The following is a 144,179-nucleotide window of genomic DNA, read 5'->3' as shown; positions in this document are numbered from 1 at the left end:
TAATTGTAAATTAGACATATATTAAAATTTAAAATTTAAATTTATAGTTGTTGTTTAAATTTCTTTTGTGCATAGATCTATAAATTTATCTTACATTTGTCTTTATATATATAATTTTAGTGTACATGCATTTATGACATTCCAAATTTCTTTTTTGTATATCTAATTTTTTTAATTTACATGTTTAAATATGTTTAAAATGATGAAAATGTATGTATAATTTTATATTTATTGTAATGTGTATTACATACATGCACATGTGCAGATATATATATATACATTACCCACTATCATCATGTCTGATGAGCCTGGATCCCATAACACTAGTCCTGAGCCTAGTGTTCTTCCTTCTAGGAGTGAGCAGATGCCACATAGGTCTGCCACAACTCCACAGGAGAGACATCAACTCTATAATCAGATAGTAGAGGCACCCCAACGTGCCCTAAATCATTTAAATATCACATTGGGAAACATGCATGATCAAAGAAATAAGCAAATGGGCGAGATAATTAAACAGGAGCTAATTTATATGATTGACCTCGTTGACAATTATAATCCATATGACGAGGTCAACACAAAGAAGTTCTATAGATCCCTTTCACGCAATGTATGTGGTACAGTGAAATGGGACACAGTGAATGATAAGGTTTCCACAACTAATGTGAAAACCATGTTTCCTCATTATCAGGCCATTGGTAGGGTGAAGGGTTATATGCCTACTAGGTGCACGGATGTAGTAGTAGCACCTTTTATCTATCCTAGATGGTTGGCCACTCATCATAGGTGGCCCCAAAAGGATGAGTTGCCCCTTTATTTTTGCAAACAATTGTTTGGAGAGTTTCATTTATTGGATGATGTTGACTACACCGATTTTCTGAAACATGTTGGGCAAGGGAAGGGCAGGTTTTCAGATAAGTTTAGACGACCAGGTGCACCCCCACCCATTAATAAGTGGGCATTGATTGGTCTAAACCTTGTGGTTCTTCCCAAGAGTGTGGACCTAGCACATGCTGCATATAGTGTACTAGATGACACTCAACAGTCCATCTTTTTTAGTATTGCTACTATAGCCACACAAGTGGATGAGATGACATCAGATCGGGTGCAAATATATTTGTTGCACTCTCATACTAGCATTCATGGAGCTCATGATGGATCAATGAGTGATGATCCATATGTTCGAGTAGACATACCATTGTTGATGGATGTTGCACACATGCATGACATAGATCCTTTACCATAGATAAGCACATGCCTATCCAATGATCTCTTGGATTCATATCAGGTCATTGATATGGAGCATGGGATCCCACTAGAGGAGGCCCCATCATATGTTAGGTGTGTACTTGGTAGACCGGCTGCTTCTAGTCGTGGTTGTGAGGTAGATTCTCAGCCTACTGCTATTGCACATTCTACTGCCCCGCCCTAGCATACAATGCTTGGTCAGGATACACCTCCTCCTATTTATACATTAGGTGCAGTACATGGTAGTGGATTTCAGGGGATGTTCACTACCATGCTTATTGAGCTAGACAATCAGAGGGATCCTATTGGCATGTTGCAGTGGGCTCCTTGCATGATTCTGACATCAACAGGATCGAATGGGTGATGTTTGAGGATTTGCACATTGCCACCGACCTTGTTCATCAAGAGACACAGGTATACATTATAACTTTAAATTAATTGTTTCTTAAATATTTAAGTTTTATATTTAAAGGGCTAGGTTTCAAGTTATAAATATATGTGTATGTATATCTAAAAAAATTTCAACATTGCAGGATGCACCACTATCACGCAGGTTGAGCTCCTTGTCACATAGACGTCCTAGAATCCCGCATGCACTTGGTGGTGATGTTAGAGACATTTCAAAGGTATGTTTATCTACAACATGTATGTACACACAAATTTTCATAACCTATGTTACTTAAAAAAAACTACTCTAGTATGAATTGGTTTAATGTATGAGTTTATGCACATACTCTATTGCAGGCGCATGGATTGGGACATGGTTCAGGACAGGGCCCCAAGTGACCCATTGTTTATATATGTGCATGTGCACACATTTTATAGACATTTCATATTTGTACATGTTTACTACATATTTCATACATGTGTACTACACATTTCATATGCGTATGTGTACTAGATATTTATTTTCCATATTTCATGTGTATGTGTACTAGACATTTCATACATATGTATGTGATAGATAGACATATATATGTATGTGTTAGATAGATCTAAATTTCATAATGCTTTTCACACACACACACACACACACACACACACACATATAGATTACGTTTTTCAAAGTTAAGTGTTTAAATTATAGATAGTCTTTTGAATTTAGTTAAGTGTTTAGGTTTAGTGTATGTGATAGATAGTCATTTGAATTTCAAATGTGTATGTGATAGATAGACATATACATATATGTGTTGGGAATCTACATTTCATACTAGACTTTGCATGTTTTTGAAAGTTAAGTGTTTAAAGATTAGATTTTTGAAAGTTAAGTGTTTATGTATATTTTAGTTGATCACTGTTAAACAAATTTAGTTGTTAAAATTTAATTTAGTCATTCATTTTAGTTAAGTGTTTATGTATGTTTAATGAACTTACTTGAAAAATTTAATGAACTTATATCTATATATTTAAATTTAATGAACTTAGTTATTTTCACTTTTAAATTAAATACATAGATGAATAAAATGAATCCATGCATGCGTAAAATAATAAAAGAATCCATGACGCAAATATCCACTTAAATCCCCTTAAGACCACTTAAAACACCTTAGGACAACATAATTAAATGAATCCATACAACATAATTAAATGAAACCATACATGTGTAAATATAAATTAAATGAATACATAGATAAATAAAATGAATCCTTTCATGTGTAAAAATATAAAAGAATCCATGACACAAATATCCCCTTAAATCCCCTTAAGACCACTTAAAACACCTCAGGATAACATAATTAAATGAATCCATACAATATAATTAAATGAAACCATACATGTGTAAATATAAATTATATGAATACATAGATGAATAAAATGAATCCATGTATGTGTAAAAATATAAACGAATCCATGACACAAGTATCCCCTTAAGACCCCTTAAGACAACATATATATATGATCTCTTGGATGCATATCTATAAATGAATCGATACATGTATACCTACATTTAAAGATGATTTAATAGGTGATTCACTCATTGAAGATTCAAGCTACCTGTGTAACTATATATACATGCACACTATGACCACTTTGCACAAATCCCCTTAAGAGCACTTTAAACACCTTAGGACAACATAATTAAATGAATCCATACAACATAATTAAATGAAACTATACATGTGTAAATATAAATTAAATGAATACATAGATGAATAAAATGAATCCATGCATGTGTACAAATATAAATGAATCCATACATGTGTAAATGACCCCTTAAGATAACATAATGAAATGAATCCATACACAAATAAACTTAAAAATTAAAATCAATACATACATGTTCAATGCATAGACACAAAATATTTAATTTAAGAATAAAACACACATAAAATCAACCTATAAAATGTAAAATAGATGCATCGACAAAACTAAATTTCCACACTATCTGAATGTAAACACATGTCTAAATATCTAAATATATATGAGTTCATCAAAATAAGACCTATCTAATATAAATTACTTGTTCAAATATGACAAGTGAACTTAAAGGTCTTGGTACATATAATCTAGATCCTCCCTATCTTTTATAATCTCTAATTTTTTTTCATGATCTTCAATAGGCAACCTCCACTTTTGGTTGCCACGTCCTCTTTTTGGCAATGTCTCCAACTGCAATCTTGTCACTATTACTAAGTGACTATAGTGTAGAAATTTTTGGCCAGGCATATAATCAATGTTACACCATTTGTATCTATCTTTATTTGTTGATAATAGGCGCCTTCAACAACAACTGAACTAGTGGGATATTGTTTCCCATCATCATCATTGACTGATTCCAATAACTTGCTTTTTGGTTGTGTGCATCTTAGTAGATAATAATCTACACCTTCAGTATTGTCAAGATCAACAATCTCTACAAAAATATCACCTATGAAAATAGACCACATGTATATATATATCAAGCAATATTAGTTCATTATACATTTTTAAATTAATTTTGAACAATATTAAATTAAATAATAATTTAAAAATTTGTACATGTACATATATAATTTACAAAATATGCATGCACGCACCTGTAACAACTAAATCAGAAACACATTCATAATTAGCTGAATATAGAGGATCAAATTCACTATCTTCGTAAGGAGGCATTGTGTAAAATTCTTTCATTTCCCATTGCAAAACATATCCATCAACGATATACTGACAATGAGTATCTATGTTGTTCGCAATGCAATCAATACAAAACCATGATTTTCCTCTTGCAAGAATAACATGAGGCTTGCTATATCCCGTAGTCATGACTTGATGAAAAATTATAATACCATTAATTGATTGACAATTATAAGGATTTGATCGATCAATATCTAATAATATAAATTATTTAGTCCATTTTAGTTCATTTCACACATATCCCGAAAATAACGTTTGTTGTAAGTTGTATCACGACCAACAAAATGATTTTTGCACCATTCAACAATATAATTAGAATTACATATGGTGTTACCTGTATAGAAGCTCTCGCTTTAGAAAATTGGACAACCCATGTACATACATATATATATATATATATTTAAATTAATATATATATATATATATATATATATATATATATATATATATATATATATATATATATATATATATATATCTAGTTCTTAGATTATTTTTAAATTAAAATTGTACATAAATATGAAGATAATTTACCTACAAGTTCATGTTGGTGAAGTGCACACTTCACACATTCTCCTGCTCCATCATGCTCTCCTTTTCCTTGTCCACTCTCAAATAAGTTCAATAAAAACTTTATGCTACGTCGAGTATGTTGTAGGGATAACCAGCTAAAATATTTTGCATACTTTGATTGCCCTGACATGAATAACATATATATATTTAAACTTTTGACCTATTATACAATCAAATCATATATTTAAGAAGAAAATCAACTTAAATCAATTTCAAATCTAACACTTACTGGCACAAGTCCATCTGACCAAATCCAATGTTGTGTACAATCTATCCCACGATATTTAAATCTTCAAAAATCATTCCAAAACAATGTGCTGCATAGCATCTATCATGACACATATCATCACTGATATAGAAATAAACCTCCTTGATGATAATGCGTTCATTTTCAGTACTCTCTATACCATCGACCTGAAATTGTGCATGTCTATAGCAAACTTGTACAAATATTGCAACTTCATCGGAATGATAATATTGACTTTGAATTTATGTGTGAGGACTAAATGTATAGTTCTCAAAGAAATCTACAATTGAAATAATACTGTAGATAGGAATCTGGAAATCATCAAAGCAAATAACAAATTGGACTAGTTTAATCACAAAAACTAAAATGTAGTGAGAAGAATCCTAAAAACACTCAATAAAGACATGAAAACAAGACATCAATTCAAACGCAAACCGTTGCAGACTTGAATGTCTCCTTCATGTGGCTCCATTGTCCTTCTTTCTCCTTCAAATAGATTTATTTGTGGATCTCACCTACTAGTGCATAAGCATGATGTGAAAGCAAGTAGACAAGACGATAGCGCAAGAATACTAGAAGCGTGATTGATTCAACCAGGGTGATTAGTTCGATAATGTGATTATTAGATTGAGATTGAAGAAATTCATCCAATTTATAGATAAATTAGAGAAATGATCAAATTAGCATGAAGAGATTCAAATGGAAATTGCAAATCAATATGACAAATTATGACAAATTATGACAAATTTGCACTTTCTTTGCAAAATTGATTGATTGATAATTCATGACAAAATTATGACAACTTTCTATGTCAAAATTGATTGATTGTCAATTATGACAAATTATGACAAATTGAAATGTCATTCCCATGAAATTAGGAGAAAAATAGGAGGAAATTGAATTAGAAATTAGGAAAATAGGAATTAAGTGAATTAATTAACAATTTTTCATTTATTAATTAATTCACAAAGAGGGAGGAATTAGTTAGCCAATTAAATAAACATTTAATTGTGACAAGAAGACTTAGGATGAATAAATAAATTATTTAACCTAAAGGGGAGAATGACAATCAAGATTAAATGAATAAATCATAAAACCTTAGAAGATGAATTAGAAATGCAAAGACGACAATTAGGTCTTGACAAAGGATAATTGATATCGATTCGATCATGATTTTGGATTGATAAATGATTCATACTAATAAGTGATTTGATTGATCAATGTGCCAATTGACGAGGAACAATGACTAATTGATCCAAATTGATATGATTGAGAAGGACGACGATCGATGACAAATCGATCGCAAAATGACAATATTGACAAGTTGATAAGGATCGACCAAAATCATGACTGAAAATTGGTTATCAACAAGACCTAATTCAAAAGCGAGACAACTAAAGAATGTAGAAGAAGGACTCGATGCTTGCAAATGATAAAGACCAAGTGCGTGACATAGGAGAAATGTTAATGCGACGCAAAAACTCTAAAATGAGACAATGCACCAATGTTAAAATACGACTCCGCAAGTGTTGACCATTTTTAGGTGTCTACATTCTACCCCTCTTTGAGACAATGCAATTTTAAGCGTTGTTTCAAAGAACAATAATGAAAATTCCCCAGACAATGACAATGACATATGCATGCCCCCTCGAGGAATTGGCCGGAAACATGCAGAGAAGAGGCCAATTGATCGATAAAAATGATAGAAAATGATAGGAGCAAACAGACTGACTAGATTGATGGAAGAAATGTTAGTAAGTAGAAATTAGATAGAGGACAGGTAGAGATGAAGAAAAACTTTCTTTCACCAATGCACAGAAGTAGGTGAGAACCTTTATTTAATGTAGCAAAGCGGATGTAGAGCATCATGGCATTGAAGGTCAGAGTTGAAACGCAACCCTTTTTGCAAAAGATAGACACATCGCAGACAAACAACAATCACAACAAACAAAGAAAGGGACCATGAACCATCCTGGTCACTCTAAATCACTCAGTGACATCATCGAGCAACATAGGAACATGATAAAAAATAAATCAATAAATGATAAGACTCACAAATTCCAACAAGTCAAACAAACATCTTGATCTTCATTGTCAAAAGTTGAAAGTGCTAATAGGACGATCATGCTGTCTAGTTTCAGGGAATGCGGTACCCCGTCTAAGATAGGACACAGTCTGATTTCGAGCATACCTCACCCTGTATAAGACCCATGATAGTAGAGACAAGGACAAATAAATTTGCGGTTGATTGATATGACAATTGTGATCAGGTTGAAAGTCTGTTTTGATTGAAAAAGTTCATCTGTTTAAGCGTGATTTCATTAAAGCACAATGTTGATTGCGAGTGTCGTTGGAGGGATGCTCAGTGATTTGTCTTATGCACAAAAGGGATCATTTGTTTTTGTTTTGCTTTTCGATTTTTTACAATTTTTTTTGCTTTGTGTTCATTTTTTTCAGGACTTTATTCGATTTTTTTAGGGATTTTTTTCAGGACATTATTTGATTTTTTTGGATTATTTCAGGACATTTTTCAATTTTTTTTTTGATTATTTCAGGACGTTATTTGATTTTTAGGGATTTTGAGTCCAATGTCTAGCAAGGCAAGGAATATGACAGGTGAATAAATAGGCTTTCTAAAATGATGGTGGATAGAGGGAAGACAAAGGCCTTTTATCATGGAGACAATTCGGATGCAATTTTCAAGGGCTATGGCATGATGGGACAAGAGATTGGATATGACAATGTAAAGCAGGAACATGGCATGAGGGACATGTCAAGAGGTTTTTGAAACCATGTTTAAATTTTGCATCCTTATGTCAGATCAAGATCAAGGAATGAAAAGAGTGTATGGATAGTGATAAGATATGGATAGGATAAGCAAGACCAAGAATGGATAAGGGACATGGACTGAAGGTCGGGATAGGCTAAGGGATAGTGGCAGAAAGTTGCAATAAGCTAGGGAATATGGATGAAAGGTTATAATAAGCAAATGGATAAAGACCAAAAGCTATGATAGACTAAAAGCTGCAAACAAGATGCATAATGCTCATGATGATCCTCAGCCTTGTCAAGATCAAAGGTGGAAAGGGAAAATGGACATGAGGGACAATAGGATAATGGAGGAGTATGACATGGTATGATAGGATAATGAAGGGCAATAGGATATGAAGGAGGAAACCTGCCCCCAAGTGTGCTGTGCAAGAAGTTCATAGATTACGCATGATGCCTGTTTGCCAGGTTTTCATCACGGTACTTGCCCAAGGCACCTGTTTGCCAGGTTTTCACCAGTGGACGAATTATTTTTTTTGCTTCACTTTTTTTTTTTTTTGTCTTTTTATGACTTTTTTTCTTTTTTTTTTTTCACTTTTTTTTTTGTATTTTGACTTTTTCAATAGAAGATAGACACATGATAGGGGATGGAAGAAGGACTCAAGCATCTTTTTGTTTGGATAGTAGCCTTGAAAAAAAAAAAAATGGACCATGACCTTTAAAAGTATGCTCAAAGACGTTGGTAGGATAAGGACATGGAAAATAAGATGAAACTAAGGCAAGGATTTATGCAAAGGATTGGATCAAAGGGATCGAAGGATGGAAAATATGAATTGGATAATGGATAGGGTATTGGAAGAATTGGGCTTCAATGGATGGAAATGAAGGCAAGATCGACATTGGCATAGACCTTGAGGGCTGATGGAGGAAAAATGGATCTCAGATTGTGAGATTTGGATGGAGGAATAGCTATGGATTTTGGGACATAAGGGCTCAAAATGGATGAAGAAGGTGATGGAGGAACAAATTTGAGAGGTTTGGATGGAGGAATAGCAACTTTGGATGCCAAATTGGATGTTTCTTTAGGCTTTTGTGCTTCAAGTAACCACTTGGGGATCCACATGGTTTTTGATTTTTCATGCTTTTGTGGTTTCTTAGAGTGCATTGCTTGCACAAGGGATTTAGGAACCCATATATATTTTGACTTTTCTTTATTTTGCTCAGTGGGCCTTTGTGGCCTTTTGGATATATTTTTTTCTTTATAGATCATATTGTTCTTTGTTTTGACATGTCAATTATATTGGACATGTTGATCCTTGAATACATGTGGATTTTTAGACTTATGACTTTTATGCTTGGCATCCAAATTGCTTGGAGGGGGAAAGGAATGCATGGATGGATATGACTGAAATGGAGTTCTTTTGGATTGATGAAATTTACTCAAGGATGTGTGCCTTTGCTGACCTTGCATAGAGGATGAAGGGATATAAGGACCTAAGATGGATGGAAGGTATGATGGGGAAGGTGTATGTTTTGATTTTGATGGAGGGATACCAACATCTTGAGAGTGAGTTGTGTAGACATGACCCTTAAGATCTTCTTTGACATGAAGGGATTCTTTCTTATGGAGATCTACTCCTTTGCCTTTATGAATATCTTGACTTGTAGGATACTCTTTTCTTTGGGAAGAAGACCCGAGTCCATTATGAGGTGGATATGATATGAGAGAAATAATGAGATCATGAAGTGGATCGGATTGCACCAAAGTGGAAGAACCCATTATGCATGTCGAGGGTTCATGAGCATCTTGCACTGACACATTAGAATCATGAGGAGGATTAGGATCATGAGGGGGACTAAGATTGTGTAGTGGACATGGTTCAATGACAGGCTCTTCAAGAGATGGAATGGGAGAAATAATGGGATCATCAAAAGAAATGCAATCTTGGAGTGGATATGCTGGATTAGGATGTGGAGATGGAGGAACAAGTGGATCTTGTGGAGGATCTGAAGGATTGATAGGGTCTTGTGTTGGAAATGAATTTGGAAGGATACTTTGATCTTGACAAGGAGGAAGATCATTGGATTCCTCTTTAAAGGTGCTTTGCTCTTGATTTTCAATGGGATCATCAGAAAGGATGGAAGGGATATCTTGATCTTTCTTAGGAAGTGGAATGTCAATGGGATTTGAAAGGACATTTTTTTCATGAAATGGAAGGGGATCATTTGGGATCGAATGGACTGGGATGTCTTGATCTTGCTCGGGGAATGGAGTGTCAATAGGATCTTGGATAGGATGGACAAGAATAGGGGAATCATCATGAGTTTCTAGGAAGATGAGATCCTGGTCAACAATTGGATGGGATGATAAGGTTTCGGGATCTTGATCTTGATCTGTTTTAACATGCGTTTCTTCATGCTCTAAATTATCCTTTTGACATGGGGTTGGACTTTGGATATGCATGGGGGATTCGGACAAGGAATCAATGTTTTGGCATGAAGGAAATGCACTTTGAACATTTGTGATGGATTCTGGCAAGGAATCAATGCTTGAACATGAGGAAGAGGGACTTCGAATGGGGTCCTCTAAAATAGGTAATGGCAATAAAGTGCATGGTGGGATTGGGTCTTGTATTTCTGAAACATGACAAGGATGTGCATCATGAATTGGATTATTTTGGCAATCAATTATGGATAGCCCTTGGGTAATTGTGTCCTTGGGTGTATTATTTGATGAGGACAATATGGAAGGTTCTTGTGAAACTTCGAAAGGTGTAGGGATAGATGCCACTGGAGAGTCAATTTGTTTGCGGGGGGATGAGGCATTGCTAGACATAGTTGTATTATCTTGATCTTCCTCAAAGAACTCACTTGGTAGGTTCCTTAAGAGCCTTGCAATAAAGCCACCTTTCTTTCGAGGTTTTGACATAGTTGTATCTGGAATTTGAACTTGTTTGGAAAGAATTTGGTTTGATGTCATGTTTTGATTTTGAACTAGATGTTGATCAGATTGGTTTGACATGTTCAAAATTTGGCTTGGTGTGGGTTGCAACCTTTGTTTTTGAATGTTTGGTTGTGGTTGTTGACATTGATATGTTGATTGAACTTGTTGATATTCCACCATTGGTTGAACCATTTGTTGACATTGTATAGTTGGTTGGACATATTGTTGAAATTGAACCATTGGTTGTATTGGTTGTATATGTTGAAATTGTTGAACAATTGGTTGTGATGGTTGAAAATCTGATTGATAGTGAACACCTTCTTGTTCTTGTTGTGGAGGCACATAATGTTGAAATTGATGTTGTCTCTTTTCTTGAAATTGTTTCATCATCTCTATTTGGGAGAGGAGAGCTCGTATGTCTGATCGTTCAAGAAGAGATCTTACATCAATTGGCTCAATCTTTGGATTTCGACCTGGAAATTTTTGAAACATTTTGGACATTTGTGATCTATTCTTCTCAATGTTTTTCACTCTTTGTTCCAAAATCTCATTTTCTTGAGCTAGTTTCTCCTCTAGTTTTTGTATTTGGAGATTTGTTTCATCATAAAAACTTTGATCCAAGTTCTGAGACATGTAGAGATTGGATTGACATGATTGATTGCTCAATTGTGATGACATGGCTTCGTAAGAAGGTTGAGACCTCATTTCAACAAACATGTCACTATGCAAATGCAACTAATGGGATTGACAAATGCAACCTAAAGGATGACAATGCAACTTAATGTTTTTGGTTGTTTTTCAAGATTTTGACAAACTTTTTGGAATGCAAATCTAAAAAAGAGACCCTTAGGAAATTGAAATGATGTCTAGACCTCAAAGGACAAAAGGACCAAGTGACAAAAGGACAAATGACAAAGTCTCCCCTATATGCTTGGATACTAAGTTAGGTTTGACCAAATGACAATAATGACATAAAGAGAAAAGGTTTGATAAGGTCTAGACTTCTTAAAAATGACTTAGGGTTTATCAAAGATTTGGATTACTCAAGTATGACAAAAACCTAGTTTTGACACTATATGCAAAGGGACAATTACTATGCAAATAACCCTAATATGATATGATAATGATGTAATGCCCATACCCTAGTCGGAATTGTAAAACCCGTTTGACCTTGGTTGACTTCCTATGTGGCATTCTTGAATGGTAGGTTAACCGTGATGCAATGTGTAGTTTAGATACTATAAATAATTGTGCATACTTATTATTGTGCTTTTGCATCGATTCTTGTGTAAATGTAATTGTTTCCTAACCCTTGTGATAAATCTTGAGCTAATGCCTTCATTGAATATGTATATGTATATGTATGCTTGCGTGATTCATGGGTGTAGGAGATTTCAGGTACGACACCGCCAAAGGCGAGGTTCATCTCCTTTGGGATTTGCAAGGTTGAGTATGCTTCCTTCATCCTTAGAATTCAGATTTGGTGGTCATTAAACTCTCGTCTTGCCTTAGCCATGGTCAGGTGAGCATCGTGTGTGGATTCATGGGGCTTTCTTTTCATTGGATTACGTGTCATGTGATTGGTGGACTTCCTCGATTTGCATGCCTTGCGCGGGGTAAGTGGAGTTTGTTATCCTAAATATTCAATTCAATTTAATGTGTGGATGTACGCATTAGTAATGTAGAAAATTTAAAATAGGTAGTTTTCTTTTATATGATTAATCGTTAATTTAAAGAGATCGCTTTAATCATTATTGTAGCAAGCTTAAGGTATTTAACTTGGATTAGTGTGCTCATTTACGCATTTGTAGTTGAGAAATTAGAATAAATAAGACTCTTGCATCAGATTAGTCATTTATTTAAAAAGGTCGCTTTATTATGTTATAGCGAGTCAATTTAATAGTTAAATTTAATAATAACGAATTTAATGAGCTATGCGTTTTAGAAAGGAAAGATTTAAAGTCATTGAGAAATAGAAATAAATTAATCATTTTCGCATGTTGGAAGAGAAAGGGGTAAATTTTATTATTTAAAAGGAAATTATTCTTTTTACTTGCAAATTGATATAGTATAAAGATTGATTTTTTAGAAAATTAAATTAATCAAAACGCCTTACCCGGTCAATAGTTTCGAAATTTGAAAGTAGGCCTAAAATTTATATTGAGAAATTAAAATTTAAAACTCAATAGGAAATAGAAGCATTTTAATTTTAATAAGGAAAGCGAATAAAACGTAATAAATAATGGAAAGGAATGACTTCCATTTTCATTTTCATTCATTTTATTTTAAAGATAAATGCCTAAAATTCGAAATTAAAAATTAGGGAAAAAATAGGGTTTCTCATTTAACCTAGTTTTAAAAAATGTTTTTGGGGGTTCTTTTCTGGGGAGCTGGTTTTTGGGAAAAAAATGGGGAATTTGCTTGGAGTTGCAGGTGGATCTCTTCATCAAAATCCTTGCCCAGAATGCGTTATAAGGTAGGATTCGAATCTACTCTTTTTATTTATTGTTGAATCAAAAAATACAAATTTGTGAAGAATGTTCTCCATGAAATGCTAGAAAAAATAGAAATGACACTACCCATGAGTGTTCTTAAGACTTAGTTTTCAGTTTTGTTGAAAGTTTGGTTGTTTGGATTTAAGATTTGTCATGGTTTCTTGGACTTTTGGAAGAAGAAAAAAAAATCTTTCCCAATCTATGGCTTTATTATTCTGGAAAAACAAAAAAAAATAAAAATGACTATGGCTGTGATTGTGTATGCATTTTCTTTCCATATCCTCATTCAAAAATGTTTTAGCTTTAAACTGTGAATCTAAAAAAAATAAAAATATATATATTAAAAGAAACACACAAAAAAAAAAAATGTTTTTGGGCATAGGGTTTGGTGGGCGGGAGGAGCTGAAGCTCGGCTCCCACAGCCGCCCCCTCCCCCGTTTTTACCCCCACGCTATGGCCCGCAGGGAATAACCTATGACCACAGCGGCCGTAGGGAACCCTGCGTTCACTGTGGCCGCAGGGTAAAACCTACGACCACAGTGGCCGCAAGGAAGCCCTGCGTGCACTGTGGTCACAGGGAAACCCTGCGCCACAGCAGGGCCGCGCGAGAGCTGCGGACCTCCGCCACTTCCGTGTTGGACGGTGGGGCCCGCAGTGTCCCTTCTTTTTATTTTTATTTTTTAGTTCTAGTATATTTTTAGTTTTTAAACTTTTTTTTATTATTTAAAAAAAAAAATAAAAATAAAATAATATGATACAATAAAATATACCTTGGGTATTATTTTGTATGATGAAAAAAAAAGAGTTGAGATTGTTATCATAGTAAATAATGTGTTGTTTTTTTTTAAAAAAAAAAAAAAGAATAAATGTATATATTATTATCTACATATATAGTTATTTGGGCTTTAATATAGCAATGACTTTCATTGTATTTTTTTAAAATCGAATGATAATTGATTATATGAAAATGAGTAGATTGAATGGGGGTAATGGTCTTTAATTTTTAAATGTATGTAATAGAGGCTTGATTTAGCTCGGAAACGATTTTTTTTCCATTTCTTCATTCACTCTTAATATATTTTGCTCTTGTAGTAAGAGGGTTGTTTTTGTATCGTTAAAAGGGGTTAGATTAATGTTGTAAAAACTAACTTGTCATTAGCGTTTATCTAAGATTTAATTTAATTGCCTAGATGCTTAAGCCAACTTGGGAAAATGTTGTAATTACCCATTAACGCTAGAGATCAGCCTATTATTTTGGAAATCGATGCATCTGTTATAGTAGCATGTCTTGCTAGGTTTGTTTGAAACCCGGTCATCTGGTTAATTGTGTTGGTCATAGCCGTTTACGTCCCTAGTCAGAGTTTTGTCAGTCATTTGAATTTTGTAATTGCCTTGAAGTGTTCAGTTGAATCCGCTTCAAAAGGGATCATTACGTAAATTTTGACCAGGGTGTCTGTTGTATATTGATTGTATTCACCTAAGTGGCAAGATGTAAAAGACTTATCAATTATGTAATCTTAACTATATTAAATGCCAGAGGGGTCTTGCAGTTGAGCAGACCCAGAGATGTAGCCCTTTAGGGGTGAACTCTGAGATCATATCTGTGTTATGCGATGTTTTAGTTTTCGTTGTTTCATGCTTTAAGTTATTATGTATGGTGGATATCTTGTATAAGTGCATGGTGTGAATTTAATGAATTTAAAACTAAGTGCATAAAAGTATTCATCTTGACAAATGTAGTAATCAGGTTCATGAAAGATTGTAAATGAGATTATGGAAAAGTATTTTGAAAATGTGAATTAAAAGTAGTATTAGTGAATAGAATCTTGCTGGGTTACATCCTTGGATTAACTTGTTATTAACCATGTAAATTGATCGAATGTGAATGGGAATACAAAGTTTGAATTAATGTTTTAAAATTCTAAGTTGAAATTTAAAGGATGAACCTCATATAGATATTTACTTTTATCTTCTTAAATGAGTAACGCCATGTTAATTATGTTCCACTACATTGGATGAATTTGTTTAGTTATTTCACGTTTTAATCTTAACAAAAATCCTTACCAAAATTAACTTGGAAATTGAGTTAACTCAACTATTTATCCATAATTGTAACCTTAATAAAAGGATTTCTTATGATTACTAAGAATGAAACTAAAAAGGGGAAATATTCGTATAGTGATGTATCCTAATCATAGCCAAAGGTATCTCTTCATATTAACTTTATGCAATTAAAAAGGAGTGACATGCAATAAGATAATTATATTTTAATCCTAATGGAAGAACGTCACTACGAACTTATATTTTAATCCTGTAATGATGAATACCATCTTGCTAACTATATTCTAATTTAAAAGGATGAACTCATGTGGTCCTAATACATTCTCACCTTAATGAATTTAGCCATCTATTAGCATTATTAAAACTTCAATGAATTCTATGGCTACTCACATTTTATTCTCCATAAAATAACTACAACTCATTAGTTGGCTATGCATGAAATCAAACGAAGGGACCACACTCTATTAATTGTAGTTTAATCCTTAATGAATGTATCTCACCTTATTAGCCATACTTTTAATATTAAAGGATGATATCAATTGTGAATGGATACCCTAAACCCAATGAATGAACTTCGTTATATTAAACGCTTGAACCTTTTGGGAGGCCTCCTAATGAAATTATGAATTAAAGTGCATTGAGTAAATAACCTCACAATGGCCTCCTAACCACCCAAAGTAAATGAGCGCTTCCTAAAATTCTAAGATGTCATATCATTGAACATATATATAATCATGTCTCATGCATTATCTCACAATTAAGATATCCAGATTTAATGGATCAATTGACCCAAGTTGAGCTAGGTGTAAGGTTATGTAATCATGTTGGGAAACTCATTAGGATCGTTTTAGCCTTCCGCTGTGTTATCTAGTTAGAGATATCTTCGAGATAACTTCAAACTATCTTAATGTTGTAACTTATCAGTAATAATCTTAACCATTATTATTAAAAAAAAATATTTACACTCTATTGAGTGTTTTTAACTTAAACCCTTTGGGGTTTCCTGGCGGGGCATTACACTTGGTATCAGAGCCAAGTTGCAACACTGGGATCTCTGGTTTCGCTTGTGCCCTTAGTTGGTGTGTGTGTGCCTACATTATGTTGTATGCTTGTCCACCTTGATGTGAGGGTGTGATTTATCAACCCCTGCTTGTGTGTAAATGTGTGTGTTCACACCTTGCTTTCACCTTATTGATGTGGGTGTTTTGGAGATAATTATGGGTGTTTTGTCTGCTTATTGTGGTCTTGGTCTACGATTTCTCTTACTTTAAAAGGGAGTCGAATGTACCTTCATTTTGGATTTATTTTACTCTTTTGATTAATCCATCTGGGTTGGATGTGAATATCTTGAATCTAGGAGAACGGTATGTGCTTGTTTATGGTTTTGATCTATTTTAATGATTGTCCTCTTGAAAGACTAGTGTGGCAAATGTTAATTCTTATTATGTGGTAAATTGAGTGACTATGACTCATCCTCTTCTTGCTCTAGTAAATTAAAAGGAATTGATATGTGTAATAATCTCTTATTTAAGTTTTCTTATTGCAAGGAAAAGGATGATATTTCTTGAGCCCTTGTGTGAGCCTCATAACGTTTTTGTGTTTTAGATTGTCAAAGGGAATGGTTTGGGAGTTAATTTTTTTGGTTAATGATAGAGAATTGTATGTTTGCATTAAGGACTCTCCATGTGCTTGGTAGGAGTAAGTTAATTAAAGTCCATCTTAAGTAAGGTGCATTAAAATGCGCATAGTGAATTTGTGAAAATTGCTGATGTGAAAGGAATACCAAAAGAGGACATGTTGTAGTAGCTTCAAGAGTGAATTAGTGTGCTCCTCAAAAGTTTGTTTTATGTTCTTATTCAACTAGTGTGATTTAGGACCTATTAAGTGACGCACCATTTAACTTGCTTTGGATTTAGATAATTGTCTTATTATGCTTCGAAAAGAGGAAATGAAAGACTTGTTAATCTGTATGCATTAAATGTGTAATAACTAGTAGATAGCTCTTCATTCATCTCCTTGTCGTATTGTATTATGAATAGTGATTGTTCTCTAGAAGACTTGTATCACAAAAGACAATTTGGTTGTCTTGTGAATTCGTGTTCGGAAAGCTAGAACATTATAGTGCAACAATAATGATTAGAAATGTCATGTTAGGATGCTTTGGCAATTTCCTAAAAGGTAGCGAAATGAAAACCATGCAACTAAAACGATAGACTTACGTCCGAGCATATGGTGTGATCTTGAAATTCTTGTGAATTCGTAGGAAATAGTTGATTTTCCAACTCTCTTCCTCCTCTTGTTTAAAATATAGGAATTGCTGTTTTTGAAATACCATTTAGAATGCAGTGATTTGAAAGAAATTTTGTTACAACACATATGAAATTGTATGTTGCTTGGGGCTTCTAATTGAAAGGGGAAAGTTTTTCACCTTGGAAAAAGAAATTGCATAGTTAGTAATGTGAATGGAAATGCTTAGGGGAAATGGAGCAAGATATCAGAATGATGTTATTTCTTTGTGTAAAATTGGATTGTTGAGAATTTCAGAATGTGTATCTAGAGTAAACTTTGTTTGGTGATTCATGTGTAAAGCATAATTAAAACTTCCCTTAAGTATATGTTAGCATAATGTAGAGTACTCCCCGTAAATGTGACTAAACCAGTGATGGTGCTATTTTGTGTGTGTTGTAAGAAACCCGTACTTGCTATGTGTGCCCATGGTATGGTGAAGTAATCAACCATGGGGAATATGTTTCCTTATGAGTATGGAAAAACCATACCTATCTATGTGATGTTGCTTATTTGTTTCCTTACTGAGTGCCAACCCATGGGTTGTTGATAAGTCAGTATGTGAAGGGGTAGTAGTAGAAGTCACCATTCCTTGAATAGTATGAACAGCGTACGAGTAATGTCGACGCGAAGCGACTTTAGCTTCCCTATCTTGAGGAAAGATATAGTTTTGTAATGAAACTATAACATAGGTGTACTCAATACTTCCGCTTGTGATGAACCAATTTACGAGGTTCATGTGTGCCAGCCTAATTCCTATCCTTTATTTTGAGCATATAGATGGCACTTCTTGAGCATATTGATGGAGTTTATTGGAGCATCTTTTGCCTTGTCTTCATGAGAGGCGTGTTATTTTTCTTACATAAGTTGCCAATTGACTAGTGTTGGTAGACTTGTGGGTAGACCTTATCCATGTATACCTCTGGCTTACGGCGAGTATCCTGAGAGGAACATTGCTATGCGGAGTGTGACCGGCGCATGCCTTATCCGCGGGGTGCACTGCCATGCGGGATACGTCCATTGCATGCCTTGTCCGCTTGGAGTATTGCCATGCCGTGCTGGGACACGATGCGGGATGTAGTAGACATTCCATGCGACCTACGAATAGGTATAGGGTAGAGCCATGCCGCGTGACGACGTGATGCGGGGTGATGCTGAGGTGCACACTACCATGCCATGCGGATGTGTGACTTGGCCACACCACATGATGAGCTACTAGGATAGCTAGACGATTGTTCCGTCCTTCCTCGTTGGTGGCTAGCTACTAGTCACGTAGTGATGTAATGTGCACTTATGATTTCTTTTATTTGTTTAATTATTTCCTTGTGGGCCAGCGATTTATTTTACTTTGACCTTGACAGTTTAGCCACGATCTTGCAATCTTGATCTTACTTGATTTGATATTGCAAATCCGGAAATTATTTTCTTATCTTATTGTTGGAATTGACAATTATTATCTTTATTCTTTTGTAACTTTGGTGGCTAAACTGGTTTATCCTTGTTGTTTTTGTATGTTGGTCTTGTGTTGCAATGTGAATTCCTCTCCAAGAACATAGGAGACGGTCTTGGATGAGTGTATACGAGGAAGTAGACGCAAGGAACCTTGAGGATGGAGGTATGTGAGGCTGTGAAATAGCTAGGATCCACTACCTACCTATGAGTGGTGACTATCTCTTGGAGGCTAAACACCTTACACAACAAGAGATATTCACGAGGGACTTGTATGGAAGGTAGCACCGCTATGGTGTACCCTAGCACCATCAAGCCCTCGAGTGAGATGTTGGACATTTGTTGATCATGTATTTATTCTGAGAGCAGGCATAGAGATGTGGATCATATATGTTACCTTTGACCGAGCATTAGACATGCTCACATGTGGCCTATTGTGTTGTGCAAACCAGTCTTGTGGATGGATATTATGTACAATCATGGATTAAATGGTGTTAACTTGTCACTATGTTATGGGGCATAGTCATTGGAAAGGTTCTTGTATGTCTGAAAAGTGTAAACAATTGAGTTCTTACGTTGCTCTTATTTGTTGAAAAGTTAACTTGGTTGTAGAAATTGATATTTGAAGCTAGTTCGATGCAATAAAGTTTTGTGAATGAGATGAATTGGTGAGAGAAATTGACCTTGAGAGCATATTTTCTTGTCATGTTTGATAAATGAGTATGATAACTATGTCTATATATTTTAAATTGCTTAAATTTGGTGTAATAAAAAGGGAAAAAGTCTCGTATCTTTACTATGATTGGGTGTAAATTATAGAACATTTGAAGATGTGAATGATGTTAGATGCATTTTTGTTAATGGATGATGACACTTGTAAAGGATTTATGAATAATGTTCTAAGATGATGGCAAAATAGTTGTTTGTGCAAATTGATAATTGTTAATTGAGTTTAAGGACTAATAAGTGTTGCAGGACTTCCGTTTAGCTTTGCGACTTCCAAGAGTAAGTCAGAGCCTAGGGGGGGAGAATGTAATGCCCATACCCTAGTCGGACTTGTAAAACCCGTTTGACCTTGGTTGACTTCCTATGTGGCATTCTTGAATGGTAGGTTAACCGTGATGCAATGTGTAGTTTAGATACTATAAATAATTGTGCATACTTATTATTGTGCTTTTGCATCGATTCTTGTGTAAATGTAATTGTTTCCTAACCCTTGTGATAAATCTTGAGCTAATGCCTTCATTGAATATGTATATGTATATGTATGCTTGCGTGATTCATGGGTATAGGAGATTTTAGGTACGACACCGCCAAAGGTGAGGTTCATCTCCTTTGGGATTTGCAAGGTTGAGTATGCTTCCTTCATCCTTAGAATTCAGATTTGGTGGTCATTAAACTCTCGTCTTGCCTTAGCCATGGTCAGGTGAGCATCATGTGTGGATTCATGGGGCTTTCTTTTCATTGGATTGCGTGTCATGTGATTGGTGGATTTCCTCGATTTGCATGCCTTGCGCAGGGTAAGTGGAGTTTGTTATCCTAAATATTCAATTCAATTTAATGTGTGGATGTATGCATTAGTAATGTAGAAAATTTAAAATAGGTAGTTTTCTTTTATATGATTAATCGTTAATTTAAAGAGATCGCTTTAATCATTATTGTAGCAAGCTTAAGGTATTTAACTTGGATTAGTGTGCTCATTTACGCATTTGTAGTTGAGAAATTAGAATAAATAAGACTCTTGCATCAGATTAGTCATTTATTTAAAAAGGTCGCTTTATTATGTTATAGCGAGTCAATTTAATAGTTAAATTTAATAATAACGAATTTAATGAGCTATGCATTTTAGAAAGGAAAGATTTAAAGTCATTGAGAAATAGAAATAAATTAATCATTTTCGCATATTGGAAGAGAAAGGGGTAAATTTTATTATTTAAAAGGAAATTATTCTTTTTACTTGCAAATTGATATAGTATAAAAGATTGATTTTTTAGAAAATTAAATTAATCAAAACGCCTTACCCAGTCAATAGTTTCGAAATTTGAAAGTAGGCCTAAAATTTATATTGAGAAATTAAAATTTAAAACTCAATAGGAAATAGAAGCATTTTAATTTTAATAAGGAAAGCAAATAAAACGTAATAAATAATGGAAAGGAATGACTTCCATTTTCATTTTCATTCATTTTATTTTAAAGATAAATGCCTAAAATTCGAAATTGAAAATTAGGGCAAAAATAGGGTTTCTCATTTAACCTAGTTTTAAAAAATGTTTTTGGGGGTTCTTTTCTGGGGAGCTGGTTTTTGGGAGAAAAATGGGGAATTTGCTTGGAGTTGCAGGTGGATCTCTTCATCAAAATCCTTGCCCGGAATGCATTATAAGGTAGGATTCGAATCTACTCTTTTTATTTATTGTTGAATCAAAAAATACAAATTTGTGAAGAATGTTCTCCATGAAATGCTGGAAAAAATAGAAATGACACTACCCATGAGTGTTCTTAAGACTTAGTTTTCAGTTTTGTTGAAAGTTTGGTTGTTTGGATTTAAGATTTGTCATGGTTTCTTGGACTTTTGGAAGAACAAAAAAAAATATTTCCCAATCTATGGCTTTATTATTCTGGAAAAACAAAAAAAAATAAAAATGACAATGGCTGTGATTGTGTATGCATTTTCTTTCCGTATCCTCATTCAAAAATGTTTAAGCTTTAAACTGTGAATCTAAAATATATATATATATATTAAAAGAAACACACAAAAAAAAAAAACAAAAAAAAAAATATGTTTTTGGGTGTAGGGTTTGGCGGGCGGGAGGAGCCGAAGCTCGGCTCCCACCGCCGCCCCCTCCCCCGTTTTTCCCCCCACGCCGTGGCCCGCAGGGAATTCCCTACGACCACAGCAGCCGCAGGGAACCCTGCGTTCATTGTGGCCGCAGGGTAAAACCTGCGACCACAGTGGCTGCAGGGAAGCCCTGCGTGCACTGTGGCCGCAGGGAAACCCTGCGCCATAGCAAGGCCGCACGAGAGCTGCGGACCTCCGCCACTTCCGTGTTGGACGGTGGGGCCCGCAGTGTCCCTTCTTTTTATTTTTTATTTTTAGTTTTAGTATATTTTTAGTTTTTAAACTTTTTTTTATTATTTAAAAAAATAAAAATAAAAAAATAATATGATACAATAAAATATACCTTGGGTATTATTTTGTATGATGAAAAAAAAAAGGAGTTGAGATTGTTATCATAGTAAATAATGTGTTGTTTTTTTTTTTTTAAAAAAAAAAGAGAATAAATGTATATATTATTATCTACATATATAGTTATTTGGGCTTTAATATAGCAATGACTTTCATTGTATTTTTTTAAAATCGAATGATAATTGATTATATGAAAATGAGTAGATTGAATGGGGGTAATGGTCTTTAATTTTTAAATGTATGTAATAGAGGCTTGATTTAGCTCGGAAACGATTTTTTTTCCATTTCTTCATTCACTCTTAATATATTTTGCTCTTGTAGTAAGAGGGTTGTTTTTGTATCGTTAAAAGGGGTTAGATTAATGTTGTAAAAACTAACTTGTCATTAGCGTTTATCTAAGATTTAATTTAATTGCCTAGATGCTTAAGCCAACTTGGGAAAATGTTGTAATTACCCGTTAACGCTAGAGATCGGCCTATTATTTTGGAAATCGATGCATCTGTTATAGTAGCACGTCTTGCTAGGTTTGTTTGAAACCCGGTCATCTGGTAAATTGTGTTGGTCATAGCCATTTACGTCTCTAGTCAGAGTTTCGTCAGTCATTTGAATTTTGTAATTGCCTTGAAGTGTTTAGTTGAATCCGCTTCAAAAGGGATCATTATGTAAATTTCGACCGGGGTGTCTGTTGTATATTGATTGTATTCGCCTAAGTGGCAAGATGTAAAAGACTTATCAATTATGTAATATTAACTATATTAAATGCCAGAGGGGTCTTGCAGTTGAGCAGACCCGGAGATGTAGCCCTTTAGGGGTGAACTCTGAGATCATATCTGTGTTATGCGATGTTTTAGTTTCCGTTGTTTCATGCTTTAAGTTATTATGTATGGTGGATATCTTGTATAAGTGCATGGTGTGAATTTAATGAATTTAAATCTAAGTGCATAAAAGTATTCATCTTGACAAATGTAGTAATCAGGTTCATGAAAGATTGTAAATGAGATTATGGAAAAGTATTTTGGAAATGTGAATTAAAAGTAGTATTAGTGAATAGAATCTTGCTGGGTTACATCCTTGGATTAACTTCTTATTAACCATGTAAATTGATCGAATGTGAATGGGAATACAAAGTTTGAATTAATGTTTTAAAATTCTAAGTTGAAATTTAAAGGATGAACCTCATATAGATATTTACTTTTATCTTCTTAAATGAGTAACGCCATGTTAATTATGTTCCACTACATTGGATGAATTTGTTTAGTTATTTCACGTTTTAATCTTAACAATAATCCTTACCAAAATTAACTTGGAAATTGAGTTAACTCAACTATTTATCCATAATTGTAACCTTAATAAAAGGATTTCTTATGATTACTAAGAATGAAACTAAAAAGGGGAAATATTCATATAGTGATGTATCCTAATCATAGCCAAAGGTATCTCTTCATATTAACTTTATGCGATTAAAAAGGAGTGACATGAAATAAGATAATTATATTTTAAGCCTAATGGAAGAACGTCACTACGAACTTATATTTTAATCCTGTAATGATGAATACCATCTTGCTAACTATATTCTAATTTAAAAGGATGAACTCATGTGGTCCTAATACATTCTCACCTTAATGAATTTAGCCATCTATTAGCTTTATTAAAACTTCAATGAATTCTATGGCTACTCACATTTTATTCTCCATAAAAGAACTACAACTCATTAGTTGGCTATGCATGAAATCAAACGAAGGGACCACACTCTATTAATTGTAGTTTAATCCTTAATGAATTTATCTCACCTTATTAGCCATACTTTTAATATTAAAGGATGATATCAATTGTGAATGGATACCCTAAACCCAATGAATGAACTTCGTTATATTAAACGCTTGAACCTTTTGGGAGGCCTCCTAATGAAATTATGAATTAAAGTGCATTGAGTAAATAACCTCACAATGGCCTCCTAACCATCCAAAGTAAATGAGTGCTTCCTAAAATTATAAGATGTCATATCATTGAACATATATATAATCATGTCTCATGCATTATCTCACAATTAAGATATCTAGATTTAATGGATCAATTGACGCAAGTTGAGCTAGGTGTAAGGTTATGTAATCGCGTTGGGAAACTCCTTAGGATCGTTTTAGCCTTCCGCTGTGTTATCTAGTTAGAGATATCTTCAAGATAAATTCAAACTATCTTAATGTTGTAACTTATCAGTAATACTCTTAACTATTATTATTAAAAGAAAATATTTACACTCTATTGAGTGTTTTTAACTTAAACCCTTTGGGGTTTCCTGGCGGGGCATTACACTTGGTATCAGAGCCAAGTTGCAACACTGGGATCTCTGGTTTCGCTTGTGCCTTTAGTTGGTGTGTGTGTGCCTACCTTATGTTGTATGCTTGTCCACCTTGATGTGAGGGTGTGATTTATCAACCCCTGCTTGTGTGTAAATGTGTGCGTTCACACCTTGCTTTCACCTTATTAATGTGGGTGTTTTGGAGACAATTATTGGTGTTTTCTCTGCTTATTGAGGTCTTGGTCTACGATTTCTCTTACTTTAAAAGGGAGTTGAATGTACCTTCATTTTGGATTTTTTTTACTCTTTTGATTAATCCATCTAGGTTGGATGTGAATATCTTGAATCTAGGAGAACGGTATGTGCTTGTTTATGGTTTTGATCTATTTTAATGATTGTCCTCTTGAAAGACTAGTGTGGCAAATGTTATTTCTTATTATGTGGTAAATTGAGTGAATATGACTCATCCTCTTCTCACTCTAGTAAATTAAAAGGAATTGATATGTGTAATTATCTCTTATTTAAGTTTTCTTATTGCAAGGAAAAGGATGATATTTCTTGAGCCCTTGTGTGAGCCTCATAACATTTTTGTGTTTTAGATTGTGAAAGGGAATGGTTTGGGAGTTAATTTTTTTGGTTAATGATAGAGAATTGTATGTTTCCATTAAGGACTCTCCATGTGCTTGGTAGGAGTAAGATAATTAAAGTCCATCTTAAGTAACGTGCATTAAAATGTGCATAGTGAATTTGTGAAAATTGCTGATGTGAAAGGAATACCAAAAGAGGACATGTTGTAGTAGCTTCAAGAGTGAATTAATGTGCTCCTCAAAAGTTTGTTTTATGTTCTTATTCAACTAGTGTGATTTAGGACCTATTAAGTGACGCACCATTTAACTTGCTTTGGATTTAGATAATTGTCTTATTATGCTTCGAAAAGAGGAAATGAAAGACTTGTTAATCTGTATGCATTAAATGTGTAATAACTAGTAGATAGCTCTTCATTCACCTCCTTGTCGTATTGTATTACGAATAGTGATTGTTCTCTAGAAGACTTGTATCACAAAAGACAATTTGGTTGTCTTGTGAATTCGTGTTCGGAAAGCTAGAACATTATAGTGCAACAATAATGATTAGAAATGTCATGTTAGGATGCTTTGGCAATTTCCTAAAAGGTAGCGAAATGAAAACCATGCAACTAAAATGATAGACTTACGTCCGAGCATATGGTGTGATCTTGAAATTCTTGTGAATTCGTAGGAAATAGTTGATTTTCCAACTCTCTTCCTCCTCTTGTTTAAAATATAGGAATTGTTGTTTTTGAAATACCATTTAGAATGCAGTGATTTGAAAGAAATTTTGTTACAACACATATGAAATTGTATGTTGCTTGGGGCTCCTAATTGAAAGGGGAAAGTTTTTCACCTTGGAAAAAGAAATTGCATAGTTAGTAATGTGAATGGAAATGCTTAGGGGAAATCGAGCAAGATATCAGAATGATGTTATTTCTTTGTGTAAAATTGGATTGTTGAGAATTTCAGAATGTGTATCTAGAGTAAAATTTGTTTGGTGATTCATGTGTAAAGCATAATTAAAACTTCCCTTAAGTATATGTTAGCATAATGTAGAGTACTCCCTGTAAATGTGACTAAACCAGTGATGGTGCTATTTTGTGTGTGTTGTAAGAAACCCATACTTGCTATGTGTGCCCATGGGATGGTGAAGTAATCAACCATGGGGAATATGTTTCCTTATGAGTATGGAAAAACCATACCTATCTATGTGATGTTGCTTATTTGTTTCCTTACTGAGTGCCAACCCATGGGTTGTTGATAAGTCAGTATGTGAAGGGGTAGTAGTAGAAGTCACCATTCCTTGAATAGTATGAACAGCGTACGAGTAATGTCGACGCGAAGCGACTTTAGCTTCCCTATCTTGAGGAAAGATATAGTTTTGTAATGAAACTGTAACATAGGTGTACTCAATACTTCCGCTTGTGATGAACCAATTTACGAGGTTCATGTGTGCCAGCCTAATTCCTATCCTTTATTTTGAGCATATAGATGGCACTTCTTGAGCATATTGAAGGAGTTTATTGGAGCATCTTTTGCCTTGTCTTCATGAGAGGCGTGTTATTTTTCTTACATAAGTTGCCAATTGACTAGTGTTGGTAGACTTGTGGGTAGACCTTATCCATGTATACCTCTGGCTTACGGTGAGTATCCTGAGAGGAACATCGCTATGCGGAGTGTGACCGGCGCGTGCCTTATCCACGGGGTGCACTGCCATGCGGGATACGTCCATTGCGTGCCTTGTCCGCTTGGAGTATTGCCATGCCGTGCTGGGACACGATGTAGGATGTAGCCGACATTCCATGCGACCTACCAATAGGTATAGGGTAGAGCCATGCCGCGTGACGACGTGATGCGGGGTGATGCCGAGGTGCACACTGCCATGCCATGCGGATGTGTGACTTGGCCACACCACATGATGAGCTACTAGGATAGCTAGACGATTGTTCCATCCTTCCTCGTTGGTGGCTAGCTACTAGTCACGTAGTGATGTAATGTGCACTTATGATTTCTTTTATTTGTTTAATTATTTCCTTGTGGGCCAGCGATTTATTTTACTTTGACCTTGACAGTTTAGCCATGATCTTGCAATCTTGATCTTACTTGATTTGATGTTGCAAATCCGGAAATTATTTTCTTATCTTATTGTTGGAATTGACAATTATTATCTTTATTCTTTTGTAACTTTGGTGGCTAAACCGGTTTATCCTTGTTGTTTTCGTATGCTGGTCTTGTGTTGCAATGTGAATTCCTCTCCAAGAACTTGTCCTTCTCAAGAAACTATAAGGATTTTTGGCCTCTAAATACAAAGTGTTTAGTAAGGATTTCTGTTAAGTGTTACTCCTTGATGTCTCGCAAGCGTGATTGAGACATTAAGCCCATCAAGATACCAAACAAATGTAGTCGCGCAAGCACGATTTAGACCGTGAGGTCCTACTTAGATGTTGATATGAGAAAGAGTTCAAGGGTCATCACTTCCCAAGTAACTGCAATTCCCACGTAACCCTTTCTTCAAAGCTTTCTCTCATCAGGTATTTTTTTATAGTGAGTTAGAATGCCAAGGTATTCTAGCCGTACTCACTTTGGGTCGTTCCCTTCTCTTGATTATCACTTGCTTGTAAAAGCAAATGGTCGGGAAGGCAGGCCCTCTAAAAGGTGACACACAATCAAAGACATGAGCATGGTATTGAAGATCTGGATTTCTGATCACCCTAAGAAGGATGAGAGCATACTCTCCTACTCCAATGTCAAACTCAACAATCAAATCAAGCATACATTCATTCCATCCTATTTAGAAATCACTAGGTGCCTAAATATTAATTGCAAACACAAAGTTTAGTTGTAGTCCAAGGCAACCTACAAAAACCCAAGTCAAAAGTTTGATATGTTTAGTCTTTGACTATCAAACCTGCACAAAAATGTGTTCGTAGTTTCATTTGTTTGTCTTTGCCATGTGTATGCCAAGGTTCTGCACAGAGAATTAGTACCAACAAAACCAAAAAAGCAGAAATAGAATGCAAAAGAAAACAACTTGCAAGTGAAAAACACTGTCTTTTACCTCTGTTTCTGGACTTTACACAGGCGCAAAAGTCTTGACACAGGCGCATAATGCATAACACAGGCGCAAAATGCTTGAAACAGGCGCAGAAGTTCCCAGAAAGTCCTGCACTACCCTATTTCTTGGGTTTTTGACCTGCAAATCAACTCAAAAGAACTCAAAAGCATGGTTAGGGGTTAGTTCACGTCGGGTTCACCAATTAATGTAGCTAGGAATTTTGGAAATCATCAAAGCAAATATCAATATTAGTAATCTAGCTCAATCACAAAAGCTCAAATGCAATGATCAATCCTAATTACATCCAATAGAGATATGAAAACAAGACATTCAAGATTAAAAATTAAGCAAACCAAATGCAAATTTGAATATCTCCTTCATGCAACTCCATTGTCCTTCTTTCTTCTTCAAATAGCTTTGTTGTGGATCTCACCTACTAGTGCATGATCATGATATGAAAGCAAGTAGACAAGATGATTGCTCAAGAATACTCGAAGCGTGATTGATTTGACGAAGTGATTATTCGATAATATGATTATTAGATCGAGATTGAATAAATTCATCCAATTTATAGATAAATTGGAGAAATGATCAAATTAGCATGATTCAATTCAAATGGAAATTGCAAATCAATATGACAAATTATGACAAATTATGCACTTTCTATGCAAAATTTGATTGATTGATAATTATGACAAAATTATGACAAATTTCTATGTCAAAAATTGACTGATTGTCAATTATGACAAATTATGACAAATTGAAATGTCATTGCCATGAAATTAGGAGAAAAATAGGAGAGAATTGAAATTAGGAATCAGGAAAATTAGAAAAATAGAAAATAGGAATTAAAAAATTAGAAAATGAGGAAATAAGAAATTAGTGAATGAATTAATAATTTTTCATTTATTAATTAATTCACAAAGAGGGAATTTAGAAATTGAGGAATTTAGGAAATTAGGAATGATGTGAAATTAGGTAAATTAATTAATAATTTGTCATTTATTAATTAATTCACAAAAAGAGGAATAATTAGCCAATTAAATAAACATTTAATTGTGACTCGAAGACCTAGGATAAATAAATAATTTATTTAACCTAGAGAGAGAATGGAGAGAAAATGACAAACAAGGTTAAATGAATAAATCATAAAACCCTAGAAGCTAAATTAGAAATGCAAGGACGACAATTAGGTCTTGACAAAAGATAATTGATTTGATGTCGATCATGATTTTTGATTGATAAATGATTCATACTGATAAGTGTTTTGATTGATCAATGCGCCAATTGACAAGGAACAATGACTAATTGATCCAAATTGATATGATTGAGAAGGACGAAGATCGATGACAAATCGATCGCAAAATGACAATATTGACAAGTTGATAAGGATAGACCAAAATCATGACTGAAAATTGGTAACCCTTCCTTCAAAGCTTTCGCTCATCAGGTATTTTTTTATAGTGAGTTAGAATGCCAAGGTATTCTAGCCGTACTCACTTTGGGTCGTTCCCTTCTCATGATTATCACTTGCTTGTAAAAGCAAATGGTCGGGAAGGCAGGCCCTCTAAAGGTGACACACAATCAAAGACATGAGCATGGTATTGAAGATCTGGATTTCTGATCACCCTAAGAAGGATGAGAGCATACTCTCCTACTCCAATGTCAAACTCAACAATCAAATCAAGCATACATTCATTCCATCCTATTTAGAAATCACTGGGTGCCTAAATATTAATTGCAAACACAAAGTTTAGTTGTAGTCCAAGGCAACCTGCAAAAACCCAAGTCAGAAGTTTGATATGTTTAGTCTTTGACTATCGAACCTGCACAAAAATGTGTTAGTAGTTTCATTTGTTTGTCTTTGCCATGTGTATGACAAGGTTCTGCACAGAGAATTAGTACCAACAAAACCAAAAAAGCAGAAACAAAATGCAAAAGAAAATAACTTGCAAGTGAAAAACACTATCCTTTACCTCTGTTTCTGGACTTTACATAGGTGCAGAAGTCTTGACACAGGTGCAGAATGCATAACATAGGCACAAAATGCTTGACACAGGCGCAGAAGTTCCCAGAAAGTCCTGCACTACCCTGTTTCTTGGGTTTTTGACCTACAAATCAACTCAAAAGCACTCAAAAGAATGGTTAAGGGGTTAGTTCATGCCGGGTTCACCAATTAATGTAGATAGGAATCTGGAAATCATCAAAGCAAATAACAAATTGGACTAGTTTAATCACAAAAACTAAAATGCAGTGACAAGAATCCTAAAAACACTCAATAAAGACATGAAAACAGGACATCAATTCAAATGCAAACCATTGCAGACTTGAATGTCTCCTTCATGTGGCTCCATTGTCCTTCTTTCTCCTTCAAATAGCTTTATTTGTGGATCTCACCTGCTAGTGCATAAGCATGATGTGAAAGCAAGTAGACAAGACGATAGCGCAAGAATACTAGAAGCGTGATTGATTCGACCAGGGTGATTAGTTCAATAATGTGATTATTAGATTGAGATTGAAGAAATTCATCCAATTTATAGATAAATTGGAGAAATGATCAAATTAGAATGAAGAGATTCAAATGGAAATTGCAAATGAATATGACAAATTTTGACAAATTATGACAAATTTGCACTTTCTATGCAAAATTGATTGATTGATAATTCATGACAAAATTATGGCAACTTTCTATGTCAAAATTGATTGATTGTCAATTATGACAAATAATGACAAATTGAAATGTCATTCCCATGAAATTAGGAGAAAAATAGGAGGAAATTGAACTAGAAATTAGGAAAATTAGAAAATTGGAAAATAGGAATTAAGTGAATTAATTAACAATTATTTATTTATTAATTAATTCACAAAGAGGGAGGAATTAGTTAGCCAATTAAATAAACATTTAATTGTGACAAGAAGACTTAGGATAAATAAATAAATTATTTAACCTAAAGGGGAGAATGACAATCAAGATTAAATGAATAAATCATAAAACCTTAGAAGATGAATTAGAAATGCAAAGACGATAATTAGGTCTTGACAAAGGATAATTGATATCGATTCGATCATGATTTTGGATTGATAAATGATTCATACTGATAAGTGATTTGATTGATCAATGCGCCAATTGACAAGGAACAATGACTAATTGATCCAAATTGATATGATTGAGAAGGACGACGATCGATGACAAATCGATCGCAAAATGACAATATTGACAAGTTGATAAGGATCAACCAAAATCATGACTGAAAATTGGTTATCAACAAGACCTAATTTGAAAGTGAGACAACTAAAGAATGCAGAAGAAGGACTCGATGCTCACAAATGATAAAGACCAAGTGCGTGACATAGGAGAAATGTTAATGCGATGCAAAAACTCTAAAATGAGACAATGCACCAATGTTAAAATACGACTCTGCAAGCATTGACCATTTTTAGGTGTCTACAAATACAACCTGGTGGAAAACAATTCTGAGTCACGAAAATATTTAGCCTGCCATAATGCACCATGACAATATTGGATATGTGGATATATCATATTATGAAATCTATCTATAAATTGAATGTAGGGAAATTCACTCTCTTTCAACAAGTTTTTTGGATTCAATTCTTGACTTAGTTTGGTATGTCTCATATTCAAATCTTTTTCATATAACTAGCACATGAATATCAATATTCTCAATTTACAACACAAACTTACTCAAAACTCCACAATCATTGCATTCACCTTTTATACATTGTATTTTGAACTCATCCGAATCTTTTAATTTATCACATAAAATAGACTTCACAAATTGTGTTGTACTTGTAGGATTGACTAGATCTGGATTAATTGTTGCCATGAACTTCTTATATGATTGCAAGTGTAGATGAAATTCAACATGATTTTGACAACAAGTTTCACATGCCTTATTTATGCATACAAAGCAAGGATGCAATCTCTCAAACATCCTTCGGCTAATCTTTACATCTGAAAATTCTAGCTTGAATGCTTCAAACAATTCACTTTGTGTTGTATCTAAGAAATGTTTTGGATGTGTAATCTTTTTACCATCTTCATCTATCATATGTATAGTGTCCCTTCTATTGGAAGAAACCTGAGAGTGGTTGGTCTAATAATCAATGACTCGTCTTTTTACATCTTCAGAAAGTCTATCTTTTCTAGGAACCCTATAGATATTTGCCCAATTCTTTTCAAAGTTTTCACCCAACATATTTCTCTTCCTAATGTATCTTTGAATAGTTCTTCTAGATACATGCATTAACTTGATTTCTATGAGTCAATTTCTTAGTAGTAATCATAGTCATTAATGCTCTATGTGCAACACCTAAATCAACACCTCAACTTGTGTTGTCAATACAATTCAATGCTTCTTGTAAATTTTCAATTATAGTTTATTTTACTAATGTATCAGGAGAACTTTTCTTATTATCAACACCCAACAACTCCAAAATAGGGTTCATTTCCCTTTTCCCAAATAACTTAGCAAATAATTATGCTCTTCCAAGAATAGACTTATTTTTAAAATAATCATCCCACAATTTATTACAATGCAATTTTAATGTGCTTTCAGGTATCATATCTTCAGATGGAATTTTATTGAAAAGACTATCTTCATCCATTTCCATCAAATTTTCCATACCAAAAAAAAAAATTGAACTTGAGCTTGTACCAATTTGATCTCGTACCTAAGTAGATGTTTCTTGAACATCATCATGTTGATCTTGAACATCAACGAATTGTTGTTGACTATGTTTTGTATGAGCTTTCATCTTATCGTCCCTTTTACGATCATACAATCTTGATCTAGTCCTCTTATTCCCCATTGCAAAAAATATTCAGATCTTCAAAATTTTGTGCTTTGAACCTAAAAACACAAGCATGCAAATGCACCATATATAAGAAAAAACAATATTTGCGCACACTTTTCAAGTTATTTTAAATTCTAGAAGTTATCTACATACATATATATACTTATCAGAACAATGTTAGAGTTAAATCTATAAATAGACTTCATTTGTAAAATATGAAAGTTAAAAAAGTTATATAGTTACTTTACCTTGTTCCTAACAAACAAAATATAATTAATGAAATGTATTTAATTTTGCATTCTTAAACTTTATACATTGAATAAATGAAACATATGTAAATTTCATCCATTTAGATCATTTAACTTGAACTCCACTTTTTAAAATTTAGAAAATAAAAAAATAACGTTCAAGAAATAAGACCTAGTTTCTACCAAACATAAGATATAAAGAGTAAGAAATTAAGTCTAGTTGGATTCTACATTTGACTATGCAATGTACATATGAACGCGGTTTAACAAAAATAATTGCTTGAAATCTAGTAGCTATTATATAGAGAATTTGAGCCAAGTATTAGTTTTAAAAAATTTATAATTAAGTAATAAATATTGTTGAATATACTCAATTTCATTAGTGTTTAATATATATTTTACAAATTCACTATTTAGTTCTTTTAAGTATGTAAATAAGAATGAATCTACACATATATATGAACACGTATAAATGAATCCATACACGTAAATAAAAATGGATTTGCATTCATATATAAATAAAAACATATGGAACCCATGTACACGCAAATAAAAGATTCAAGATAAGATACACATGATTGAATCCACAATTAATGTTTAATATAAAAAAATTGAAAAAATAATGTGTAATATAATATACTTGAAAATAAATGATTGAATCCACAATTAATGATTAATTAAATAAAGTTTAATTAAATCTAAAAAATATAAATATTTTTCAAAAAACCTTCAAATATTTGTATATTTGAACATAATTAAAAAACTAATTTAAAATAACATAATTAAAAATAAATGATTGAAGTGCAATTAACGAATAATAAAATAAAGTTTAAAAAAATCTAAAAAATATTTAATTTTCGAAGAAAACATCTAATATTGTAAATTAAGCATGATTGAAAAAAATAATTTAAAATAGCATACATGGAAAGGGTAGACGCCTTTGAAAAAAAAAATCAAAATCTTCGCCCCTTTATAAAATTAGAAATATTCGCCCCTTTATAATCTTCTCGCTCGCTCCAAAATGCCACTTTATTTGAGAAAAAAAAAAGATTTTATTCAAAAATCACTTTTATTATTTTTGCACTTGATTGAAATTGATTTTTTTATTTGAAAAAAAATAGTATTTTATATGGGGTTGAAGCGACCGGTCGCTTGTACGATTGGCCACGTCGGCATCAATAGTTTTGGCCAGAACGCTTCTGACCGAAAATTATTCCGGTTGGAACGTTTACAATTGGAATGCTTCTGACCAGAACTATCTATGTGGAATGCTAAGAGGCAACCACATCAACAAAAATGTTGATTTTCTAAAACTTGTGATTTCTGCAAAAAAATTCAATAAGTAAATTAAATTTATTAAAAAAACTAAAAATACCCTTTTATAGAGATTGAAGTCACTATTCTACTCATATAATTTTTATAATTTTTTGGTTATATTTAACATATAAAAATATAAAATACTACAAGCAGGTATTTTTTTGTTCAGTAAGAGGCTGGTTTGAAAAACAAAAAAAAATATTGAATAATTTCACAAAAATTTGAAAAAAATATGGTTCACTATAGGAGAGGGTCTTCTCCAAAAGGGTATTTTTTTGTTTTTTGATTATCATAAATTGAATAGACAAATTGTGGTGGGAGACAAAAATTGTCAAATTCTGGTATATTCAACTTCCAAATGCTATAACAAAGAAAATATAGATCAATATTTTTTTTTTTGATACACTGTATATATATGTCATCTATAACGGATATCAAAATTGGAAAAAAGAAGTTGATTTACATTTTGTTTTGTGGTGGGAACTAAACCCCCTAATTTTTCAGCAATAAAAAAATGGACTTTAAAGCTTAAAAAATAAAATAAATTATTGACAAAAAAAACCAAAAAAATAGTAGACTTAAACTTCACCAAATTTTACACATTTCATTAGTTTACGTCATCTTCAAATTTAAAATACAAATGCCACTTTTGTGGCAACGAAATTGAACAGTTATTGTTGTGTTAACCTTTTCCTTTGTAAAAGTGTGACACGGGTTTGTACTTTTACCTGTGTAATCAATTTCTCTGTTAAAGCCAACATCAAGCAACTTCTTTAGCTCAACTTTTACTAGTAATCCAATGTGAGGATGTAATTTCCTCAAATTTTGTTTGACTAGTTTCACACTTGGTTCTATGGACAAGTGATGCATGATAAGGTCTGGATCTAAACCAGGCATGTCTACGTAAGACCAAGTGAAATTGATCCACTTCTCTTTGAAAAAATTGGTATGATCTTTGTGTGTGTGTAAAAAAGTGAAAAGAGTCTGATAGCTGCAGGCACAACACTTCAATTAAGTCATTACATGTATGGTTAGATAGATATAAGCATGAATAATAAAACCATAACAAAGTGACTAATTGCCTTCTAAAAGATGCGAGTATAAGATTGCTCTCAGATTTGTATAAGCAATACCAGTGACTAGACTACACTAAGACAATGGATTTAATCTATATGAGCATGATATTAAGCTAAATAGATGCAAGATGGATGAAAGATTCAAGCAATAACGAATTCAAGCAATATGGATTCAAGCATTATGGATAAAACTAAATATGGATGCAAATAATCTAAAAAAGAATAATATATTCAATGACTGCAGAGAAAAATCAGCGTAATAATAATCTCCAAGCATGTTCTCAAAAATCTGTGGGGTGTTTTGAATGAGAGCTGAAGGCTGAATTTATAGAGAATTACAAAAAAGCTTAATTTAGGATTAATTGAAAATAATTGAGAAATCAGGTTCAGTTAACCTTGAGATAGATTCCAATTATAGTTTAATTGAAATGCATTTAAATTAGAAGTTCAAGTTGCATTGGAAATAAGATTTAATTAATTCCATGCACTTGTGATAAAAATAGATAATTCTTTGATTTATTCAAGAAAAGAGTCTTTTCAATGCAACTAAACTTCTTTTTCTGAAAATCTTTGAGTTCCAATTTTAGAGAATGATCAATAATTCAATTAATTGCTTTTCGAATTTCAAGTTCTAAATTTAGAAAAAGAAATAATATCTCAAGTTTGATTTCTCTCTCAATTCAATTCTTTTATTTTATTTTCAATTCAACTCTTGCTTTGTAATTAATTCTTCTTTTGTAATAAATTAATTTATTTTTTGCATGATTAAATGACAAATTTATTTATTAATTAAATATGCTAGGATATTTAATAAATTAAACAGGATAATTCATCAAAATGATATTATTAGGATGATTTAATTAATTAAATAAATGTTTAATTAATATTGAGTAATTGATTTGCCATGTGACATTTGATGATTAAAGAATTAATAATGTGCTCAAAGTTGTTTTAATTGCCTTTGGTTAGGACCTTGGTGATGTTGTCGAGATTAGGGGCCCATGGTTTAGATGACCATTTTTAGGGTATTACACTTTGATTCTCTTGCTTAGATAGAGATGCAGCTAAATGAACAAGCTTGGGAGTTTGTTATGCTCCCACATTGACTGGTATTGTTGGTTCAATTAATACTGTTGATCACTCCCGATAGAAAATATTTCTATATATGCATTCCTTGGCTTTGTTGAAACCACCCTTAGCCATGTTTCGGTGTCCTACATTGGGAATTTTTCACTGATGGATTCACCTATTAGGCTTATCTCTAAGAAGAGGCACATGTCATTTTTAGGCATAGTGACCAACAAACGCCTAATGGAAGTGACGAAACACTCACACCACTTGTTCATCCATGCAGTCAAGAGGATTTTGGAGGGTGGATTAATTAGGGTAGATCACAGATACAGAAGGAATTTAGACATCCTTTCTTTCTTTTTGGCTACTGTCTTATGGATGGGGAGAAGAAGCTTGTGGATAAGGAGTTTTGCAAAAGGGTCTTCAAAAATGTATTTTTGGGTGATATTGAGTGAGTGCTACATAATGTGGATGAGAATTTAACCATTCCTTGATGAACTACTTCCATGTTAGATTTTTTGGGAATCAGTTCCAAGATTCCCAGTGATCATCAAGGGTGATATGCCTTCGCATATCAGAAGACCCATTGTGTAAACGAGTTTAGATTTTCTCAAAAGACACATGGGTTTCACTCTAGATGGTTTATTGGTTGATATCATTGGTGATGTAGTGGATGAAGAGGTGGAATAGGTTGTGGAGTTCAAGAAGGATGAAGATTTTGATGGCACGAGAAGTGATGATTTAAGTGATATAGAACCAAACATGAAGATGGAAGCCATGATAGTTGGAGCGACTATGGTTGAAGAAGCTCATCAAACTCACACTAGTACATTTGGGCCTAATTTCCAACAGCTAATTGTTGGATTTGCGATGACACAACGTCGGACTTCCAACCAACTTTACCGTCAAAAACTCATTGTCGGGCTTCCCGACAATGGCATTTGCATTGGTCGTTTGACGATGTTATGAACTCCTCCGACGGCGGCTATATTTGCACCCCTAGCCACAAATTTTGATGGATTTCCATCGGAATGCTGACAGATGCTATGTTTGCTCCTCGACGACTGTCCGACATGGAAGTGATGTTGGATATACAACATCATTGTTGGATGTTTCATTAGTTGTAGTCAGAATTCTGACGATGAGAGATGATGTGGGTCAAACGGCTTTGCCGTCGGTGCATGAAAGCATTGAACGAGTTGTACTTTTAAAAATTGCATAAAACATTTATTATTTATTTGATTCAGTGTTATTTGCAAAAAATGATTATCAATGATGTTTGCTTTCTCCAAGAATTATCTAGGATCTTTCCGTCAGATAATATGTAACATCAAATGAGTAAATCTTTTCTTTACAAATGCTTATTTTATTTAATTATTATCTAAGTGTGAATTAAAATTTATATTTGTATGGAAGCAGGACGTACAAGCTAAAGAGTCATGTGCAAGCAAATTTCATAAAAGAAAGCAAGCAGGTATTATCTTGAATGACATGGAAATAAGCTCATCAGTTGCCTAGAAGAGAGCAATTGGAGAAAAGTAGAGGAAAGTGTTAAAGGGTGATAAATAGATAGAGAGTATGCAATACAAATAAACAATGTCTGGAGTGTGTGATGTGACATCTCTAATTTATGTCTGGAGGGACTAACTGGTTTTGGAGTTCCTGTGAAATCTTTTGGGCCACACTGTTGGCATATGGACACTCCAATGAGACATTGTGTGTGATTGAAGGTTTTGTCATTGATGGCAACCTTGCAATCCTATGGAACCAACAAAGCATTACTCAGGCAACCTTGCAATCCTATGGCACTGGCAAAGCATTAATCAGGCAACCTTGCAATCCTATGGCACCGACAAGACATTATAACGGCAAAGCATTACTCAAACAAGACAGTGCACCGGCATCCGCAAGATCAATCTACACCGGCACCGACACAGAAGATGTACATCGGCATAGAAAAGAACATGTATACCAACACAGAGGCCAACAGGATTTTTGATATGTAATATTTTGTTTATTATTGTAAGCCGACTTGGCAAATTGTAAAATGACTCTTGTATATAAAAGAGATCATTGTAGGCATTTATAGAATATGGATAGGAAGCATAATAAATTATAAGGTAGACCTAATGTGTGAATTGTAGGTCAAGGGTATATGTAAAGAATAGAGCAAGAATCGATACTGAATCTGGCATTGAAGATGCTATTGTAAAGCAGTACAAAATATTGGATTTGTGTAAATCCTCATTGTAAGTCAGTGTGACTTCTTATTGAGCAGTGAGCTCTAGGCAGTTGGCCTTCCTGCATGTGCAGGCCCCTATTGTAAGTAATATTCTCTTATTGGCTAGTAAGTGAATATTGTGGGTCACAAATCCCACCGAGGTTTTTCCCACACCGGGTTTCCTTGTTAAACATCTTGTGTTATGGTGTTCTTTTCATGTGGATGTTTTTGATTCTGTTATTTGCATTAATTCTTGCATACCGGTATACTGTTACTTTATGTTCTACATATTCAGTTTTAAGAAAATTTTATTACCGGTCAGATACTGATTCACCCCCCCCTCTTAGTATCTGTGGGAACCCTAACAATTGGTATCAGAGCCTGGTCCTCTATTTTCAGAATCCCAACAGCTTGAGGAAGATCTTGACACCGGTAAAGATGGAAAATTTGATGAAGCAACTTGAAGGAGCTCTTACTGACTATGATGCAGAGAAGTTAAAAAATATCAAATTAGAAGATGATTTAAAAGCAGCTCAGGACATTATTCAGGCACTTCAAGAAAATCTTACTGTTACAAGGAATAAGAGAAGAGAACTTTGTGAAAAATTGCAAAATGAGAATGATGAAAAGGAATCACTAAATGATATGATAAGCAAATTGAAACAAGAGATCATGACAACAAAAAATGTAATGCAGGATATGACTATGAGATTTTGCAAAGAAATTGAGGACAGAAAGAAGAATGAAGAAGAATTGACCAGAAGATTAAGTGATGCAGCAAATGAGAACACAAGACTTAGCTATGAAAATGACATGTTGAAGATAGATCTGATGCATACTCAGAATGACTCGAATGAACTAATGAGACAAAAAGAAATCTTGGAAAGGGAATTGGAAACTGCAAATCAACACAAAGAAAAATTCAAGAAAAGCTCAGAAGAACTTGGTACCTTATTGAAGAATCAAAAACCCAAAGGTGACACTTCTAGAATTGGATTTGAAGTTGGAGAAAGCTTCGGTACTACAAATACCTAGGATCACAGCAAACCGATAAGACCTTCTAATACTTACAAATTCAATGGAAAATGCTTTAACTGTAATAAATTTGGTCATAGGGCAAATGAATGTAGATCTAGGAATTATCAAAACATCAATCCTCCCACCGGTCAATGCACCAAATGCAACAAAATTGGTCATAACTCTGAAAATTGCAAAATGAATGTAAGATGTTATGTCTGTGGAAGATTTGGTCATTTATCAAATAAATGCAGAACACAAACCGGCATAGGTTATGGGAAAGCTATTCAGAAAAATAATGTAACCTGTTATGCATGTAACAAGATTGGTCATATTGCTAAATTTTGTAGAAGTAAAGGTACATCGGTAGATAACAAAAGTACTAGCTTGAAAGGTAAAGAAAAGGTTGAAGAGGTTAAGCAAGAATTTTCAAAGCAATGGATTAGAAAAGGTAATCTAAATATTGGGGTTACTCCTCCACCGGTAGAACCAACAAATGCTTCACCGGCAGGACAATATGATGCTCCTTCGGCAGGATGTTCTTCATCAAATTGAAGAAAATTATCTTGAGGGTTTGGCAATCAAATGACACATGTGCTATTATTCCCTCGGTTAGAGAAAAGAAGTTGAAAATCTTTCATTACCAGCAAGCAATTAATGTGGTAGGTAGCAAAAAAGACTTTATAAAATAAGGTTTTTGGCTCCATTTCATTTCACTGTGAATTCAAACTTTCAGAGAGCGCGAAGATTTCTAAGCTAAGGTATTCCGAGCAAAGAGGCAAAGCACTTTAGCAATCAATCCATCCAAAGGTAGAAAAAGGTGTTGTTTATGCAGAAGACCCTAGAATGTATATTCATTGCAACATAGAGGAATTAGGTGATGAGGAAATAAAAAACATGTATAAGTCTGTTATATGTGACAACTCCGGGAATGTGAAACCTGAATATAAAATTGTTGAAACCTTAGGATTTATTGAAATCTTCTGCATTCCTGAATTTCCCAAGGAAGTGGTTAGGATAGTTCTGAGTAGGGTACATGGTTCATTCTTTTGGCTTGACTCAGTACATAAAATTACAAAGGTAGCTGTGAAAGTAGTAACAGGGTTACCTTCCACCGGTAACAGACCCGACAAAACCAAGAAGGTCTCCAATGACTTGGTAACAAACTTAACTGGTGCAACATCCGACAAGAGATCATTGAGGGTTAATGATGTGACCGATACAAATGTTAGATTTGTTAGCATGATTCTAGGTTACAAAGCAACTCATGCTAATAGGCTTAACTCTGTTTCCAGTTTATGCATAAAAAGTGCTTATGACACGGTGAAGGACAATGTAAAAATTGATATCTGTGAATGGTTAAAGGATGAGTTAATTGGCAACTTAGAAAAAATCAAGAAGGATAAGAAAGGAACCTTTAGATTTGGAAAATTACTTGTATGCTTAATGCTACATATAACCAAACAGGCTCTCGGTATAGGCTACAAGGATTTTAGATTCAACATACCGGTAGGAAAACAACTGTCTAACTTATTCAACAACATGGGTGAAAACAGAGAAAAGAATATCAATGAGTATTTTCAAGCACTAAAGGTCAGAATGAATAAAAGAATCAGACTATCACAAGAAATTGTCAACAAATACAAGGATGATATATGCTTTGTGATAAAAAAGGATGAGATCTGGATGGAAGTAGTCATCCCAAGAACAATCTAGGTTACAGAGATGGGGTATGAAACAGATGACCACATAGTGGAAACTTATGCCAAAGCACTTCTGGAAGCCCCCAATGAACCAAAGGAAGAAGTATTTGGTAGTGCTGAGACCATTGAAAGTCAAATTCAATCTAAAAAGAGAGTGAAAAAGGTTGAGGCATTTGTGAGGAAAGGAACCAGACAAGCAAAATCCATAAAGGAAGATGTACTAAAGAAAACTGGCATAACAGAAGATGAGTTGGCAGCCCAACAACCTGAAACTCATCTATCACCGGTAGATATTTCCTCAGAAGGAGATATGCCAGCAACTTTCAAAAGAGTTGTTAGGAAAAGAGACCCCTCACTGGTATCCACTCCTTCACCTAGAAGGACAAGACAAAAGCAACAAGCTGTGAGGTCTCCGGTCAAGAAAGCCACACCTAAGAAGAAGAAGACAAACACTGACTTTGCCCCTCTTGACATACTACTAAATGAGATCATAGAGGAAGGTAAATTGAAAAACATAGGGAAAATCTATGACACCCTATCAGATGATGAGAAAGGAAAAGTCGAGGAAAGTGTTATATTACACATGGACATGTATAAAAAGTTTTTGATGCAAGTCCTAAATGAAATTCCTGATGAACTATATAAAAGACTTGAGGCCAGAAGGCAAGGAATAATTGAGTTGGATAAGAAAATAAAAATAGAGAAATTACTTGCAGTATACCCGATCAACTCACCTAAGGAAATTGATGATTTGATAGCTTAGGCCAACCGGACAATTTTTTCCACTGCACACTGGCAAATATCACTAATGGTAGGTAGAGTTACGAAAGTTTCAGAGGAAACAGAAAATGGTTGGGATACATTCTTGGTTGAAAAAGAAAAACAAGAAGAATATAGGAATCCCAAGCCCATTCTGGTATATCAAAAGGACAAAGGGAAAGGTAAAGTTGGTGGACCACCAAGTATCAAGATTAGAGACAACTTACCCCCACCTCCTTTAAATACTCCACCGGTAAAAACCACAACTACAGAAGATCAACCGGCAGCTGAGAGCATGGACACAAAGGATAATAATCCTAATCTCGAAGTCCTATATACTATGAATGTTGATACTCAGAAAATCAACATAGCGGTAGACAAGGATACAACAGATAAAATGGAAAACAAAGAGTAACCAGCAACAGGAAACAAAGAGCAACCGACAGTAGATTTAGAGAAAAAGATGGAATCTGGAACACAAACAGAGAAACCAACAGAGCTAAAGGCTCCATAACAGATGCCACCGGTAAGAAATGATGCAGGAAAACCAATGCTCAAAGAGATGGAGACACAAACAGACCTACCTGAGGTCAACACTAGCATGGTCACTTCCACCGGCACTCAGTTTGTTGGGTCACCATCAAATGTAACAGAGGTATTGCTCGAATCTATCAAGATAATAACTGATTATAGCTCACAAGCCTATAAAGCGATAGATGATTCAATTCCAGTTTTGAAATCAATAGCTCCCAATTGTAATATAGCCAAAAAAGATTCTTTAGGCCAGTTGGATACACTTTGTAAATATATTTCTGGAAATTTTGAGCAAACAAAGGTAGAAACTATAAAGGAAAGTGTAGAAAAAGAGAAACAAAAATTCTTTGAGGAAGGAATAAAGAAGTGTAACAAGGAATTTGACACACTTCTACCGGAACTGTGCAATTTATTGAAAGAGTACAAAACTCTGTACAAAGACACCTGTAAGATAAACTTTTTGACCATAGATGTAGACAAAAAGATGAGCAAGGTACAGGAAGAGATCAATAAACTTGCTGATAATTTTGTTAACTCACCTGATACATTATCAGTTTTTGAGGAAAATATAACAAATTTTGAGGAAGAATTGCTCAAATTAGAAAGAGAGAGAGAAAATAATAAACAAAACAAAATTCTTTTGATCTAAACTAAGTCCAAGATTGGACTATTTAGCATCTCTACGAAAGGAAATCTTAGAGGCACTAACACAGGGTAGCAAAACACCGGCAGAGCACTTACAACATCTCACCGGTACAGTATACAGAATTGAGATAGCAATAAAGGAGAGAAAGAAGTTTATGGATGGCATAAACTTAATTTTGGGAGATATTCTTCAGATAATAACCACCTAACTACAAGGTTGAGGTTATGAATTGGTACAACTACAAAATCTACTAACCTTTTTCATTGATGCCAAAGGGGGAGTAGTAGATGAGAAAATTCAAAACACAGGGATCACATGCTCAGGGGGAGCTCTCACATTTTTGGTCTACACATTTTTGGATATCTTTTTGAAATTTCTCATGAGTGTTGCCATCAATGCCAAAGGGGGAGATTGTTGGCATATGGACACTCCAATGAGACATTGTGTGTGATTGAAGGTTTTGTCATTGATGGCAACCTTGCAATCCTATGGTACCGACAAAGCATTACTCAGGCAACCTTGTAATCCTATGGCACCAGCAAAGCATTACTCAGGCAACCTTGCAATCCTATGGCACCGACAAGACATTATACTGGCAAAGCATTACTCAAACAAGATAGTGCACCGGCATCAGCAAGATCAATCTACACCGGCACTGGCATAGAAGATGTACACCGACATAGAAAAGAACATGCATACCGACACAGAGGCCGACAAGATTTTTGATATGTAATATTTTGTTTATTATTGTAAGCCGACTTGGCAAATTGTAAAATGACTCTTGTATATAAAAGAGATCATTGTAGGCATTTATAGAATATGGATAGGAAGCAAAATAAATTATAAGGCAGACCTAATGTGCGAATTGTAGGTCAAGGGTATATGTAAAGAATAGAGCAAGAACCAGTACTGAATATAGCATTGAAGATGCTATTGTAAAGCAGTACAGAATATTGGATTTGTGTAAATCCTCATTGTAAGTCAGTGTAACTTCTTATTGAGCAGTGAGCTCTAGGCAGTTGGCCTTCCTGCATGTGCAGGCCCCTATTGTAAGTAATATTCTCTTATTGGCCAGTAAGTGAATATTGTGGGTCACAAATCCCATCAAAGTTTTTCCCACACCGAGTTTCCTCATTAAACATCTTGTGTTATGGTGTTCTTTTCATGTGGATGTTTTTGATTCTGTTATTTGCATTAATTCTTGCATACCAGTATACTGTTACTTTATGTTCTACATATTCAGTTTTAAGAAAATTTCATTACCGGTCAGATACTGATTCACCCCCCCCTCTTAGTATTTGTGGGAACCCTAACACACACTTCAAGGAAATCAATGTGTTCATGCAAGGAACACCTTTTTTCTATTATGAGAATGATGATTTTGCATTGAAGGATATTTGGAAGTCAATATCCAAAAATTTCTATAGTGTGGAACCAGAGTTGGTGGACTCGAAGTAATTTTCAGCTTTCAGAAGACCAAGAGGTTATGTACACAATCTCCCAATAGAAGGGCTATTTAAAGCATTACCTCTCCCCCCCATGACTATTCAGGAAGCACTTCATCAGACAAAGGACTATTAGCCTCCATGGGATCAAAGAAAAAAATTGAAGAATAGACTCTAGATGATGTGGTGGTGTCCTTTGTGAAGAACTCTACACTATAATTGAAAGTTCATGAGGGAAACTACAAGATAGTAAAGAGAAATACATTCTTGAAAAGTGGGAAGAATGGATCTTGGTTTGGGTGGGGCCAAGTCAAGTGGCTCCTCTAGAGGTTGATGAGATAGAAATCATATTAGGATTTCAAAAAGATCACACTCGTGGAACTTCGTGTGCGACTGATCGATTGCGTTGTTTGGGTAATGCATTCCAAATAGATGCAGTTTCATACCATTTATCTGTCTTGATTAAAGACTTTTATCTTGATGGCATTAAATTAAAGTACTTTCTCTTCTATCTAGTATTGGTGGAGAGGAGGTCGATAGGTGGCAGGTCAGGTCGATGCAAAGAAACCTCTTCTCCACCAATACTAGATAGAAGAGAAAGAACTTTAATTTAATGCCATTAGGATAAAAGTCTTTAATCAAGATAGATAAATAGTATGCAACTATATCTATTTGGAATGCATTACCCAAACAACGCAATCAATCAATCGCACATGAGGTTCCACGAGTGTGATCTTTTTCAAATCCTAATATGATTTCCATCTTGTCAACCTCTAGAGGAGCCACCTGACTTCCCCACCCAAACCAAGATCCATTCTTCCCACTTTTCAAGAATGTATTTCTCTTCACTATCTTGTAGTTTCCCTTGTGAATTTTCAATTATAGTGCAGAGGTCTTCACGAAGGACACCACCACATCATCTAGAGTCTATGCTTCAATTTTTTTCTTTGATCCTATGGAGGCCAATAGTCCTTTGTCTGAGGAAGTGCTTCCTGAATAGTCATGGGGGGGAGAGGTAATGCTTTAAATCACCCTTCTATTGGGAGATTGTGTACATAACCTCTTGGTCTTCTGAAACCTGAAAATTACTTCGAGTCTGCCAACTCTGGTTCCACACTATAGAAATTTTTGGTTATTGCCTTCCAAATATCCTTCGGTGCAAATGCATCATTCTCATAATAGAAAAAAGGTGCTCCTTGCATGGACACATTGATTTCCTCCAAGCGTGGCCCAATAGGTTTCACAGGAACTCCAAAACCAGTTAGTCCCTCCGGACATAAATTAGAGATGTCACATCACACACTCCAGACATTGTTTGTTTGTATTGCATACTCTCTATCTATTTATCACCCTTTAACACTTTCCTCTGCTTTTCTCCAATTTCTCTCTTCTAGGCAGCTGATGAGCTTGTTTCCATGTCATTCAAGATAATGCCCGCTTGCTTTCTTTTACGAAATTTGCTTGCACACGACTCTTCAACTTGTATGTTCTGCTTCCGTACAGATATAAATTTTAATTCATGCTCAGATAATAATTAAATAAAATAAGCATTTGTAAAGAACAGATTTAGTCATTCAATGTTACATATTATCTGACGGAAAGATCCTAGACAATTCTTGGAGAAAAGAAACATCATTGAGAAACTTTTTTTGCAAATAACACTGAATCAAATAAATTAAAAATGTTTCATGTAATTTTTAAAAGTAGAACTCGTTCAATGCTTTCATGCACCGATGGCAAAGCCGTTTGACCCACACCATTATCCATAATAGAACAAATCAATATAATAGGCTATTATAAAGAATATATACAAAAATATGAAAGAACATTAAATTACCATTACAAACCCATAAACCATTAAATAGTGAAAATAGATATATATTTGTAAATGTCTCCCTACAAACACTACAACCATAACCAAAACAAAAAAAATTCTTACCCGCAAAAACTAAGTAGCTAGTGAGTTGCAAGCCTACAACATATCTCAGATGATCAAACCATTTCTTAATTTTGTTCTTCTGATTAGTCAATGGATTTAGTTGCATGTACACATTTTCTATTTGAAGCCTTCTGTTTCCCTATATTTGAGACTTAATAAAATTCTTGTGAGTAGGAAATTGATTCAGGAGTTACGTGTGAAGAATTTGGCAAAGTAAATGATGACAATCAAACTCAAATTTTATCTGTCTTGAAAGACTTTTATCTTGATGGAATTAAAGTAAAGTTCTTTCTCTATTTTCTGGTGATCTCTGGAGCAGAGGTTGCTTTGCATCAACCTACATTTAACTTGTGTTGTATCTGTGAAAATATGTATCATAGGTCGATGCAATGCAACCTCTGCTCCACCAATACCAGATAGAAGAAAAAGTACTTTAATTTAATGCCATCAGGATAAAATGCTTTCAAGACATATATTAGGTATAAAAGGAAGACTACCCTATCATTTGAAGGGGTCTACCTACAATTCAAGTGATCTCTTAATTATAAAATCAATTCAATTCCAAGTGAACAAGCAATCAAGCATTGAAGGAGAATTCAAGTTGGTGCAGGTGCATTTGGAAGACCAAAGGACTCAATGAAGCCATTAAAGACTTTTGAAGGTCCTAGGAGTGAAGAGCCAATCAATTATGATGTCTTAAGGTTGATCATGGCATTTAATGATTAAAATTGTAATAAGTTTGTAATTTGTCCTAAACGGCCTAGTAAGGATCTTAGGACCAACAAAAATATGTAATAGGAATTTATGGCTTAGGGAGTCTACAAGAGTTTAGGCAAGTTCAATAAATCATTTCATAACCTTGTGTGTCAGCAATTAAGAGTTTTTGATCAAATGATTGATGTAATGCTTTGTATGATAGAGAATGCTGGTGTACAGACTAGGACAAGCAATAACAACAAATTTTTGTTTTCTTGAAATTTTTTGGTGTTTTGGCTTATGGTAACTTTGTCTTGAGTGTGTATTCGAATTCCTAATGCATTGAAGAGACCTTGAACATCTTATTTGTAGGGAAGATGCACTAATAATCCATTTGTCTCAGACTTTAGATTAGTTGCATTGACTATTCTAACAGATTTGTGCAATTTGACATTTGATTTGGTTTATTTACAATGAGAATGGTCATTCCATGAATATAAAAGGCTTAATATTCATGGGATGACACTCCTCTAAAATGTACAATAAATTACTAACAGGTTGATGTGTAGATTGGGTGGAGAACTGGGGTGCTCACCAAACGAGCGAATGTAAGAGTGGAGAAATTGCTTGCTAAGGAGCAGCAATAGCAAATCTGCCTTAAGGAGGGGCATATTTTATGATTGACAATGTTTAGACATTTCAAATGAAAGGTGAATCCATCATCATTTGGATGGTATAGTGTTTGGAAGAGGGGTATATGAGAAACCCTACTTTTAAGGGTTTGTGAGAGGCTAAATAAGGGATTTTGCATCTAAGAAGGTTAAAACTTGTAAATAATTGCATTTCCTTAGTTTTGAATCATACACTTTCCAAAGCAACCTTTTGATAGTAGATTTTGTGTACCATCCTTAGTTTTGAATCATATTCATTGTTTATAATGATAAGAATTTGGTTGTTCCATACACCTTCCTTTACTATTTTAAAAATATCATCGACCAAAATATTGCGCAGTAGTAGTATGGAGTGCATTTCATCTATTTTATGCCTAAATATTTCATCATACCACTTTCTTTTCAAAGGAAACTGATCGATTACGTTGTTTGGGTAATGCATTCCAAATAGATACAGTTGCATACCATTTATCTATCTTGAAAGCCTTTTATCATAATGAAATTAAATTAAAGTTCTTTCTCTATTTTCCTGGTGATCTCTGGAGCAGAGGTTGCTTTGCATCGACCTATGATACATTTAACTTGTGTTGTATCTATGGAAATATGTATCCTAGGATGATGCAATGCAACCTCTGCTCCACCAATACCAGATAGAAGAGAAAGTACTTTAATTTAAAGCCATCAAGATAAAATGCTTTCAAGACATATATTAGGTATAAAAGGAAGAATACCCTATCATTTGAAGGGGTTTACCTACAATTCAAGTGATATCTTAATTATAAAATCAATTCAATTCCAAGTGAACAGGCAATCAAGCATTCATCAAGAATTGAAGGAGAAATCAAGTTAATAAAGATATTTAATAGAGGAGATATTTAATAAAGATATCATCTTTTAAATTAAGAAATGGGCAGGCGATTAAGAATACAAACCTTCCATATTGCATACTTCAAGGTATATTCAAATTACAAGTTACATTTATAGGGTTTGTCCTATTCGAGCTAGCTACTATTTCAACACATTCTAACACATGTATCTATTTCTATGCAATAATTAATAGTAGCTACATAAACTAGCATGGTACATAAGTTCTTTTCTAATAGTGCCCTTCATATGCAATTCTTTCAAGATTATTTAGTTGTATCTACCTTCTTAGGTTATGCAAATTGAGATTAGATTAGGTTATGTATCTACTTTCTTGCTCTATAATTCTCATTGTGTTTAATAAATTTTTATCCCTTTGGTGAAAAAAAAGGAGGTTGATGATAAATATCTATGTTGTCTATTAGTTGATTCCCATGACAATAAGTGTAATGCTGATACAAAGTAACACTAACAGGAAACTTTGATGACAATCTAATACACATCATTGTTCAACTTACCCCTTGTTGTTCTCAAAATCAGATTCCCTTCTATCCTCCTTGTAAGAAATATAATGAACTCTATTTGCATATGAAGAGGACACCAAGAAAATTAGAACTCCAGAATAACATATAACAAGGTTTGAACAAAACCTTCTACACTTCAAACTTATCCAAAGCTCAGGTGGTTATACATTCTGTGAAAACTTTCACACTTTAAAATTCAAGATCCATAGTAAACTAATGCTAAAAACCTATGGATTTCATCACCTTAATAAAACTGAAACATTAAAGGAAAAACTTATACTCATTTTCAGTATTGATCCCCAAGAGAAATAGAAAGAAAACCATAACTAATACCAGTGCCTTATTCAGGCTACAAAGTCATCTAAATCAAGCAAGGATTCCAAAATTAAACATCCCCATACATCTCATTACTTCGGCTTTTATTAACCCTATACATTCCTGACATGTATAAGAGTTCTTTTCTTATTAAACTAGACACTATTTATCAAATTTAAAGTTTCAAACAAATAATCTATTGACAGAAATGTTTCATGCATATTTAATTCCTCTCCTAAAGAGAAAAGCTAAGAACATATCCATAAAGATTTCATTATAATCCATGTTCAACTGAATAACCCTAGACTACTCAAATGAAACCAGTAAATTACTGAAAGCACACCAGAAGACAACACAGGTTTTAGGCTCGAAAGGTTCTAATCTATATATTGATATTCATTTTTGAAAAAATCTTACATAACTCAAAGTATTCTTTGTAATAGCCAGAAAAAACCGAGATATATTTCTGCAAAGTTTCTTTACAAAATTCTTGTGATCTCTTTTTTTTTATTAGTCTTGGTATCCATTTATAACATTATGGATGCATACAAGCTTTAGACCTTCTTAAGAAAAGTTTGTTACAAACTGCAATGTCTTCTAAGAAACAGTTACAAGTGTTTTTCAGTATCAGCGACTTTTTGGTTTGTTTCTCCACTGCAGCATCTTCTAACTATTCTAGGATTTCTTCTTCTTGTACTGCATACCTTTTTGTCCACTCTTGAAACACGTCATCATCAGGCCACGAGTAGATAACAATTTTCTTCTTCAATTTAACTAACCTTTTCTGGAGAGTTTCTCACTTTCCTAACCTTTGATTACAAAAATCCATAGTGTGACTTTATCTTTTCTATTTCTTCAATTGTTTTAACAAACAGAGATGTGTCATCTTTGTTGATGATTTCATTCACCCTTAAAGACAAATTAGCTCCCAGCTCATCAAGCCATACCTGTTTGTCCTTCAACTGATTTTGGCTAACAAAACCCCTAGGAAACAATTCAAATTTATGCTCAGTTTATTCCTTCCTGTATAAGTTAGCCTTCCTTTCTACATTGGCTCTTCCTTCTGCTAGCTTGGTCAGGCCTTTTTCTAACTCACATGTGGGTTTAATAATGGCATCAGATCCTACTTCATCATAGGATGTACACATAAGTTCTAAATCCACTTCTCTTGGCATCCACTTATTCAAAATTGGCTCTAAAATAGCCTTGTCCTCATTCATCCCACACAAAGTATCCAAAATTCTTTTCATATTAGTGTGCACAGTGGGGGCCTCTACTGTATTAGCAAAACTCAAAATTGTGGCCTTTAGCTTCTCTTCATATTTATTCACAAATAGGGCTTGAGCCTGTTTCAACTTTTCCAACTCATGTTGAATGGTCTCAGCTAGTTGAAAACCAGAAGGCATAAGAGAAGGGGGAAATTCTATGATAGAATTGATAGGTGGAGGTCTTGCTAGAGAAGATGCAATCATCAGGGTAGAGGACTCTCCTCCTTGGTGTTGTCCTACCAATTGATTCTGTAGTCTAGCAATAATACTATCCCTGTTGGCTACCTCCTTTTTGGCTTCATTATAAGCCTTTAGAATTGTTTCTAGTTTCACTTGGAGATCAACTCTCTCCTTTGCTTCTTTCTCAGCCACTGCTACACTAAATTTTGCAGTTTCTAGAACTATGCTGGCAGCTTCTACCACCCCTATATCTTGAACTCTCTTCACTATCATGTTGTTGGGAATATTTCAAGGATATTGAGAAGGTTGTTGATGATTATGGACATAACTGATTAAAGATGTTTTACTATCTTGATATTATTATTTTGTCATTGATGTCAAGAAATTGATTTTCTAATTCACTATGATATTGCCATATCTTAAGAAATATGATATGAAGATTATAAAGAAGTTGGTAAAGACACAGGAAATAATATGATGAATAAGGGGATAAGTTATTCAATGGGCAACTCTACCAAGTCAGGTAATGATGAGATCTTGATGTTTTAGATTGTTTTAACATCATACATATGTTGTAAAATGTAAAGGTTAATACTATACTATGTTATCAAGCAAAGAACCTAGTCGGTAAACCCTAAGGAACCTAGTCGGTAAACCCTAAGGTTGTCACAGCCAGTTAATGAAGACAAAATGTCTACCGAGTAAAGTTTAGTATTCACCGAGTTGTAACCGAGCTATAACAGAATGCATTAAATGTTTACATGTGATATTTAATGAAAGATGTTGATGAGTTGGAGCGGATCAATGATTGGCAAGCCGTAGAAGAAGTTTGTTAACTAATCTAAGACAATGGAAAGTCGGCAAGAAGATCTACAGCTCAGATTAAACCGCATTACCCTAACACAAGTTCCAAGGTGAATGTGCAAGTTCTGAGGTAGGGTAAAACACTTTCAAATCAAAAGATACAATGAACCTAGACAAGATTGAAGATCTGATGGCTATGATTGATCATGGGAAATGTGATCAAGGAGATTAAGCAGTTAGAAGATTGTTTATAAATAAGGAACTGTTGATAAACAATGTATGCGGGCAAGTGTATGCACAGGGATGCTACATAGTGATTACCAAGCACAGAAGCTTGAAGATCTATTAGAATAACAGAGTATTGATGCCCAACAGATAGACAAGATTAGTTCTATGTCTAGATTATATTGAACAAATAGGAATCTACTTTAGCATTTTAGATGTGAAGTTGCAGATAGATTGTATTATTGTTATTTTGTGAAAGTGACAGGAAATCTCTTAACCGAGTGGACTTAACAGTCTTATATGTAAATCCTCTAACAAGGTGACATTCTGATTGAGTGTTTGAAATCCTTTGACAAGGTCACTTCTAACAAAGTGAAGATCCTAACAGATCTAAGGGAAATCCCTTAACCGGGTCACATCTAGCAATGTGTTTTGTAATCTTTAACAGGATTTGCTTTTAACTGAGCATACTCTAGAAGAGTATATTTCTTAGTGGGTCCAAAATCCCACAGTGGTTTTTCCCTATTTGGGTTTCCATGTTAAATCTGGTGTTATGAGGTTTATATTGTTCATATGCTTTTGCGTTTACATGTTTGACAGTTTTTGATTATATGAGTGATATATGTTACCGAGGTTGAATTTGATGTTTTTATGGATGATTAAGTTTGTATAATTCACCCCCCCTCTCATCTTGTTGGCTATTGGATCTGTACTTATATAAAGTATCAGAATTATCACATACCTCCTAGGAAACTAGATTCTGAGGTATCTTTCCTCTTTCTACTTTCATCCTCTTCAAGGACCACATGACTAAAGAAGCATTATCTTTGCTGAATGTCACTCCCTCCATAGGCTTGATCTCTTTCCTGACTGCTTCAAGTACCAAGGAATTTGCTATATCCCATTCAAGGAGGAGTAGAACATGAGCCCTTGATACCATTTCCCTTCCTACTTCAGGAGTGATGGCTTGAAATTCTGCCATCATTTCTTGTTTTGCTTCCTCCTCTACTAAAGTGGCATCCTTACGAGGCTGCTCACTCTTCCTCTTTTCACACCTCGCCTTGAATTTCTCTATGTTTTGCTTCCAAAAAAATTGCATGAAGGCCCCTATTGTGACAAAATTATTGTCAACTAGGAACTCCTCACTGGCTTGCTTGACAACAGAGTCTAGCTCTTTACCTTTGAACTCATTAGGCAATTAAGTTCATTTCAGCAGTAGGTGGCTCTTGTGGCATCCCCTCTTATGTTTCCTCATATGTGTAACCAATCTTCCCAAGACTCCCTAACTGCAATAATTGTTCTACTACTGCCTATACATCTTCTATATGGATAGGGGATTGAGATGGAGAGTATAAAGACTCACTTGTTTGCACTTCCTTCCCCACCCTTTGCCTTTTAGGGGAGTCTTGGATGTCAATGACATCTTCAATTGCTCTCTTCCCTCTTGAAGTAGAGGGCTCACCTGTTACTGGCATGAACACACTGTATTTGGACTTCTTATGCATTACATAATTGCTTGGAGGCATGGCCTTAGCAAAGGCAGGCTTGGCTACAACTTAGCCTTATCAGGATTATCTCTTATTATAGCTTCCCTCTTTTCCTTCAAAGTTTGTATTAAATATTCAAAATAAAGAATTAAGAATTTGATCTTTTCCTCAAAGGGATTAAAGCTAGATAGAGGGTCATAATTGTTGTCAAATTGATGAATGAAATCCAGACCCTTCTTGTAGGCTATCCACTTTTCTTTCCTCAATTCCTGCTCATCTAAACTGAACTCATTTCTAATTAGATCCTCAGGGAAATGAAATTGATGTGGCCTACCTTTGCATATTGCTCTCCTCTTGAACATGCCGTTGAAAAAATCCTCAGGGTCAGAAAACCTTGTTACTGTAGTAGGCAACCTATATGGTTGAAAGAAATCTTCAAAGTACTTCCAACCACCCTTGGTGATCACAAATTGATGGGCCATGGTAACAGTTGGGAAAATGGTCCCTTTTCCCCTATTTGTTAGCTTTGCCTCTTGTACACCTCCAATTTGCCTTAGGAGCTCTGTAATTCCTATCTTCAATGGGACTCCATAGGGCAATAAATATGGAGTGCCTCTGAAACTGTAAACTCTAAAAACTGTAGAGATAGGGTATAAGTATATGTCACCCCAGTTGTGCACAATCTTGATGCCTTCAACAAATTCCTTAGGCCTAAGGAATTTGTTGAAGGCATCAAGATTGTGCACAAGCCTAAGGAATTCTAAAAGAGCTTTGGGGTTCCTAGGGTTGTCTGAACATAAAAGAATCCTAATCTTGGATGCAAAGCATCTGTCAAACTTTAAGTAGCTGGCATCCTCTCTGTCCCATGACAAAATGGTACTCCACAGTTGTACAAGCATCTCTTCATTATCTTTCACTTTAACTAAATCCATTTCATTTACAAAATAATCAGCACCTTTGAACAAAAACATGTACATGAGAAGAGAGTACCATCCAAATGGTCTGTCTACCTTACCACTTTTTATCCCCATTAGTCCTGCATGGATTGCATTTGTGAGATAAGGTGCATAATCAAATGTAACTGCCAGAGAGGGGTTCAGAATCTGTGCTATCATTAGCATATAATGGGTTGGCATGGTGGTTTTAGCATCTTCCCTAAAGATTTGACATAGTGACCAATACATGTCTTTAGCTCTTAGAGTAAATAAATTCAGAGAGAAAGGTTCCATGGTACTAGGGCCTACAATAGTTAGCCCTCCTATTTTGACAAAAAACTCTTTCAAAGGGCCACTCCTGAGGTGATCCCTTTGCACGTTGTAAACCTGGGCCATGGTATCAAAATTTATGGGCTCTAAATAATTAGACACCTCACTGAGCTTAAACACCTTTCTAAACTCATCATCATTGATCTCAATCAGGGCTCCTCCCTTCACATTCTTGATACATTTGGCAACTGGGTCATAATTGTGTGCAATTTGGGTTAGCAAATCAACATCCATGAAAACCCCAGGGACTATGAGCTTTCCTACGTCTAGTTCCCAAATACTATTCATTGGGGCGAGGGCATGTCTCTGACTGAATCCTACTTTGAAAAGACCTAGACCTGATATCCCTATCTATGGATCTCTCAACTAGTTGCCTTTGTCATACAAACTGCCTCCAATTCTTAGACGGGGGGCTTTAGGTACCAATTCTTTAATTTTGGCCCCAACATTTGTGGACATAGTTAGTTGTTCCAAGAAATCATCACATATGTTTCTATCCTAATAATTCACCTTCCCAATGAAATCCCTTCTTGGTGCCATCCCAGAATCACAACTAAATTAATTAAAATTCTGACTAACCTCTGAGAAAACGAGCATGCAATGATCCAAATTGAAGTAGTAGCAATCAGGCAACATACAGAAACTCACTGGTTGTTTGAAGAAATTCGCTCTGCACTCCAACTCCTCTATAGAACTCTTTGAAATGATGCCAATGTCTAATTGATGTGGAACTAAATATGACAATGAAGCAATGAATTGAAGCATTTAAAACCGCATGCTTCGGCAATCAACTTAGAATTGAATTTGTAGCCGAATTTGAAAAATGGCTCCAACGGATCAGAACATTTTCTATGTGTTTCTCCTTTCGCTATTTCACAGATGTTAAAATCCACGTACCTTTTCAATGCAAAGCAATGACGTTCGTCAGATTTGGAAAAACTTGCACGTCCTTTACTTCACCGGCCATTCTACATTGGTAACTGACCCTACCCTCCTTTCACTACTTCGTGAAAGGTAAACCTTGCATACTTTAATCGCACGAAACAATGCTAGCCATCCAATCAACTACCACCCGCTCAATCTTTATTGCTTACGGTGACTGCCAGTCTATTTCACTAACTGCGCACAACCATCACTGCTAGTGGTTTTTGCTACTTCGTGAAGGCTAACCACCCCACATCTTCAAGCTGGGAAAAAATGCCCATCGTTGGATCAATCTCGAGATGTACAACCTTTAATGCACTTAAACCTTTAAAGTGGGCCCTCGACACAAAAACTACCTACTTTGTTCTATCATCGGTAAATGAATCTTACGTGTCAGTTAGCTATTCACTCAAGAACTCCATCGGGCTCCATTTTAGGACCGCCACATGTTCTATTTTACCATGGGTTTCAACACCATCCCCGGTTAAATCAAAGCGGGCCCTCAACAATCCTTTGGAGCCACTTGTATCTGATAAGCCATCTTTTACCTCAGCCAAGCAATCCACCTGTCCTGCCACGTCATCCGCCATGTGACTGCCATGTCATTTCACTACTTCACAGATGGTAAACTTCATTTGATTTGAGGCTGCGAATCAATGCGGGTAGTCTGATCAACTACAAGTTGATTAGTCTTGAAAACCATGACCTGCTTATTTTGTGGGTCCACCAACCTTTCATTGCTTTGCAGAATTTAAACCCTAGGTAGCTTTTGCTCATGAAGTAATGCGAACCGTTAGATCTTTTCTAAGATGATCATCTGTTAACCCTTTCGTGACCACCTTACCTGGGCCCTCCACCTTTTCGCTACTTCGCGAAAGGTAAACCTCGGACCCCTTTCGGCTGTGATTCCTTGCGCACCGTTGGATCGACCCCAATTTGATTAGCCTTTAATACCACACACTGCTTACCTGCCGGACCCACCTATCCTTTCGCTATTTCATGGAGGATAAAATACACGCTCTTTTTCCCAACGAAACAACACGGGCCATCAGATCTCCTTGAAGATGAACGGTCCTTAATCGAAAGATTCACTTGACTTTCAGGGCTCGCCAGGTTTTCACTACTTTGTGAAGCTTAAAGATCGCGCATATTTCCTTTGTGAGACCGCGTGCACCATTAGATCCACTAGAACTTACATGATCTTTACAGAGCCCGAAAAGGAGAAGTAAACTTAGAAAAAGGGTGCTAAATAAAAGACTAATAAAGACCCGCCTAAGGCAATTCGTAAAGGGGGGACCCTTTCATGATAGACCAACCCTTCTGGTTAAGTGGAAAAAGGTAATGCAAAAATAGAATGCAAGGGCTTTCAGAACAAAGTAAGGGTGAAAAATTCAAAAACCCTAAACCCCCTTTTGGCACAAAACTCAAAGGCAACATGAAATGTTAAACACAACCTTGCAGATTTTTGGCTGATCGTGGAGCAATACTACCCAATTTTCAAAACAGTGATAACACCCCTGTCTCATATAACCCTATGTTGGCTAGGCCCTATAATAATTAGAAGATCCTAATTACTACTATCCTAAACCTTGCATTGACCATCACAATTTCACAGTGAGTTGAGTTAATTAGTCCATTAGCGAGATTGGGAAAGAGTTTGGTATTGAGTTAGGTGTTGGTGGAAGGTTTAAGGAGGTACACTATCATCATAATTAATGTTAGAGAGTGTTGTGTGAATAAGAATGGCCACAAAAGGAGTGAGTGTCCTAAGTGCTGAGACTGTCACAAAAAGTGAGCGTTGCTGCAGTGAATCTTCCTTTGACCTTTGTGTGTTTGGGAGGGTAAAGACCCATGGTGGTATATGTTGAGTGGTTGGGAGGGTAAAGACCCACATATCAACTATCTACTTTGACATCCTCAGATGGTGTCCACCTACTCTAAAACCTTGTGGGCACTCTCTGTCTGATACTAACATATACATAACATGTGCCTCTCATATAACCCTATGTTGGCTAGGCCCCACCATAATTAGAAGATCCTAACTACTAAAAACACTAGATTCTCCCCTAAAAGGTTGTTGAGTCATAGAATGCCTAGCTTGATAGCCCTATAGTCTCTCATACCTAAAATATCCTTGTGTTGATGATGGTCACATGTGACTACCCTATGGCCCCTTCTATGCTCTAGACCTTTGTCCCTAATATTGATACTATTGGGTTTTTCTTTGTAAATCATATAGTAAGTCTAAATTATCCTTTGAAGGATGGGGATGCCTATGGACACTTTAGTCTCTTCATCAAGGTTACAAACTTATCTCATGCCTCTTGTTTCCTCCCATGTACCTCCTTTTCCATAAGAGATTTTTCCATAGCAACCCTAAAGTCATTTGGATTGGCCATGTGTAGGAAAACTGAAATTTTGGGCTTTCCACCCCTAATGAAATAATTGACAAGTAAATTGTCTTGAATGTAATCTAAAAATTACAAGAACTCCAGAAACTAACTCTCATGTTGAGCCACTATGAAACCTTATTATTTAAATTGTGAAACTCATGTATGCATCCCTGTCAAAAATATTTTGAAATAGAACACACTTTGAAGCACTCCAAAATGTTATCTAGAGAGGGTTTCAAATGTGAGTTGGTGCATTTTATCCTCCCAGTACCACAAGGTGGAATGAAGTCCTCTCAAAAATTCCATTGAAAATTATGCCTTTAGGTTGCTCACATATAGATGCAACCCAAAGCATAAGTCCAAGCTAAGTAACCAAGACTTATCCTCAACCCCATTTTTGGATCTTAAAAATGTAGAGGATTGGACATGAAGCAACTCTTGAATATGATCCTTTGGCTCATGATATGTGCTTGCTATAGTCTATACCTCTTATATTTATGCATGATGAGGCTAGGTAATGTGTATTGATCAATATTCTATCTCCTTTATGTGTATTTCCCAAATTCAAGGCAAACTCCTAATAAGCTCCCAAGATGCAAGTATATGCTCCTCTACTACAAGTGGATTCTCATGGCTTGTAAGATTTGAGGTCCATACTCGGGCTACTCATCTTGGTGAAAAATCTCAAAGTGATATGACCCTTCCTTCCATTTCCTACACCCTATTTTCTAACCCACACCTCATAACCTTTACCTCACTTCCTATCATTATTACCTTCCATCTACCTTTCATATCCCCTATCTTAACCTCCTCCATTTTCCTACATCCTATCCAAAACCTTAACCTTATACACACTTACTTTTACTTCACCTACCTAACCCCATTCCATCCTTCACATTCTTTTATCTCCCCCCATTCACTTTCCTACCTTCCAAACCCCTAACATATCCTAACTTACTCTTTCACCATTACATCCTTCATCACTTACCTCCCTATCTTATCCTAACCCACACCTCATAACCTTATACCTCTCAACTTCCATTTTATACCACCTTCCTAATGGTACACTTAGGCTCCCTTCCAAAACATCGACAAAAAATAGCACTTGATCACTACACAGTGCTCTCATGGTTCTGCAGCAGGGATTTTTTGTCACAACCATATATACCAACATCCATAATTAGGATATATTTTACAAAATGGCACTCGATCACGCAGGTTTAGGTCATCCCTCTCCTTAATTAGGATATATTTTAAATATGGAAAGTAGTGTTAATATGTTTCAGGCTTACTATATTGTTCATTATTTAAAATGCAGTGTTTAATTAATACATGATTGTAGGATTGTTCAATGGTTTAGGTCTTGCAAGAAATTCTTCTTTTAAATCGATCATATCATATTATAGAAACCTCTCACCATCTCTTCTATTGGAAATTAATCTGATAAATCTATAATAAACTTTGAATCTAAATATTTGAATATGTATAACAATGAATTTGTTGATTATACCCTACCTTTTTTCTTCAATCAGATCTTGTAATGCCCAATTTAGAGTGAAACAATGATAATTGAAATGGCCACCCTGACAAACACATTCCCACAGTGATTAAACTAGCACAGGGAACCTATGTCCACCTCCCTCCTTCATGTTCATCGGTGGATGGCCCAACAATAACTTCTTGACTTACTAGACCTCCACCAGTGACTTCTTGAGCGTGTAATTGATCTGGATTCTTTCACTGGAATTGGCATGGGAGGAACCACTTCATTCCACGGCTGGAGCATTTGTGGCATAAAGGTCCTACTGGGAACCAACCATTTGACTCGATTCGGTTTATTCCATCGTAGTGTCAAAGCATCTGTCTAGAAGCGAGATGTGGGAAAGGAACGCAATGCATTATGACAAGAAGCTATCTCCTTCAGATATCTGAGCGGTGACTGCAATTAGGAGGTTGAGCCCCGACATCGTGTGAATTAGATTTATTCTTTCTCCCTAGTCGATCGAGCGCATAAATGACCTGATCCGATCTCTTTGTCCCGCAGTCATCCAATCAGCACATAAATGACCTATCCCTTTTCATACGAGAAAGAGTGTCTGATCTGATCTCTTTGTTCAGTTGAGTGCATCGACATATTGATCGAATGCATCCTGATCGGGCCATACACTAGTAGTATAGCGAGGATAGCTGGTATTTTGTAATGGCAGAGGTGGGATGAAGAGGTGGGATTTTGTAATGGCAGAGGTGGGATTTTGCAATGGTAGAGGTCGACGGGACGAAGAGGCGGGATTTATGAAATGACTTGGTCTTTTTTTTTTAAGTAATGCCCATGGTCGTCAGAATTTCAACGAACGCAGGCACTTTTTCTAAAAAACACAAATGTCATTGCCAATTCCTTCTCCGTCAAAACCAAATGTTGCATTATCGTCGGAATTCCGATGAAATTAGGCATTTTTTCAAAAAAAATCAAATTTGATCACAATATACCTTCTCCGTTGGAAACCTCCGTCAGAATTTTTGGCCAAACATATTAGTGGATCATATCCCTAATGCAAATGAGGCTAGTCCGTCTAGTGTCCCTATCTCTTGGGTTTAATTTATATTTTTTTAAATGTTTAAATAAGTTAATTCTTTGTTCTTCTGTGAGGTCCTTTTTTGAAGAAACTTGGTATTTTCTTTATTTCCATGGCCAAAATTTTGTCATTTTTTAGTTGGGAGATATATTTTGTTTGCATCTTTGTTTTGAGTAGCAAATTTTTTGTCTGATATAGGGCTCGACCCTCTTCTATGTAATTTTTTTTTTGATTGGTAATTTTTGATATATTGATTTTCAAAAAATAGTTGCATTCTTCCAAGGCTTTTCAGATTTCAACATCAGCCCAAAATTGCAGTCCAAACCTACTATGGAGTGCTCCAACTAAAATAGAAATAGAAATAAAAGCAGTACTATGCATTCTTGCACTGAATATTACAGTCATCCATAAATATTGTTTGTTTGTTTTTTTTATAAAAAAACCAGTAAAGCAGAAAGCAAAAAAATAGATTTCTAGCACCGTGTCCACTCAGTCAGAATCACTCTGCTTCGGCTTCTTCTCCTCCTCATCTGCAATCTCTACCAGAGATTTCCCTTTGGCTGCTTTAGTCTTCATCTTCGGTATGCAGTCCAAGTTCCCAAAATCTGGGCCTCTTTCAAGGCTTGCTAGGAACTGGACCGCTCTCCCTTCCTCGAAACGGTCACACATTTCTTGTCCCACCTCCATGCGCGCCACCACCTTGAGGGCCTTTAAAACCTCATATGTTCATATCAATTTGACACAAAGCTTCATGGATTCCCAGCCAATACGAGCTCGCTCCCTGCATTGCTCCTTCAATCAATTTTCTGGCCCTCGGACAAAGGGTAGTATCTCCTTCTCTGCCTCTCCTTCCCGGATGAGAATTATGGTCTGAGGGATCACCCATTCCAAGATGGAATCAAGGTTGATCAAGGTTGATCAAGTAATCCTTATCAATTAACTTTTTCATTGTAAGCTTGACTTTCTCCACCTCAGGTTCAAATTCGCAAGCCCAGACCATTATCAAGGAGTAGACCTCCATGTTTGTCCTGTATCTGAAATGGATGTGCACCAATTCCTCCCCCAGCATTAGCCGAGCTGCAATCCACAACTTTTCTTCCTTGTATTTGAAAAGTCCTTACATCCATTTGTCCGACACTGTTCCCAAAAAAGGGACCAGTTTCTTCTCTGTTCTGAGAGTGAAGTTAGCCTCCATTGAACCTGCTCAAAACCTGTTAATCTCCAAAAAACTAAACTGTAAAGACACAACAAACCCTCATTAAACTGGTTCTTTGAAAATACATTGCTCGTAAATCAAATTAGTAATTCCTCCGCTGTCGTTTGCAATGAAACATAAATGCAAAATCAATGCTATAAATGGAAAGATATTTTACGGTAGATTTACTGCCCTCCGCCTTTGTCTCAAATGAATACTCTGCGCTTTTGAATTGACTTATTAATTGCAATGCCTTTGATAGTGAGTACTCATCCTTACGAGCTGTATTGCATGCTTACTAGTTTTTATGCTTCTTAAACTGCATTAACTCTACCTCCACTCTCTGCCATCTCCCTTCCACCACTTGCCTAGTTGGTATGTCATGTCACATCCAATATTGGATAGGAGATCCGCCACTGCATTAGCTCCTCGCCTGACATGGGAGACTCGAAAGTCCTCAAAGGAGTTGAGTTTTTCGTGAATTATCTCCACCCAATGAGAGAGTTTCCATGATAGGGTGTTACCCTTTGCAATTGCATTGATAATCACTTGAGAGTCGCCTTCCAGGTGCAACTTTGATACTTTCATGTTTATGGCCAATTCCATGGCCATTATTGCTGCCTGTGCTTCAGTTTCATTATTTGTCCCATTCTGCAGTCGTCGAGCACCCTTGAAAAGGATGACCCCTTTATCAGTTCTCGCGACTACTCCCAATCCTGAAATTCTCGAATTTCCCTTAGAGGCCCCATCAGAGTTTATTTTTATCCACTCATTAGTTGGCGGTTCCCATTTGACCTCTTCTTCTTTTTTTGGAAGGGGATTAACCCTCCAGGACCCATTAACGGGTTCTTCTATGTAATTTTATTATTATTATTAATATAAACTTTATGACTTCAACCTTTTATTGAGCAAATTTTTTTTTTAATTATTATTTCTAATTTTACTAAAAGACAAATAATTTGAATTATTTTTAAAATTAATGAAAAATCAATTCTTGGAAAAAAAAGATAAAGCTAAATTTTTTTTTTTTAATATTTTTTCTCTCCCTTTTTTGAAACTTAAAAAAAAAATATAGAATATCTTAATAAAAGAAGATAAAATTAAAATATATCCTTATAAAAAGAAGATAATGGTAAAAGATATAGTTTTTACACACATTCTTTTTCTAATTAAAGATATGAAAATATATGTTTTTTAATTTTTAATCATATTTTTTGAATTAATATAAATATAAGCATGAGATTGAAATTAATTCCACTGTCTTCCATCCTTATCAGTTTTGAACCAAGAGTTGAAAAAGTGTGTTATCTATTTCATATATGGATTGCCTTTGGCATAATTAACTATAATATAATAATAATAATTTAAGTGGAATAGTGAATAAATATGATATCTTTTGGCATACTTTACCTATAGTCATCTAAAGATAGGTATGCTAGCATTATAAGCTTTTTAAGAGATGTAATATTTGTACAATTCATGATAGTGATTAATGGTATTTATAAATATGATTGTATACTAAATTTTAGTATCAATATTTTAGATCAGATTATCTGTTTATGTATTATTAGTGCTTTATTTTTTCAATTCTACTCAATATTATCAACAATTATTAAGAAGTTCATTGAAGATTCTACCTATAGCCTTCGAGGATATATCAATATCAAGAGTCATACAAGCTTTTATAATCAAAATTGTTGAATAACCAACAAAAAGTGAAGACTATGCCTCCTACACTTTAAGTTGTACAAAACTTTGGAGGGTGCTCTTATAAGATCTTATGGATGAATGTAGTTAGAGATAACCTAATTATTTTAGAATAAGCTGTTGGAATCCAATAACACTGAGAGGGGGGGGGGGGGGGTGAATCAGTGTTATACCGAGAAGTCCAATTTTAACCTTATTAAAACATGCATACACCAACCGGTATATCGGTACATACATAATTGAAAGAAGTAAGGAAACAAATAAGCAAATCACATAAATGAGAACCATAACACACAAAATTATACATGGAAAACCTCAAAGAGGAAAAACTATGGTGGGATTTGTGACCCACAATATCAATCCATTGTCCATATGAAGAGATATTATAAAATATAAGGGGCCTGCACTTGCAGGAAGGCTTACAGCCTAGAGCACAATGCTTAATCACAAAAGGAGCCTCACTGACTAGATATATATCCTGACTACATATAAATCCAGACTAAAATCCAGAGAAGTGTGTGAATTGCTAAGATAACATCTTCTAGCCAGAATACAGTTCCGATTTAAACTCTATCTGTTCTGTTCTGAAACCCTAAACCCTTTTGCCGGAATAACCCTTACATAAATATCCTCACATTTATAATCTCTCTGACATATTTCGCATCATATCACATCCACATCTCCATTACATTTTTATTACCATACCCATATCAAAATGATCTAATCCAACTGACCTATATACCCTATACAACTTATCATTCCTTATGTCGGCTTACAAAGATAATTACAATATCAATATACATGTAGGCTAGATAACATAAATACGTGAATATAAAAAATAATTTCTGATGTCGGATCAAAGAGATGTCAGCCTCCAATACCGATAACCTTATTCTAAACCATGTCACCCTGCATTGCTGGTTATCAAAGAAATCCTTCTATCCTGCCAGTGCTAGTGTCGGTGTCTGTGAAGTGCCTGTTGGTACACAACTGAACCAAAAAATGAAGCCAAAAAAAGATACCATGTTGCCATCAATGACAACATAGTGAAACCAACCAATTAAGTGTCAATTGCCAACAATCTCCCCCTTTGGCATTGATGGCAACACTCATGTGAAAAATGATCATGGTTTCATTTGTCGGTTTCATCCTGCCTGCTCCCCCAGAGCTAAATATTCATCAATGTAAAATACTTCATACTCCATGTCTCCATAGCTCCCCTAATTTATACAATTTCCATTTTTCTTTTTCACATTTATATCACTCCCCCTTTGACAAAAATGCCATGAAAATTTCAAAATGAATTCCAAAGATCCAAAACTGTACAATGAATATCCCAAAAATATATTACTGGAGCTTAACAAATTTAAAAATTTCCAGATAAGCCTTCTCCAATAGCTCAATATAAGTATCCCAACTAGATTTGAAAGTGTTGGAAATAGATACATGTCCATTTAGTATATGAGAAAATGATTCTTTCTCTCTTATCTTTGCCAGTGTGGGCTTTCCAACCATATCCATACACTCCTTCTTATGCACACTAAGTGAATCCAACCAGGGACTCACAAAGCCTCTCAGACTTCTAGCTCTTCTTATGATTTTGTCTTTTTCCTTCTCAAGAACAGAAATTTGGGCTTCCAAAACCAAAATTTGACCATCAATGGATGTAGTCAATGAAGTCAATCCATCAAAAGAATTAGCTATACTTGCAATTTTCTCCTGAAATTCCTTTATCTTCCTATCCACATTAATTGTAAGTATATCTGTGTTACAACATACTCTGTATATATTTGAACATTGCTTTAAAGAATTGTCTATCAGTTTCAACTTTTCATCAATCTTCTTTTTTCTCAGACTCAATCACCTGATCAAATGCAACTCTTTTATCTTGTGTGAACCTCTCTAGTGCTTTCCTGCTTGGAATGTGCTGCAAGGATTGAAAATCCTTTGAAATGTGCTTAGTAATTGTCTTAAGCTTGCCGGATGGGCTCGCTTCCCTGTCAATATTGCACTATGGGACTAGTTTGTGTAAAACAGTGATTGACTGATCAATAATCCCTTTATTTGTAGATCCCTCCTTCATTAATTTCTGTGCAGTGGGAGTGGGACTCATCTCGGTTATGTTTTTCTTTACAACCCGCAAGGTGTCAATTGACAACAATGATGGACCTACTACCGGTTCCTTGTCAAATTCCCCTTTCTTCTCCTCTGATGATTTATCCTTTATAGCTTCCTCACTTGCACCAGTCGCTTTGCCACTTGGTGCAGTCTATGTAACTGCTAGTTCCTTTGTAGGAACTGTAACCTCAACTTGTACATCTACATCCAAAGGACTATTATCCTCAATATTAGTATCTTGTACATTATCAACCTTTTTACTCTCTGTATTATCGATATCTCAACATTTGTCTGTACACTTGTATCTACCGGTGGCTTAATTTCCACTATCTTAATGTTTTTAAAAATTTAGGGTGAAGTACCCATAGTACCCTTTCCTTTTCCTTCAACCGAGGTGTCTATAGTGTCTATCTTTGATTCTGGTGAAGTAAAGAAACCTCAGTTCTCTCCAAAGAACTTAACCCATGCCTTGTGGGTCTCCTTTATTATCTCATTTACCCTTCCTAGCATCAGACTGGTTATTTTATGTTTGTTGTTAAAGACTTTTCTATTTGCCACTTCAAGTGTCCTATCCATTTCCTCTGGAGTAATAGAAACACAAATAGATAACAACTCTTGAATTTTTATGTGTTTGTCTTCTTGCATTGCTGATAGTCTACTAGCATCTAACATATCATACAATTCTGTCGGTATTTGATCTTCAATTTCTATCAAGTATTTCTTATAAATATCCAAATATAACAATATTGCTTCCTCTACCTCTCTTTGTTCATCATTCTCTAAATGTTCATAATAAAACTGTACATTCTTTAAAATGCCATCCTTAGTTATTTCATCAACTAATTATGCACAATTTTTTGGTGGAATGGTAGTTACATTACAAGATTGAATAGTTGTATCAATGTCATTCTTCTTCTTCTTTTTTGCAATACTGAATGGAGCTGAAGGTGTTGCTTTTGGTGCTTTCTTCTATGCGAGTAACTTGAATGTAACTTTCTTGACCGGTTGCTTTTTAGCCTCTACTTTTGTTTCCTCTATTTTTTTCCTTACAACCCTTTTGAATGCCAGGGGTGTGTCATCCTCAGATTCAAACTCAGCTGTGATAGACTCAATGAACACTTATGGTTCTTTCCTCTTCCTGCCTTTCTCTGGGACATCATCAATTAATGCTTTGATGTCTTGTGAAACCTTATTTACAAAATTGCTCACCTTTCCTTCCTTCTTATCTCTCTTCTTCCGATTGAACTCTGTTTCAACCTCTTGTGTTTTCTATTTTGCAGTACCACATGGCTTCTCAACCTTGTCAACAAGTGCATCAATCAACATATTTTCAAAAGCCTCTAAAATTAGTGCATCAACTTCATAGCCCATTTCCTCAATCCAAATCTTCCAAGGTTTAACCACTTCCATCAGTGTTTCATCTTTCTTCACCATGAAGCATATGTCATTTGAATATTTCTCAACAATATGCTTAGGAACCCTTTCCATAGATTTCTAGAATCCCTTAAAATATCCCCATACTTTATCATCTCTCTGAATACCTAAAGTAGCAATTAATTGTTTCAATTGTCTCCCTACCGAGATATCAAATGCCCATTTCCTTTTCCCAAAACCAAGAGTGTCATTCATGAAAAATAACATTAAGTAGACAATTAAGTTTCCATACCAGAAAGTCGCTTTCTTTTCACCTTTAATCTTTCCTAGGTTTATTAATAACTCATCTAACATCCAACCACGTAGATCTAATTTCTCATTTTCTCTCATCATTTTGTAAGCTGCGAAAATGTAGGAGCTAGAAATAGAATTTAGCCGGTTTGACTGAGTTACCTTATAACTGATGATCATGCTACCGAATCTGATGTTTGTGTCGGTCATAGTGCTTATTCTCATAGATCTCCTATCAGATGTTGCACCAGTAATGTTTTTGACATAATCATTAGAGACCTTCTTGTCTGGACATTGCTAAACATGTGGTAAACCAGTGATTTCCCTGATGGCTTCCTTGGTGATCTTGTAAGGTGTAGTACCCCTGCCCCAATCAGATTCTAATCTCAGTTTGACCTTGGTTAGTTTACCATATTATAGTCAAATGTTATGATTATTGTGCATATATGTTAATGTGAATTCACATTGATTCTTATGTAAGTTTAATTGCTCTCCTGATTCATGTTATTAATCTCAGGCTAACACTTTCATTATATATATATATATATATATATATATGCATATGTGACTCATGGTTGCAGGAAATTGTAGGTACAGTACCACATAGGTATGAGGTTCATCCCCACCTGGATACGCAGGTTTGAGTGTTCCTCATTGGTCCTTAGAGATTGGATTAGGTGGTCGTAAGACCCTTGTTTTACCCTAGTCATGCTCAAGTGAGCATCGTCAATCGTTTGTCAGTTTCCCTCTATTTGGGTTTGCAGGTCATGTATCTGGTTGGCTTTCTTGGGTTGTGTGCTTTGCGTGTGATAAAATTGAGTATTTAATCCTACGTATTTAATTTGTTTTAATGTGTTCTTTTATGCATTAGTATTTAAGGGACTAAATTAAATAGGACCCCTTCTTGTGTGATTAATCATTAATTAGAATTGCTCAATTCATGTTTGTAGCTAGTTCGATTGATGGTTAATTTTAATGATGAATATTTTCAGTTTATGCTTTTTGAAAGGAAAGATTATATTTTATTCAAAAATAGAAATATTTTACCCTCCTTGGCATTTTGGAAATAGAAAGGTTAATTTCAACTAATTAAGAAAATCAATTTTTAGAGGAAAAACAAGTTAGCCTATTAAAATAGTTTAAAAAGAATGATTTTTCATTTTATTTAAAAGAAAGTATTTTAAATCCAAAAAATGAGAATTTTGGTCAAACATTCTTCCATTTAACCTAGGTTTGAAAAATACTATTAGAGGATGATTTTGGAGAGTTATTTTTGGGAATTATTTTTGGGATGGAGAAATTTTGGGCATTTTGGGTGGAAGAAAGAATTTCTAGAGCTTGCAGGTTGGGCTCTTCAGCAAATCACTTCCAGGATTGCATACAGAGGTAGGATTTTTATTAATATCCTTTGTTGCCAAAGAAATTTACTGATTGGTTTTGAAAGAAATGTGTTTATTGTTGAAAAATCTTTCAGATTAGTGAATAGAGAAGAATAAGCAATGAGATTTTGAATTTATCCCTCCTTGAATTCATTCCTTTGTTTTCAAATCAGTTTCTGGTTTGCTCAGATTGATTTCTAGATTGAATTTGGGTTTGGGTTTTAAATCTTTGCATATTAGTTGGATGTATGTGTGTAAACCAATGCTATTTACCCAAATATGGAATTTGATGGAGAGATTTGCCAAATTTTCCTATTCTGGGTCTGGTTATTCTGAAAATTATAGTATTTGAATACCTTGGGTATTCTGGAAAATTGTTTTAGCCTTTGTATGAGACTATGAATTAAAAGAAAGATTGGGGTTTTTCTTTTTTGTAAGTTTTAAAAAAAATCTACAAAAATTTAAAATGATTTTTTTTGGGCATTTTAGGTTTTGGAGGGCAGAGGAGCCGAGGCTCAACCCCCCCCGCTCCCATGGCTCGCAACCTTGGAAGTCTGTGACCACAGTGTGACCGTAGAGGCCCGTGACCCACTATGGCCGTAGAGACCTGTGACCCCATGGTGGCCGTAGAGTCTTGCGTCCACAGTGTGGATGTCGTGGGTCTGCATCCACACTGGTGGCCACAGCCTCCGTGGCTAGGGGACAACCTCCACTCCCGTGGATGGGAGGTGGCCTCCACAGATTTGCCTTTTTTATTTATTTAAAATAAAAATAAAAAAATGCACCGCAATTTATAATTTGGGATATTTAAAAAGTTTTCTAATATATTTTATTAAAAGTTTTAAATAGTATTTTTTATTTATTAATTATTAATTAGGATATATTTTATTAATTGCGGATTAATATATATATTAATTAATATTTAATTAATATTTTTATATATGTATGCAAGGAAGTGTCATTTAATTTGGGAAATGATCATCGATTTTAATTTCTTTTTTTTTAATGTATATTTTCATATTTGGAAAGCAAATATTTGTGTTGCAAGAGATGACATTAGATTATTGTTTTCAATCAAGTATGAGAATGATGTTTTATTTTGAAGAATAAATATCATATTTTTAGCTGATTAATGAATATTTGATTTTATATCATTGTGTGTATTGCATATATTATAATTATATTCATGTGATTTTGGTTTGGAAACTCATGATGAAGTATTTAAATTATTGGATGATGCAAAATGAACTTTAGTGAGTTAGAAAACCATGAGCGACATGTACCTAGACAAGATAGACTATTCGCAATCAAATTAGAACAATTAGAAAACTTGATTGATTGTAATGTTTAAACAATATGGAAAAAGATTGTCTTTTCCGATCTATGCCTATGCATGTTTAATTTTCTGTATTCACATTTGATTAAGAAATGGCAAGTCCTTAATTGCGATTGTTGGATATTGTCATATGTTGATATAGGTACCTTCTTATGTCCTTGATCTTGAGTTTTGACTGTTTTCTTGTGATGGTTTCGTATCCGGTCATGTCCTTTATGCAAGTGTTGAATGTTGGTACGTGGTTGACCATAGCTGGTCAAGTCTCTAGTTAGAGTACCATCAGTCAGTGTACCTCGTATGAAGTATTTTTTGACCAAGTGGGTATTCCTACCATATTGAACTTTGTATGCTTGTCCTAGTGTATACCTAGGTTTTAGGAGTTCGTTGGATTATGGTCTAGTGTCATATGGGAAAGTGGCTTGCGAGTGGGGGCAACACCCAAAGTGGTTGTTGGGTAACCCATCGAAAGTGTGTCTAAATAAGTGATAACCTAATAGCATATTAGAGAGTTTAGTTATTGAAAACACTAAGAAGATAATTGTTCCTCACGTATGGGATGAGTGCTAGTACATACTCGACATGCAATGAGAAGGCCTAAAATGGCAAACCAACAACCTTGTCTTCACGAAAGGATGTGTTGGGTCCATATGGGACTTGGATGGGTCGGAGGTTTGGGATAGGTTGCCAGGGTAACCCAGTAGATGGTGCCAGAACCTATGGAGACCTACCATGGTAGCCATACCAAGTTATGTAATGACACTTGTCCCTTATGTTTGCTAGTGTTTTGTTTGTGTTGTCTTTGATAGGAGCACTTTTGTGGAGTCATCTTGTTGTTTATGCCCTTGTGAGAACCTGATATTCATGTTAGACCATGGGTTGCTTATGATGGGTTACAAAGACTTAGTTTCATGGATGCTCTAGTTGATATTTTTATTTGCTTCTTATCATGTTCAGTTGGATCCTTTCCTATTCAGGGATCATTCATGTATCTATTGGACCGATGTGGTCGTATGTATTATTGGTTTATGTACGCCTTGATGGAAGGATGTAAATGATGTGAACGTTATGTATTCTTCACCCTATTATTTTATCAGAGGGGTCTTGCAGTTGAGAAGACTCAGAGATGTAGCCCACTAGGGTTGAACTCCAATATCATTTCGGTGTTATGTGGTGTTTATGATTCTCATGTTTCCTTTTTAATTTAGCATGTATGGATGACATTATGGTTAAAATGTATAATATGGATTAGCTGATGTTAATCTTAAATGCATGTTTGTAGTCATCGTATTAAACACAGTAATTTGGATCATGAAGAATATATATTTGTATAATGGAATGTATTCATTAGTTGATAATGCAATTCAAGTAGGCATGGAAAGTATTTGTTAGTTTATAATGAAATTAAAGTATGTAATGAAATTAGATGCATGACTTATGTTTTAATGAAATTTTGAACATAATGTATGGATATATTGTAATGGATGAACCTTATCATGCTATCTATATTTTTATCTTACTGAACAAATTTATCCTTGTTTAATGTATTATCATGTCATTAAGTTAATCAGCTTAATTGGATTAATTAGTGTGAGTTGTGTTAAGTGTTGAATTAAGTAATCACGTTGGGAAACTCTTTAGGTGTTATTTGAGTCTTCTGCTATGTTATCTGAGCTTGTGATAACTCATTGTATCATTATGTTGTGTTTAATTTAAAAAAATAAATTATTTGCACTCTTATTCTTTTGTATTAGCTTTATCCCTTTGGGGTTTCCTGGCGGGGCATTACATTTGGTATCAGAACCCATGTTGCAAACACTGGGATCTCTGGTGTCACTTGTGCCCTTAGTTGGTGTGAGGTGTATCGACCATATGTTGTGTTCTTGTCCTCTTTTGTATGCGTGTGATTGAGGCATAAGATCTTGAACATCTTAAGGACTCATGTTGTGTTCTTTTTGCGTATTCTTTCGAGCAAACCTAAATTGTGTGTAACATGTGTGTTCACACCTTGCTTCACCTTCTTGATGTTGGTTCTTTTGAGTGATTATATGTACCTTGTTGCTTACTAGATAGCTTGGTCTAGGATTACTCTTATTCTGAAAGAGAGTCGCATGTACCTCCCTTATTGATTGTTGTACTCTTTTGACTAATCCATTGGGTTGGTCAGTGCTTGTCTTAAATCTAGAAGTACAAAATGTGCTTGTATTAAGATTATGATCTAGCTTGGTGTTGTTAAGTTGAAGGACTTGTATGGTAAATGTTGAATGCTTATGGTGTAGCTAATTGAATGTTTACCATCCTTCCTCCTCTTTCTCTATAAAAATTAAAATGTTTGTTTTATATGTATTTATCTCTTATATGAGTTTCCTTATTGCGAGAGAAAGGTTGTGACTTCTTGAACCCTTGTGTGAGCCTTATGATGCTTCTGTGCTTCTAGATAATTAGAGGGCTATGGGTTTAAAAGATCATATTGATTATTCGGAGGAAATTGTATGTTTTCATTAAGGAATTCTCCATGTGTGTTGTAGGAGTAACATAATGGATTTTCTATCTTAAGTAATGTGCATTAATGTGCGAATAGCAGATATGTGAGGCTGTATTGTTTGAAAAAGATGTATAAAAGGGAACATGTCATTTTGGCTAAGAGTGTGTTGATGTGTTCCATGAAAGAACTCTTTATGTGTTTTATAATACCAACTCAATTGAGGACCTATTTTAACAATGCTATATTGAAATTTCTTTTGGATATATATAATTGCCTTAGTATGAATAGAAAGTGCAAAAAAAGATCTTGTTCAATGTGCATGCATAAATATGTGTTATTTAGTTGTTAGCTCCTCATTTACCTTCTTATCCTACTCTAATTTTTTGATGAAAGGTTGTAGATTATGATATGTTTCATATTTATTAAGAGTAGTGAGTGTTTGCAAGAGGTCTTGTATTATCAGAAAGATTGTCTGTCTTGATCTCTATTGTTTGGAAAATTAGGACATTCTGTTGCAACCATAATATTTGGAGATGTCATGTAGACCAATTGGCATTCTTCTAAATGGTAGTGAAATGAAAACCGTTCAATTAAGAGGATAGGCTTATAGTGTGAAATTTTATAATGTTGTGTGATCTTGTTAATCTTGTGCTTATGTAGGAAATAGTTTGAATATAAAACTCTCTTTCCCTTCTCTTTACCTAGATTATAAGATCTTTAGAATGCTACTAAATAATACATTGATTTAAATAGAATGTTTATAAAGCATGTGAAATTATATTTTTGCATTTTGGCTTCATATTGAAAGATGGAAGTCTTACGCTTTGGAAATAAATTTGCATGGTTAGTAATGTGATTATGAATGCTCAGTGGTATTAGTGAAAGATATAGGAATGACGTTACTTCCTTAAGTAATTTTGAATTGTTAAGAATTTCAGTACTTGTATCTAGAATAAATTTTATTCAGTTATTCGGGTGGGAAGCATAATTAAAACCTTCCTTGAGTAGATGATAATGTACTGAAAAGTACTCCCTGTAAATGTGACTAAACCAGTATTGGTGATTTCTTTGTGTATTGTAAGAAACCTGTGCTTGCTTTAAGTGCCCATGGGATGGTGAAGTAATCAGCCATGGAGGATATGTTTCCTTATAAGTATGGGAAACCATACTATTTATGTGATGTTGCTTATTTGTTACCCTACTGAGTACCAAACCTCGGGTTGTTGGTAATTCAATATGTTAAGGGGTAGTATTAGAAGTCACCATTCCTTGAATAGTATGGATCGACGTATGAGTAATGTCGGTGCAAAGCGACTTTAGCTTATCTATTTCGAGGAAAAAACCAATATAGTTATATAATGAAACTATATTAAAGGTGTACTCAATACTTTCCCTTTTTGATGAACCAATTTATAAGGTTTATGTGTGCCGGCCTATTCCTCTCTTTTATTTGAGCATATTGATGGCAATCCTTGAGCATAGTGATGATGTATCTTGGAGGATCTTGTTGCCTTTTCTTCATGAAAGGTAGGTTTTTCTCACATGAGCTGCCAGTTAGTAGGTATTGATAGAAATGTGGGTGGACCTTAGCCATGTATACCACTGGCTTACGATGAGTATCCTGAGAGGTACGTCACTATGCAGAATGTGACTTGCACGTGCCTTTTTCTGTGAGGTACACTACCATGCGGGATACGTCCATTGTGTGTCTTTTCTGCTTGGAGTATTTCCATGCCACGTGATGACGTGATGCGGGGTGATGTTGAGGTGCACACTGCCATGCCATGTGGAGGTGTGACTAGGCTGCACCACATGATGAGCTACTGCGATAGCTAGACGATTGTTCCTTCCTTCCTCGTTGATGGCTAGATGCTAGTCACATAGTGATGTTAGGTGCAATTATGATATTCTTATTTATTTCTTTGTGTACCAACAAATTATTCTATTTTGACTTCGAAGGTTTAGCCACGATCTTGTGATCTTTTGATTACTTGATTTGGTGTTGCAAATTCTGGATTATTTTCTTTCCTTGCTATTGGAATTGATGATTTATTATCTTTATTCATCTGTATTTTGGTGGCTAAATTGGTTTATCCTTATTGTTTGCGTATGCCGATCTTGTGTTGAAATGTGAAATTCCTCTCCAAGGAAGTATGAGACAGTCTTGGTTGAGTGTGTACAAGGAAGTAGACGTAGGGAACCTTGAGGATGGGGGTATGTGAGGCTATGATACAACTAGGATCCACTACCTACCTATGTGTGGTGACTATCTCTTGGAGGCTAACCACCTTACGCAACAAGGGATGTTCATGAGGGTCTTGTATGCAAGGTATCACCGCTATGGTGTGTCTTAACACCATTAAGTTCTTGAGTGAGATGTTGGATATTTATGATCATGTTATTGTTCTGAGATCAGGCATAGAGATGTTGATCGTGCATGTTATATTTGACCGAGCATTAGACATGCTCATGTGTGGCCTTTTGAGTTGTGCATTCCAGTTATGTGGATGGTTATTATGTGTAATCATGGAGTAAATTGTGTTATCTTGTCACTATGTTATGGGATATAGTCTTTGGAAAGGTTTTTATATGCCTAGCAAGTGTAAACAATTGAGTTATATATGTTGCTCTTATTTCATGAAAGTTCACTTGGTTGTAGAATTTGATATTTGAAGCTAGTTCTATGCGATAAAATTTTATGAACAAGATGGATTGTTAAAAGAAATTGATCATGATGGCATATTTTCTTGTCATATTTGGTAGATGAGTATGGAATTTTTCGTTTACCTCTTTTAAATGCTTTAATTTGGTATGATGAAAGGAAAAAAGTTCTTGTTTCATTGCTATGATTATAGATAGTTCCTAGAATGTTATAAGAAATGTATGGATTTAGATGTATCTTACCGATGGATAATGGCATTCATATAGGTTTTAGCAATAATGTTTCATTTATTTGTGAAAGGATTCATATGTGCAATTTGATATTTGTTAAGTAAGTTTCAAGGCTAATGCGTGCAACATGTTTTCCTTCTATCCTTATGATTTCCAGGATTAAGTTGGAACCTAGGGGGGGAGGATGTAGTACCCCTACCCTAATTAGATTCTAATCTTTGTTTGACCTTGGTTAGTTTACCATGTTATAATGTTATGATTATTGTGCGTACCTGTTAATGTGCTTTCGCATCGATTCTTATGTAAGTTTAATTGTTCTCCTGATTCGTGTTATTAATCTTGGGCTAACACTTTCATTATATATATATATATATGTGACTCATGGTTGCAGGAGATTGTAGGTACAGTACCGCATAGGTACAAGGTTCTTCCCCACTTGGATACGCAGGCTTGAGTGTTCCTCATTGGTCCTTAGAGATTGGATTAGGAGATCGTAAGACCCTCGTTTTACCCTAGTCGTGCTTAAGTGAGCGTCGTCGGTTGTTCGTCAGTTCTCCCTATTTGGGTTTGTGGGTCGTGTATCTTGTTGGCTTTCTTGGGTTGCGTGCTTTTTGTGTGGTAAAATTGAGTATTTAATCCTACGTATTTAATTTATTTTAATGTGTTCTTTTATGCATTAGTATTTAAGGGACTAAATTAAATAGGACCCCTTCTTGTGTGATTAATCATTAATTAGAATTGCTCAATTCATGTTTGTAGCTAGTTCAATTAATGGTTCATTTTAATGATGAATATTTTCAGTTTATGCTTTTTGAAAGGAAAGATTAAATTTTATTCAAAAATAGAAATATTTTACCCTCCTTGGCATTTTGGAAATAGAAAGGTTAATTTCAACTAATTAAGAAAATCAATTTTTAAAGGAAAAACAAGTTAGCCTATTAAAATAGTTTAAAAAGAATGATTTTTCATTTTATTTAAAAGAAAGTATTTTAAATCCAAAAATGAGAATTTTGGTCAAACATTCTTCCATTTAACCTAGATTTGAAAAATATTTTTAGAGGATGATTTTGGAGAGTTATTTTTGGGATGGAGAAATTTTGGGCATTTTGGGGGAAGAGGGAATTTCTGGAGCTTGCAGGTTGGGCTCTTCAGCAAATCACTTCCAGTATTGCATATGGAGGTAGGAGTTTTATTAATCTTCTTTGTTGCCAAAGAAATTTACTGATTGGTTTTCAAAGAAATGTGTTTGTTGTTGAAAAATCTTTCAGATTGGTGAATAGAGAAGAATAAGAAATGAGATTTTGAATTTATCCCTCCTTGAATTCATTCCTTTGTTTTCAAATTAGTTTTTGGTTTGCTCAGATTGATTTCTAGATTGAATTTGGGTTTGGGTTTTAAATCTTTGCATATTAATTGGATGTATGTGTGTAAACCAATACTATTTACCCAAATATGGAATTTGATGGAGAGATTTGCCAAATTTTCCTATTCTGGGTCTGGTTATTCTGAAAATTGTAATATTTGAATACCTTGGGTATTCTGGAAAATTGTTTTAGCCTCTGTATGAGACTGTGAATTAAAAGAAAGACTGAGGTTTTTCCTTTTTGTAAGGTTTTTTTTATTTAAATAATAATAATAAAAAATTAAAACAAATTTTTTTGGGCGTTTTAGGTTTTGGAGGGCAGAGGAGCCGAGGCTCAACCTGCGCCCCCCCCCCTTTTTGGGCATTTTAGGTTTTGGAGGGCGGAGGAGCCAAGGCTCAACCCGCGCCCCCCCCTAATGGCTCGCAGCCTTGGAAGTCTACGACCACTGTGTGGCCGCAGACCTCTATGGCTACAGTGTGGCCATTGAGGCCTGCGACCCCACTATGGCCGCAAAGACCCGCGACCCCATGGTGGCCGTAGAGTCCCGCATCCACAGTGTGGATGCTGTGGGTCTGCATCCACACTGGTGGTCGCAACCTCTGCGGCTAGGGCACAACCTCCACTCTCATGGATGGGAGGTGGGCCTCGCGGATTTTCCTTTTGTTTTTTTAATTTAAAATTAAAATAAAAAATTGCATCGCAATTTATAATTTGGGATATTTAAAAAGTTTTTTAATATTATTTATTAAAAGTTTTAAATAGTATTTTTTAATTATTAATTAGTATATATTTTATTAATTATGGATTAATATATATATATATATATATATTAGTTAATATTTAATTTGTAATTTTATTATTAATTATTAATTAGTAATATTTTATTAATTGTGGATTATATATATATTAATTAATATTTAATTTATATTTTTATATATGTATGCAAGTAAGCGTCATTTTATTTGGGAAATGATCATCAATTTTAATTTCTTTTTTTTAATGTATATTTTTATATTTGGAAAGTGAATATTTGTGTTGCAAGAGATGAGATTAGATTATTGTTTTCAACCAAGAATGTGAATGATGTTTTATTTTGAAGAATAAATATCATATTTTTAGGTGATTAATGAAAATTTGATTTTATATCATTGTATGTAATGCATATATTATAATTATATTCATATGATTTTGGTTTGGAAACTCATGATGAAGTATTTAAATTATTGTATGATGCAAAACAAACTTTAGTGAGTTAGAAAACCATGAGGGACATGTACCTAGACAAGGTAGACTATTCACAATCAAATTAGAACAATTATAAAACTGGATCGATTGTAATGTTTAAACAATATGGAAAAAGATTGTCTTTTCCGATCTATGCCTATGCATGTTTATTTTTTTGTATTCGCATTTGATTAAGAAATGGAAACTCCTTAATTGCAATTGTTGGATATTGTCCTATGTTGATTTGGGTACCTGCTTATGTCCTTGATCTCGAGTTTTGACTATTTTCTTGTGATGGTTTCGTATCTGGTCATGTCCTTTATGTGAGTTTTGAATGTTGGTATGTGGTTGACCATAGCTGGTCAGGTCTCTAGTTAGAGTATCATCAGTCAGTGCACCTCGTATGAAGTCTTGTTTGACCAAGTGGGTATTCCTACCATATTGAACTTTGTATGCTTGTCCTGGTGTATACCTGGGTTTTAGGAGTTCGTTGGATTTTGGTCTAGTGTCATATGGGAAAGCTGCTTTCGAGTGGGGGCCACATCCAAAGTGGTTGTTGGGTAACCCGTCAAAAGTGTGTCTAAATAAGTGATAACCTAATAGTATATTAGAGAGTTTAGTTACTGAAAACACTAAGAAGATAATTGTGCCTCATGCATGGGATGAGTGCTAGTATAGACTTGACATGCAGTGAGAAGGCCTGAAATGGCAAACCAACAACCTTGTCTTCACGAAAGGATGTGTTGGGTCCATATGGGACTTGGATGGGCCGGAGGTTTGGGATAGGTTGCCAGGGTAACCCAGTAGATGGGGTCGGAACCTATGGAGACCTACCATGGTAACCATACCAAGTTATGTGATGACACTTGTCCCTTATGTTCGCTAGTGTGTTGTTTGTGTTGTCTTTGATAGGAGCATTGTTGTGGAGTTGTCCTATTGTTTATGCCCTTGTGAGAACCTGATACTCATGTTAGACCATGGGTTGCTTATGATGGGTTGCCAAGACTTAGTTTTGTGGATGCTCTAGTTGATATTTGTATTTGCTTCTTATCATGTTCAGTTGGATCCTTTCCTATTCAGGGATCATTCATGTATCTATTGGACTGATGTGATCGTATGTATTATTGGTTTATGTACGCCTTGATGACAAGACATAAATTATGTGTACCTTAAGTATTCTTCACCTTATTATTTTATCCGAGGGGTCTTGCAGTTGAGTAGACCCGGATATGTAGCCCACTAGGGGTGAACTTCGATATCATTTTGGTGTTATGTGGTGTTTATGATTCTTTTGTTTCCTTTTTAATTTGGCATGTATGGATGACATTATGGTTATAATGTATAATATGGATTAGATGATGTTAATCTTAAATTCATGTTTGTAGTCATCATATTGAATTCAGTAATTTGGATCATGAAGAATGCAGATTTGTATAATCAAATGTATTCATTAGTTGATAATGCAATTAAAGTATGCATGGAAAGTATTCGTTAGTTTTAATGAAATTAAAGTATGTAATGAAATTAGATGCATGGCTTATATTTTAATGAAAGTTTGAGCATAATGTATGGTTATATTGTAATGGATGAACCTTATCATGTTATCTATATTTTTATTTTATCAAACAAATTTATCCTTGTTTAAAGTATTATCATGTCATTAAGTTAATCAAATTAATTGGATTAATTAGTGTGAGTTATGTTAAGTGTTGAGTTAAGTAATCACGTTGGGAAACTCTTTAGGTGTTATTTGAGTCTTCTGTTGTGTTATCTAAGCTTATGATAACTCATTGTATCATTATGTTGTGTTTAAAGTTTAAAAAATAAATTATTTGCACTCTTATTCTTGCATATTAGCTTTATCCCTTCAGGTTTTCTTGGCGAGGCATTACATAAGGTCTATCCAAACAAATAAACGCTCCATGTACTTTGCTCAAAACATACCTAAATATTTCATCTTTGAATTTTGGAATATCCAGAATGCTGGTAAACCCTAAGTCTTCAATGTGCTTGTATGTTAGTTTGATCTTTCTAGAATATTGCATAAGCTCGCTCATGTACATGCTCTTTATATCAGATGTCCCCAAATCCTCAATGTGACAATGTATGTATTCCCTAACATCTTCAACATAAATAACTCCCTCCAGAACACTGGAAAATGCTCCAACTGAATCTTCCAGGGTAGCCACATGTGGATACTGCTTGAAAATTGGCTTGGGATGGTCCTTGACCTCTACTAAAGTCGGATTTGCAAAAGATAGGAATAGATGATGATCCCGCTTCCATGATTAAGGATAAATACCCGATGATCTCTTATGGTGAAACCCTTAACAAATTATTCTATTGGTCGATGAAATTTCTCAAGAAGATATCTGATCGTACTGAATTGCCTTTGATCACTCTGAATTTCTCTTAATCACACTGAATCTCTCTAGATGCAAGGTGATAAAAAATGAAGTGAATTCAACCTTATATCCTCAAAGAAAAACCCTAATCTTTCATTGACATCAATGACTTCCGGTTAAAGATACCGAATCTCGAACAAAACATATCCATGCTAGATAGGCATCTCTAATGTCTGGAACATCTTCCATAACCTCTTCCCGGGGCATATGTAGTATCTTCATGAATTTTTCCTACCCCTAAGGCATCTGCCTCAATTATCGGATGAGCTACCTGCCGATGCAGGAGCAACCTCCTCTACCAGATAAGTAACCGATGCATTTCCATCTGTTGATTGATCTTCAGTCTTCGTGACCCATCTTTGTATATGATCTTTCCAGATTTCATTCACCTTCTGTTTCCCTTTCTCATTTGATCCTCCATTACCAATTGGTGGATTTCTACTTCTACAGAATTTAACAATATGTCCAACCTTATTACATGTAACATTCTTCATTTGAATTGCTTTGCTAAAATTGATATAATTGCTTGACCTGCACTAATTAGCCATACGTCCAAATTTTCCACATGCATAGCATTTAACATTCATTCTGCAATCTTTTGTCTTATGACCATACTTATTACATTTAGAACATTGACCGGGAGCAGAATCAAGGTTTTGATTTGCTCAGTTTCTACATTGCCTAGCCATGTGACCAAATTTATTGCAAACAAAACATCTACCATTAAATTTATAAGCATTAAGTTGCCTTACCAGTGCCTTATGGTTTTGATCTCTATTAGCAGTACCAGAACTCTATCCTTGATCAAATCCAAGTCCACGAGAATCTCCAATCCGCCTTTGTCTCTTCAATAACTCATCTAGCTATGCTGAACTAATCTTGAATTTTTATTTATACTCACTTGCAATAGTTAGATCTTCTCTCAGAATTATCATTTGTCTCTCAATATCTTGTTCATTACTCTGGGATTGTACTAAATAAGTTCTTAACATATCGTTCTCATGAACCAACCTACCACATTCTTCAAATTTGTTCTTCAGGCATACAACAAGATTTTCTTCCAGTCCTCAATCTCTGTAGACATCCTCATAGTTATAGCTTGCATTTCATTTCTCATAACCATGTTCTCCTACCTCAATTTATGACATTGTTCCTTAAGTGCATCTTTCTCTTCATCATCCTGATTTTGCAAAAGTTCCTTCCTCCTAGCTTGAACAAATGATAGCCTCTCCTGTAGGACAAGAATGAATTACTTAACAAAATTCAATTCATTTTGTAGCTTTAAGTTCTTAAACCTTTCAACATCATAATCTTCAATTGCCATCTCAAGTTGCTTCTCCAAGCATGGATTCCAGATTCAGGATCCTCCTCAAGCTGTTAAACTTCCTTCAAGGTACAAGGATCTGATACCAATTTTTGGAATCCAATAACACTAAGAGGGGGGGAGGGTGAATCAATGTTATACTGGAAAGTCCAATTTTAACCTTATTAAAACATGCATACATCGATTGATATACTGGTACGTACAAAATTGAAAAGAAGGAAACCAACCAATAAGCCAATCACATAAATGAGAACCATAACACATAGAATTATACGTGGAAAACCTCAAAGAGGAAAAACCACAATGGGATTTTTGACCCACAATATCAATCCACTGGCCATATGAAGAGATATTACAAAATATAAGGGGCCTGGAATTGCAGGAAGGCTCTCAGCCTAGAGCACACTGCTCAATCACAAAAGGAGGCTCACTGACTACATATAAATCTAGACTACAATCCGAAGAATTGTATGAACTAATAGGATAGCATCTTCTATGCCAGAATATAGTTCCAATTTAAGCTCTGTCTGAAACCCTAAACCCTTTGCTGGAATAACCCTTACATAAATATCCTCACATACATAATCTCTCTGATATATTTTGCATCATATCACATCCACCTATTCATTACATTTTTATTACCATACCCATATCAAAATAATCTAATCCAACTGACCTATATACCCTATACAACTTATCAGGCCTTATGTCATCTTACAAAGATAATTACAATATCAATATACATGTCGGCTAGATAACATAAATACATGAATATAAAGAATAATTGCCAATGTCGGATCCAAGAGATGTCGGCCTCCAATACCGATAACCTTATTCTAAACCATGTCGACTTGCATTGTTGGTAACCAAAGAAATCCTTCTATCCCGCCGGTGCGTGTGAAGTGCCTACCAGTACACAACTAAACCAAAACATGAAGTTGGGACAAGATACCATGTTGCCATCAATGACAACATAATGAAACCAACCAATTGAGTGTCAATTGCCAACATAAGCTATCAACTAATATTAAGGATCATTCAAAAGATTTATCAAAGATGATAAATAATTATTTATTTCTTCCAAAAAGGCTTGCAAATGAACTAGGCTTTCAAAAGACATAAAGTTGGCCCCAATTTGTCCATTGCAAGCCCTCAATGTTTTGATTCACAATGCATCATTAAAGATATCTAGAAATATGTTATGAAAATGTCTATAGTTGTATAAGAATAGGTCTTTAAAATACCCCCCTCGGGTCAGTGACTGGGGGACTCGGTCAGGCATTTCTCTTATACCATTGAGCAAATCATGAACAAATAAACAAGATAAATTATGTTTCAATATATTTATCATTTATAGTATGAAGGGTGATTAGAGATGGCTGTAGATTGGTGCCTTGATCTTGCAATATAGTTAGAAATAAAATTTATCATAGAAAATACACGTGTAGCCTATAGTTTGACATAACTTTGATGTACTAGATTTTGTCTTGCAAAAATCAAGATCTCAATTGCATTTTGATTCACTAAAATACAAATCATACTAAGTTATCCCTTATTCAAATCAATTATCTCACAATTATATGTATTATGCATTCACAAAAGCACAAATCATACTTAGTTATCCCTTCTTGAAATCAATTGTCCCATGTATTATAATGGAAAAGTTCACAATCAATAATTGATTGTGAACTAATTAAATAAAAATATAAACATACAACAATGTGCCTAAAAGATAAAGAAATAACCCTAAAACAAATGACTAGGTAATGAAGATAATTTGTATAACAACAATGAAAACATGAATAATATTGATTTAGTAGAGAAAGAATGCATTTCCATTCAATATGAATGCTTAAATAACTCTACTTGTCGATTACCTAGAGAATATGAATGGATTCTTGCATGCAAATATAAATTCTACAATCCTTATTACAAAGTAAGTAACTTCTATTTGTAATAGAATAATTAATCTCATCTCACTTGGATGATTAGCCCTTGGCATTTAATATTATGATATTAAAAATGTAGTCCCACTTGCAAATACTTTCAAATGTTTTAAAAAATGAATACCTCTTGTGTGGAATATGTAGACACCTAAATTTGATTAATCTAATTAATTGAATTTAGCTATCTTGAATGATTTTAAATTAAATAATTACACATTATTTAATTAATTAATGTTCCCTCCTAGCTAATTAATTTTATTAATTATGTTATAGTCCTCTTTTAATTAATTATTTGACAATATTAAATCATTTAATTAATCAAATTCACCCTCTTCTTCTATTAAATAAATCAAATGCAAAATTTGACTATTTAATTCACCTTATGACCTTTTCCTCCTTTTCCATTATATAATTAATTTAATTAATTCTACTTCCCCACAAGTCTCCTAACCTAAACCCCCCACCTAACCTTCTTCTAACTTAATCCACTAACTAACCTTGGGTTCTAACCAACCCTATCCCTTCAAACCAACCTTATCACTTCCAACCTCTCCCTCACATCTGTGCACATTCCTAATATTCTAATATTTGGAAAAGAATCCCTTTTTATTTGGGTGTTTCTCTCCCAAATGGACATGTGTCCTTGGGGACACTTGTCATTCCTCTCCATGACACTTGCCCTTCTCAAGGACACTTGTTATCTCTATCTTAGCCACTTGTCCTTAAGTGTGGGATCTTATTCCACATGGAATTTTGAGGATTTCCACATGTCTTCTTTGAGGACAAGTGTCTCTTTTTCAAGCCTCCTCTCCTCCTAGCCTGGCCTATTTAATCCCCTCCATTTTCTTTGCAAATCATCCACGTTCATTCCATCATACCATCATAATTTTGAATTATTCACTCATATTTTGCACAACCACATCATTTTAACATAGCATTTGCATCCCATCAACATCTTGCATTGACCATCATGGAGTACAATTGAGCATCCACATCATAGTGAGCACACATCAAACCGAAGGACAACCAAATCAAGAAAATTTAGTTTGCATTTTGTCATGGCTTTTATTACTACCTTAATTAATTTCCTTTTAGCATCCTTATCTTGAGTGTTTGGTTAATTTGTGGTTGTTTAGGTTGTTATCTTCATTATTTCAATCTTTTTATTTTAGCACTCACATTTTTACTCACACATTTCTAGCACGCTCGGTGGGACCCACTTCATAAGTCATTTCTCACATTTTTTATATTGTTTTAGTGTGTTATATTTCATAGATTTTGAACACTTGCAAGCAAAAATGTAGGAGTACAAGTGGATTTCTGCCTCGATGGAAGTTTATTTTATCTCTAGCTCAATTTCTAGAAATAGCGGGATTTCACCCTAAAATAGCTGGATTGACAATAGAAATAGCAGGAGTGCATTCTTTCTATCGTATGGTAGGTATGATTTTGAAATTTTTCTCTCCGGTTTCTTTTCATTTATGTTAGTTTTTCATAGTAAAAATAGCGGGTTTGCTAGGTAAAATAATGAGATCGAGGGTATAAATAGAGGGTTTGCACAAAGAAGTCATAGGTTCACTTCTTTGTCTATGTCTTTTTGTTCTCTGTTTTTAGTCAAATTAAATTTTTACCAATAAATTAGTGGGGTTGCAGGTAGCTAGTTAGAAACAACGGGTTTTCTCTGTCAAATGGTGGGAATGCATTGTGTCTTGTTTTACTAGCATTTTCGATAATCTCAATTTCATTAGTTTATTGCTAATTGACTAGTATGCTATTGTTTCTTACTTTTTGCTAATGTTTATGTAGATTTGATAGTAGAAGACCCCAAAAATCTAAACATCTAACTTGTTTCTTGTAGGATCACCCAAGAGGGGTGTGCTTTAATACAAAACTTTTGGGTTAAAATGAGCAACATGTCTTCTTATTAGTTAGAAAATACTTCAATTTCTTAAAGGTGATAAACATTGTTCATCATGCTTTGAGTGTTTCTCAATTTGTAGGGTGGGCCTACAGTTGCACTAGGTATCCTCTCCCCTTTCCTTTGAGATCTTAGGTGTAAGAGAAAGGTGACAACAATGCCCACTTTTCTTTTATTAGCAAAATACTTTGGGGGATTTCATCACCTCATTAGGGTATTTCAAAAGAGGAATATCTTTAGGGATTGCATCACCTCATAGTGATTTTCAAGTGGTATCTCTCTTTGGACCTCTAGTAAAAGGCTTTACCAAGGGGTCCCTATGACCAGAGTGCAACTTATGTCGAGGCTTTGCCCTGTAGGAGTTGTTAAAATTTTTAGTAGCTTGCTTTGAGACTCCGTATTATGATCTTGTTCCTCAAAGAATTACTACAAACCAATGTTGTAGCACCCCAAAAAAACTTTGATTGCTAGTGTAGGAGGTCAGGCCTCTGAAGCCACCCCAATTCATACTATTCATTATGGAGACAAAAAATTCCTCGATTCATAAGATCTTCAGATCTTTAGAGTAAGAGATTTGGTGTGATCATGTTGTAGTGGGGGATCTAGTGTCACCAATATCTCTAGTTGTTCGATTTATTTCAATATTTGGATTTATTCAAGTGGGGACTCAGTAAGTAGTATACTCTTTCTATCCTAGGTAGTATATGCTTACAATTGCTTTTTGTTCGTCTATGCCAATAAAATGTTATCACTTGGGCTAATCTAAGCCCTCATCTTTTAGTTGAGTTAGACAATTTGCTTGTGTGTTTGTCATAATTTTTGTGTCACAATCTTTTTCTAAGATTCAAGTCTCAAAATTACCCAAAAATAATGAATTTGTAGTCCAAAACATCAACATTGTCGCTTCGCTCAGTTAGAAGCCACAGGTTCACTATATTGAAACCACAAGATTGCATTCAAAAATGGTGAGAATGTCATTTTACTTGATTCTATCTACCCAATTCACAAAATAGTGGGTTTTCACTTTGAAGCGGTAGAAACGCCATTTACCCAAGTTAGTTTACCGAGTCTCCTAAAATGGTGGAAATGTTGTTGTTTTACCAAGTCAGTTTCCTAAGTTGTTTGGAAAAATAGAAACACTATTTCTTCGCTTGATCAATTTACCACATTTCCAAAATAGAAGGTTTTCTCTAGAATTTCAGGTTAGTTTACCAAGTTTCCAAAATAGTGGGAATTGATTATTTCTCAATAGTCAATTTACCTAGTCTTGAATTAGTGGTTTTGCACTCTAAGACAATGAAAAAACTCCATTCTTGGTCTTCAATTTGCCAAATTTTGTTAGAAATGGATAGTTTTCTATCAGAACTATGAGAACACTATATAGAACATCCGGTTTGCACCCAGAAGTGGCAGGAATACCATTTACCTCGTTATTCTGCCCAACTTTTTTCAAGATTTAGGTTGGTCTACTAAGTTCAGTGGGTTTGATTTTTACCCAAACATGGTTTTGGTCCATTCATGTCATCATTATTACCTATCAAGGTCTCAATTTGTGTCATCATTTTGATCATCCTAGCTTTTGAGTCATTATCTTGGTTGTCATCCCAATTTTGCATCGTCATTATATCAATTTTTGCCCTTCATCATTTCGCATCTTCACAATTCCATCATCATTGCATTTTTCCTAAGTTAGGGATTAATGTTTTAGTCAAATTGATCTTTTAATCAAATTGTGTCCTCAATCAATTTATCCAATATCAATTGAGTCTCAAATCGGTCACCTAGTATAACTGAGTTGAGTTACTTAATCTTTAATTTCCAATCCTTTTGGCTAGTCATATTATTGAATCACTTATCTTTGTTTAGTTGATCATGCAATCCTTTTATTCAATTCATCATCTAGTTCATCAAATCAAAAATCAATCCCTCTTTCAATCTTTGGTTTCATATTTCAAAATTGCAATACAATCTACAACCTTTTTTAAGTGACTTTTATCACTAGCTCTTTGACTATATTGTGTCTAGAGTTCAGTCTTTTGCATCAATGTGGCCTTATCACCTCGAGCCATAGGTTTGGTTCACATTGGTCCATATTTTTCTTGAGTGCATGCTCTTGAGTAACTTCAATATTTCATTTCTCTATTTAGACCTAATCCAATTTCAATTTGAGTACCAATCTCCTAATCAATCTCCCTTTGGTTCAACCATTTGCTCTCATCTTGTCAATGATTTCATCAATTTGATTAAATTAATCAATTAATCAAATCCTTGACTTTAGTGCTGTATTTTCATCATCACATCTTTTCATTTCATGGTTCATGCCTATCACCACTCTATCTTGATCTAGACAAGCAATGGAACAACAACATTCCCAATTCAGAGTAGGATTTTTTGACTCACAACTGATTTCTGATTTGGGTGTCAATCCCATTATGTTAGAAAGCATTCCTATCAGTTATGATCTGCTCAATATGATTGTGTCAGATGAGACTAAGGCTAACCAACTTGATGAGACAAATGTTCAAATCAATCCCATTTATCAGTTCCTCTCGAACCTAGATAATGCTAAAATAGTGGATGAAATCATTGTTAGTCACAAGAATCTCATCTTTGCAAATATGGTTGCCCAAGGTATGACTATTGAGTTGCCCTATACACTTGTGACTACTAGTCCACAAGGACCTCCTCAATAATAAGTACTTCCACAACAACCCCTATTGTCATCATTTTTAGTTCCACAATAAGTCCAAGCATCAACATTGGAACCATAGCTAAGTAACCAATTTGTATCAATGAGATTACCACCCTTGGGCATGCTCGGAAGGCATTACCAACCCTTTTATGCCAACTTGGTAGGGTTTGCACCACCTCCATCTTTAGGGGGTTATTTATAATGCACCAACAACTACACCATCCACGCAACTTAACTTTGATCCCCATGATGACGCAAATGCCCATTACTTCTAGTGTGGTTCATGTTGCCCCTTTCGTCAATTGGGTCATGCGACCCTTGAGCTTACCATCCATGCAAGGTTTGGCTTGGACCACTAACATCTCTAGCTACCTACCACCACCTATCTCACAAATCATGTCAAGGGGAATCACTATTGTTGTGCCAACAACATCCATGCCCCCACCTTGTAGTCTATGCCATAAGTTCTCAACACTCCTCAATATCAATCACAAGTGACTTCACAGCCTATCATATCACAACCATAATTCATTTACTTTCAAGTGCCACCTTCATCTTATGTAATTACAAACACTCATTAATTGTTAGGTGGTACTACTTAGAATCCCTCATTATATAATCTGCAATTGATTGCATCACTTCCTAGTTATATTGGGGGCTTTTATCTTCATGGTGGTACTCAACAAATTCAACCACCCTAGAATCAACAATATAAACATCACACTCAATAGTAGAATGTGATGACTTACTTGCAACCACCTGAATATCAAAAATTACCGCTTGTCCAACAACAAGACCCTATGATGTAGGAGCATCCCCGGTTCATAGCAATCTTGCATCAACCAAAAATATTTTCCTTTTGGTTTTGGTTTTTGTTTGCAGTTTCAACATTTCTTTCTATGTGTCCTAGGTTTGGCTCACCAAATCCTATGGAGTTGGATTATACTTGAAGACTTGATCATCTTCCTTATTCCCAAACCGCAAAGCATTTGGATCTTTTTCCAGCAAGTTATCACTATCGGTTTTCATGACAGTTTCCTGTTACCGATTCACAATTTCCTGTTACCAGTTGCCTGGACCTATTTGCATTTGTGATCTACTGGAGTCCTTCCATAGCTTGCGGAGCCCTGAGCATTGATTTTGATGTTTCTTGGCTTGTGCTCGACCTTTTCCCATGATCTAAACTTCATCCTTTGGATTTTCAAGAGGAATCTCTTGGTGGAGGCTGAGCTTGTTGGTTTTACACTTTAGGTCTTGTTCTTTGGGTTTTGATCCCTTTTTGGTCTGAACGGATCCATTGGATCATATAAATCATTGTAATTGAGCATTAGAATAAAAATATTGAACAATGAAGTAGTTAGACTAAGCATAGAAGATAGATCTTAAGATTTAAGGTCTTGGTTGTGACTTATTCTGTACTTTGAGAATTTTTAGCAGGCCTGTGATCCAGTTTCTATAACTCGGTTGTTACCGGTTGGTTGTAATCAGTTTTCATAAAATAAAACAATCCATTCTGCATTGGCTCCAACATATCTTTGTGTTTCCGTTGTGTTTATTCTTGTTGACTAGTCTAGATTGATCTCTTTGAGGTCCCTCCTAACCAATGATGACGTCAAGTGGTATCAGAGAGAGTTTTTGTTCTGGAGGTTGCGTGTCCTGAGATTTTTTTTTTAGGGTGGTAGACTATGGATCCAAGTTGCAGCTGCAGAGGACCAGTGTAACAATGGCGCGAAGAGGAACTAGGAATAGTGGAACGCATGGGAATGCAAACCTTGCTATGATGGAAATTTTGCGAGGGATAGCAGCTCGTTTGGAATCCATGGAGATAGCCCTGAGAAGAGGTCGACACATTGAAGATGTAAGTGAGGATGAAGGAGAAGAAGCCCTGACAAAACAGGTAAACCCACCGATAGTTGATCCGGATGAGGAAAGGTTTTTGAGGGTTTTGAGTAGGGCAAATACTAAACCTCAATTTACCCCACCAGAATATGATGGAAAGTTGAATTTAGATGAATTGATGGATTGGATCTCAAAGGTGCAGAAATATTTTAATTTTGAAAACACTACAGAAGAAAGAAAGGTGAAATATGCTTGTACCCGGTTGAAAGGTCATGCATCTCTTTGGTGGGAGAATTTGGAGGTTGATAGACAGAGAAGAGGTAAAGAGAAAATTAAGACATGGGATCATATGATTGCTAAGTTGAAATCAAAATTTATGCCAACTGATTATCAAGTGAATTTGTTCCCGAAGTTACAGAATTTGAGATAGAAGGAATCTAGTGTGAAGGAATACACCAAAGCATTTTACAAGTTGAATATCAGATCTGAACATGTTTATGATGAAGTTAAACAAGTTGCAAGATATTTTAATGGATTGCAGGTGTCTATACAAGATGAACTTATTTTGATCAAATTAGAGTGTTAAAGAGGCTTATCAGTATGCCCTGAAGGCAGAAGAGAAGCTAAACAAAAGACATGAGCAGATGCAGAGAGGAAGAGGTGGAAGTTTTATCGAAGGAATATTTCAAGGAGGAAGAGGGTATACCAAAGATAGAGGAACCTATATAGATGATAACAAGGACAAGAAAGTGAATAAAGAAGGTAATTCATATCAGAAAGATGATTGAAATTTCTACTGGAGGAGAGAACTGGATGCCTACCCGAATGAGAATTTTGGAAGACAAGACAAGAGAACATTTAGAGGAACTTGCTTTAAGTGTGGAGGAGAAGGACATCTTTCTTTTGAGTGTAAGAAGATAGAGAATACCAGAAGAGAAAAAATGGTGGAAGAAAACCCCACTGGATCAGATAATAAACCAAAAGATGGAGAACTGTTGATGATAAGAAGAGCTCTGTGTCATACTAGGAGAGATGAAGAGCCCTTGCAATGAAGATTTTGTTCAAGACTAGATGTAAAGTATGTGATAAATGTTGTAAAGTTGTTATTGATAGTGGTAGTTCAGATAATCCTATTTCAAAAGAGATGGTGAATAAGTTGAATTTGGAGAGCCTAAAACACACTAAGCCTTATCAGATAGCATGGATTTAGGATGAACATAAGTTGTTAGTAAGTGAGCAATGTTTGGTGAAATTGAAAATTAGGAATTATCATGATGAAGTCTTGTGTGATATTATGCCTATGGATATTTGTCATATTTTCTTGGGTAGACCTTGGCAATTTGATAGATAGGCAGTACATGATGGGAGGAAGAATACACACACTATTGTGGCCAATGGGAAGAAGAAAACCTTGTTGCCCTTGGAGGAACCTTTGAACAATGAAGTCTATAGGAATGCTAGAATCTATTTGGTAGATGGAAGATAATTCTTGGATGGATTGAGACATGAGAATGTGTATTTTGTCTTAATTCCTAAGAAGACCGAGAATATAAAGCATGAAGAGGAACGATCAGAAGAGATAAAAGATTTGCTGAAAGATAATGAAGACATCATTCAGATAATATACCTGATGGATTTCCACTTGTGAGAAGTATCAGTAATTGCATGGACTTCATTCCCGGAGCTAGTTTGCCTAACAAAGCTGCACACTGGGTGACATCGACAGAGAATGAAGAACCAAATAGACAAGTTTAGGAGCTGTTGAAGAAATGTTTGATCAGGGAAAATCTGAGCCCTTGTGTAGTACCAATAGTTTTTGCACCTAAGAAGAATGGAGAGTGGAGAATGTGTACTAATTCCAGAGCAATAAACAAGATCACAGTGAGATACCTGTTTCCTTTGCCTAGGATGAATGGCATAATGGACTGTTTGAGTGGAGCAAAATACTTTACAAAGATAGATTTGAAGAGTAGATATCATCAGATCAAGATCAGAGAAGGAGATGAGTGGAAGACAACATTAGAGACAAATGAAGGACTGTATGAATGGTTGGTGATGCCTTTTGGGTTAACTAATACACTGAGTACTTTCATGAGGCTAATGAATGAGGTATTGAAGAAATTATTGGGTAGGTTTGTTATTGTGTATTTGGATGACATTCTCATTTTTAGTAAGACAAAAGAGGAGAATTTGTTTCATTTGAGACAAGTTTTGTAGAGGTTGAGAGAAGAAAAGTTACTAAGAAATATTAAGAAGTGTACTTTCATGAAGGATGAGTTAGTCTATTTTGGATTTGTGATATCTGAGGATGGTTTAAAGATGGACCCTGAGAAAGTAAAAGCAATTATTGAGTGGCCTACACCAAAAAGCATTGGAGAGGTAAGATCATTTCATGGATTGGCTATTTTTTATTGGAAGTTCATCAAAAAATTTAGTTTAGTTTGTAACCCTATGACTGAGACAATGAGAGGAGATCAGAAGGAATTCAAGTGGACCACCGGAGCAAAAAAAGTTTTGAACTATTGAAGCAAAAAGTGACTGAGCAGCCTATGTTATCTTTACCGGATTTCAATAAAGTATTTCAAGTGGATTGTGATGCAAGTGGAACAACAATAGGAGAAGTCTTGTGTTAGGAAGGAAGAGAAGTAGCTTATTATAGTGAAATTAAATAATGCCTGGAGGAGATATTCAGTGTATGATTGTTGGCTATTTTTGGAGAACACTTTGGAAGAAGATGAAGACAGATTTGAAGTTCAGTTCTACTTTTCATCCATAGACCGATGGACAAACAAAAGTAGTTAACCGAAGCTTGGGAAATTTTTTGAGATGTTTAGTTGGAGATAAAACTAGAAGTTGGGATTTCATCCTTGCACAAGCAGGGTTTGCCTACAAAAATTTAGTAAATAGGAGTACCAGAAGAACACATTTTGAGATTGTTACCAGAGTGCATCCTAGAGGTATATCAGAATTAAGAGATATTAGTAGTGAAGACTAGAGAAGTTTAGAAACAGAAGACTTTGCAGATCACATGACAACCTTGCATATTCAGGTTAAGTAGCATTTGGAGGACATGAATAACAAGTATAAGGAGAAGGTAGATGAGAAGAGGAGACATAAGGAATTTGAAGTTGGTAATGAAGTGATGGTATATTTGAGAAAATAAATATTCTCAGTTGGAACTTATAACAAATTGTAGAAGAAAAAGTTTGGACCTTACAGGATTTTGAGGAAGTTCAGTTTTGGAAATGCATATGAAGTGGAGTTACCAGATAGTCTGAGTATTTCACATGTGTTTAACATTGAATATCTTCATGAGTATCATGAACCAAATTAAATGAGTACAGTATTGCAGACTTGGAGAAACAGATGCCTTGGAAGGAATTGGATCAGATTGAAGACATTTTGGACAGTAGGAGTGGGCGAAGTACCTGGAGCAGTCAGTATAAGGAGTATCTTGTGAAGTGGAAGGACAACCTAGTTGAAGATTCATCTTGGGTTTCTTAGGAAAAGGTAGGCCACCTTGGTTTTCCTTTAACCTAAAAAATTATGAGGCTCACTTTTTCAATAACCTCGGATGTCTGATGTGGGAGCATCCCCTGTTCATAGCAATCTTGCATCAACCAAAAATATTTTCCTTTATGTTTTGCTTTCTGTTTGTAGTTTTAGCATTTCTTTTTGTGTGTCCCAATTTTGGCTCACCAAATCCTTTGGATTTGGATTCTACTTGAAGATTTGATCATCTTCCTTATTCCCAAACCGCAGAGCATTTAGATCTTTTTCCGACAAGTTATCACTATCGGTTTTCATGACAGTTTCCTGTTATCGGTTGACAATTTCCCATTACCGGTTGCCTGGACCTATTTGCATTTGTGATCTACCGGAGCCCTTCCATAGCATGCAGAGTCCTGAGTATTGATTTTGATGTTTCTTGGAATGTGGTCGACCTTTTCCCATGATCTACACTTCATCCTTGGGATTTTCTGGAGGAATCTCTTAGTAGAGGCTGACTTTGTTGGTTTTACACATTAGGTCTTGTTCTTTGGGTTTTGATCCCTTTTTGGTCCAACTTGATCCCTTGGATCATATAAATATTTTCAATTGAGCATTAGAATAAAATGATTGGACAATGAAGTAGTTAGACTAAGCATAGAAGATAGATCTTAAGATTGACCTATTATGTAGTTTGAGCATGTTTAGCAGGTTTGTGAGCCAGTTTTCTTAACCCGATTAGTTGTAATCAGTTTTCATGAAATAAAACAATTTGTTTTGCATCACCTCCATCATATCTTTGTGTTTTTGTTTTGTTTCCATTGTGTTTACTCTTGCTGACCGGTCCAGATTGATCTCTTTGAGGTCCCTCCTAACTGGTGACTGCTTCACCCTGTTTATCAAAATACATCAAGCTATCAAAACATTCCACAACAATAAAACTAAATCCATTCTCATCAAGTGGCATATCAAATGCCAAATTTTCAATCTACTACACCATCTCCCAATCCATTTCCGATCAACACCGAATGGGAGGAAATGAAGGTAGCTTTCAAGACTTTACAAGATAGCAACTTCAAGAAAGTTTTTAAATTTGATAAGCTTTGCCCTTATCCTTTCAATAAGTGAATAATGAAAATGCCATTCCCTAACCACTTTGAAACACCAAATTTTGATAAATATAAGGGGAAGGGCGATCCATGAAATCACATCAAAGAGTTCTATAAGGCCTATCAGGAGGTGGCATATTGTGACAACTATCTCTTAGGTATATTTCCTAAAAGTCTTAGTGGAACTGTCTTAGAATGGTTTTCTAAGTTACCATTTGGCATGATCTTTATGTTCACAGACTTATCAGAGTGATTCGTTGCTCATTATCATTATAATGTGAAAAATGACATCTCCATGCTCGATTTCTATCAAGCCAAACAAAAAGGAGGTGAAAGTCTCTTAGACTACATCTAAAGATGGAGAGCCCTCGCTAGTCGCCTCCCGTGCATAGCGCCCGATACTCAATTGGTCCCAATATTCATCAATAATCTATTCCCAAAGATTGCATATCATATTTAATTAAACTATGCAAGCATATTCCAAGATATCATGTCCAAAAGACTGTCAGTTGAAAAGGCTTTATTCGACAAACAAATCATCAAACTCTACAAGGAGTATTCTGACAAGCTTAGTAATGATAAACAAAGGTATTGGAACAAGAAAAAGAATGATGTGGGAGATGGGGTCATTGAATCTAAGATGGTTCAAATGATCGTGGCCACAAAGCCACCACCCCCACAGACATATGCTAATCCCCCACAACAATCCTATGCCAATCCCTCACCAACCCTCATCGATGATACATGTCAGTCTGCCACCTCAAGGTTATCATAATCCTAAAACATAGATGCCAAATACGCAAGCTAATTGAACAAATGCAATCACTATTTCTCAAGATCCTCCTTGACAGGAAGGTAACAACAACCCACAATGTCAATTTATACCTATTGGGGAACCATGAGATGTGATTTTTAAATGCATGGAGCAACATAATATGGTTGTATATCCACAAACACAAGCATTTGGTGAGTCCAAACCTAAGCTTGATTGGTATAAGGAAAATGAGTATTGTGCTTATAATCGCATAAAGGGTCATGCCACAAACAAGTGCATGAAGCTCATACACTTGATCCAAGACCTCATTGACCAAGGGACAATTGAAGTTGACCCCATCACAAGAAAGTTGCCAAAATGCTAATCTAGGCATGTATAAAGATGCTCTTTCCATGCATCAGGGAGAAGCTAGTACCTCTAACGTTGGTCAGTTCCATACTACTAGAAATATAAACTACAATAATTTACCATTTTATTATGGTAGTATGATAGGCTGCATTACCCATGTGTAGGATCATGCCAATATGATTTGCATCAAAGGGGATAATACACAATGTGCAGTGACTACTCAGAGAGCTCGCATGACAATTGTCGAGGTTGCAGCCCCTATTCCCACTCAAGAGCTCATTTCCACATAGTATTGTATTCTTGAGTACTTAGGGAAGACCCCCCTACACAGATCTCCATCATGGATTTTCTTAAAGCTTCACTTACTTATCAACAGATGCTCACCCATACACTGTAAGAGGCGCATGTTCCCAACAACATAGACCCTACATAATTCCAAGCCATGGTAGTGCACCTATCTTCTACATACCATCTTAGCTTCATGAAATTTTGATGCTATTCAATTCCCAATCCCAATCATATCCGTCCAATTAATATCAGGGCCATTTTCAAATGCTACAAGGTAAAGTGAGCACACATTTCATCGGTTGACACATCTTCTGACAGTGAGATACTAGCTGAATTCAAAAGAGTTGAAAGGAAGAGAAAAACTTCACCGGTACCCTCTCCTCCACCCAAAAGAACAAGGACTTTAAGGAAGAAACAACAGGCAGTAAGACAATCAGCTAAGAAACTAACTCCCAAGAAGAAATAGAAACTGGTTATACCCTCATTGGATAATTTGTTAAATGAAATAATTGATGATGGCAATTTGGCTAATGTGAGTAAATTGTATAACACATTCAATGATTCAAATAAGGAAAGCATTGGAAACAGTATAACTTTACATCTAGATATATACAAGAAAGTTTTAATTGAAGTTGTGGATGACTTGCCTAATGAACTATATAGAAGATTAGATGCAAAGATAATTGCAGTGATGGAATTGGACAAGAAACTAAAAGTTGAAAAAATTCTAGCTGTACATCCGATTAACTCAAAAGAGGAGATTGATGACCTGATTTGTGAGGCTAATAAATCCATTTTTGCTAGTGGTCATCGGCAAGTAAGTTTGATGGTAGGTAGAGTAAATGAGATTACAGAGGAGACTGTTGATAAATGGGATTTCTTCTTTGTGGAAAAAGAAAAACAAGAGGAATTGAACCGACCAAAGAAAACATTAAAATTTTATCTGAAGGATAAGGACAAAGGGAAAGGTAAAATTGGTAGATTACTGAACATCAAGATAACTGACAATTTGCCACCACCCTTGGATACTGTACCGGTACATACTGATGATCCATTGATTACTGAAAGTGAAGGTGTCACACATGATAACACTAATCCTAAATCTGAAATACCATTCACCATGAATGTAGACACTCAAGAAGTGAATGTTGCTGTGGATAAGGACATCACAGAGGCTAAGGCTAATAATGTTGATAGTGGCAACATTGCTAGTAAACCGATAGAGACTATTGAGGTTGAGATCCCAATAGAGAAATCATTACAAAATGAGAAAATATTACAAACAGAGCAACCATTGGATACTGGAATGAATACTAAAAGTATAGATGCTGGCACAAAGAAACCTACTGAGACTAAGATACCGACAGTTGAGCATACAGAGAAATCTACAGAGGTAGAGGTACATATTGAGGTAGTGAAACCAGTAATCACTAAGATACCTAAACAATCAGACAAACCTTTACTAGTTGAAATGCAAACTTAGACTGACCTAGCAGAGGTTAACATAAGAAAAATGATTACTAATGTTGGAAGCACAGAGGTAATTAAGGTAGTTGGTCAGACATCTGGTACTTCATCAAGTGAATTTAGACCTACTAATGTAACAAAGGTACTCCTGGACTCTATCAAGAAGATAAATGACTTTAATGCATTGGCTTACAAGGCAATTGATGACACTGTACCAATTCTTAAATTGATTGCACCGAAATGTAACATAGATCATGTAAAGGATTCTTTAGGTAAATTGGACACATTCTCCAAATTCATTATTAACAATGTAATAATGGTTGATAAGGTAAATGAGGACACCTTCAAAGAGAAATTTGAAAAGGAGAAGGATAAATTCTTTGAGGATACAATAAAGAAGTGCACAAAACACATGAATACACTTTTACCGGCACTGAACACTACAATTTTGGTATATAAAGAGTTGTACAGAGAAACATGCAAAGCACATCTTTTGACAAAGGACAGAGAAAAGGAAATAAGTAGAGTACAAAAAGAAATAGATGACATAGCTGATAACATAATTGGTTCATCCGAACCTATATCTACATACACCGGTAGACACTTCACTGACAGCGGCTACAATGCATACCGACACCCCAGCCAATAGGGAATAAACTTTTGTTTATTGTATTTAAATGTAATTATCTTTTGTAAAAGTTGACATGGCATATTGTAAAAGACTCATATATATGTATGGGATCTTATAGGTCATTTGGGAATATTAAGGTAGTATGCATGGAGAGAATGTATGGATGATATTTTTATATAAGGAGATATAGGTGACAACGAAGGTTTTGGTTATATAATGAGCTTAAACTGGTACTAAACCTGGCATAGTTGATTATGATTTGAAGCAGTACATTGTATTGGATTTCATAATCCACTTTTGTAGTCAATGTGACTCTTATTGAGCAGTGAGCTCTAGGCAGTTGGCCTTCCTACATGTGCAAGACCCTCATTGTAAGTAATATTAATTCATTAGCCAGTGAGTGAATATTGTGGGTCACAAATCCCATGGAGGTTTTTCCCACACCGGGTTTCCTTGTTAAACATCTTGTGTTATGGTGTGTTTTCTATGCTATCTTTATTGTTCCTATTTATTGCATTAATTCTTATTTACTGGTACACTATTTTGGAATGCAAAGTTCTTAATAAGTTTAAATATTCTGTTAACCAGTTAGATACTGATTCACCCCCCCCTCTTAGTATCTTTGGGACTTTCATTAATCCTAACAGGGAGTTAGCTAGGAAGGAAGTGAAAATGAAGTGTGGGAGAGATAGACAAATCCATTCATTTCATTCTTTTCCCAGAACTAAACTAGCAGTTAGGGTGGGTAGGAGGATAGTCATTCCTACAGGGTTGGGTGTGAACTATAGTGGTGGGTGGATGGAAAGTGACGCCTACATCCATAAGGAAGTAGGGTGGGGATCTTAGTTTCGAGAAACTATAGTTGTCAAAATGGTTAGTTTCCCACCCACCCTAACATAGTGATGGCAATGGGGGGGATAGAACTAGGGAGAACAAAATCTTGCACGTTAGCCTATGAAAGATATAGAAACAGATAGAGAATTTTCCCATACAATTTTAGGGAGAGCTCATTCACCACATAGAATTGTAGGATGGTAGCAATTTTATTAGCGAAATAGCTTAGGATTCATGGGGGGGATTATAGTCATCACCCACTTTTATAGACAACTATTCGATCCCTATAGAATGGTAGGGGCTAACTTGCCCCTTCTAGTAATAACCCACTACCATTTTTTCTTCATGACCTAGGTGAGGCCCCCATTGTATTATATATAGAGCTAGTTCACTATGAGAGCCTAAACTAGTCAACTATTCTAGCTTGAAAGGAGTCGAGAATAAACTCAAAAATGAGATATTCTTTTAAGGGGGTGCACCCCTGACAAAAAGTGATACTCGATTGCTTATTCTAGAGTTTGGGGAATGATTTTTGAATTTTTTGAAGCTTGAATGAAAAGTATACCTGGAGGCATCATGGGAATGTAGAGCCACACGAGAGTTGGAACCATTACTAGATGTCTTTGCCTCGACCATGATTTGTATGCAGTTGAATGTAAGGCAAAGTCAGTTAATAATAAGCATTTTTGTCGAGGCACTGGGTGGTTTTGTCAGATTTGAAAGGTGATCAAGATAAAGGGCCTTAAATGGGAGGAAACCCTTTTAGAGCTCTTTAGGGTCTCTTGTGCCTCTGGAGATGGAGCCCTCTTTGAAAAAGGCCTTTCCATTCTCAATAGCACTAATCGGGAATTACCAAGCATAATTGAAGACATCATTGTACATTATAGTTATTTTGGGTAGGGCAAAACAAATAGCCCAAAACCTGAGTTCGATGGGATTGGGTCATCCATCACATACATAACATGGGGGGGCATATTGAAAATTGTTAATTCAAGCTCCCACACCCATAAAATTGTAGGGAAAGACCATAGTAGGGTGCCAATTTACATTTAATTTAATTTGTAGAAATGAATTCACCCCATAGAATTGTAGGGGCATGAACACCCACTGGTTGCAATTTTATTAGCGCCCCCCCCCCCCCCTTTCTATAGTTTTATATGGGCCAGTATTCATGATTAGGGGAACTGAGTAGGGGGGAGTTCCCCCTACAATTCTATGGGCATTAGTTGGAGGAATAATCACGGGGGGATCCACCTTTCCTCCCCCCTGATGGGAAAAATTCTATTACCTTTAGATAGACTTAGGTTCGTTGGTCATAACTTAGCTTAGTTTCTAAGATCATAAATTAGGAGTGGGTAGCTCCGCTAAAGAGTGTCTCTTTGGTTTAGTTAGGGTAGGGGTGGGCCCCTAATATTCGGGTACCAAAAACTACTTGGACCAGTCCACATGGCCCCTCTAATTCTATGTTGTGGGTTTCCTTTCTTTAATGGCTATTTCTTCCCACTTCTAATAAATGGAAAGCCTTTGTAGAAGGCAAAAAATTACTGCCAGATCTATATTCATATGTCACATGCTCCCTCCAATAAACTCCACCCTTAGAATAGTAGGGCCAAACAACTTTAGCCCCCATTCAAGATTCTAGCAACTAGAAGAGGTGGGCTGATTAATTTACAGATTAATAAAGGACCTTCTATTCCCACCCCACTTCCTCAAACTTTAGCCCCCCACCCCCCATTATAGTTATAATTCTATGGTTCTAAAGAACCCCCTACAATTCCCCCTACCATAAACTATTTTAGGGGCTATGGGGGGATCCCTACTATTTTATAGGAATCCTGACATTAATGAACTGATGGCATTATTCTAGTAGGTTTATGCCATTTACTTACTCTAGTAGGTTAATTAATCCAGGGTAGATGCAAGCACATTAATGAACTGATGGCATTATTCACAACTATAATTGTTACTCTAGTAGGCCCTTGACAAATAGTAGGGCCTTAAAATAGTAGGGGGGAGGGCTAGCCTCCTACCCCCTCCCCCCTACTATTGAAAGGGAAAGGGTAAGGGTCCCCTAGAATTCTATGGGTGCCCCTTATAATAGTAGGGCAGTTCACACCCAACCCTAGGTGGGGAGTTAAGTTATGAGTGCATTAATGAACTGATGCCCCTCTACTATTCTAAAGGTAGGTTGATTAATAAGGAACTATTACTTCTTTATTCACTTTCTAGATCTGCTACCTTTATCTTTTAGACCTCAATTGTTGTTGTTATTTTTGGGATATAGATTCTAGCGAAGGGGTGCTTGAGTGGGAACTTAGCAAAGAGATGTTGAGACTAGCACTTGATCTATGACTTGAGGATATGAAACTTTAAGTTATGTAGAGCTTGACTAGTGCGGGAAGATGCCTTTACTCTTTCCCCTATTGACTCCGCCGATTAAAGAAACAAAAGGGTTGTGAGCAATTACTTTATTTAAAGTGGGTTTGGAGCTGGTCCATTAACCGATTCCACTCCTATAAGCTACAAGTGGATCTGATTCAAGATAAAGACCCATATCCAATTCGATATTGGGACAAAGACCCATCTCCCACCAGGATGGAGAGATAGAAAATTCTATTCATATACTAACGTCAACCCAATTGTGAATCCAACTGTTAACCCAAAAGCATGGAATATTCATTCAGGATCGGTATCTTCGATAGCAGCAAGAGAGATGGGGGAATAGATAAGCGGTCAGGGCTGCAAATCATACTATTATACTTACTTTTATTCTTCCAAATCACAAGTTCTCATGACCCACCATCCCAATGTGGACCATATATCCCCGAACAACATATAGTAGTAGGTATTGTGTATGCAAATGCTACTATAGTTCTCATAACAATGCATGAGAAAGAGCTGAGTTCTCGAGTCGAGAAGATTCGATAACAAAAGATGCAAACATGAGACTGATGGGCTATTTCGAGAGTAGCTAATGACAAGATGTGTTGAGTGAGTGGGCCAACAATGCAAGTGAGTAGTAGGTGATTTATATATTCCAGTACATGCTTCAAAGTTTGCCTTATTGAAACACACCCCTATGCCCTTGTACCCATGATTTGGAATAGAGTGACTTACTTAATCCCAAGCCCCACCACACCATTGTCTCGGTTTTCTTGTCTGAATAAATATCATCGATAAGACTTTGAGGATATTTGATTCAATCCATTTCTTGCCAGAATCCCCTAACTTTGGAAATGGATCCTAAAGGTTGGATGGGCATTTTCCCATAGACCCGTAGCTCCTTTCTTACAAGATGGAAGAAATAGACCATGATGTACCCTACTCGGTAGGCAAGATGCGTACATAAACATAGAGGTTCTTGAGTACTTATATTCATCTTGAGAATGCCTAAATTGCTTATCGATCATTTCTCACCTTCAATGTTGACTACTTTCCCCACAAGAAAGAAAGAGATAGGCTTTATCAATGATGTGAAAATCTACAATTGCAGGAAATAAATAGGAAGTAGTGGGCTATGGGACTAGGGCAACCAGATCTGTTACTTGAACTTATAGGTATAGGGCAAAGACTTTGAATCTGGGATTGGTTCGGATGGTGATAGTACTATTCCTACCCTTGAGACTTATAGATGCTATAGGAAATGGCCCCACTTCGGGATGGATAATCATAACATAGGTAGGGAAATAGTATTTTTCCTATTACCCTTGCCCCCATACCTTTCATCTTCACTTATTAAATTCATATTTGAGTGTCATCATCTCTCCTAGATCCACATGGAGATACAGATCTCGTTGACTCGGTATTAGTTTGATGTGTGCTCCCTACATCCTAAGTCTCTTTTATCCATGCTTTCTTTCTATGGTATGCCCTTTTATATGGCTAAAAGGAAAAAAGGGAAAATGCTTCCTTCCCCACTATGATGGAATAAAAATATTCTTATACCACCATATGGATCGGGTTTCTCTAGAACTAATTGACCCAGTTGACCTAGTGAAAGTGAAAGTGACATTGCTCAAAGACAAAGGCATGGTGCAAATAAATCCATCCACTCCAGATCTTTTCTGGTATATTTGGAGCTTACAAATGAGGGAATATGTCATATCAAGTGGTTTAAAAGGTCACCCAACTCACGTACGATAGCACGATCCCATTGGTGAATCAATAGTTGTTTAGAAACTAAAGTGGTAGTCTACAGCAACTCATCCTACTACACTTCGAAATGATGGTTTTGCGGATGCATCTCCTGCTCAGTTCACCTCCTGCACCTTCCTCATCCTCTACACCAAAAGACGTGTGGTTATCTCCCAAGTTTATATGCTTTGGATTTAGCATAGAGGCTTCCTACTGCTTCAGCTTTGATACATAATAGTGCTCTTGTTTCTCCAAAGGTGGGCCTGTAATCTTAGAGGGAGGGGGTGGCTTTGTTACTTAGGCTCTTGCTTAGGCCTCAAGCTCTGGCACATGCTACATGCAGCTGGTGTGGATGATGGGTAAGATCTTGGTCTCCTTAGGTATGGAGAGGGGGGGAGGATAAGAATGCAAGTTTATATCCAGTAGAAGCTATTGGACTGAGTTTTGGGTCTTTAAAGTGAAACTACATTCGGTCAACAAACAAAGGCTACTCGATCTTATACCTCTACCCCTTATGATGCGAGAAGATGCGGGGACTCTAACTAGAGACTATACTATGAGAATTGGATCCTTACTTTAACTCCATCTAGAACTGCTCCCATCTTCTTTATTGGTGATTGCGAGTAAACCCTAGCTTCTTCCATCCTTGTTGTCAACTCAGATGCAACCTATGTCTCTATGAGTGTTGCTTCCATTGGATGGTAAACATACTCCTTTTTTCCTGAATACAAAGATGAAAAGAGTGATACAATACAAGGATAAAGGTACTATTCTCTAGTTGTTGGTTTGAAATAGTAAACTAGGTGCTATGCAACACATAACACACATAAACGGTTGTTGATGAATACTAAGAAGGGGGTGAATTAGTATACCCAATAACTTCAACAATCTCTTAAGCAATTTAACTACAAACTGGTGTAGCAGTTTAATCAATAAACTGACTAGAACATAAACAAGCCAAATAGCAAATAAAGCATTCACCCATAGATGTGCAATCACCATAACACAAGATGTTTTGAGATGGAAACCCAAATGGGAAAAACTACAGTGAGTAAAAATCACAAGTAAACTATCTGCAGAATAGTAACCAGACTGGGTAAAGTCAGACCGGTTAAGGTCTTACAATGTTCTTCACCAGAACAGATCTTGTTAGGAATCTGGATCTCTGTTAGGAGATAAGTCCAGTTAGAGACTACCCTGTTAGAGGATTTTAGATTCACAACTGTGAACCACCTTGTTAGAGGATTTACAATAGGCTTGACTGGGCCTACCTAGTTAAGGGTTTTAGACTTGTCAAAGATATTAGTAATCAACAAGTGAATGATCTAGATAGTAGCACATAATGCTTGATTAGATCCTTGACAACTCCTTGTTAATGCATTCAAGCATTACTTCAGTCTTCTATGTTTTGTACTCTCAATCTCAGTCAAGAGATACCTTTTCTCGATCAGACCTAATCTTCTCTCAAAGACTCTCACATATCAACTCCACTTCTATATATTCTCAAAAACCCTAAACATGATGTCCTTATATAGGAACTTGATTTCATGTCCGTCCAATAAGATTAGACTACAATTTCCTAGGTACAGTGCATCTAGACACATTTGATAACACGATACAGAAACACCAACATAGTGTCGGTGGATGATAACTCTTCACACATTACATGTATACTGGTTAACTAAATATACTGATCACCGGTTAACAAGTGAAGACTGGAAAAATGGAACATAGTGTTCTGATCAAAAGATTAACTGTCGCTCAGGGTATTCATTCAGTTTGAGATCTTCATACTACTTGGGATCTTTGGTCATACTAAGACTAGTAAGCATTTTCTGCACAACACTGATAGTCTTCAACAAACAAAGACTATACATACAATACTGTTTAGAACAACTACTGGTTGAGAATAATTCATACATCAAATAAGTGTGTGTCCATTAATGACAATCACAACTAAACATCATCAAAATACCAACAATCTCCCCCTTTGGCATTGATGGCAACACTTAGGAAAAAAAAAATTTGACATCCAAATGGTTTTGGAAAGCAAAAATAGATGTCATAAGCAAAATTACTCCCCCTAAGCATATACACTACTCCCTTTGCAAAAATTACAAGTACGTGCAGGAATTTGTAATACTCACCAAAATTTTAAGATACTACTCCCCCTTTGCCAACAATGACAAAGTAATGCAAAATATTGCCATTTTGCATAATATAAAAATAGAGTATGAGTTCATGACAATAAGGAATAAAAATTCTCAAAAAGAGATTTAAAGTTTTGCATAAAACTCTTCATGTCTGGAGACCACAACTCAAGAAGCGAGGCAGAAATTTCAATCTTGGTCTTCCTCTGGAAGGCTAATTCTTCCATCACATCTATGGTGCTCAACTCCTGTGTCACATTGATAGCCTCTAAATTTGAGAGCACTTCTGAATAACCTGCAATTTTGGCAATAGGAACAACTGAAGCTCCTGCAGATCTTGATTCCGATTGCAGATCTATGAGTCAAGCTTTGCAATCTGATGCTGATAATGATGAGCAGTGTGTCCATAGGCTGTGAATAGATCATAGGGTAGTTTGAAGTTGTGAATGTACTTCTATAACTCCGTTTATAATAGTGTCTTTTGTTTTAGAGCATCTTCACAAAATAGGTGAGGTTGGCAGATTTTACTCAAGAGTAGGTGACCTTCACCCATAGTTGAACTTATGTCACCTTTCTGTTTAAGCAATTTTTCCCGATATTCATTCATGTGTTAGTAAGGCAACTATGAGTTCCTTTTCATGGATTTTCTTTGCTATGGCCTGGGCAACATCTTCCAAACATTGGACCTGGTCATCGACTACTATGCAAATAAATTTGAGCTTTTCCAACAAGGAATCAGTACTGGGGAGGTTAGTACCGGGGATTAGATTAGAGAGGGTGTCAACAGAAAACTGAATGACATCCCGTTCTTTCTTTATCCTTAGTTCTTCCAATCTCTCGCGCACTAATTGAATACTTCACAGTAGCTCAGTATCATCAACCAATTGGGTCAGACATGCAAGAGTCAAATTAGTGGAACCGGTGGAATCAACCTGCTTGACTTGATCTTTGGTTGCCTTAGGAATCTGTTCTCCTTCTTTGGCCTTGACCTCCATGATAAGTCAATGCTTTGACATGTTTTTATCATGACTCTTAGGGTTTTTTGGTATCTTTTGGGTTGCATTGTGATAAGTAAAGTATTGTGAATTGACTATATGTAATCCATGTTTTAAAACTAAACTTAAGAAATCATGTTTGAACTTTGTCTGTTAATTTCTTCAGCCATGCCAATTTATTCTTGCAGCCAAATGATTTGTCCCTGTGATATGTGGATTATTTAGGATAATGTCATATGTGAGTTAATGAATGTATTAATTGAGTAAGATACATATGCATGTCCTTGTATGCTATTTTTGTTTTATTGCAGATAATAATTGATGCTGCAGTGGATGATTTTCTTTCGCGCCTAAGGACTGGAGAATCATGTTCAGATAACTGGAGGTCAAACTAAAGGAAATTTGAGCAAGTGCAATGTATGGCATAATCAGAGTAGTTATACTTCACCATGGGAGTTTTAACTCTGGTGCATATTGAATTCACAAAATATCGCTTTGGCGTGCAAAGACTGTGGTTCGGTTTCAGATCCACGGTTCCTGCAGCCAAGCTCTCAGTTATCTCCTTCATCTGACAATTATCTGCCTCTTCTTCTGGGCATAACTTGAGTTGTCCATTGTAGTTTATCTTTTCTTTATAATAAGATCTTCCTTCTTTCTTAGAGTTAGACAAGATGAAAAGGAATTAAGTAGAGTTTTGTCAAGCATTCTGAATTTTTCTCTTTTAGAATATGTAATCATTTTTAGGAAGAAATGAATAAGAATATGTTGTTCTGATCTGTTAATAGTACTTTGCTAGGAGTTTGATATCACTCATCCAAGGGGGCCCACTTGATGAGTGATCCTATGTTTGTGATCATTGAAGTTAGTTTTTACTTAGTTGCAGTAGAAGTTCATGACTAGATTGTTCCTGCAGCACTGGAAATAGATCCATTGACTGTTCCTGCAGCCAAGACAGAACGGTGTGATTTCTGTTATTTTCATTAGATCATTTCAACAGTGTTTTATGAAGCTTTCAAGTAGCCTTTTATGATTTCAATTCCTGCCTTTCCTTCCTGCATAATGTTAGTTACTGCAGTAATGCAGAATAATCATTTAAGGAGCTTAGTGCATATATATTGTAGACCCATTTCAAGTTTTACATTTCTGGATTGATAACTAAATGAACACCAGCCATGAAAATAGTAAACTCTACCATATGAAGGTCCAAACTTCAGATTGAGATTTCAATTAGAGGTATTATTATTATCATTATAGTTGGGGTAGACACTCCACTTGTCTTCTCTTCTCCTCTTCTTCTTTTTCTTGGGCTACCTTGGGAGCCTCCACTTTCTCCTCTTGTTTCTTCCTCTCTTCTTCTCTCTTTTTCTCCTCTTCCTTTTTCTTCATTGTTTCTTTCTCCTTCTCCTCTTCTTCCTTCTTCTGCTTTTCCTCTTCTTCCTTCTTCTTCTTTTCCTCTTCTTCCTTCTTCTTCTTTTCTTCTTCCTTCTTTTTCTTCTCTTCTTCCTTCTTCTTCTTTTCCTCTTCTTCCTTCTTCTTCTTCTTCTCTTCCTCTTCTTCCTTCTTCTTCTTCTCTTTTCGTGCTTTCTCCACTTGCTCTTTCTCTTGTTTTTCTTTTTCCGCTTTCTCTTTTTCAAGTTTCTCTTTTTCTTCTTTCTCTTCCTTTTCTTTCTCTACTCTTTCTTTTTCAGCTTCCTCCTTATCTGGAGTGATATCCTTCATATCTAGTGCATCAATATCAATGGGGTCATTTTCTTCTGCTATTCTTTCACCTATACTGTCAAGGACTACATCTGGTTTGGCTATGGATAGATCAGGCTCTTGCTCAACCAACCAATTAGCTTCATGTACTTTGTGCATGTTGAAAATAGTTTTAACCTTCAAATGGGTGTCTTTTTCAATTTCAAAAGATTTGCCTTCGAGTAGCTGAAGTGTCCTTCGCATGAAGAAAATGCCTTTATTCTTGTCAATGAATTCAAACAATTCTGAATTAGAGGCATCTGGAAAGTATTGAGCATAAACTTTCTCGCTGATGTCTTTCTCTTTTTCAATGACAATGCGCCATTTGTTGTCCAAAGAATCATACAAAGATTTAGAAGTAACTGATTTAATTTCAGAAGGTGATTGATCATTAATACATAGATATTTAATAAGTTCTTGTACAACATCCTCCTTTTCACTATCATTGAAATCATCAAAGTAGTCTTTTAAATCATCAAGAACTTTTCTTCTAATATTCTTTATGGTCCTTTGACAATGTGTTATAGGTTTGTAAGAAGAAACATCTATATTTACCGGTGTAGAGGTTGCTGGTACATTACCAGTTGACTTCTTCTTCTTGGTAGATTGCCTTGTCTTCTTTACTTCTACCTCCAGTTCAGAGTCTTCTGGATTTGGTGAATTATTCCTGGTTTTCCTCTTCCGTTTGAATACCTTTACCAGAATAGCCTCCGGTTTCTTTTTAGCAGGTGACCTTTTGGTCACTTTAGGATTAGTAGCAGATGTAACTGGTGTCGATGCTGATGGAACTGCTTTACCCTTTATCTGCTTCAGTACCTCGATAGATTTGATCCTTTCTAAATAAGTACCAGTCCTCTTCTTCTTGGGTTCCAGTGGTGAAGCTAATAGCGTAGAGGCATACCCTGTCAATATATCATTTACTACTTCATAGCCCATAGGCCCAACAACATCTTTTTTGGGTTCGAACACTTCCATTATGCAGTGATATGTTTTGATGGTAAAATAGATGTCATCTTCATATTTCTTAACTATATCACCAAATATTCTCATTCTCTGGTTCATCTTTAGTTTGAATTCATCAAAATACCCGTTCAGAGTCTCCAGATATGCAGTTCCTACTACTTGCAGACTCTCCTTTATTTGTCTGGAAACCGGTAGGTCAGTTGACCATTAAACATCACCAATTCCAAGAAAATATCCTTGAAAGTAGAAAAATAAACCAACAAGTAGTTGACCAAACTTAAACCTCTGAGTTTTGTCTGATTTGATCGACTTCAAGTTCTCTATGAGTTGTTTCTGCATACAGGTACATAAGTCACATTCTACATTTTCCTTTATCGTCCTGTAAGCGGGATGCACTCCAGCTGAAGGAACATAATTCATTCTGCTAGCATAGAATATTCTATACCCAATTACCATACATGCACATTTCACCAAATCATCTCTAATGGTGTTGACCGTCATTTCCCATTGGTCACTCACAAAACCGGTGAGCTCAGTTACTTTGGTTTTGGGGATCTTTTGAAGAATGTGGACTTCCCTAATATTGCAAAATCCGGTCATGACATGAATTACCTCTAGTGTAATGTCATGGGTTCATTCAAGGTACATCTTGTCACCATTAACCCTACTAAGGATGATCCTGATGTGTTGCTCTGTAAATTCTTCGAGAAAGGATACTGCATTATGCAATTTCTTCTTCTCTATTATGCTATATTCAGGTTTAATCTTTTTATCCTCCATAAAACAGACTCAATTGGGAGTGAATTACTAGGGACACTAGGTCTTCTAGTTTGCAGTCAGTATATCTTGAAACATGGCTTTTGACAATGACTTCGGTGGGAATTTGAGATAGGGAATTATATCTCATCTTAAGAAGCTCAGGTGTATCCTCAAGTTTAGTACAACTAGAGGAGATATTAGATGCAGATGCCATATCAAATGGATTCCAAATGATAGGAATGTTTTCCAAACTTAGGGTTTTCCGATGTCGAGCAGAACAAACTTCTATAGACACTTGATTATCACTTTGACTTTCACATTGGTAGCACGAAGTGGCTGCAAGATTTTGTGCAAGATTCCTTTTTGAATTCTTTCGAATGCAAGATGAATCACTCTGGTTGCGCTGCTCGGGCTAGAAAAATCTTCTCTAAAAATAGGTAAGTAGAAATGATGACAAAAGTCACTTTTAAACATGCTTCCACCTACCATAATAAATGCACCACTTATTAGGGTTCAAACCCTAATTTTACCTTTTATCGCTTCAATTCTTCTGTCAGTTGACAGGTAACAAATACCGATAAAGGTGCTTTACCAATATACTCCAAGGGTTTTAAAATATTTATACCGATATGTTCCCCCTAAGCTTTTTGAAGCTCAGTTTGCTGGTTTAGGGATTTCCACACTTGGTGCAGAAACTGGTACATCATGTGGCTTCTCTTCAGATTTCTTCTTCCAGGTTTTGTCCATATCCACTTGAATGGTTTCAACATCAATGTTCCCTTCAGTGTTGACTGGTATGTGTCCCGATGGATTCTTTCTCAGTCTACATGCTCCGATAGTGTGTCCTAGTTTGTTGTAGTGATAACATACCATTCTAGGTGTTCTCCATGGTCCAGTGTTCATATTTCCATTCTTCCTTCTGCATGTTGCAGCAGTGTGACTGTTACCATGACAGATCAAATAGGTTGCTCTCCAAATGGTTGCCACTTTATAACCATTTGACCGTTGGTCATGGGTTCTGTACCGGTTTGGGTTCTGGTTCATAAGAGGTTCTGGGACAACTCCATTGGATCTTGGTGGATAACTCCTAGAGTTGTTCATAACCGACCTACACTCAAAAGCTCTGTGCCCAAACTTGTTGCATGCATAACAGTGACCACTAAATCTACCAGGTATAGCCACATTGTTATGAAAATAAGGAAATTTATTGTAAGGCTTTCTCCTACATACATTGGTAGTATGTCCTTCCTTAAGATAGTTAAAGCAAAAAGGTTTAAAATTTTGCTTACCTTTACTTTTGCTATTATTCTTAGGTGTTTATTGCTTCTTCACTGCATCACTCTTGGTTCCAGAGGTCTCACCTTCCTCATATCTAGAGAAACCAAGTCCAGCGGTATCTTTTGATGGCTTTGACGATTCCAACTTTTGTTCTAACTTAGCAGCACTCCGGTTGAACTTAGCAAGTATCTCTTTTGTTCAGCAAGTTCCTTGGAAAGAGCATCATTGGTCTCCATCAAGGTTTCATTTTGAGAGATAGTTGCATTCAGTTCAGCTTGCATTTCTTCTTTCTCTTCTTTACCCTCTTGCAAATAGGCGGTAATGGTACCTGTATATGGTGAAAATGGATAACAATAATAACGATATTGAAAGGCTAAATGAATTCAACCACAAAACCCTAGCCTAACAACAACAAAGATCCACCATAACATATGAAGATTACCTAAGACAATGCAAATCAAACGAAATCACAAAGATTATACCATCACATGTCCAATAGGGTTTGGATCTCCATTCTTCCTATCTCCATTGATCTTGCTTGATATATTTGCTCTCAGATTTTATGTGCACAAGAGCTCAACAAAGAACAGAATGTGGTTGCAAGTAGGATCGTAGTGTAGTCAAGTCCTTAAGATGATTCATTAGTTAGGGTTTGATAATGAAGGAAGCATCTCCTTATATAGAAGACACTATATGAAATGGAGGGATAAGATTGAGAGGTGTAAAAGGAGGTCAGCTATGATTAGAGAGTAGGTAAAAGAAATAATAAAATAATGAAAGGGTAGGTAGTGTATGAATTAAGAGATGAATGACATGTGTCATGGGTAGAAAAGGTTAATGAATTAATTAAATAAATAAAGATTTATTTAATTAATAGAAGAAGTGGGATCAATTAAATAAATAAGATATTTATTTAATTTAAGAAAAGGATAATTTAAATAAATAAATGTATTTATTTAAATGAGAAATAAGGCTAGTAGAGGATAAATGAATTAATTAAATAAATAAAGATTTATTTAATTAATAGAAGAATTAAGCTTAGATAATTAAATAAATAAAATATTTATTTAATTAGACTGGACAATTTTGGGTGTCTACATTTTGCCCCTCTTTGAGACAATGCGGCTTGTCGCGTTGTTTCAAAGAAGATAAGATGAACTGATACAGAGTTGCCCCAAGATGGGAATGATATGCCCCCTCGAGAGATTGGATAAAAATGTCTGAAAATATTGCAGACAATCTCTCGATAAGAAAGAGAGGCTAGAAAGGATTGACCAGATAAAGTGACAAAGTTATGGGATAATGAAGACTGACTCAGGAGATGAGGGCTAGGCTTAGGGCTAGGGTAGTCTATAAAATAGACCACGGGGGAAAATACCTTCTCATTGTCATCTACACATCCACAAGAGCAGAGTGCAGAGCGAAAATAGAGCAGCAGTAGTTAGCAGCGATGGCCTTTGTTCACAGATTCGACCGCGTTCGCCGATTTCAGAGGCCAGTAGAGGCAGGAGAGCCGGTAAGTACCACAAAACTTCCTTGTACTTTGTTACATTTATTGTTGTCATTAATGCATGCTAGATAGGGTAATAAATGCGCTTAGAATAGGGTCCAAAAAATGTCCAAAAATGTCCAGGCACGTCTACATTGGTGCCAGGTGCGTCTATGCTCGAGAGGCGCGTCTATGTTTGCGCCAGGCGTGTCTGTGCTAGAAAACGCGTCTGTGATGAATGCGACCGCGTTTGTGATGAATAGGTGCATCTATGCCAAGAAGGCACGTCTATGTTGCCCAGGCGCGTCTATGCAGAGCATAGGCACATCTATGTTTTTCAGGCATGTTTGTGTTTTTCAGGTGCGTTTGTGCAGTCTTCAAGTGCGTTTATGTCCAAAAAATGTGATTTTTTTTTTTTTGTCTTCTAGGTTAAATCAACAGTTCTGTGATGAACATACGCTATCAATTGGATAAACTGCTGAGAGGATACACTCAAGTAGGTCCTCTAGGGAAGACTAGGAGAGATCAAGGCACTTTGTGATGAACAGTGTGTACAAAGATAGAGTACTTTGTGATGAACAGGGAGTACTAAAATATAAGCAGCACTTTATGATGAACAGTGAGTGCAAATGTGAGCAGCACTTTGTGATGAATAGGGAATGCAAAACACATAGTACTTTGTGATGAATAGGAAGTACCACTAGGATAGAGGTAACACTTTGTGGTGAATAGTGAGTGTCACTAGGATAGAATGCCATATGTATTTAGATAAAAAGTAGCATTTTGTGATAAATAGGGAATGCCACGATGACTGACATGATTGATTTGCTTGACTGCAGGAGTATTTGCCTATGTTGGAGTCACGGGAGAGATTCCCATCGACTCAAAGGTTGCAACCTAAGTTGATAGCCGAGGACCAAGCTGCAATCGAGGCTATGGGATTGAGACATGTGTTGTATGTGCCTGAGTTTCGGGCGAACATGGGACTATTGACTGCGCTGGCGGAGAGATGGCACTCCGAGACATGTACATTTCATTTGCCGATGGGGGAGATGATAGTCACCCTCGAGGATGTATATAAGATTTTGAGGATACCGATCGATGGGAGCTGATCCCATATGATCGAGATGGAGACAGGGAGGCCCTAAGATGAGTGTTCCAGGACCCAAGACTGGAGATGAGGGCTAGACATGTGGCTTGGGATACTATGACAGTGACAGGATTAGCGCTGCCAGCAGTGATAGGAGGAGCGATCAGTGGGTTCCTGTGTTTGGATAGGGCGACATGGGGGTTGGCTATAGGCTGGGGAGGTGCACTGGAGACACTGGTGACACAACATACTAGATATGCTTGGGGACCGTGTGTGCTGACACACCTCTACTATGAGCTGCATCAGTTTGTATACCACGGATCAGTGGGATTGGGCTGCGGGGTGACATTGTTGCAGGTGTTGGCTTATGAGCATCTTCCAGTGATGAGACTGATACACTTCAAAGGCAGAGGTCATGGATGCAGTTTTGATCACTTATACGACATGATCACGTCGCAGCCACGGATTGGCAGGTTAGAGCATTAGCGGCAGGTGATTGATAATATTGACATGGTCATATGGATGCCATACCTGAGATGTGAGCAGTGGGAGGATGATGCTGTAGAGCTTCCCTACACCTTTCAGAGCATGTACCTGATTGGGCGTATGCCCTATGTGCTGGAGAGGCAGCTAGTGGGCAGGGTTGGTAGGTAGTTTGGCAGGATTCAGCGGATGCCATGGGGCTCAGGCATGTATGCACGGACTATGAGAGATCAGGCATAGTTTGGGCCCCTATTATCATATGATCAGGCTATTACGCAGCTGGTAGAGATGATGCCCCTACCCTGGGACATGTGGCCAGAGATTGAGGATGTCGACATGGATGCCGAGTACACAGCATACTGGGTTGAGCATCCATTCCCACGCCTGACGGATCAAGGAGAGTTATTAGATGGAGATGGTGGTGGGGATGGGGATGATGATGGAGATGATGGTGGTAGAGGCCGATGGAGGAGGAGGGGAGCAGTTGGAGAGAGGAGGGTTACACCGCAGAGGGAGGGTGGAGAGGACAGGCAGGTTCGGGTGGTGAGGGGTCACGGTGGATTGCCGCTACAGGTGCCAGTAGCATAGGGTCCCAGACAGGTGCAGGTATAGGGATAGATACAGGGATAGGTACCAGTACAGGCACCAGTATAGGTACAGGCATAGGCATAGGGGTAGGCACCCATATAGGGGGAGCCACAGGTAGAGCCACAGGGGGTTGAGGCCGAGGAGGATGAGCTGACGGAGCTGAGGGAGATTTGCCAGGGACAGGTAGATGAGATCCAGGAGTTGGAGAGAGAGAGGGATAGGCTCAGGAGGTGGCTTAGAGATACTGAACGAGAGCAGGATTAGGCCATTCAATGCTACACAGAGGCTGAGACAGCACTGAGGGTTGGGAGGCAGGCAGCAGAGGACACAGGGGCCGGATATGCTTATGTCCTGCGGGCAGGGGAGGAGATCGGTTATTGGCAAGATCTCTATTATGGTGTGGTGCCAGCTGATCAGCGAGTGAGGAGCTTCCATATACCATCGCGGACAACGACAGCTATGGGAGGGAGCCAAAGGAGACAGACATCTAGTGGTGGGGTTATGGGTCCTCCACCACCACCAGATAGAGGAGACAGGAGGGATGATCCTGGGGTGGGTCCTTTGGGGGCTCAGATTTTGTTGAGGCCAGGCGGCTTCGAGGGAGGGAGTTCATCATAGCCATAGAGGGCTCCCTATGTATCAGTATTGTACCATTTTTGTATGATGATGTAGACACCTTCGGGTGATTGTAGCCATATGATTTTTGACATCATTGTATCATGACACTTTATATATATATATGAGATGATTCTTCTTTGCGGCAACTATATGCATGTGTACTTATGTGATGAGATGTTCTTATGTGATGCTTATGATATGGATGCAAATATGTATATGATGCAATGCAATATATATATATATATATATTTTATTCTTTTATGTTTTACATGTGTATGCATGATGCAAATGTGAATGCATGTAATGCAGATGAATATGATAATGCAAATATAAATTGTGCTAATAGGTGTTGTGTGCAGGATGTGATGCAATTGTGATATCTATATGTATGTATGGAATGCTAACATGTGATAATGTAGGTGCAACTACATGAAATGCAAATATTTTTGGTGTGTCATTATACTCAGTCATGTGATAGCAGGCTACGGACTCGAGAAGGACGATGGAAGTCAATCAGGAAAGGGGGATGAAAGATAGAAGATATGAAAGTGAAAGAGCTTCTTGTGCGTTATCATCATTGAGCTTTGTTATGGCAAGTAGGTTATGACAATCGAGGCATATGTTCGACCCAGAAAGTCATTGTACCTATTTGCATGGGGATAAGACAGTCACAAACAAGGAATGCCCCAGTTCATACTAGACTCATAGTGTCCTCATATCCTTGGACAAGTCATAACATTACTAAGAGACAATCCCCAGACAATAAATACAAATAGGTGATGATACCCCATCCTTGCCTTTCTAGTCAAAGACATCCTAGAGATAGAATCTCTAGTCAGAGACATCCCAGAAAAGCTAAAAGACATGTCACCAAAAAAGAGGAAATCAAAAGAAAACCAAGACTCGACACCAACATCCACTGTACCCCTCAAATTTAGTGTCTCTTGTCACTTGTATAAGTCTTATTTGATTGTGGTCACAATGTTTACTTTCACCAAAAATGATAGATAGCACGGAACCATATGTTGTCTGAGTCTGTTGAAAGATTTGATTTGTTGAAGCCCATTGTTGCTGCTGTGTCTCATCTGAAACTGATACTTTATTGCGGATATATGATGAAAATGTTGCTTTATTACCGATTGTGCGTGGATAGACTGAAGGAAGCTGGAAGAAACTGTACTCCTTGAAACATGTGATGTTCTTAGTTCCACACCCATCACTAGACGTAGGATTTTCCTTAGCCACAGATAGGAGCTAATTTATTATGGATGGAAAGGGAGGTTAAGGGGAGGTTTATTATGAATGGCTAACCAATCTTGGGTAGATCAATAACAAGCCATGATGGAATGGGTAAGTTTATTGTGGATGAATAGGTTGTGAGTGTGTGCAAAGTGAAAGGATGAAAGTGAATTCTGAAGGAGGGAGGAGCAATGTCTCTACGCATGGCGCTGGTGACCTAGTTTTCACCATGGTACTTGCCCAAGGTGCCATCGAAGTGGTTTTCACCGTTGGACGAAATTATTTCTCTTTACTTTTTTTGATTTTTCAATGTTTTTTGTGTCACAAGGTGCCTGTTTGCCAGGTTTTCACCAAGTAACAATTTTTTGTTTTATAATTTTTTTGTATTTTTGAATTTTTTTGATTTTTTTTTGTATTTTTTAATTTTTTTGATTTTTTTTTGTATTTTTTAATTTTTTTGAATTTTTTTTGTATTTTTTGAATTAGGATACTCTGAAGAGCTATGTGTAAAACCTGTGAAGGTGCATGCTATTGATAGGATCCTCCAAAGGTTCACCTTCTGTAGTTGAGAGCTGATATGCCCCAGATCCATATGTTGCTGTAATGATGTAAGGACCAAGCCAATTTGGTTCAAACTTGCCCTTCTTCTCTCTGTCTTGCTGATTTTTGGGGTTTTCTCTGAGAACCAAGTCACCTACCTCAAATGTGTGAGGCTTGACCTTGTGATTGTAGCTGTGACTCATTCATTGTTGGTAAGCCTTGAGATGATTAAAAGCAATTTGTCTTCGTTCATCCAGTAGTTCAAGCTCTTGTAAGTGAGAAACCCTATAGTCTTCATCACTGATAATATTTTGCAAAGAGACCTGCAAAGAGGGTAACTTGACCTCAATAGGCAAGATGGCTTCAGCGCCGTAGACAAGTGAATAGGGTGTAGCTCCTGTAGGTGTGTGGACACTTGTGCGGTAAGCCCAAAGTGCAGGATTAAGTTGGATATGCCAATTACGACCAGCATCGTCGACTGTCTTTTTTAGGATTTTAAGGATTGTTTTATTAGATGCCTCAGCTTGACCATTACCTTGGGGGTAATATGGCATGGAGAAACAATGGGAAATATGGAAGTGGTCACATAGTTCACGAACATCCTGGTTTTTGAAGGGGGGCCCATTATCAGTGATAATGGAAATAGGAATACTGTATCGGCAAATGATATAGTTGAGGATGAACGTAGCAATCTGTTTTCCAGTGACTTGTGTGAGAGGCACGACTTCAATCCATTTTGTGAAATACTCTGTGGCAATGATAATGAATTTATGACCATTGGAAGGAGGGTGAATCTTGCCTATGAGGTCGAGTCCCCACTGACAAAAGGGCCAGGGAGATGCAATTGGTTGAAGTTCTTGTGCTGGTGCATGTATGAGGTCTCCATGAATTTGACATTGCTTACATTTCTTGACAAACTGATATGAGTCTTTTTCCATATTTGGCTAGTAATATCCAATCCTGATGAGTTTCTTGGCCAAGGTAGGACCACTAGCATGTGGACCACATATCCCTTCATGTACTTCACGTAACGCAATCTGAGCTTTGTCGCTTTCTAAACATCGAAGAAGAGTGCCATCTAGATCTCGCCGGTATAGGATATCAGCTAAAATGACATATCGAGAGGATTGGTGAATGAAAGTGCGACGTTGGTTATTTGATAGATCAGGAGGTAGGGTATTGTCATGAAGGTATGTGAAAATGGAACCATATAACTGGGACTCGGGACCAACAACACATATCATCTTAGTAGGCATGATTTCGTATGAAGGAACCAAAAGGTTATCCACCAAGAACTCATAGCGGGTCTCATTTGGAGGTAGATCGATCAATGAAGCAATTGTAGCCATGGCATCTGCGGCTTGATTCTGCTCTCTTGGTATCTACTCAAAGTCTATCTTTGTGAAATGTTATTTCAGGTCATCCACCATTTGTTTATAAGGTATTAATTTTTCATCTTTTGTTTGGTAATCATCAGTTGCTTGACGGATTACAAGTTGAGAGTCCCCAAAAACACGAAGTTCCTAGATCTTCCACTGAACTGCGATCTGTAATCCAGTTGTTAATGCCTCATATTCCACTATATTGTTAGTGCAAGGAAATGATAATCAGTATGATTTTGGTATAGAATCCCCTTGAGGAGTTATAAGGAGGATGCTAGCTCCTGCCCCATGCTGTGTGTATGAGCCGTCAAAGTATAGTTGCCATGGCTTTGCATGTGACATTGCTAAAATAGATTCATCTGGAAATTTTGAACTTAGAGGAACATCATCAATCATGGGAGCATCTGCTAATTGATCTGCGATGACTTGTCCTTTTATTGCTTTTCTATCCACATACTCGATGTCAAATTCACTCAGGATCATTACCCATTTGGCTAGTCGCCTAGTAAGTGTTGCTTTATTGAGAAGGTATTTCAATGGATCAATTCTTGCAACCAACTTAGTCTTATGAGTGAGCATGTAATGTCATAATTTCTACGAAGCAAAGACCATGGTGAGACATGCACACTCAATTGGTGTGTAATTTAGCTCATATCCTACCAATGTGCGATTGATATAGTATACTGCTTTTTCCTTGCCCTCAGCAATTTGTTGTGCTAAGAGTGCCCCCAGTGCTGTTGGAGTAGCTAATATGTATAGTAACAGAGGTTGATCTGGAACTGGTGGCATTAGAACTGGCATATTTAGAAGGTAATCTTTGAGCATCTGGAAAGCCTATTGACAGTTATCATCCCATTTGAATTTGATGTTTTTATGTAGCAAGTGTTGAAAAGGATTACACTTATCTGCAAGTTGTGCTATGAATCTTCGTATGGACTAGAGTCTGCCTTGTAAAGACCAAAGTTGACTGATATTTCTTGGTGGTTGCATCTCCAAGATGGCCTTGACTTTTGCTGGATCAGCTTTGATTCCCCTTTTGGATACAATGAATCCTAGAAGCTTCCCGGAGGTTACTCCTAAGACACATTTCTTGGGGTTTAATCTTACTTTGTATTTTTCCAACTGATCAAAGACGACTGAAAGTATGTCCAAATATGTATTTCTATCTATTGATTTTCCTAAGATGTCATCGACATAATCTTCCATGGTTACGTGCATGAGATCATGAAAGATAGTAGTCATGGCTCTTTGATATGTAGCACCTGCATTTTTTAGCCCGAAGGGCATGACATTCTAGCAGAAAGTTCCCCATGGACAAGTGAATGATGTTTTGTGTTGATCCTCGGGTGCGATCTTTATTTGATTATAACTAGAGAATCCATCCATCAATGATAACATTTCATGACCTACTGTGAGATCAACAATCAAGTCAATATTTGGTAATGGGAAGTCATCCTTTGGACAAACTTTGTTGATGTCTCTGAAATCTGTACATATTCTAATGCTCCGATCTGGTTTACTGACAGGCACTAAGTTGGAGATCCATTTAGGATAATCAATTGGGCGTATGAATCTGACATCCAATAATTTCTCAAGTTTTGCTTTGACTAGTAATGCCACTTGTGGATGCATTTTTCTTAATTTCTGTTTCACTGGCTTTGCCCCCGATTTGACTATCAAATGATGCATTACAAAATCCGGGATCTAATCCAGGCATATCAACGTATGACCAAGCAAAGTTGATTTGTCATTCTTTGAAGAAGCTTATGAATTTTGACCTTTCTGACTCTGTCAACGATTGAGCCAGGAATATGTTGTGTGGAACCTCTTCTGTACCAATGTTTGTTTTGATAGTCTCCTCTACCAACATGGATGACTTTTCCTCATATGATGATGGGAGAATGTCGAGACTTCCATCTTTGGGTGCCTCAAAGAGGTTTTCGCCCTCAGATACGTCCTTTCTTTTTACTTTTTTGGGGTCAGATAGCGCCACAGTGTGGTTTTCGCCATAAGACCCTTGATTTGTTCTTATTTTCACATTTTTGCAACTAGAAGGTCCGACACCCTCACCAAAATATGCCACGCTATTGAGTTCTATAGTGTATCCCGCTTTATGGTCCCTAGGAGGAAGATCATCTCGTATGCTCAGATAGTCAATAAAAGCTTCATCATTTTGGAATGTGTCAAACTGTGTAGGTCCTTCATGATCCCAGTCAATGAGTTGGTGGTGAACAAGGGGAAGGCCTTCAATGTCTTCAAAGTTAGTGGGGCTAAGAGTGAAGATGTAGTTATATTCGGGTATGTCAAGGTAATTATCAAGGTCATCGATGGCACTCTCCTCATCAGTCTCGATCATGAGCGAATCCAAATTATCATCATTAGTAGCGCATTCTGGGACAGGTGTTCTCATCCTATGTGATTTCAACCTAGGACCTTGAGACAAGGACTGTGTGGAATCCTCATGGGTTGTTTCTTGACCAACTTTGAATCTTTAAAAAAATTCCTCTTCTTCTATGGGTTCATCTAGTTCTCTGAATATCTCAGTGAGCTTGTAGTCACTGGAAGACTTGTTTGAACCCCATTCCCATTCATTGGAGTCTATGGAATAGCGATCCTCTTGTTGAATTTTGGCAGCTTTGATTTGTAAGGCTTCTTTTGCCCTTTGAGTGTGGACCTTGGAAGTCGAGAAACCAAGTCCCTTCGAGCGTTCCTTTTTGAAAGTCAATTCAGGTTGTAAAGGTTCAATGATGCCTTCCTTTCGTAACCCAAGAGGGCTTTTTCCATCATACCCAAATTTTTGTAGAATCTTGAAGCCTTTGCCATATTTCTCACATGGTAGACTGATGTGATCTTGTGTGTCACCTTCAATGTCTTTGTAAAGCATTTTGTATAAGTCTTCCTCTTCCAGTTCACCCCATCTTTGAAAGGTAGTAGGATCCCATTTGAGTACCATGATGGTTACTTGCTTGTTAGGACGTGGTCTTCCATATTCTTTTGGGGAACTCATGACTTGTTGTAGGTACATGGTCTAATTTAAAGTGTATTCCCCCATGCCTTTGTCTTGAAACTTGCCTTTAAGCTCACCTTGTTTTGATGTCGAAGGTTTTAATGACTCAAGATCAATGTATGCCAAAGAAGGAACAGCTTCACGATTACTGGGAATGATGGTCTCAGTTTTTAATCTCAGGTTATTGCAGTATATGAACGGATTAGGATCATCATTAACTATTACTTCTATTCCATTGTGAGGAAACTTAATGCATTGGTGATATGTGGATGGGACTGCCCTCATTTCATGAATCCAAGGACGTCTTAGCAATATGTTATAAGTGAGATCTAGATCCAAGACTTGACAAACCATCCTTCGTAACTGGCCCAACTCTGAGAGGTAAGGTGACTGTGCCCTTGGACAAACGTTCTTCATCATCATATGCCTTGATGGTGATTTGATTTGTAGAATTCACAGCTTTATCAGAATATCCCAATTGTTTAATAGTGCTCAATGTACAAATGTTTAGACCTGCTCCTCCATCTATTAGGACTCATTTGATTCTATGTTTGTGTATGAAGGCTTCAATGTGTAATGGTGCATTATGTGGCTGACTTACAGAGGCATCATCGGCTTCTGTGAATGTAAGGGAGTGTGGAATGGAAAGGTATCCCACCATGGCTTGAAATTGGTCCACATTCAGATCAGTAGGGACAGAAGTGTCTCTCAAGGTTTTGTCAAGAATGGCTTTATGTGTGGGGGATATGTGTAATAGCTCAAGGATGGAGATGAGCGCGGGTGTCTTCCCTAACTGTTCTACAAGGTCATACTCAGGTTTGGTTGACGAAGAAGTGGTGTTTTTAGTTGGAGCAAATTGCAAAGTAAATTTACCTTGGCAGGTTGTGACATGACATTTAGAGGTAGGTTCAGAAGAAGATCCAATGCCTTTCAGAATGATCTTGGGTCTCTAGATAGAATTATCAGGGGTTTTGTCCTTGATGATAATGGTAGAGACATAATTGTCCATCGAGATGTGATTGATAGTTGAATCATAGTTGTAGGATGCTCTGGTATTGTTGGTTTGGTCCTCTGTGGCTTTAGCTTTTCCCTTGTCATGTTTTGGGAATGGTTCCTTGAACATCTCATGTTCTTGATTGGATGAGTGTCCCTCAATCTCAATGTCACCTCTATCAATGAGATCTTGTATGATGTTCTTCAGTCGATGACAATTTCCTATTTTATGACCCTTGCTCTTATGAAATTCACAATACTCATCATCATTCCACCAATTTGGTTTAACCTTTGGTTCATATGGAGGAAAATCTAGAACTGTGATTACCTTGTTTGCCACTAGCTTTTTGAAAACTGACTCAAGTGGTTCTCCCAATGGAGTGTACTTCCTTCATGATCTGGAAGTTGTTTGAGTATTCACCTGATTGATTCTTCAGTGCATCACTCTTGGTTCCAGAGGTCTCACCTTCCTCATATCTAGAGAAACCAAGTCCAGCGGTATCTTTTGATGGCTTTGACGATTCCAACTTTTGTTCTAACTTAGCAGCACTCCGGTTGAACTTAGCAAGTATCTCTTTTGTTTCAGCAAGTTCCTTGGAAAGAGAATCATTGGTCTCCATCAAGGTTTCATTTTGAGAGATAGTTGCATTCAGTTCAGCTTGCATTTCTTCTTTCTCTTCTTTACCCTCCTGCAAATAGGCGGTAATGGTACCAATTTCTTACTTCAATTTAGAGATCTCATGCTCCTTGTTCTTTACCAAATCTTTAGATTTTCTTTTATTTTCTAGTTCCTGACTCATCCTGATAGTCATTCCTTCCAACTCCCTCCTCAGGTTAGCTTTGGATTCATTTAATTTCTCCACTTCTCCAACTAGGGCATCCATGTCTGCTTCATCAGAGGAGTTGTTTTCAGTAAATTCCATCAACTTCTCAGCAAGGTCTCTTCTCTTGGCTAAAGAGGCTTTAAACTTGATCTTTAGTTCATCATAGGCTCTCTCAGATTCAGCCAAATGGTGAGTGATTTCTGTCATGTTTAATTCCCCCATGTCTCCTTCCAAGTGGTTAGACTTATAGAAATGTTGACTCTGATACCAATTGATGAAAACTAAGAGGGGGGGTGAATTAGTATACCCAATAACTTCAACAATCTCTTAAGCAATTTAACTGTAGACCAGTGTAGCAGTTTAATCAATAAACTGATTAGAACATAAACAAGCCAAATAGAAGTTAAAGCATTAACCCACAAAAGTGCAATCACCATAACACAAGATGTTTTGACATGGAAACCCAAATGGAAAAAACCAGGGTGAGTAAAACTCACAAGTCAACTATCTGTAGAATAGTAACCAGATCAGTTAAGGTCACACCTATTAAGGTCTTATAATGTTCTTCACCAGAATAGATCCTATTAGGAATCTAGATCTCTGTTAGGAGATAAGTCATGTTAGAGACTACCCTATTAGAGGATTTTAGATTCACAACTATGAACCACCTTGTTAGAGGATTTGCAATAGGCTTGACTGGGCCTACCCGGTTAAGGGTTTCAGACTTGTCGAAGATATTAGTAATCAACAAGTGAATGATCTAGATAGTAGCACATAATGCTTGATTAGATCCTTGACAACTCCTATTTAATGCATTCAAGCATTACTTTAGTCTTCTATGTTTTGCACTCTCAATCTTAGTCAAGAGATACCTTTTCTCGATCAGATCTAATCTTCTCTCAAAGACTCGCACATATCAACTCCACTTCTATATATTCTCAAAAACCCTAGACATGATGTCCTTATATAGGAACTTGATTTCATGTTGGTCCAATAAGATTAGACTACAATTTTCTAGGTATAGTGCATCTAGACACATTTGATAACACGACATAGAAACACCGCCATAGTGTTGGTGGATGATAACTCATCACACATTACATGTATACCGGTTAACTAAATATACCGTTCATTGGTTAACAAGTGAAGACTGGAAAACTGGAACATAGTCTTCCGATCAAAAGATTAACTGTTGCTCGAGGTCTTCGTTCAGTTTGAGATCTTCATACTGCTTGGGATCTTTGGTCTGTTGGCATTTGATGATGTTTTGATTGTCATTGATGGACACACACTTTCTTTATGATGGACACACACTTTCTTGATGTAAGAGTTATGACTCAACCAGTATTGTGTATTGTGTAATGTATAGTCTTCAGACTATCGATATTTTGCAGAAGATGTTTACTGGTCATAGATTGACTAAAGAGCTCAAGCGGTATGGAGACCCCAAGCAGTTCAAAGAGCTCAAGTGGTATGGAGACCTCAAGCAGTTCGAGGATCACAAGTGGTACGAAGGACCCAAGTGGTAGTTAACTTTTGATCGAAACACTATGATCTACCAGTCTTCAATTTTGACAAACTGGTAATCGGTATATTGTGTTAACCAATATTACTCTGTGATGAGTTACCAACTGGTAATTTTGTAATGTGTGATGAGTTATCATCCATCGACACTTTGGCGGTGATTTTGTGTCATGTTACCAAATGTGTATAGATGCACTAAACCTAGAAACTTGTAGTCTAATCCTATTGGACCGACATGAATTTAGATTCCTTTATAAGGACATCATGTCTAGGGTTTGCATGGATGATGTATGAGAGATAGAACAGAAAAGGTTATGTGCGATCTTTGTAGAAAAGATTAAGTATGTGTGAAGAGATAGAGTGTGGAGATATTGAAGACTGAAGTAATGCTGAATCACATTAACAATGAGCTATCAAGGATCTAATTAAATAGACTGTTCTATTAGCTAGATCACTCACTTGTTGATTACTCACATCTTCGACAAGTCTGAAACCCTTAACCGAGTAGGCCCAACAAAGCCTTTGTAAATCCTCTAACAAGGTGGTTCACAACTATGGATCTAAAATCCTCTAACAAGGTAGTCTTTAACAGGACTTATCTCCTAACAAAGATCTATATTCCTAATAGGATCTATTCTGGTGAAGAACATTGTATGACCTTAACCAGTCTGACCTTAACTGGTCTGACCTTAACCGGTCTTACCTTAACCGGTCTGGTTTCTATTTTGCAGATAGTTACTTGTGAGTTTCTGCTCACTATGGTTTTTCCCATTTGGGTTTCCACGTCAAATATCCTATGTTATGTTGATTGTGCTCTTGTGGGTGAATGCTTTGTTTTCTATTTGGTTTGCATTTATGTTAACTGGTTTTTTAGTGTACCTGCTATATCAGTTATCTGCTAAACTGTTTAGAAGTTTGTTTATAGTATTTTTTGGTATACTAATTCATCCCCCCCTCTTACTATTCATCAATTGGTATCAGAGCCAACCTTTCTATAGGTCTAACCACTTGGAAGGAGATATGGAAGAATACAGTGTGAGGGAACTTACTCATCATCTCACTCAGACTGAGAGAGCCTATGATGAACTCAAAGTCAAGTATAAAGCCTCTTTGGCCAAGAGAAGAGAGCATGCTGAGAAAGTGATGGAACTTACTGAAAATAGCTCTTCTGATGAAGCAAATATGGATGCCCTAGTTGAAGAAGTTAAAAAACTGAATGAATCTAAAGCTAATATGAGAAAAGAGTTGGAAGGAATGACTATCAAAATATGTTAAGAGCTTGAGAACAAAAGGAAAACTAAAGATCTAGTAAAAGACAAAGATCATGAGATCTCCAAGCTAAAGTAAGAAATCAGTGCCCTTACTGCTCATCTCCAAGAGAGTAAAGTGGAAAAAGAAGAAATGCAAGGTGAACTAAACATGGTTATTTCTCAGAATGCAACCTTGATGGAATCAAATGCTGCTATTTCCAAGGAACTTACTGAGTCAAAGGAGATACTTGACAAATTCAATAAGAGTACTATTATGCTAGAGCAAAAGATACAACCAACAAAACCGGTAAAGAATACCACTAGACTTGGTTTCTCTAGGTATGAGGAAGGTGAGACCTCTCAAACAAAAGTTGAAGCATCAAAGAAGCAACCAACATCCAAGGATAAAGGTAAGCAAAAATTTAAACCTGTTTGCTTTAATTGTCTCAAAGAAGGACACACTGCTAATGTGTGTAGAAGCAAGGCCTACAACAACTTTCTTTATTTTCTAAACAATAATCCTAGATCCAATAGATTTAATGGAAAATATTATGCATGCAACAAGTTTGGGCATAGAGCATTTGAATGCAGGTCTATTTTGCACAACACTGGGAAACATCCTCCAAGGACTCAAGGAGTTATCCCAGAACCTTCTGTGAACTAGAATCCCAACCAGTACAATACCTATGACCATCAGTTAGGTGGTTATCAAGTGGCAACTGGCTAGAGAGAAACCTATTTGATCTGTCATGGTAGTGGTCATACTGTTGCAACATGTAGAAGAAATAATGTAAGTATGAATAATGGACCATGGAGAACACCTGGAATGGTATGCTATCATTGCAACAAACTAGGACACATTGCTGAAACTTGCAAAGTGAGAAAGAACCTATCAGATGATATATCAATCACTCCAGAAGGGAAGATTGATGTTGAAACCGTTCAAACAGATATGAATAAAACTTGGAAAAAGAAACCAGAAGAAGTGTCACAGGATGAACCGGCTTCTGCACCCAGTGTGGAAGTCTCTGAACCAACAAAAAAAGCTTCATAAAAGCTTAGGGGGATAATATCGATGAAATATTTTTGAACCCCCAATTTATTTCGGTAAAGACCTTAACCGATATAGGTTACCTGTCAATCGACAGAAGATTTTGAAGTGGTAAAAGGAAAAATTTGGTTGTTGTACCCTAACGGTGATGTATTTATTATGGTAGGTGAAAAATTTGTTTAAAATGATTTTGGTTGTCATTTTCACTTATTTGTTTTCGAGCAAAGAATTTTCAAGTGCAGAGCGACAAAGAGCATTTCGTCTAGCAATTCAGAGTGAATTCAAAAATCTTGCAGAAGAATCTAGAGATCGTTTTCAATCTACCAGTGAAGAACACTAAGTGGTAATCCAACAACCAAAGTGGTGTATTGTGGGAGACATTTGCAAAACCCTAAATTCTAGATTGTGAAGTTATTTCTCAAATTTCTTTCTTATTATGGCTTCTGCATCGCACTCTAGTTCTAGTGTACCTGTGGATTCAGTCGAGTTTCTTTAAAAGAAGATGAAATACAATGCCCTATCCGAAATACCCACTAGAGTAATATTTCAGGGTATATTGACTGTAAACTGGAAGACCTAGGATCCCTAGTGATTCATTCCCAACAAAGCCTATTCTATGGGGATGATAAGAAGATCAAATTGGAGTACAGTATCCTTGAGAAGATGAAACTGCATAATGCAATATATTTTCTGGAAGAGTTCACAGAAGATCATATCCACATCATCCTCAATAGAGTACACGGTGATAAGATGTACCTCGAGCGCACACATGACATCACACCAGAGGCAATTCATGTCGTCACCAGTTTTTGCAATATTGGAGAGGTACTAGCACTAAGGAAGGTCACCAAGACTGAAATGACTAAGCTCACCAATTCTTTGAGCGACCAACAGGTGATGACCATCAACACCATCAAAGATGATCTAGTGCAGTATGCTTGCATGGTGATTGGTTATTGGATATTCTATGCCAGTAGAATGAATTTTGTCCCCACTGCTGCGGTGAATGCTGCTTACAGAATGATTAAGGAAGATACTACATTTGATCTCTGTACTTGTCTATAGAAGCAATTGCTATTGAACCTGAAGTCCATCAAACATGACAATGCTCTAAGGTTTAGGTTTGGACAACTTTTGGTTGGTTTATTCTTCTACTTTCAAGGTTATTTCCCTAGAGTAGGTGATGTGCAATGGTCTACTCACCCACCAGTTTCTAGGCAAATCAAGGAAAGTCTTCAAGTAGTAGGAATTGGATATCCTGAGGTGCTTAACAAGTATTTTGATGTATTCAAGTATAAAATGAGCCAAAGAATAAGGATATCTAGTGATATTGTGAAGAAGTATGAAGATGACATCTGCTTCACAATAAGGATTGATGACTGCATAATGGAAGCAGTGGAACCAAGAAAGGAAGTAGTTGAACCAATGGGGTATGAAGTGATGTATGATATGTTGATCGGGTATACCTTTACCCTGCTTGCCTCACCATTAGATGCAAAGAAAAAGAGAATCGGTACCTACTTAGAGAGGGTCACACCGATTGAAGAACCAAAATAGAAGAAGGACAAAGTAGTGCCATCGGTATCTACACTAGTTACCTCTGCCAGCCCAAAAGTGACCAAGCGGTCACCTGCTAAGAAGAAACCTGAGGTTATTCCTGCTAAAGTCTTTGAGAGGAAGCGGAAAACAAAAACTAGCTCACCGGAGTCAGAAGATACTGAACCAGAAATCCAACCGAAGAAGACAAGGCAAACAAGCAAGAAAGAAAAATCTACCGGTAATGCACCTGCAACCTCTACACCAGTAAATATAGATATTTCCTCTTATAAGCCAATGACACATTGTTAGAGGACTATTAAGAATATTAAGAGGAAAGTGCTTGATGATTTTACTGATAGTGAGAAAGAAGAAGTAGAGAAGGAAATCATTAAATATTTATGTGTTAATGACCAATCGCCATTAGAAATTAGATCGGTTACACCTGATTCTTTATATAATTATTTGGATAATTAATGGTGCATTGCCATTGAAAAAGAATAGGAAATAAGGGAGAAAGTCTTTGCACAATACTTTCCCGATGCCTCTAATTCATAATGCTAGGAGATAATGGATAAGACTCAGGATGCTAGAAGGTAGAGCTTCTGAAGTGGAGGACACACATTTACATGCTAAAGCTGCTGTTAGGTTACACCAAGTGTCTGAGGCCAATATGAAGGCTGAACAAGCACTTGATCTATCATCAGGAAAACTGGATGAGGCATTTGACAGTGAAGGGGAAAGAGTGACAGAGTAAAATGATCCTATTGAGAAGGAGAAGACTCAGGATGCTAGAAGGTAGAGCTTCTAAAGTGGAGGACACACATTTACATGCTAAAGCTCAGGATGCTAGAAGGTAGAGCTTCTGAAGTGGAGGACACACATTTACATGCTAAAGCTACTGTTAGGTTACACTAAGTGTTTGAGGCCAATATGAAGGCTAAACAAGCACCTGATCTATCATCAAGAAAACTAGATGAGGCATTTGACAGTGAAGGGGAAAGAGTGATAGAGTAAAATGATCTTATTGATGTGGATGCATTAGATGTTGAGGATGTCACTCTAGACAACGAGAAAGAGAAATAGGATAAAGAAAAATTAGAGAAAGAGAAATAGGACAAGGAAAAAGATGAAAAAGAAAAGTAGGACAAAGAACAAATGAAGAAAGAGCAAGAAGAAAAAGCCAGGCAGGAATAAAACAAGAGAAAAGAGGAAGAGAAAAAGAAAGAAGAAGAGAAGAGGAAAGAAGAGGAGAAGAGAGAAGAAGAAGAGAAAAGGAAAGAATAGGAGAAAAGGAAAGAAGAGGAGAAGAGAAAAGAAGAGGAGAAAAGGAAAGAAGAGGAGAAAAGGAAAGAAGAGGAGATAAAAGAAGAAGAGAAGAAGAAAGAAGAAGACAAGTGGAAGGAAGAAGAGAAGAAGAAGGAGGAAGAGAAGAAAAAGAATGAAGAAGACAAGAAGAAGGAAGAACTGAAGAAGAAACAAGAAGAGGAGAAAAACAAGAAAGAAGAGGAAAAGAAAAGAGCAGCAGAGGAAAAGGAAGCAGAGAAAACCAGACAAGCGAAGACTCCTAAGGCAACTGGTGGTCAAGCCAAACAGGTTGACACCACCAGTCCTATTGATCTTCAAGCTGTAGATGAGTCTGAGCTGCTTTATAGCATAAAACTTGCATAGGAGAGACTGGAAGCATTGCGGAGGAAGAAGGAATAGGATGTCATTCAAACTATGATTGACACCCTTACTAGTCTAATTCCCGATACTAACCTTCCCAATACCTATTCCTCTCTATCCAAGCTTAAACTTCTTTGTACCGTAGTGGAGGATCAAGTACAATGCTTAGAAGATGCTGCTGAAGCCACTGCAAAGAAGAACCATGAAAAGGCACTCAATGCTGCCTTAGTCAAGAAAATGAATGAGTGGCGGACACAACTACTGAAACAACAGAATGATATCAGTGTTGCAAGGGTGAAGATAAATTACTGCTGAGTAAAATCTGCCAACCCCATCTATTTTGTGATGATGTGCTTAAACAAAAAGCTCAACTCCAATTGGAGCTATAGGCTTATATTAGCAATTTCAAGATGCCATATGTATCATTCACTACATATGGGCAATCAATTCATCACTATCAGCTTTAGATAGCCAAGATGGACTTAGAGATCAACAATCGGTCTAAAGATTTACAGGAGCTACAACTACTCCTATTTCCAAGACTACAGATTCTTTAGAAATGTTTTCTCATCCTGGAGGCTATCACGGTAACTCAAGAGATGAGTACCATTGATGCAATGGAAGAACTGGTATTCCAGATGCAGACTGAAAGTGAGGTTGCTACCTTATTACTTGATTCATGGACACTGGCCATGAAAACTTTTATGCAGGACTTTAAATCTATTTTTTATAAGTTTCATTCCTTATTGTCATAAACATTTACTCTATTTTTAATGATAATAAGGAAATAGGGGTTATTCTGCATTACTTTGTCATTGTTGGCAAAGGGGGAGTAGTACATTAAAATTTTGGTGAATGTTACCATTTCATGTATACTTTCATGTTACCACTTTGGGGGAGTAGTGTACATTGTAATTTCTGCAAAAGGGATAGTGTATATGCTTAGGGGGAGTAATTTTGATTATGAAAATATTTGTTGTAAAAACACTTAGATGTCAAAATTTTCCTAAGTGTTGCCATCAATGCCAAAGGAGGAGATTGTTGGCATTTTGATGATGTTTTGATTGTCATTGATGTGCACACACTTTCTTTATGATAGACACACACTTCCTTGATGTAAGAGTTATGACTCAACCGGTAATTGTTCGAACCGGTATTATGTATTGTGTAATGTATAGTCTTTAGACTATCGATATTTTGCAAAAGATGTTTACAAGTCATAGATTGATTGAAGAGCTCAAGTGGTATGGAGACCCCAAGCAGTTCGAAGAGCTCAAGCGGTATGGAGACCTCAAGCGATTTGAGGATCACAAGCGGTATGAAGGACCCAAGCAGTAGTTAACTTTTGATCGAAACACTATGATCTACCAGTCTTCATTTTTGACAAACCAGTAATCGGTATATTGTGTTAACCAGTATTACTCTATGATGAGGTACCAACTGGCATTTCTGTAATGTGTGATGAGTTATCATCCACTGACACTTTGGCGGTGATTTTGTGTCATGTTACCAAATGTGTCTAGATGCACTGAACCTAGGAACTTGTAGTTTAATCCTATTGGACCAACATGAAATCAGATTCCTTTATAAGGACATCATGTCTAGGGTTTGCATGGATGATGTATGAGAGATAGAACATAAAAGGTTATGTGTGATCCTTCCTGAAAACATTAAGTCTGTGTGAAGAGATAGAGTGTGGAGATATTGAAGATTGAAGTAATGCTGAAATGCATTAACAATGAGCTATCAAGGATCTAATTAAGAAGACTGTTCTATTAGCTAGATCACTCACTTGTTGATTACTCATATCTTCAACAAGTCTGAAACCCTTAACCGGGTAGGCCAAGAAAAACCTTTGTAAATCCTCTAACAAGGTGGTCCACAACTGTGGATCTGAAATCCTCTAACAAGGTAGTCTTTAACAGGACTTATCTCCTAATAGAGATCTAGATTCCTAACAGGATCTATCCTAGTGAAGAACATTGTATGATCTTAACTGGTTTGGTTTCTATTATGTAGATAGTTACTTGTGAGTTTCTTCTCACCGTGGTTTTTCCCATTTGGGTTTCCACGTCAAATATCTTGTGTTATGGTGATTGTGCTCTTGTGGGTGAATGCTTTATTTGCTATTTGGTTTTCATTTATCTTAACCAGTTTATTAGTGAACCTACTGTACCGGTTATCTGCTAAACTTCACCCCCCCTCTTAGTATTAATCACAGTCATACTAAGACCGGTAAGCATTTTCTGCACAACACCGATAGTCTTCAACAAACAAAGACTATACATACAATATTGGTTAGAACAACTACTGGTTGAGAATAATTCATACATCAAATAAGTGGGTGTCCATCAATGATGATCACAACTAAACATCATCAAAATACCAATAGTTGCATGGTAGGCTCGAGTGATCAATACGGTGAAGTGATCTAGCTCCTACCAAGTGTGTAGGGTACATTATACATATAAAAATACGTGCATTTTTATGCCCCCATCTATAGGTGACAAAAACAACTACATAATCTACTAGGGGTGTTGAACCTCCTGCTTAGGGTATAAATCTCAGTCTCAAAGTATTGTTTTTCCATCCACCCTTGTTTCTAAACTACCCCCTTGTTCTATCATCGGGCCCTTAAAAATTTATACATCAAATATACGGGTTTTTCTTATCTGGGAGTTGTTATCACATCTACTTCCTATGTTTTATATATCTATACTATCTTTCCTCTTTCCTCTACTGCCTTAGCTGCTGCTTCCACCTCTTTTGGATAGGATTTTCCTACCTTAGGATGTACCTTTATTTTTATGGACATATTGAAAGGTGTACCCTCCTATGGATGTATTATCAAAGTTTTCTCGCTTTGGATTGCTAGATCACTATGATTTGTTTTGATCGATTATTCCCCTAGGAATTCTATGAGAAATGCACATATTTCCTTCATGTATGATGAGTCACATGGAGCACAGGGAGGGAGGCCTTCATCTAGGTATTGCCAAGGGATCACCACCCAACAAGAACACCAAACATAGGTACTACACATAGATATATCCAACAAGAGATAAAATCTCGCGATAACATCTATAATTAACCATGCTACTCAAAACTAGAGACAAAGCATGCAAAGGGATCAGATAGGAATAATCTTGTGTCCAATATTATAATGGTATTTCCCAGCAGCCCTACAATTCCATGGGCAAGACAACCAAATTTTTTCGGGCTAGGGGAGAACCTTGGTAGACCTTCTTATAATAAGGAGAGCACACAACCTATAGAGAGCATGAGCTTAGAGTGTAGGTAGAGCCTAGCATTGAGAGCTTAGCTTAGTACCTTTTCAGGGGTTTAAGAGCAAGGCCTGGCCTAGAGAGCATTGATTGAGAACCATCTTGGGTTAGAGAGCTGGAGAGCTTGGCTTTGTGGAGAAAGCATTAAGTTTAAAGCCTAGCTAGTTCTCGGGTACTGGGTTTATAGAGAAATGCCTAGAGAGTTAGGGTGAGAGAGCTAGACTTGGACTAAGAGCTATACCTATACCTATATATTAGGAGCTTGGGATTGGAAAGCTCACCTCAATAGTTGCTGGGTTGAGAACATGAGCTACGACAAGAGCCCTGGGTGTTGGAGAAGCTGTCTGGCCATGATAAAGCTTGTGTATCCACCCTTTTCTTGTTTCTAGAGTAATATCTCATTTAATTTTAAATAGTAGGGGCTCTTCTCCTTCTACCTTTGTTATTGTTGATACTGGAGGATACATCACTAGGTAACCTAAGTATGGATATGAAGCTCATGTTGCTTACGGATCTATAGAATCTAGGCTTTGCATCTTCCTATGCTTGTAAGTATGCTTCTAGATCTATTGTTGGTAGGTCAGATACTGATATGATAAATAGAGTAGAAACTATATGAAGGGATGCACCTACAATGCAAAGGGTGCTGGTGAAAGAATTGGATCACGTTCATGATCTTGAAAAGCATAATCATAGTCTATAACATCTGCCTCTGTATCTAGTTTTTGTAATTCAATAGGCTCTCTACTATAAGCTATGCTATTAGTAGGATCTCGCTTACGATCAGACTAATCTCCATCTTTACCCATGATTGGATAGACTAATAGACTACTATAATGGAACTGTAGGTGATAGCTCAAACATTGCTTACTTAAATGCTGGTGGTTTCACTAGGTAAACAAGGTCAGTCACTAGGTCATCTTCAGGTGCTGTTGCTAGTGGGGGTACTAGAAAAGTGATGGCTACCATAGGAGATACACAGTAGTTGCTATTCTAATAAGGTGGTTTGTGGTGCTTCATTAACAACCTAATTAACAAACAACACCCCTACTACTGATGTAGTTTATGGGTATGTAGGATTTCCTCTTGCTTAAATCTGGGCAAGGTGCGAGATGAACCATAAGAGATGCAACCTTTAATCCTGTCCCTACCTTTTCTTCTCCTGCCTTTGGTGCTTATGTTGGTCCTCAATCCCTTATAATAGTAGGGCTTGTTATTTTATCTATGATGCAAGATCTTATACCTTTGGTCATGTTGTTGCCTATGCACGAGAAGATGTTATCTCATTTGCTGTTGCTGGAAATAGGGATGGGTATGGGTAAAATGGTGCATCAACTCATCCAACTTCTTAATACACATGTGAATCTACTATTGGTGAAACTAGCACTAGCTATAAACCCAGAAAAAGTAATGATTCTCCAACCATAATAGATGCAGCGGGATATGGTTGATCTCTACCTCCCTATCGTAATGACGACCAATGAAAAATTTTATATCAAAAAGGAAAAAGATCAGAGGTGCACCGTGTATGGATGCAAGAGGAACAAAAGTGAGACTTGTATACCGAATAGAAGAATTGATCTCCTATAGATAGTAGGGGGCGAATTGAACCACCATAAAACTCAGATGCAATGCCAAGAACTGAACATTCCTGTAGTGTAGTCTTAATGGATAAATCATGTATATATTGTGTGAGTGGTATGTTAGTAGCCAAATCACTTGGACGGGCACCTTTGAACATAAATTGGTGCTACCCATTATTCATTTGGGATTCCCTACAATTATATGGGACTGATTATTAACTGACCACTTGAACAAGAATCATAGTGATCACGGGGTGAACAATCGCATTCTTTCTCCCTATAATTTATCGCTTCCTAAAACCCTACAATTCTATGGGGGTTGGGCCTATCCTATAGAATGGAGTTGATCAAGCAAGAACTACTAGCTACACCTAGCTACTATGACATATTATGCCAATTGATTTCCTTGGTATACCCAGCTTCGTCATTCTCGACTACCCCATTCACAGGTATGATCCATAATTGTGTTTTCCTGAGGCTTGACTGGAGTAGCCCCATAATCGAATGTTGAGAAATCTCACATTCATTTTGGTCTGATCTATCCATACTGAGTATCTAAGCTTAAGGGTGTCTCATCTATATAAGTAGACTCGCGCAATTGCTAGCCCTACTATTCTAAGGGGGTTGTTCACTAAGAAAACAAGCACAAATGCAAAGCGTTATGGCATGTCAGGGCTAGGGCAAACCATACCAGGGGTTTCAGAATCAATTATGGCTCGATAGATTCATAGCTAGGTCATATATCATTTCAGGAGTTTATATGGATGATGGATGACTCAAATTAAAATCTTCGGTGCAACAACCAGTCCCATTGATTATTGGTGATATGATAACTAAGGATGGAACTTAATCTGTTGGGTCATTAATAGGAACTGGATCAAATAACAGGTACTGCTTCCACCCCCACAACTAATGGCTATTAATTTTAATCTAAAACTAGGTTTTAATGCTCACCCTTCCTAGGGTGAGGAAGCTCTCGATCTAGAATTGACTAAAATGCTCCTCCTTTAGCCTTTGTACCTAGATATGGAACTATAATGAGGATTGGTTCACAAAAAATTGAATCAATGGGTTATGATTTCACCTAGGCCCTTAGAATAGTAGGGCCTCTTGATCTTGCTATTGAACTAATGGTAGCTCTGTTGGAACCTAGGCTACTACTTGAACTCAATCAACTAGTTCTGAATATAGCTCTGGGACTAGAGATGAAATAACTAGTGCGAGATTTATATCTTAAACTTCCAGATATGGATCTACTGAAGAAGCCTTTGCCTCTATTTTTTGTAGTTCCTCCACCAATATATTGGGGATTTAGATCCAAAGCTAGATAGGGGTGGGTGGGTGGAAGATAGGGGCAACAAAGGCAATTGACCTAGCAAAGGCAAAGGTTGAAGCTTAAGATTGACTGGATCAAATTTATGTGTTAATCTAGCAGATCCCACAATCAAGTTAGAGGAAAATGCTATAGCAACAGAGCAAGAAGCATATGAGCCAAAAGCAAGGATGCATGGATCTATAACTGGAACTAGGTAAACAAAGTCAACTGGTTATAGTTAAAGTCTAAGTAGAGATTTTCTCTACAGTGATGCTGCTACTTATGAAAAAGCAGTGCCTCCAATTAATTAGCCTGCTAGAGTAATTGAACACAATTTAGGAACAACAGGCATTGCGCACCAGTCAAAATGCGATATGTAAGTAATGGTACCACCTCACCTGTGTCTCTATGTCCTTTGACTCTCCTATCCTTGGGATCCCCCTACCTATTCTACTACTAATACCTTTGCTTCTTTTTTTGATGCCCGCGGGTTAAACTCCAATTGGATAAGCTGGTTATGTAACTGAATTTGCTCGCTTTACATCTTCTTTTGTAGGCTCCAAATCAATAAGATAAATTGACAAATAAAATAATAATGTAGTTCATTTGATTGGTTAGTAATTCATTTGTTAGCCAATGGAGATATTTGCATCTTTTGTCTGAGAATGTTTCTAATAAACCCCGACGGTCACTCATGCTTTGTCCCATTTTTGGAATCCCCTTACAATTCTATGGGCATGTAGTTATCAAGGTTTATTGATCTGGGCATATTATCTAGTTAGGTATTGCTAATTTGGTGAATGCATATGGAACCAATCCAACTATGTGCCTGCTCTAGTTTGATCATGGTCTTGCGCAAGTGGCCGCCTAATCCGAGCACAAGTGACCCAATATCAGGTACAATATATTCCTTCTCATAGCTGTCAGTGTAACAAGAATCAGAAAGCAATGCTTTTTCAATGGAGATTGAAAGATTCTAGATGAATGCTTGTAGCACCGAATCTAGGTGGGAAATACACAAATTGCTCTATATATGATGCATGCTTCAATCTTGATGCCTGGAGCACAAGTGACCCACTATAATACAAGGGTGGACCCATCATGACTCAATTAATCTCAGTCCTTTCCTTCCCCTCATTGCAGGGCTAACCTTTAATTGAACAAAAATAGTTTCCTCTTTAGAATAGTAGGGGTTTCCAAGATTTTGTGACTTGTTGGAGAAAGCAAGAGAAGCAAATATATATCAAGCAAATATGGAGCTAGGAGCAAAGGTAGAAAATCCAGTCGTAGTGCTAGTTCTAGGACGAGATTGAGATCCTGAAGAGACTAGGGCAAGTGCAACAAAGACAACTTAAAAGGCTATCATAACAGAGACAACCTTTCTTATCTCACCCTCTAGATATATGGGTTGTTTATTCAGTAGCAGCTTATCCACCAGCACTATCAGTAGCCATTGATAAAGATTCATATCCTCTAGTAGCCCTTTAGATATTAGGGGAGTCAGTCGAAGAAGCAACATACCTAGCAGCAGAGGCATAGTAGGTTAAGGTTAAGATGAATATTCCTCTTGTAGATGTACTACTAGTGTTGACAAAAGGGTTGGTCGAGACTCTTTAAAGGATACAAGAAGAGTCTCAACTATAGATGCAATTAAATGACTTGCCCCTATAGATTCATGGATGCAAAAGCACCTATATTAATACCCTAACTACTGACTTGCCAGCTACTCATGAGCAAGCCAAAGATCCATAATCATAGGTAGTAGCATAGGTAAAAGAGATAGAGATAGCTAGAGAAGCACCTATAGTGTAAGTCGAAAGCTTCTCGCAAGTGTCGAAAAGAGCCCACTATTGGGTCAAGCTTCTAGAAAGATCGAGTTGAGTAGACCACTTTTGGATTGCATCAAATAAGTTATAACCCAAGATCCTCTAGCTATGGCACTAGTCAAGGAGGCTAAGAAACCATCGAGGACAAAGAGATTCTTTGTCAAGGACGGGGTGCTCTTTTTCTAGCCAAGTCATGTGTACGTTCCTAAGTGGAATAATCTTCATAAATAGTTGATGAAGGAATGTCATGATTCACTTTGGCCCAATAATCCAAGATAGAAGCGAACACTGGCATTACTTGAGCGAGGGTACTTTTGTCTGGGTATGCGCAAGGACATAGACAACTATGTCAAGTGTTGCCTTACATGCCAACAGGATAAGTTGGAGACCAAACTCACAGGAGGCCTACTTAAACCATTACCTATACTAGTTCAACCTTGGTCCAGTGTCAGTATGGACTTCATCACTTCCTTACCAAGGGTCCAAGGCTACTCAAGCATAATGATGATGGTAAATAGATTTTCCAAGTATGCAACCTTTATTCTGTGTAAACATCCATGCACGACTGAGAGTGTTGCAATATGATTCTTAAAGAATGCAGTTAGGTATTGGGGTGTGCCGCTTAACATCATATCAAATAGAGATGCTTGTTTCACCAGTCACTTTTCACATGAGTTGTTCTATTTGATGGGAGATAAGTTGTTCTTGTCCACATCTTGCCATCCAGAGTTAGATGGGCAAACGAAGTAGATTAATGGGTTGCTGGAGGATTATCTAAGGCATTTTGTTGCAGTAGACCAATATAATTGGCTTGATCTCTTGGATACGGCTCAATTTGGTTATAATCTTAAGAAGACATACAACCCTTTAGAATAGTAGGGGCCAATTTTTCACCCTTTGAACATGCCACAGGTCAGCAACCAACCACACTACAGACTATTGTTGCTAGGTACTTTGGAGGTGTGGACTCAGCTACTCAACATTGAAAACAATGGCAAGAGCGGGTGGACCTTGCTCTGTATCACTTGACTCAGGCCCAGGAATGGATGAAATCTATTGTGGATACTCACTGAAGAGCCTTAGAATTCCAAGTGGGAGATAAGGTGTTGCTGAAGTTGGACCCGCACTAGTTTAAGCCACCCAAAGGCTAGAGTTCAAGTTTGTGACATCGGTATGATGGGCCATTCTAGATATTTGCCAAGGTGGGCAAGTCAATGTACAAGCTTGAGTATCAAGCTCACTTAAGGGTTCATCCAGCTTTTCATGTGAGCATGTTGCACCCATTTCATGAGGACGAGTCAGATCCAAGTTGAAATGTCCCCATAAGGGGCCAGTTTTTGTGCAAGACAAACCTGACCATGAGGTGGACTACATCCTATCTGGCAGAGTGATGGGCTTCAGAAACTGATTTCAAAGGGAATAGCTTGTGAGTTGGAAAGGAAGACCACCAGAGGATAATAGCTAGGAGGTGGAAGAAACCTTATGGTGCTACAAGTACATGTTGGACAAGTTGAAAGAAGAGAACCCCGCCATATGATAACTTTTTGACCTAAATAGTCTAATAGTGTTCCCAAAGCCTACACTTATTTAAAATACTTGTGTGATCAGTGTTATACCCTATATTTGGTTTATGACTCTTCCCCTCCATCAGCCTCAAGTACTCTCACTTTTCAAATCTGCATGACAACCATTCCAAATTCTATACATCCTCCTACCATGTTGCCAAGAGAGTAACTAGGTCCTTCATGTGAGGTCATTGACATGGTTGAAATTGATCATGATCTTTTACTTCTATTAGGTGTGATTCCTCCTATACAACCTCATCACCTACCCATTGGGAGTCTTATGATCCATACTACCCTAGGATCCTACTTCTACCCTTAAGTCATGACTATCAAAAGTGAGTCACCCTCAAACTCTCCTGGTCTCAAAACAACACCTAGAATTGCCTCTAACTCTAGAGACGTTTGATGCTTATGCTTATGATTCAATTTCACCTACTCCTACAAAACCCAAGGGCATTGGAGAATTTAAGGTAAATGAAATACCGGCCCTACATCTCATCCATTTCATGACCACTTATTTCAATGCTACCCTTTTAAGACTTAGCCATGGTATTTTCTTCGTAGCCCCCATGCCACTCATCGTAAATCTGCAATCCCATTTTTGGGAGATGACCGACTAGCATCAGACTTATTCAAATACCTTGAACACCTGGCAGACACCCAAGATTGGCATGGATGGATGAACCGATGAGAAAACATAGCAACACCTAGGAATTGGCTTTGGGTCTACATTTAGGCTAAACTGAACCTCCTTTTTGGAGCATGTGGTAAAATATGACTAGGGGCATGGTGGGAACACCCTAAACTCTTATAGTAGATATAATTTATCCTCGACATGTTGTTTTCATGATCAGGCCACTAAAGAACTAAGGAATGATATGTATTTCACTATTGGCACCATGAACCTCGTCTCAACTTATCCACTGTTAGCCCAATCGAATGAAGAAATCCTTGCCTAAAAAAAAGGACAAGCGGCTTTGCTCCTTCTTATCTACTAAATTATTCATAGTGAAGCTCCCTATAAGCTCAGGTTATACCTAATAAGAGTGTCAAAGAGAAGCTATGTGGTCATGTCCCAATCCCGAATGCAGTTCCATCATCAGTAGCTAAAGTAAAGGTGGGACCCCCGACAGTTGTATTTTATCGAGTGGACTTTGCATCATCATGCCTTGGATCCCTATTCTGATACCTATCATCTTACCTAGAAGAATCTTTTCTACCATCATAGGAAGCAAGGGAACCACCAAGCTATAGTTGACACAACATTCAGGTTTCGAAGCAATATTATTAAAGTCAGCATCTCAGTTAACATCCCTATAAGGTTGAAAGCCAATTGTTGAACCATTTCCCTCAGCATGATAGGTAAGGGCATTCCTTTGTGCAGTTCCATTTTTGGATTCAGAACCTATTCCTTTTCCTGTCATAGCTACCATTATTTATTCATCAGCCTGCTAAAATAAGGGGGGGATTATAGAGATAGTCGATGTTGTTCCAAGTCCAATTGATGGAGATTGATACCCAAAAGAAACGAGCACAAATAGCACATAAATCCTTGTAAACTTCTAGTTCTTGCTGGACCACATAAATCAATATGACTTAAGTCAAGAACATTATTGGATTTTTTTGAAATACTCTTAAAAGTTTCTCTAACTTGCTTTCCAAATTGACATTCCTTACATACCAGATTGTGAGGTTTAACAATATTAGGTAAATCTTTTACTGCCTTAGTTGTACTGATTTTCACAATGCAATCAAAATTTACATGACATAGTCTCTTATGCCATAACCAACTTTCATCAATATGTGCAATCAAGCATGTCTTCTCATTATTATTCAAATGAAAGATATTATCTCTACTTTGATTACCGGTTGTAATTTCCAAACCAGTTCTATTCATGATTTTGCATTTACCATTATTGAATTGTAATTGAAATCCCTTTTCAACTAATTGACCAACACTCAAAAGATTATGCTTCAAACCTTCAACATTGTAAATAGTATCAGTATTGTGCTTACCATCAAAAGATATAGTGCCTTTTCCTCTGATCAAACAAGCTTTGTCATCTCCAAATCTTACAAGACCTCCATTGTATTCTTGAAAGGTTAAGAATTTATTCTTATCACCAGTCATATGATGTGAACATCCGGAATCAATAATCTATTCATCCTTTTCTTCAATTTTAGCTACCAGGGCCTGCTCTACCGGTTGAACAGTAGGTGCCGGTTGATCTTCTGTTATTGCAACAAAAGCCCATCCATTGTTTGCTGGTTCCTCATCATAATCATCAGTAACTCCTTCATCAACATAGTAGCATGATTTGTCTCTATTCTTCTTAAATCTATACCTTTGATATTCAGGGTTAGGCTTATATGTTCTTTTAGCTTCTTCTTTTAATCTTGCATGTCTATCAAGTTACCGAGATGTCATATGACCAATTTTATTACACTTAAAACATTTAAATGGTGCTTTACCTTCATACTTACTTCCAATTGGACCTTTAGGCATTTTCCTTGAAAATAGTGCTTCAAGCTCTTCAAGTTCTTCATTCTCTCTTCTGGTTTCTTCAAGTTCTCTAGCATAGAGTGCTTTCCAATCAGATTTTTCAGATTATGATGATAATGCCTTAGATGATGAAGCTTTGAAAGCCAAATCTGTCTTAATTGTAGCGATAGGACCAAATTCCTCAAGTTCAAAAGCTGAAATTTTTCCAACCAAAGTATCTCTAGATACTGATGCATTAGGCATTGTTCATAATTCATTGATAGCAGTTACTTTCATTTTGTATGCTGGTGGCAAAGCTCTTAAAACTTTAGAAATAATTTCATCTTCACTTAAGGATCCTCCACAACATTGTATACCCAAAACAATTTCATTAACTCTTTCCATAAAAGTATAAATCCTTTCATCTTCTTCCATTTTTAGATTTTCATACCTGACCCGAAAGCATTCCAGTTTTGCAATTTTGACTGTGGTATCACCTTCATTCAATGTCTCCAATTTAACCCAAATAGCTTTAGCAGTAGATCGGTCTGATAATCCCATGATTTGCTGATCCGATAATACACTCAAAAGTGCTTCTCTTGCTTTGCAATCATTTTCCTCATCTTTAGCCAAGGTTGGTGGATTAGGTTGACCTTGAGTAGGAACAAAAACCATTCTTTGTAACATCCCATATGTCCTTTCCAATGCAATTTAGATGAGTCTCCATTCTGATCTTCCATATACCATAGTTGGTTCCATCAAGCTTCAGACTATCCTTCCTGAAATAGTTAGTAGACATAGGATCTCCTCAAGTTGTTAAAATTTTGCAAAAAGAGGACTTAGCTCTGATACCAATTGTTAGGTCCCGGAGGCAATTGAGAGGGGGGTGAATTAGTTGTCTATTAATTTCAACCAAATATAACTTAACTAGACTTAGTGCATAATACTGGTAAACCAAACTTCAATGTCAGTAGACAGTTTAATAATTAATTGTAATACCGGTAAAGTTTAATGCATGAAACAGAAAGACAAATAACATACACAACACATAACACAACTATTTGTACGTGGAAACCCTGTAAGGGGAAAAACCATGGCGGGAAACCATACCCACAATCAGGTGATACTA

The sequence above is a fragment of the Cryptomeria japonica genome, chromosome 5 (genome assembly GCF_030272615.1).
Source record: "Cryptomeria japonica chromosome 5, Sugi_1.0, whole genome shotgun sequence".
Classification (NCBI taxonomy): Eukaryota; Viridiplantae; Streptophyta; class Pinopsida; order Cupressales; family Cupressaceae; genus Cryptomeria; species Cryptomeria japonica.
Note: the sequence above shows the minus strand (reverse complement) of the source record.